The sequence below is a fragment of the Lepidochelys kempii genome, chromosome 9, assembly GCF_965140265.1.
Source record: "Lepidochelys kempii isolate rLepKem1 chromosome 9, rLepKem1.hap2, whole genome shotgun sequence".
In the NCBI taxonomy this organism is placed as follows: Eukaryota; Metazoa; Chordata; order Testudines; family Cheloniidae; genus Lepidochelys; species Lepidochelys kempii.
The window spans coordinates 8,976,286-9,120,464 of record NC_133264.1 but is presented as its reverse complement, the minus strand read 5'-3'; the positions used below and the strand labels follow the sequence as shown (position 1 = coordinate 9,120,464).

Genomic DNA, 144,179 nt, shown 5'->3' with positions numbered 1-144,179 from the left:
CTTGGTATGGCGTCCGCACAGAAAAAAAGGTGCGGAACGATTGTCTGCCGTTGCTCTGACGGAGGGAGGGGCGACTGACGACAGGGCTTACAGGGTTGGCTTCAGGGAGCTAAAATCAACAAAGGGGGTGTCTTTACATCAAGGAGTATTTCAGGCAGGACTTCACGGAGGGTTCCAATAAGAAATGGTGCACCTAAGTTATTGTTCTTATTGGAACGAGGAGGTTAGCCTGGCCTCTGATTGATACATGGCTAGATTTACCTCGCTGCACCTTCTCTGTGAGTGACTGCAGTGTGACCCAGAGGAATGAGTCCCCTAGACAGGGGAGGAGGCAAATGAGTACAAAACAAATCTGGTCTATTTCTTGTTTTGATCCACTCCATCTATCTTTTACAACTTTGGCTGGCAGCAGACGGTGCAGAAGGACTGCATGCCATCCACATCTCATGGCTGCTCGGCAGAAGATGGTACAGTACGACTGCTAGCCATCCTCATCTCTTGCCTGCCCGGCAGAAGATGGTACAATACGACTGCTAGCAATCCTCATCTCTTGCCTGCCTGGCAGAAGATGGTACAGTACAACTGCTAGCAATCCGTATCGCCTGCCTGCTCACCATAAGACGGTTCAATAGGACTGACTGCAGGACTAAAGAGAATGACCTGGTCAAGTCACTCCAAATTTAGTCCCTGCGCCCATGTCTGTCCAGGTGCTCCCAGCCGACGTAGATTCATAGATTCATAGATATTTAGGTCAGAAGGGACCATTATGATCATCTAGTCTGACCCCCTGCACAATGCAGGCCACAGAATTTCACCCACCACTCCTAAAAAAGACCTCACACCTATATCTGTGCTATTGAAGTCCTCAAATTGTAGTTTGAAGACCTCAAGGAGCAGAGAATCCTCCAGCAAGTGACCCGTGCCCCATGCTACAGAGGAAGGCGAAAAACCTCCAGGGCCTTCTAATCTGCCCTGGAGGAAAATTCCTTCCCGACCCCAAATATGGCGATCAGCTAAACCCTGAGCATATGGGCAAGATTCATCAGCCAGATACTACAGAAAATTCTTTCCCGGGTAACTTGGATCTTACCCCATCTAAAAACCCATCACAGGCCATTGGGCCTATTTACCATGAATATTTAATTACCAAAACCATGTTATCCCATCATACCATCTCCTCCATAAACTTATCGAGTTTAATCTTAAAGCAAGATAGATCTTTTGCCCCCACTACTTCCCTCGGAAGGCTATTCCAAAACTTCACTCCTCTGATGGTTAGAAACCTTCGTCTAATTTCTAATCTAAATTTCCTAGTGGCCAGTTTATATCCATTTGTTCTTGTGTCCACATTGGTACTGAGTTTAAATAATTCCTCTCCCTCTCTGGTATTTATCCCTCTGATATATTTATAGAGAGCAATCATATCTCCCCTCAACCTTCTTTTAGTTAGGCTAAACAAGCCAAGCTCCCTGAGTCTCCTTTCATAAGACAAGTTTTCCATTCCTCGGATCATCCTAGTAGCCCTTCTCTGTACCTGTTCCAGTTTGAATTCATCCTTCTTAAACATGGGAGACCAGAACTGCACACAGTATTCCAGGTGAGGTCTCACCAGTGCCTTATATAATGGTACTAAAACCTCCTTATCCCTACTGGAAATACCTCTCCTGATGCATCCCAAGACGACATTAGCTTTTTTCACAGCCATATCACATTGGCAGCTCATAGTCATCCTATGATCAACCAATACTCCAAGGTCCTTTTCCTCCTCCGTTACTTCTAGTTGATGCGTCCCTAGCTTATAACTAAAATTCTTGTTATTAATCCCTAAATGCATGACCTTACACTTCTCACTATTAAATTTCATCCTATTCCTATTACTCCAGTTTACAAGGTCATCCAGATCCTCCTGTAGGGTATCCCTGTCCTTCTCTAAATTAGCAATACCTCCCAGCTTTGTATCATCTGCAAACTTTATTAGCACACTCCCACTTTTTGTGCCCAGGTCAGTAATAAAAAGATTAAATAAGATTGGTCCCAAAACTGATCCTTGAGGAACTCCACTGGTAACCTCCCTCCAACTTGACAGTTCACCTTTCAGTAGGACCCGTTGTAGTCTCCCCTTTAACCAATTCCCTATCCACCTTTCAATTTTCCTATTGATGCCCATCTTATCCAATTTAACTAATAATTCCCCATGTGGCACAGTATCAAACGCCTTACTAAAATCTAAGTAAATTAGATCCACTGCGTTTCCTTTATCTAAAAAATCTGTTACTCTCTCAAAGAAGGAGATCAGGTTGGTTTGGCACGATCTACCTTTTGTAAAACCATGTTGTATTTTGTCCCATTTACCATTGACTTCAATGTCCTTAACTACCTTCTCCTTCAAAATTTTTTCCAAGACCTTGCATACTACAGATGTCAAACTAACAGGCCTATAATTACTTGGATCACTTTTTTTCCCTTTCTTAAAAATAGGAACTATGTTAGCAATTCTCCAATCATACGGTACAACCCCTGAGTTTACAGATTCATTAAAAATTCTTGCTAATGGGCTTGCAATTTCTTGTGCCAATTCTTTTAATATTCTTGGATGAAGATTATCTGGGCCCCCCGATTTAGTCCCATTAAGCTGTTTGAGTTTCGCTTCTACCTCAGATATGGTGATGTCTACCTCCATATCCTCATTCCCATTTATCATGCTACCATTATCCCTAAGATCCTCTTTAGTCTTATTAAAGACTGAGGCAAAGTATTTGTTTAGATATTGGGCCATGCCTAGATTATCCTTGACCTCCACTCCATCCTCAGTTTTTAGCGGTCCCACTTCTTCTTTCTTTGTTTTCTTCCTATTTATATGACTATAGAACCTTTTACTATTGGTTTTAATTCCCTTTGCAAGGTCCAACTCTACTTGACTTTTAGCCTGTCTCACTTTATCCCTACATATTCTGACCTCAATAAGGTAGCTTTCCTTACTGATCCCTCCCTTCTTCCACTCCCTATATGCTTTCTGCTTTTTCTTAATTACCTCTCTAAGATGCTTGCTCATCCAGCTTGGTCTACAACTCCTGCCTATGAATTTTTTCCCCTTTCTTGGGATGCAGGCTTCCGATAGCTTCTGCAGCTTTAATTTAAAATAATCCCAGGCCTCCTCTACCTTTAAACCCATAAATTCTTCAGTCCAATTCACTTCCCTAACTAATTTCCTTAATTTTTGAAAGTCAGCCCTTTTGAAATCAAAAACCCTAGTTGCAGATTTATTTTTGTTAATCCTTCCATTCAGTTTGAACTGAATTAGCTCATGATCACTTGAGCCAAGATTATCCCCTACAACCATTTCCTCTATGAGGTCCTCATTACTCACCAAGACCAAATCTAAAATGGCATCCCCTCTAGTCGGTTCAGCAACTACTTGCTGAAGGAATCCATCAGCTATCGCATCTAGAAAAATCTGAGCCCTATTATTATTACTAGCACTCGTCCTCCAGTCTATATCTGGGAAGTTAAAGTCTCCCATGATCACACAGTTTCCATTAGTATTTACTTTATTAAAAACATTAAAAAGGGCTCTATCCATATCCAAATTAGATCCCGGCGGTCTATAGCACACCCCAAGCACTATCCCAGGGGAGGCTCTAATAGTTTTCTTCCCCAATTTAATTGTTGCCCAGACAGACTCAGTCATATCCATTTCATCGCTTCTTATTTCTTTACATTCTATCTCATCATTGATATACAGTGCTACTCCACCACCTTTACCTTTATTTCGGTCTTTCCTAAACAGCACATACCCTTCAATACCTGTAGTCCAGTCATGACTACTATTCCACCAGGTCTCTGTTATACCTATAATATCTGGTTTCACTTCCTGCACCAGTAACTCTAGTTCCTCCATTTTGTTACCTAGGCTCCTTGCATTAGTGTACAAACATCTTAATTTTTGCTGTTTGGCCTCACTCACATTCTGTACCCTATTAGGCACGGTTATTTTACTACCAGTATAACCTATTAGACTTGTATCTACACTGCCCTTCCTCCTACCTACAGCTGTATCCACTCTTACTTCATTTTCTTTCCACTCTATGCTAAATTCTGGCGTGGAGATTACCTGGACATCTCCCAACCATCTCCCCCAAATTCCTAGTTTAAAGCTCTCTTAATCAGTTGTGCCAGCCTCCATCCTAGAAGTCTATTTCCTTCCCTACTCAGATGAAGTCCATCCCGAGAGAACTGTCCTCTATCCATGAATGCCTCCCAATGGCCATACATCCCAAAGCCCTCGTTATAGCACCACTGCCTAAGCCATCTATTGATAGTCATAATCTTGTCACACCTTTGTTGCCCTTCTCTAGGAACAGGCAGAATCCCACTAAAGATCACCTGAGCCTCAATTTCCTTAAGCGTCCTCCCCAGCCTAGCATAGTCTCCCTTAATACTTTCCAGCGAGAATCTAGCCGTATCATTTGTTCCCACATGAAGGATAATTAGGGGATTCTTTCCCGCTCCCTTTAGAATCCTTTTTAACCTCAGGTCTACATCCCGTATCTTAGCACCTGGAAGACAGCACACCCTCCTATTTTCTGGATCAGCTCTGGTTACAGGCCTATCTATTCTTCTCAGTAAAGAGTCCCCAATCACATAGACCTGCCTTTTCCTAGTGACAGTGCTATTCTCCAGTCTATCCCCTGTTCCCTCTGGCTGCAAGTTCTTTCCATTCCCATTCTCCCTTGTAATCCTTTTTAACCCATCCTGTATCCTCCTGGGGCTCATATTTGGTGTAATCTCCATTAACTCTTCCCCTTTTCCTATAGGACTAACCGTGGCCAGGAGCACCTCGGACATGACGATGGTGGCTACCAGTCGTACTGTACCGTCTGCTGCCACAAGGCAAGGGGTTGCTGCTACTGTGTAGCAATGCCGTACCACGTCTGCCAGCACCCAGGAGACATAGGGTGACGGTTACCTGAGCGGGCTCCATGCTTGCCGTGGTATGGCGTCTGCACAGGTAACTCAGGAAAAAAGGCGCGAAACGATTGTCTGCCCTTGCTTTCACGGAGGGAGGGAGGGAACGGGGGCCTGACGATATGTACCCAGAACCACCCGCGACAATGTTTTAGCCCCATCAGGCATTGGGATCTCAACCCAGAATTCCAATGGGCAGCGGAGACTGCGGGAACTGTGGGATAGCTACCCACAGTGCAACGCTCCGGAAGTTGACTCTAGCCTCGGTACTGTGGAAGCGCTCCGCCGAGTTAATGCACTTAATGCACTTAGAGCATTTTCTGTGGGGACACACACACTCGACTATATAAAACCGATTTCTAAAAAACCGACTTCTATAAATTCGACCTTATTCCGTAGTGTAGACATACCCCTTGTCTATTAGCACAACAATAAATGGCAGGCACAATCCTGTTACGGTCACACGGGGCTGCCTGCAGATAGCATTTACTTTAAATAGATATCCCCTCGCATACCTGCACAGACACAGCACATCATAATCTCCTGCCAGGAGTGCGAGCACCATCAGGTGTGCCTGTTCCTGAACTGCAGACACTGCCAGCATGTGGCACTACTGCAGAGCAGCCTGCAGCAAATGTCAGGTGTGTCTAAGAGACTCAAGGCCTTGCATTTTTATTTATTTAACTAGGGAACAGGAGGAAGCCTGGCCATCTTATTGTTACCTTATGTGCACTTGGCTACAGAGTCCATCCCTTTGTCTTTGTAAACGAACACGGATGTCATCACTCATGATGTCATGCCCAAAAATAATTTAGGTGCTTTAAACAAATATTAAAGGCAGGCACATGCCTCAAAGAACCTGTGAACTAAAATAGACAAAGGATGGGAGGGAAAGCGGAAGACCACACTTCCCATTTTCCCCAGAGTCTTTTCTGCCTGTGGATTCAGAGCTGTATTGGCCTGATTTTCAGACGTGCTGAGCACCCACATATCCCACTGAAGTCAATTGGAGCTGCAGGTGCTCAGCGCCTTTGAAAATCAAGCCCAATATATGACTCATCACCCCCCGAAGCAGGTTACTGAGCAATTAAGAGAGGCGATGTAGATAATGCATATGGATAGAAAGAAGGCAAAGAGGCATTTATGTTTAAAGTTTTATTTGTAAAACACCTTTGTTTGGTTTTCGTATCATGAAGTTATGGGTTTTACAGCAGCCACAGTATGTGGTCACCTACTTTTCAGAGCAGATTATTGTGAGCTTTCAATCACTTTCATATATCGGGTTGAAACCCATTGGAGCTCAGGGATTTGAGCGCACTCAGACACTTATTCTTGGCAGTGTGTTCTGAAAGTGGGTTATGCCACCAGCTAACCCTTTATCAGCTGGCTAATGTACCTTATCCTACACTTGGAAATGTCGTATCCTCCCGGGACACAGAGGGTGTGTAGGACCTGAACCTACAGGGGAAGGAGGGACAGTTGGATCAAGAACAGCCTCAACTGCTCTTTTGACCACAGGAATTGCTGGTTGTGGACTAACAGAAGCTTCTGCAGAGCTGGACTCTGATGTATCATCGACTGAGCCGTGGTAGAAATGCCTGAGGTCATGATGCTTGAAGCCTTGTGCCAGGGTGGGAAGCTGTCCTCCCAAGTGATTGTGAATCAGCTGATGGTGGGTCACTCCAGGCTGGAAAAGAAACCCATCTGTCCTGTTTGTGTGCTCTGTGCCTTGGAGTTTATCATATATGGGTACTATGGTTTTGACTAGAGATGAACCCAGAAGCAAAGCCCCAGATCCAAAACATCCCTGAACTTTGGAAAAGGTTGACTCCAGATTCGAACGCAAAGATGGGACCTGGTATTGCACATTCTTTAATAATCAGTAGCTCTGTGGGGTCTACTTGCAGTTGCATCAGAATAAATCCTGAGCAATTCCTATGAAGTCAGTGAAATACTCAGATCCAGATGCTGCCCTAACCTGCACGTTACTTCCCCCCCGCCCATAAAACATCTGCCATTGCTACCACTGGTACAGCTCTACTGCTGGTATCAATGATGGGGATACGAGGCCAGAGACCAGCATTTTGACCGCCATGTCATTTAAACCTGCTCAGAGCAACAATGTAGCTAAAACACAAGCAGACACTTGAGCCCCAGTCTACATGGGCACTCTCGCTATTACTATCAGTGAAGCTGCACCTGTGGTAGCAGTGATGGTAAAATTTAAGAAAATATCTAATATAGATTTTATTCAACCAAATCTAGGGACTGTTAGCAAAAGCATCCCAGCTGATCTCATCTCCCGAGATGGTTCCAAGTAGAAGTGTCAATCTCATGGCCCTTTTAATGTCAAATATGGTTTACTGCTAGTCACGCCTCAACTCTAGTTGAACACAATTTGTCCACTGGTATGGACAGGACCAAAGAGTATTTAACAACTAATTCAGAGAGTGTGATAGACACCTGTTAGAATGAGGGACTGATCATGCTTTTTAACACAGCACAGGTTGGTCCAGTTTGCGCATAATTATAACCATATTCAATCACAGTGAAGGGGACCAAAGTGAAACTGTGTTTGATGTCAGGTGACAAATGTGGCTCAATTTCCAGCACAGAACACCTTAAGGCAGCTGTGAAGGAACTCAGACTAAGCTTAATAGATTAAAGTTAACCCCTGGTGATGCACCTAGAAACTAGTGCAATCAATGGAGGAAGAGCTCGCTCCTGGACAGGTGCTCCAAATAGTTTTAAGATTGTGGAAATAGTCTGAAAATAAAGAATGTATTTAGAGTTGGTACCTGATGTTCATAAATTGCACAGGACACTGTGATGTTGTTTTTGGTTAAAACTGCTGCATTGCAGAAGCCAAATTGCTGTCAAAATTAGAAGACAATTAGTTAAAGAATCCATACTTAGAAAGTGGAAGATAGTTGCATTACAATACCTAAGGGATAGTACAGTCTGCAAAAAACCCCTAACACCTAAACATTGTTTACATATTTAAGCTGTAAAATGCTTAGTTTTGAGGCCGGTTCTGCTCCGATCGAAGTGAATGGCATAATTGTCTTTAAATGTACAATCAGGGCATGTCTACACTTACCTCCAGAGTGATCTATCCAGCGGTGGTCGATTTATCGCGTCAAGTGAAGACGTGATAAATCGACCGCCGAGCGCTCTCCCGTCGACTCCGGTACTCCACCGGAGCGAGAAGCGTAGGTGGAGTCAACGGGGGAGCGTCAGCAGTCGGGGGGAGGGATAGCTCAGTGGTTTGAGCATTGGCCTGCTAAACCCAGGGTTGTGAGTTCAATCCTTGAGGGGACCATTTAGGGGTCTGGGGCAAAAACTGGGGATTGGTCCTGCTTTGAGCAGGGGGTTGGACTAGATGACCTCCTGAGGTCCCTTCCAACCCTAACCTTCTATGATTCTATGATTCTATGACCTACCGCAGTGAAGACACAGCGGTGAGTAGCTCTAAGTACGTCGACTTCAGCTACGCTATTTTCGTAGCTGAAGTTGCATAACTTAGACTGACTTAGCTCGCCCCCTCCCACCCCTCCACCCCCCAGTGTAGACCAGGCCTCAGTGAGTATGTGTTAACACCCAGTTAGCACTCTTCCAGTGCGGTGCCCAACTGTCCGTGTGTGCATGCAAGGAAGGTTGCATGGACAGCCAGCTAAAAGATCCACACTGTAAAACTGCAGTTAATTGATACAGATGAGAAAGATGAAGAGCTGAGTACACACAGTAGTTGATCCTAAGGTGCTAGGGAGCTTAGGTATCAAAATAAAGTGCACTAACAACACTTAATCTGAAGCACTTCAGGGTAGGGACCACAGGTGCCGACTTTCTTCTTTCCGGGTGGGTGCTCCACCCCCGCCCTGCCCCGAGGCCCTGCCCCCACGCCGCCCCTTCCTGCAAGGCCCCTCCCTTGCTCCGCCTCTTCCCTCCCATGCTCCTCCCCCTCCCACGAGTGCATCCTGCCCTTGCTGTGCCCCTTCCTTTCCCCCCCCCCCGACCTGCTCCCTCCTTCCCCTTTCAGTGCCTCCCAGCCACCGCCAAGCAGCTGATCGGCGGGTGGCTGTGGGGGCGGTGCTGAGCACCCACTGTTTTTTTCACATGGGTGCTCCAGCCCTGAAGCACCCCGGAGTCGGCACCTGTGGTAGGGACTGTTCTTTTGTTGTGTGTTTGTACAGGGCTTGAGCACAACAGGGCTGGGTCTCCAGGTGCTCGTGCAGTACAGCTAAGAAAGGATAACATGCACCATGTTCAATAAAATGTTCCATGCGAATGATCCGCTGGCCTCACCCTTTGAAAATGTCTCCACTAGAGTACATCAACGTATAACTCCTGTACGATAAAGGGAGGTAAAGATTTGACGTGGTCTTGGAAATCATGTCACGGACAGGATATGCCCAGTGATGAGCTGCCAAAATCTTAACAACTGGTTCCCTCCTCACCCCACGAGGGGGTCGTTGCCCACTCCCGCCCCCCGGGACTCCTGCCCCATCCAACCCCCCCGCGTTCCTTGACGCCCCTGCCCCCAGGATCCCTGCCCCATCCACCCCTCTCCCCTGTCCCCTGACTGCCCCCAGAACTGGGCAGGAGGGTCTTGTGGGCCACCGTAGTGGGTGCCCACCCCGCCCCTAAGAGCCAGAGGGACCTGCCGGGGGGTGAGGTGGGGAGACCTAGCAGTGCTTACCTGGGGCAGCTCCCAGGAAGCATCTGGCAGGTCCCTCTGGCTCGTAGGGGCGGGGGAGCGTAGCTAGGGGGGGAGCAGGAGGAGCGGCCGCTCCCCCACTGATCACATCAAAAGTGGTGCCTTAGGCACCGACTCCCTGGGTGCTCCGGGGCTGGAGCACCCATGGGGAAAATTGGTGGGTGCAGAGCACCCACCGGCAGCTCCACACCCCGCGCCCGGCCCCAGCTCGCCTCAGCTCCGCCTCCGCCCCTGAATGCGCCGCCCCACTCTGGTTATCCGCGCCCCCTCGTCCCCCGCGAATCAGCTGTTCGGCGGGAAGCCTGGGAGGGCTGAGAAGCAGGCCGTGGCTTCATACTCAAGCCGAGGGCGGCGGAGATGAGCTGGGGCGGGGAGCGGTTCCCCTGCACTCCCCGCCCCCCGGCCCTGGTTACCTGCTGCGGTGCAGGCGGCCCTCCTTGCACCCCCTGGCCCCAGCTCACGTCCGCCTCCCTGGGCCTGAGCGGGAAGCTGCGGCCTGCTTCTCAGCCTGCCCCAGCTTCCCGCGCGAACAGCTGATTCGCGGGAAGCCTGGGGGGGCAGAGAAGCAGAGCAGGGCGGCGCCTTCAGGGGAGGAGGCGGAGCGGAGGTGAGCTGGGGCCAGGGGCGGGATGGGGAGCTGCCGGTGGGTGCTCTGCACCCACCAAATTTTCCCCTTGGGTGCTCCAGGGCTGGAGCACCCGTGGAGTCAGCGTCTAAGGTGCCGCTTTTGGCCAGTTAAATTTAGAAGCCCTTTTAGAACCAGTTCTCCCTCGCGGAACAACTGGTTCTAAAAGCGCTTCTAAATTTTACAACCGGTTCTAGCGAACCGGTGTGAACCGGCTCCAGCTTACCACTGGATACACCCTTTGCATCCTATCTCCATGTAGGGTCTAATCCTGTACAGAATCAGGTCCAATATAAGCTGGCTCATCTCAACCTCTGATTTGGATTGATCAGGACTAAAGTCTCAGCATACTTACAGCTAGATCCATAGGCAGCAGCTGACAGTCATCCACATGATCCTGGGCATCTTTTGCTGAGCAGTTTGTGACAACAACGGCAAACTCAACAGAGACAATGTCCGGGAAATGCTGATAAAACATTAATACTATTTAATTGTCTTTGTAGCATGAAACTACAGAACTGCCAAGGAAATATAAAGGGGTGAATTTTCTAAGAGGTCCATGTAGGTTTTAGCTCTGCGTCTCCCTCTGAAGTCTGTGGGAATCACATGGCTAGATGTCACAGAACTCTTGGGAAAATAACACCATGTTTAGCACAAGCCAAACTTGTTTGCAAACACAAGCAAATGAGTGTTGCATAATAACCCAGGAGGGATGTTCTGTTCTGTAATATAGCAAAGGATCAGAGTTTCAACAATTACCTGAATTTGAGCTCGTCCAATTTCAAGGAGTTTAACGTAGGCACCATCTGGTCTTCTGTTATACTCACTGAGTGCAAGGTCAACTGCATTTATCACCTGAGTGTCATTTAAAAGTGCTAATACTGGACAGTCGGGGCAGATTTGAGTAATATCTTCAACTGAATCTGTAGATGAAACAAGACAGGTTATATTTTGACAAGATTACAGGTTATACTTGAATGCGTTGTAGATCTGGTCTGTGGGATACGGTATTATTTTTATACCCTGTTCCAAACTGCGCAGCTGGTGTTGTTATGTTATGGGAAAGAATCACTGAATTCTGGCCCAGAGATGGCAACCTTTCACAGATGGGGGGATGTGCTTTTGCATGCCAGCTCCTTAAGTCTTTATTTAAAAAAATTCCTTCTGATCTTCAGTAGCTCTCCAGGTTCTTATTCATGTTTAATCCATCCTCACTCAGACAAACTATCGGTGACACCAGGGAGAGTTTGTCTAAGTGAAAATGAGTGGGCTTCAGCATTTAGCCCATTGTTACTGCTGAAAGAATGAGATTAATTAAATGAGATTCTAAATTACTGGAAATTGGGTGGGTGGGGGTGTTTCTCCCTGACTAAAATTAGTGCTTCTCTTATGAAATTTGCCAGGGTAGGAGAATGAGTGGATGGGGAAAAAGGTACTAGATACTGTCCATAACTACAGCTGTCCAATTCCATTGACTTCACTGGGGTTGCACAAGTCTACATGAGGACAGAATTTGGCCAAGAATGTCCTATGAAAGTGCTGTTCAGCTGGTGGGTTGCAACCCAGGAGTGGGTCACTATGGGGCAGCAGGAGATGGTTCACCTCTGGCTGAGAAAGCAACAAAATCTCTAGGTAACTAGAACCACCACAGGGAGCCCAGGCAGTGGGATCAAGGAGCAACTTGCTTTCCCACTCTATTCCCTTTCCTGCTGCTGCTGTTCTGGTTGCTGCTTCTGACCCTGCTCTGTTCCTTCTGGCTCAACACCCAGTTCCAGAGCAGCTTCTTAGCTCTTCTCTCCCTCTCACAAAACACCCAGTTCTAATACAGGGGAGCAGCACTGTAGGAGCTCCTTGGAGCTTACACAGGACCTAAAGAAGAGCTCTGTGTAAGCTTGAAACTATCACCAACAGAAGTTGGTCCATTAAAGGATATTACCTCGTCCATAGAGCATCAGTTCAAGCTATCCTAGCAGTGCCCATCTCCTGAGGTAAGGAACCATTATCAGCCCCATTGTACAGTTGTGGAACTGAGATGCAGAGAGGGTTAGTGACTTGCCCGAGGTCACACAGGAAGATCACAGGAGAACAAGGACTTGAATGTGGGTCTTTCACAGCCTAAGGCAGTGCCCCAACCACTGGGCCATCCTTCCTTGCTAGTGGACTTACGTCAGGGAAAAAAAGGACTTCTAAGATAGCCAGTCTTGGGAAGCCCATTAATTGGCATGTTCTTCAATCTCAGAATGCTTATACACCTCACTTTGCAACACTTTAGAAGCAGAAGGACTAGAGAACCATAAATACCCCCAGAGTTTATGATGATAATATTCCTGTTTCCTCATCACCAACCCCAACCCTGACAAAGAACAAAGACTTTACCTGGAGTTGAGTGACATTTGATAGATAATACAGAAAAGCTTCCCTCCAACTTGAGCAATTTAACCTCACAGTCGCCTTCAACAACCTGGAGGTACAAAAGCAAAAGGTTACATCATTTACATAAGTTAACAACTTCTCAGAGAGGAAGCAGGATTAGAAGGGGACAGATATTTTATTAGGGAGTGCAGGGGAATGAGGCTTGGCATAGTGTTTTCCTGGCAAACCCAGTCTCATTGCTTGAGTGCCTGCTAAACCATTCCCAGGGTGTATGGTTTATAAAAGGCAGAGGTAGACCCTGAGCTGCAAAATTTGGATCCAAATCCAGATGTCAAAATTCTTGGTAGTTAAGAGGTCTCCAGGACCAGGAATTTAGTTCAAGTCTTTCTCGAATAAAAATGGTCCAAGAAAGCAAACAATTTCAACACAGGTTTCAGAGTAGCAGCCGTGTTAGTCTGTATTTGCAAAAAAAAAAAGGAGGACTAGTGGCACCTTAGAGACTAACCAATTTATTTGAGCAGAAGCTTTCGTGAGCTACAGCTCACTGCATCGGATGCATACTGTGGAAACTGCAGAAGACATTATATACACACAGTATGCATCCGATGAAGTGAGCTGTAGCTCACGAAAGCTAATGCTCAGATAAATTGGTTAGTCTCTAAGGTGCCACTAGTCCTCCTTTTCTAATTTCAACACACTTATTTGTAAACAAAGGCTTCCTGCAGAGCCGCCACTAACGGTCGCATAACCCTCTTCTGGTCAATGGCATGGTGGCAACGGAATGTGCTGACTGTGGATTCAGACCCAGCCCTGAACTGTATTGCTTGGGCCCATCACTAGAAACAGCAAGCGAAATTCTGGCTCTGTTTTCCACTCAACCCTCGCTCAGGCAGAACTCCCATTGACTTGTATGAGTGTTTTGGCTCAGAAAGGTTTTTAATTTGGGCCCAATGGTCATAAGAGGTGAAATTCACCCCTATGCAGAGGGTCACTTAAGATTCAATTGAGCCTTACTTAAGGACTTTAACCTTGTCTGTACTTGGGATTTACTCTGATTCCACCGTGGGTGGCCAGCCACAGGTGCACCTGCACCAGTACAAGCCCCAGGTGCAGCCAAGGAAAGCTGTGGTTTGCACTGGTGAAGCTTACCTTAGTATCACGTGAAGGTGAGCTCAACTGGTGCAAATCACAGTTTCCCTTGTCTACAACTAGGGTTTTACTGATGGCTGAATCCTGAGCGCATGCAAGCCTTAGAATGTGCACAGGCCATATGTGGAAAGTTTCACCCAGGTTGGATCAGTATTTTATCAAAATTACTCTAGTGCCTTCCCTCCTGTTGAAAGGTGGCATAACAAGACTAGATGGAAATCCAGGAGATAATCAGGGGCAAAGGGGGGAACTATAAGGGGGTGAGGGAGGGTGAGAAGGTAGCCTCAGCATGAAGGGGTTGATTGCTCATATTTGAATGACTGGGAGAAAGAAAGGGCACCACGCTTTTAAGTGATGTTTGCATTGCAATCCTTCATGGTTCCCCACCAGTGTTGCAACAGGCTGTGGTTGAAACTATTCCAGAAGCAACAGCAGCACCAACTCCCTGACCTGTGCAAACAGAGATCCTTTCCAGAGAACTATGTTATAGTTTAGCCATCTATTCTCCACCTCCTTCCACACCCCTTGACACTTCCGCAGTTATAACATGGAGGGGTGTGTGGAGGGGGGAGCCCTTCAGGGGAAGGGCGCTAGAAACATTTTGGTTGAGTTCACAGGTTTAACCATAGGTGGATAGGGCCACTGTGTGTTTTCTTAGGGTATCTCTATACTGTAGCTGGGAGCAAGCCTCCCAGCCTGGCTAGACAGACTCATGCTAGCAGGGCTTAAGCTGGTGCACTAAAAATAGCAGTGTGGATGTTCCGGCTCAGGCTGCAGCTTGGGCCATGAAGCCTAGGGGGTCGGGTGGACTTGAAAACCTGAGCCAGAACATCCACGTTGCTACTTTAAGTGAGGAACTTAACAAAAGATACACAGAATGGGCTCCCTGGATGGTTACAGTGCGCTACAAGGACATCAACTGCTTTTGCTGCTGACTTTGGGAAGTAAACTAGAGGTCTGCCCATTCATGCAGTAAGAAAGCCAGCTTTCCCTCACTCTGTCATGGTGTCATGGTGTGGATATATGTAAATGTCTTTCTTAGGGCTCTAATTTTGCACTAGCTCACTTAGGGCACTGTCCTGCTGTCGGATATGCATGGTAATGGTCAAATTTGTGAATCAGCTGTGTTTTTTTCTCTGATGTGTGTGGATTTGCCATTGATTTTTCCCTTTGTTTGGAGGAAGGAGGGCAGCTCTGTAGGCAGAAGAACTGACTTCTATTCCTGGCTCTGCCACTGAGTTATTGTGGGTTGTTCAGCAAGTCACTTTAATCTCTTTGTGCCTCAGTTTCCCCTACCTGTAAAATGAGGATAATATTAATCTGTTTCACAAAGGTATTGGAAGGTTTAACTAATTAGTATTTGAGAAGTGCATCCATCTTCTTGAATGGAAGCCATTAGAGAAAAGTAAAATGCCAAATATTATTATTATCTATGCATGTAAGGAGAGCAGAATATCAGCTTTGAACTTTACAATATGAGCTTTACAAAGGTGATCTCAGAGGATACTTGTGCCCTGTAAAAAGAAAAATCCCCAGTCAAAGCTTGTCTTGCCCTGCTATAATCAACACATACAATTCACATTTATCCACAGAGCTAATGATAATTTCAGACACTTACATGATCTGTCCGTGGCCTTACAGTACAATTTTCAGCAGGCAGGGGGTTCACGATGTGGCATACAGTCTCTAATAAGTCAAGTTCAAGCTCAAATATCTCTCCAGAAGGCCTCTGGAAGGAAAAGAAATTATTTTCACTAATTACTTCCATAAACATCACCAGATTTCTCCCATTGAGCTAAATTCTAGTCCCTGTTGCTGATTTCAGTTGAATAACTCTAGGTTTTCACTAGGGTAGCTGAGATCAGGTACTGCCCCATAGTGTTGAACTCTATAAGAAAGATGGGCCAGACCTTTAGCTGGTGTAAATCAACATAGGTTCATGGACATCAGTGGAGCCATACTGATTTGCACCAGCTCAGAAATTGGCCCCACGTATCTAAAGTGACCAATCTGAATATAGTGGGTTGTAAGGAGAAGAAACCAGAAACCAAACCCAGTTCTCCTGAGTCATTTAGTTTCCTACTGTCCGACAGTCCTTTAAAAGTGACATGCAGCTTTGCTGGCACAAAAACTACAGCTGAGTAATTCCATAGTGTTAGGCAAGGTACCAGACAAACTGCATGCCAGGACAGGCTCAATCCTGCTGGCCTCACTCAGGCAAAAGAACATGTCATCAGCCGGTGAATATTGAGCCAGTTCCTTTAACTTCAATGGAGAGATGCTGAATTGCAGCTGCTGAGCATTGGCTCAGATACCCCCATTGCCTTAGGACTGCAGGATCTGTTTCAGCTACACTTATACCTTTTCAGCTACAGCATTAGTCACCTGAGCACAAAACTAGGCCTCAGATATTCCTGAGTTCTAAGCTTGGCTCTGCCAACTGACTCCATCTGTGGCACTGGGGGTCATACCTGGGGCCTGATTCTTTTCTCACTTATTCAAGTGTAAACCAAGAGTAATTCCCCTACAGCCAATGGGGTTATACTGGTGTAAAACGAGAATGAGTGAGAGGAGAATTAGACCCTGCCGGCCCAGTGAATTATTGTGTGTATAAAGCCAGGGTGTGAAGATACAGAGCACCAGCTTGCTGCACAGTAACGGCCTGGGTGGACACTGCTACAGTGATGTAAAAGGCCCGTCACATAAATGAAAATTCAGGCCACAACTGCTTATTCTCAGTTTCCCCGTCTGCACAGGGAGGATACTGGGCCAAATTCAGACCTGGTGTAACACCATTAATGTCAGTGGAGCTACACTAGGAATAAATTTAACCAAACATTTACATACCTCACAAGGTTAATCCTCACAATGTGGGGGCCCAGATTCACTAGTAGGCAGATAAATGAGGATTTTATGTGTCTAAAGGCCAATCTGCCCTAACAAGGAGATCACATTTGTAAATTGGGCCCCTCATATTACTATATTAATATCGCTCAACACCTGTCTCTCTTTTTAAAAAGACACATTTCATCCGAAAGATAATGGGCCTGATTCTCATCTGGTGTAAATCAATGTAGCTCCATTGATATCAATGAGGCCAGGCCGATTTACGCCAGCTGAGGACCTCACCTATATTTATCTCATCAACCATTTCTAAGCCTTTTGTGTCTGAAGCATTCAACTTCCCAGACAACCTTTTTTCCTTTTTTTAGTGTAGCACTTACCCTGGGCAACACTTTGATCTTCTCAATGATGTTCAGTGCGTACTTGTATCCATGAGGATGATGGGCATTGATGTAGTTCAGAGCTATGGCAGCTGCTTCTTCAGACTCTGGGTCATCACAGTCAATGACCCGTGGGTCCAGGGGATGAAAGGGAGCCAGGGGTACAGCTCTGCAGCTTAGGAGCGGAACAAGCAACAGTAAAGCTGCTACCACCTTCATGGCACAATGAGCAAAGCTGCTCCCTTTCAGTATAACAGAGCTAGGAACAATGTTCTAATGGCAAGATAGAAGAAGCTAGAGGAGAGTCTCGTTTATATAATATACCACAACAAAAATTTGCATAAGCGCAGGATTAATATTTGTCCCAGTTCCAAGAAGCTACTGCAAACAATGAAAAAAGAAAAGTAAATATGTTAGAACATGAAACTTGCTGATTAATATTAGCCAAAGTACATTTATCAGGTAGGACATTGCAAAATCTGTTAAAAAGAGGACAGCATCAGCAAAATGTAAGACAGTTTTAGGAACTCTGTTTACCGTGAAGTGCAGTGCATGAGAGAAACAAGTCCTACTGCTGAGTTATATTGCAGAATTCAGATGTATTGTATATGGGCCCAATCCACTGAAATCCTGAGGTGTGAGGCTCATATCACCCTGGTGTAAATCAGGAGTAAGTCCAACAAGATCAGTGAAGTTAGCGTGGCATAAATGAAATCAAAATCAGTTCCATGGGGTCAAAATCAGTGATGAACTAAATTATTATGTATGTTTTGCCACTGACTTCAATGGCAGTAGCAATCGGTACATAGGTTCCTAACTCTATCGATTACAATAAATTCAGATTTCAGTTATCCTGTGGTAAACCTGGAATAATGCCAATGACTTCAGTACAGTTACTCTAAATTTACTCTGATGTAAATGAAAGCAGAATATGATCCCGAGTCAGTGCCTTCAGTGGAAATTTTATTGGAATAAGGAATACAGACTTGAGGATTTGGCCCATGGAGTAAGACGTGTTCCCCTTTCCTCTATGCTAACAAGCCAAGGGCAAAATCTTGGAATCATTACTCACATCTATAGTCACATTTAAATTAGTGGGACTAAACATATAAGGATGGCAGGATCAAGTCCCAAGATATACAAGCCAAACAAAAACATGACACTATCAACAGTGTAGGAAGAGGCCCAGATTATACAGTAATAGGTGCAGAATAATAAACTAGACAAATAGCTTTAGATGTAAAATGGGGTGTGGAGTTATCTGTGGTGAGGTGAACCAAGTATTCTTTGAAGAAATTGGTTAGCATTGTCCAGAGTGTTATATGCTAGCAGCAAAGGGCTCGTAATTCTAGCAAACAAAAACCATAAACGGTGGTTAGGTGTGGACATACTAGGCCTCTTAAAATATTAGCAGGTAAAGGTACAAGATCCAATGACTGAAAGGTGAAGCTAGACAAATTCAAACTGGAAATAAGGAAGACATTTTTAACGGTGAGTGTAATTAAACTTGTAAACAATTCACCAAAGGTTGTAGTGGATCCTCTGTGATTTGAACTCCTTAAATCAAGGCTGGACATCTTTCTCAAAGATGCGCTCCAGCTCAACCAAAGTTATAGGCTTGAGGTAGGAATAACTGGATGCATTTTCATGCCCTGTGTTATGCAGGAGGTCAGACTAGATGATCATAATGGTCTCTTGTGGCTTTAAAATGAAATAATCTATATGTCCATTAAACCCTTTTAAGGAGTTAGCTAATTAGCTTTAGAATCAAAACACATGAGGAGTGGATTTCAAAAGGTTCAAAAATTTCATTCTGTTCTCTTCAGATAAATCTCTCTGAGTGCTTAGCTGAATCTGCTAGGTCTGTAAAACTGGGCTGGAGATCATGTAAGAATAGGCTCCATCACTGGCAAATTTTAAATCAAGACTGGACTTTTTTTAAAAAAAAAAAGCATGTGCTTTAGTTCAAATGGAATTATTCTGAGGCAGTTCAATGGCCTGTTTTATGAGGTCAGACTAGGCTACCACAGGGGTCCCTTCTTGCCTTGGAATCTATGAATCTTGTGAATTAACCTTGCCATATCTGTTAATCTGTCATAGTCTGTGGTGCCCAACAGGAGGAATTTAAACAACTCCCTCCTTAGCATACAGAATGCAGCTGTTTCGCGTGGCAAGCCTGGGAGGGAGGGAGGAGAAGCCAAGTGGCGGTGCGCTCAGGGGAGGTGGCAGTGGTGAAGCGGAGGTGAGCTGGGGCGGGGAGCGGTTCCTCTACCCCCTCTGTTACTTCCTGTGCTCCCCCCCACCCTTGCTCACCTCCGCTTCGCTTGCTCCCCTGAATGCGCTGCCTCTCCCTCGCCTGAGAGGGAGGGGGGAGAAACAGAGCAGTGGCGTGTTCAGGGGAGCAGGCGGAGCGGAGGTGAGCTAGGGCGGGGGGTTGCAGGGGGGGAGCCGCAGGAAGCAATGGGGGGGGGGAAATGCGGCACACCCAGGTGAGGAGGCGGGGCCGGGGATTTGGGGAAGGGGTTGGGACGGGGCAGAGTTGGGGTGGAGCCGGGGGCGGGGGGGGGGGGGCACGAAAAAAAAAGCAGGGGCGGCCAAAAATTTTTTTTGCTTGGGGTAGCAAAAATCCTGGAGCCGGCCCCGAATGTACCCAGCTTAGTAAAACAAACTTTGAGACAGAGTGCAAACATATTCACATCACAACTAATATGCAGTCAAATGGGAAAATATTTGAGTCCAGGAGGATCACAGCGTGTGGGTGGCACTGCACAGAGCATTGGTCCCAGCCAGTCTCTTGACGGTCACCTTTAAGCAAGGTATTGGTTTTGACCTATACACCCTTTAATGGCTTGATAGCTATCTGCATGACACACCTCTCTTTCTACCATTTGATTCTGCCACAGTGGAGATCGGTGGAGGTGCTTGAGTGACAAGGCCCCTTCTTCATGGCCCCTTCCCATCTCCACGAGGGTCCTTTAGACTTTGAATTTCAGGCCTCACCTTGGTCTGAATGGCTTGAATCTGCTGACCTTTCCCGCATGTTGTAAAGCCCATATATTTGGGCAGGCATTTGGGGGAGGCCTGAGGTTTGTGGGGGCTGGATAGGGATGGGGAATTTTTATGGGGAGACCAGCATTTGTAGAAACTGAGGGGGGAAACGTTTGAGGGCAGCTTGTTTTTATGCAAAGAAAGGCCCCAACAGTAGCTACTGCTGTTTTTGTCCTGGTTTGATTGTATTTTAGCTATTCTGTTGGGCACCAAGAACCTGGGACAGACCTTCCTTTTGATGTTCACAGATAGAAACTGAAATGGATACATAAAACAAATAGTTCACACAGCAAAATAAAGATTATTCTAAACCCCCTTTGAAACAGCTATTGTGTCTGAAGTACTAGATAGTCTTGTGGTTGAGGCCGTGCACCAGGGCTCAGTAGATCTGACTTCAGTTCCTGCTTTTGCTTCAGACCTCCTGTTTGAGCTTGGCTAAGTCATTTGGGGGCAGATTTGTAAAGGTATTGAAATAGGTGGGAATTAGGCACTTGGTCTCTGTGTGTCAGTTCCTCTCTCAGGGGTGTTGCAAGGATAAAATCAATAACAGTTGTGAAGTTGTCAGATATTATGCTACCCATAGAAGTAAAATATTATCTCAGATATTATGGGCCCATATAAGTAAAATGATAAAGCCCCTACCACTCATATGGTGGTTTACATCTTCAATGCACTGTCCATTTATTTTATTTTTCAAACTTCTAAAATGTCAATATAGGTGCCTGTCACAGGGTGGCTAGTTCTTTAACGGGAGACGGGCCTCAGTCCCAGCAATGACAGCCAGCTCTCCTCTCCAAGGGGGGAAAATGAAGGTCACATGGCTCTAGTTGGTCATATGACCTAGTAGAGTTCTAGGGTAGATAAGGGAGTGGCCCAGGGGAAGACTTTGTGTGAAGCAGAGGGCAGGGCAGGGAGGCTTGAGACACCAGGCTTGAATCATTGGGTGATGCTTCCTACCTCAAGTATGGTAACTTTTTATAAACCAGGCATACACAATATGAGGTGTACAGTAGAAAGAAGTTTAACAACAGCACATTAAGTGGTTAATCAACTACTTGGACCATCTCCTGCTCTATAGAACACTTCCAATCCCTGCATTAGAGACTGCTTTTTCTTTACCAGATTCTGTTGGCCCTTTTTATCCGGCCTAGTGCAGTTTTGGTTTAAACTCTGTGTGTGGGGACGTGTGGGGAGGTCACCTTCCCACTTTTAGATCCGAGGGACTTGGGAGCTTTAAAAATAATACATAAAATAATTGTAGAATTTCATACATGTCCTTATGATTAGGAGTCACTCTGTGGCAGGAGTGGTTTTTGTCTGGTTACATTAGGAAAGTATGCAGAGCAATTCAATTCCTGCACTTATCCCTCCCTCATCAGAATTATCTGAGTACCTTCCAGAAAGGCATTGAGCAACATGATTGGCACTTGTCCTGGGTGATTCTCTTTTTTTTCCCAGTGAGAAAATCATATGAGGTTGTCTGGTTTGGGTTTTTGATTTTGACTTTTTTCTTCCCATTTCCTCATTTTCTCTGGCATGTGTTGATTCTGCAGCCAGTAGCAATAACATATTTTCTTTTGGGGGTTTCCAACTCCTCATTGAGTCTTGCCACATGTTCTGTCCTGATATGTAGGTCCTGTCCTTCTGGTTTCCTTATTATAAATGCAAGCTTTTCAACCTTGTCATCGAGGCATTCATTGCCATGCAACTTATGCCACGTTGTAGGGCAACCATCACCATGGCTATTGCATCAGCCCTGCAGGTATTTCAGGGTGCTATTAAGTCTTGCTTGTCCAACTTGAAGGACAGAGGGCAAGTTCCATCCATAATAGGATGAGTTGCAATTATGGCAGCAGACACACGCGTCTGCCTATTGAGGCTGAAGTCAGCCTTTAGGCTGACCATCAACAGTCCTTATTCTACAGTTTGGGTTTCCAGGCTTCATGGTTGTCAATATTGACAGTTGCCTACCATCCCAGTGTCTAGTACAGTAACATGCAACATGACTTTAAAAGGGATTGCAGAGCAGAGGGGGCATTGAAACAAATCCAGCAAATCTTCAGATTACATAAAGGAGCCCTCCAAACTAAACATGCCTACCAGCTAAGCAAACAAAAACCCATGGATGAAACTGCACTCCTCCCCTCCCACTGAACAACATAGCAGCCGATGAAAATGCAAGAGAACCTACAAATGTGGAAAATCACACAACTTGTGAACAAAACTGGCTGCAGTGATGTCCCAAGAGACTTGCAGCTCCTTAAATTGAAACACCCTGTTTCAAAATATGGAAGGTTTCCAAAGTTCCACTCATCATAAGGCCTATTGATCATACTGTCACTCCATGACTATCCACAGATCACTGACTCATCTCCCCATTTGAAAGAGGAAGATTAGTGTTCAGGACACTTGAAAATACAATGTTAGATTCTTCTACTTAAAGCAGTTTCAGGAGACTTAAATGTGCAATTTACATGGATGCCGTCATGTCTTATGACGCAGTCAGTCTCTGATGGTGAATTCTACATGATAATCTTGGCCTTAGTGAGCCAAAACCTGAAATTTACTAACAGTGTTAGGGAAACCTAATGCACTGTATTGAACCACACATTGTCAGCTAAGACCAGAAAACAAGTTCAACCCTGGTTCGAGCAGGTGTCATTCCCACTGAGGTCAATGGGAGGAGCAATGCACTTTTATTGATGGGCTGGATTTGACCCTTAGTTTATTAAGTGAAATAAACTACTCATAAGAATACGTTGTTGCTGCTTAGATACAATGGGCCCCTTTTGTAAACTTCTCAATTTGCACATGCAGAGCTGCACATACAAATGATAGGAGGTCCCATCCTGTTAAAGTCTGCGGTGACAGGATAGACAGCAATGCTGGTGGATGGCCACAGGAAGGATGGTAAAGCTGGATTTTTTCTTTCCTGATTCCCACCCTAAAAAAGGCAACACCTTAGTCTGGGGAACCACATGCAGGACATGATAAACCCAAATGAAAACCCCTGTACAAGACTTACACATTTCTCACAAGTGGGATTTTGGTTTAAAAGTACTACAGGCAGAGTTAGTTTTGTAGGGGGAGGGGAAAGTGTGCAGAGTGGGTCCCACTCCTCCATCACACACGTACTCTTTTGGTTGCCCTTCAGCCATTTGGCTGGAAAAAACTAAGAATAAAAAAGAAAAAGAATAAAAGAACATTTTAGTTTCCTTGGGCGAGGATTGTTTTGTTGTCTAAAAAAATATTTAGGGTCCATTGGGGGTTAGGGAAAGTGAGTCTTTTCTGCTTAGTATAGCTTTTAATTTCCATATTGACTTTTTTGCTTAGTGAATTCCCTAAGAAAATTCACATGCCAGATTTAACTCTGGCATGCTCTGACTCATGTTGCAGCAAAGTCATTGGACGTGTTGCTTTCCATGTTGAATTTATGAAGAGTCTGAATAACAGCAGACATGAACTCCAGGCTGTCTAGAGCAATAAACGTGAGGCACTCTGAGCGGACACTGGTGACCTCCTCCTTAGTACCTACAGAAGAAGGAGACACAGGTGTTAGTACCGTTGACTGATTTGAAGCACCATGTACTGTTGCATTTGTACAAAGAGAGGGGCATCACCTGCTTTTCGTTGTACAGAATTGGTAATTTGTTAAATCTTGTAACATCTGGTAAATGAGATCTGCACTGTTCAGCCAGAAATGCAGAAACTGAGAGTGGTTAGGTTCTACCAACTATAATGACAGAGAGCATATGTGTAAATGAACATAACTGGCAATAGTAGGCCACTGCTTTTATGCTCACTGGCTTCTGAATAAGATGAGAGAAAATACATCACCAGAGCCACATCTGTGAGGCTCAAGGGCTTGGCAATAGACATCTTAGCCTATCCCTTTGAGCTCTCCTTTTGGATATCTGGCTGTCATCTTAAACTGTACGTGCCCTAAAAGAGTTCCTTATCTTCCTACCCCCCATTATGTCACTGCTGATGGTGCCATCCTCCTCTCTGCTCACCAGGCCTGTGACCGTGGGGGGCTATCTTTGATTCCTCTTTCACCTTGTCTCACCCACCCCAAATCATGTCCAAATCCTGTTCCTCTTCTTCCAAAACATCTCTAAACCCCATATCTTCTCACTCTGTAACTAAAGCTATAACTCTTTTGTCCAGACCTCTGATTGCCTCTCGTTTTGATTACTGCAACTTCCTCTTCTGGCCCTCCTGACACCCGAGTTGACCTTCTCAAGTCCCTACCAACCACAGACACCTAATCTCCTCTCCCTAGCCTGTCACTGTTACCATATCCTGCCTCTCTCTGAATGATTCCACTTTCCTCAAAATCACTGAATTCAAGCTTCTGTCCTTATCTTCAAAGCCACAAGTGACTCCACACATCTGCACTCATCTGTTTTGTCTGTCCACATTGCCCACCCTCCCCCACACACCTCCTCCTCTCTGTCACTGATGCCTTGTCAGACCATTTGTTCTCTGACAAACACCCCTGTGCCTTTTACACACAACACACATGAGCATGTCACTAAGGCCATTACCCTGTCTGTATTCAGATGCCTCCTGAAGACCCACCTCTAATCATGTTGCCTCTGAGTATCTATAATGGCATGGTTGTAGACTTGTGTAACTTGGAATTGTCTGTTTCTTGATTTATGAGACATTTGCTTAGGCTGTGCCCTTAAGGGCATCTGTGTTTGTGCGACCAGGTTTTTCATGAGCACTTGTGTATGAATATTGGAGTGCAAAGCAGAGATGGACAGTCTTACTCCAAATGAACTTTGAGTGTGACACCAAGGACAAGCAGAAACCTTGTGCATCATTTTAACTTGCTTTGTAAAATAATGGAATATAAGCAATGTATGTAGCACTTACAGCATGCTTGACACTGTACAAAATACAGAGGAATGCCTGGTTCCTTCCTGGAGCAGCAGACTTCTGTACCATGGGTGGCGGGTGTCAAAGGCCAGGGCAGGCTAAGCCTCCCATGACCCAGGCTGTGGCCTTGCCCATGTTCCTCCCCAAGGCCCCGACTTCCCTTCCCCTCTATCCTGAAGCCACAGCAGTGAGCAAACTATGGCCCATGGGCCACATCCAGCCGATTTAATCTGGCCCTCAAGCTCCTGCTGGGGAGCGGAGTCTGGGGCTTGCCCAGCTCCCAAGCTCCAGCCGGGAAGCGGGAGCAGGGGCCGCTCCGTGCGCACGTGCCGTGGCTCTATGAGGCTCCCAGAAGCAGTGGCATGTCCCCCATCTGGCTCTTATGCATAGGGGCAGCCAGGGGGCTCTACATGTTGTCCCCACCCCAAGCGCTGCTCCCGCAGCTCCCATTGGCTGGGAACTGTGGCCAAAGGGAGCTGTAGGGGCAGCGCCTGCAGACAGGGCAGCATGCAGAGTCACCTGGCCACGGCTCCGCGTAGGAGCCGGATGGGAGACATGCTGCTGCTTCTGGGAGCTGCTTGAGGTAAGTGCCACCTGGAGCCTGCACCCCTGAGCCCCTTCTGTGCTCCAACCCCCTACCCCAGCCCTGATCCTGCTCCTGCCCTCTGAACCTTTTGTTCCCAGCATGGAGCACCCTCTACACCCCAGAACCTGCACCCCCAGCTGGACCCCTCACCCACCCTGTGGCCCAATCCCCCGCCCCAGCCCGGAGCCCCCTCCCACACTCCAAACCCCTTGGTCCCAGCCTGGAAGACTCCTAAACCCCAAACCCCTCATCCCCAGCCCCACCCCAGAGCCCACACCCCCAGCCAGAGCCCTAACCCCCGCCCCAGCCTGGAGCCCACTCCTGCACCCTGAACTCCTCATTTCTGGTCCGCGTCCCCAGCCAGAGCCCTCAGCCCCTCCCACACCCCAACCCCAATTTTGTGAGCATTCATGGCCCGCCATACAATTTGCATACCCAGATGTGGCCCTCGGGCCAGAAAGTTTGCCCATTCCTGCTTTAGGAGGAAGATGAGGGTGAAGACTTTTGAAGTAGCACAGGGGATTTAGCTAGACATTTTCCATTGACCTGCATTATCTCACTTGGCATGTTTACATTATGTCCTCAGTGTCACAATTGAGTGTTCAGTGTTGAAAAATAAAAAAATTTAAAGCTAATTTTACAACACCGGGTCGCTAACACCACTTACCACAGATCTTCAAACAAAGGGGTGGAGGTGGTAGAGTAAAAGGCTGTTCACCAGCTATTGTCAATGTCCATCTTCTGACTTCTAATACTGCCTTCCTGGTTCTCTAGGATGAGAGAGGTGGGGCAGGCTGATGACTGCTAGGTGAATAGATGAGTTACTTGGGCTTTGGGGATGTAAAGCACCACTCCATGGAAGTGCTAATCCTCAGCGGGAGAGTGGGGAGAATTCCATCTACCAGGATTTCTGCATCCCCTCGGAAAGAAAGAAACCAGCGCGGACACAGATTGTTATTACTTCACTGCTGTGATCCACCACATCACATTCCTTCTCAGAGTAATTAAGCCAGGACTTGAACTCTGAAATACCAAGGGCTGGGGGGAAGGGAGGGGGTCAGTGTGTTAATATACCTAGTGTCATTAGAGGCCATTTCAAATAATGCTGCTGATGACAGATGGATGTTGTTGGTAGCTCATTAGACAACGCAATGACTGAGACATCACATTCCTTTCAACAAGAATAAACCTGGACCATTTGCCATTGTGCAGGAAGGGGGAGAAACATTTTTCTTTTTATGATTCCCTCCCCTCCTGCATCCTGTGTAGATTTCAGACAGTGCCAGCTATCAGGCCTGTCATCATATGTGGCTTTGCTAACCTGAATAGTTCTGCCTCAACAATCAAGGATTAAAGCAAAATCCAAGCAACAGGTATATTGTGTATAATATATGAAAGTATCCTACTGTTTTGACGAAAGGCCCGACTTCACAGTCCCCCCAGGGTGTGTGGCTCCTGGTACAATACTTGCTTTCTAGCACAGCCAGATCCATGTAGTACACTTTTCCTGCTGTCCCCTGGAAAGGTAGGGAACAGGCAGTAAACATGATGGAAGATGTTTTTAGGTTGCGCTCTCCTCAGGGCCTGTATCATCTGTGTTTAGACAGCACCCTAGCACATTTTGGGTGTGACCGCAATCTAAATAATAAATCATCATCACAATCCATCCTAAGCAGCTAGTGCAGAGGTGGGCAAACTACGGCCTGCGGGCCACATCTGGCCCGCGGGACCATCCTGCCTGGCCCTTGAGCTCCTGGCCGGGGTGACTAGCCCCCGGCCCCTCCCCTGCTGTTCCCCCTCCCCCACAGCCATGTCACCGCGTGGGGAGCATGGCTTGCGCCCGCCCACCTCCCAAGCTTTCCAATAAGCCAGTCCTGCCGCTCTGAGTGGCATAGTAAGAGGATGGGGGCAGGTGAGGGAGTGTTCAGATAAGGGGCAGGAGGTTCCAGGGGGCAGTCAGGGGATGGGGAGCAAGGGGGGGGTTGGATGAGTCGGGAGTTCTGGGGGGAAAGTTGGGACGGGGAGCAGGGGGGGTTGGATAGGAGGTGGGAGTCCCGGGGGCCTGTCAGGGGGTGGGGGTGTGGATAGGGGTCAGGGCAGTCAGAGGGGATGGATAGGGAATGGGGTCCCGGGGGGTGGTTAGGGGCGGGGGGCGGTTCTGGGAGTGGGTGGTCAGGGGACAAGGAGCAGGGGGTGTTGGATGGGTCAGGAGTTCTGAGCGGGGCAATCAGGGGGCAGGAAGTGGGAGGGGGCAGATAGGGGCAGGGGCCAGGCTGTTTGGGGAGGCACAGCCTTCCCTACCCAGCCCTCCGTACAGTTTTGCAACCCCGATGTGGCCCTCAGGCCAAAAAGTTTGCCCACCCCTGAGCTAGTGAATAGTGTAGAACTTGTTAGCCCCAGTGTAAACCGAAGAGTCAAATTAGAGAGATGTCAAAGGTAAACAAAGAGCTGAAGAAGAGCTCTGTGTAAGCTCGGAAGTGTCTCTCTTACCAGCAGTAGTTGGTCCAATAAAAGATATTACCTTGCCCACTTTGTTTCTCTAAAAGTAAACCAAGTAATAAAGTAGCCTTATAATACTATGAGCAGCCTGTTTATAATCACAGTAGGTATTTATTTGGCACTTTCCCTCTCCATAGTGTGTTTGCAAACCTTAACAGGAGGAGCTGGCGAACAGGAGCAGCTAACGGGAGTTTTGCGAGGGACTTCTCCAAGAGCAGATGAAGGAGGGGCGACTGGCGTGACCTGAGGTAAGTTTGTTGTCTGTTGTGTGTGTGTGTGTTTGTGTTTGTTGTGGTGTGCTTGCTGCTGGACTGAAATATACCATGTGGTCTGTTTGTTTGGACCATGTGTTGACCGTTTGGGTGCTGAGCCTAGCTGCCTTTAGGCAAGGCTGAGAGCTGAGAGCTTCTTAAGAAGGCGTTGATCCCTAAGCCCTTTTAGCACTCATCAACCCTTAACCAGGGGGCGGGGCTACTCAGGAAAACCAGGGCTGGAAAAAGCCGGCTCCTAAGCGATCAGAGGAGCTAGCGAACAGGGGAGTTTTGCGAGGGAGTTTACAGAGGGGGAGTGGCAGAGTGGGGGGCTAGATACACTTACCATTCCTTAAACTCCTTTAAACTTAAGGCAAAAAACACCCCCTGATAAAAACAAAACCTCAACAAAGGAACTAAGATCAGGAGTAAAAAGAGAATGCAGGCAGAAGTCCAGCAACAGAGTGGGGGCTACTCAGTTTATTGCACCCGATGCACCATATATGATTACCTGCCCTTTGGACAGGCGGCGTATGTGTGCGTTCAGTGCAAGGAGCCCCTGGCCCTCAGACACCGTGTACAGCCTTTGGAGACCAGGGTGGCTGAGCTGGAGGAGCTAAGGGAGACAGAGAGGTACATAGATGAGACTTTCCGGGACATAGTAGAACCGTCCCACCCCAAGTCTGACAGCCTCTGTGCTGTTGAGGAAGATGAAAGCCTCAGGGAAGGAGAACACCCAATGGAGCAGAGGGAAACGATCCCATAGTTGGGACCCTCCTTCCAGATGATGTTGTGGTATCCTCTTGCACTGAGGATACCTCTCCGGGGGAGGGAACTCCAGCTATTAGGAAGAGACAGGTATTAGTAATGGGCGGTTCGATCATTAGAAACATAGATAGCTGGGTTTGCGATGACCTGGGAACCGCATGGTGACTTGCCTGTCCGGTGTGAAGGTTGTGGATCTCTCGAGGCATCTAGATAGACTTATGTGTAGTGCTGGGGAGGAGCCGGTGGTCGTGGTACATGTAGGTACCAGTGACATAGGGAGGGATAGGAAAGAGGTTCTGGAGGCAAAAATTAGGCTGCTAGGTAAGAAATTGAAGTCCAGGACTTCCATGGTAGTATTCTCTGAAATGCTTCCCGTTCCACGCACATGACCAGTTAGACAGGCAGAACTGCAGGGTCTCAATGCATGGATGAGACGATGGTGTATGGAGGAGGGGTTTAGATTCATTAGGAACTGGGGAAACTTTGGGGAAAGGGGGAGCCTATACAGGAAGGATGGGTTCCGCCTAAAGCAAAATGAACCAGATTGCTGGCGCTTACCATTAAAAAGGTCGTAGAGCAGTTTTTAAACTAAGGGCTGGGAGAAAGCCGACAGGTGCGGAGGAGCACGTGGTTCAGACAGAGACATTCCTTAGGGGAGGATCTACTAATGGAGATTCTCTATATCCTAGTAAAGAGGAGAGGATGTAAGATGATAAAATGCAGGTATGATCTGATGAGAAACGATCAAATGAAAATAAGTCTCATTCAATTACATCATGTAATGGGAGACAGCTAAAAAGTGACATGTTTTTAAAGTGCTATATACCAATGCTGAAGTTTAAATAATAAGATGGGTGAACTAGAGACCCTTCAATGACTGCTTCTTGGAGCAGCTAGTCCTGGAACCCACCAAAGGAGAGGCAATTCTTGGTTTAGTCCTAAGTGGAGCACAGGATCAGGTCCAAGAGGTGAATATAGCTGGACCGCTTGGTAATAGTGACCATAATATCATTAAATGTAACACCCCTGTGGCAGGGGAAACAACACAGAGGCCCAGCACTGTAGCATTTAATTTCGGAAAGAGGCACTACACAAAAATGAGGAGGTTCGTTAAACAGAAATTAAAAGGTACAGTGCCAAAAGCAGAGGTGGGCAAACTACGGCCCGCAGGACCGTCCTGCCTGGCCCCTGAGCTCCCGGCCGGGGAGGCTAGACCCCGGCCCCTCCCCCGCTGTCCCCGTCCCCCGTAGCCATGCTGCCGCACGGGCAGCACAGCTTGTGCCCACCCACCTCCAAGGCTTTCCAATAAGCCTGTCCTGCCGCTCTGAATGGCATGGTAAGGGGGCGGGGTGTGTGTGGTTGGATAAGGGGCAGGAGGTCCCGGGGGACAGTCAGGGGACAAAGGGGTGGTTGGATGTGGTAGAGGTTTGCGGGGGGGCGGTTAGGAGACAGGGAGCAGGGAGGGTTGGATAGGGGTTGGGGGTCAGGGAGGTCCTGAGAATGGGGGGACAGGGAGCAGGGGGGTGTTGGGTAGTGGGTGGGGTTATGGGGGGCAGTTAGGGATGGGGGTCCCGGGATGGGGGCGGTCAGGGGACAAGGAGTGGGGGAGGGGATTGGATGGGTTGGGGATCCCAGGGGGCCTGTCAGGGGGCAAGGGTGTGGATAGGGGTTGGGGCAGTCAGGGGACAGGGAGCAGGGGGCATTGGATAGGGGGCGAGAGTCCCGGGGTGGGGGGTCTCAGGAGGGGGCGGTCAGGGGACAAGGAGCAGGGGGGGTTGGATGAGTCGGAGGTTCTGAGGGGGGCAGTCAGGGGGCGGGAAGTGGGAGGGGGCGGATACCAGGCTGTTTGCGGAAGCACAGCCTTCCCTACCCGGCCCTCCATACCGTTTTGCAACCCTGATGTGGCCCTCAGGCCACAAAGTTTGCCTACCCCTGGCCAAAAGTGAAATCCCTGCAAGCTGCGTGGAAACTTTTTAAAAACACCATAATAGAGACTCAACTTTAAACGTATACCAAAAATTAAAAAGCATAGTAAGAGAACCAAAAAAGTGCCACCGTGGCTAAATAACAAAGTAAAAGAGGCAGTCAGAAGCAAAAAGGCATCCTTTAAAAAGGTGCCTAGTGAGGAAAATAAAAAGGAACATCGTAAACTCTGGCCACTGGAGAGTCCAGTCAGCAGCCACCACTGTCTGGCCACCAAGCTCTGAAGGCAGCAGCGCTGAAGTAAGGGTGGCATGATATGGTAGGGTGGCTACTGGCGGGGCACTGCCTTCAGAACTGGGCGCCTGGCCAACAGCCACCTCTCTCCGGCTGCTCAGCTCTGAAGGCAGCGCAGAAGTAAGGGTGGCAATACCTCAACCGCCCCTCCCTAAAACAACCTCGTGATCCCCCTGCAACTCCCTTATGGGTCTGGACCCCCAATTTGAGAAACTTTGGTCTCCCCCATGAAATCATTATAGTACAGGGTAAAAGCACATAAAAGACCAGATTTCACAGGGGGGAGACCAGATTTCACGGTCCTGACGTGTTTTTCATGGCCATGAATTTGGTAGGGCCCTACGTATAAAAGTGTCCAAATACCGAGTTATTCAGAAATAGCTATTGCAGTTTAAATTCACCCCCTATCTTAATCCGAATTAACTTTCAAGTCAAACAAGCCCTCAGCGTATGATGGGAATAGATAGTCAGACACACTGCAGGAGCAGTAGGTAGCTGCAAGATGATTAGGGGACTGGAACACATGACTTATGAGGAGAGGCTGAGGGAACTGGGATTGTTTAGTCTACAGAAGAGAAGAATGAGGGGGGATTTGATAGCTGCTTTCAACTACCTGAAAGGTGGTTCCAAAGAGGATGGATCTAGACTATTCTCAGTGGTAGCGGATGACAGGACAAGGAGTAATGATCTCACTTTGCAGTGGGGGAGGTCTAGGTTGGATATTAGGAAAAACTATTTCAGGAGGAGGGTGGTGAAACACTGGAATGCGTTACCTAAGGAGGTGGTGGAATCTCCTTCCTTAGAAGTTTTTAAGGTCAGGCTTGACAAAGCCCTGGCTGCGATGATTTAATTGGGGATCGGTCCTGCTTTGAGCAGGGGGCTGGACTAGATGACCTCCTGAGGTCCCTTCCAACCCTGATATTCTATGATTCTATGACTCTATGACCATGACTGGCACACTAAGTAGTGGTCACGCACACCAGTTGTCTAGCCACTGGTGAGCGATCTGGAGGTATCACAGCAGAAGTGAACTGTAAGGAGGAATGTGAAGCGGGACAGTGTTGTGAGTTTGCCGGTTATTACCATTGGCCCTGGAGAAAACGCGAAGATGTGAATAAGGGTAACTGGGGGGGAGAACCAGGAAGGCTCTTTTTAACCCATTGAAATAATCTAGGCCAGGAGAATGTACAGGAGGGACAGAATGGAAGCGTTACAAATATTTTACTTCAGAATAAAAGAATTTATTGCTGCCTCTCCCAGACAGGGTTATTTGTCATGCCCACATTTTTATTTAGCTACTAGGCCATGTTATACCACTGATTTCTACATAGAACTTCCCAGGGATAACATGGTGTGGCCATCTGAGATGGGAATGAGGCACTGTGACCTACTGGTTCCAGTATAGGACTGGGATTCAGGACTCCTGGGTTTTGGTCTCAGCTTGGTCACTATCTGGCTTTCTAGCCAAGTCACTAAACCTTCCTTTCCCTCACTTTCCCTGTCTATAAAACGGGGATACTGGTACCTTCTGCACAGTGGTGTTGGGAAATTTGTAAAGGGGTCTGAGATTCTTAAATGGAAAGTACAAAGTATTTTCACTGAGCCCAACTGCTGCATTCCTGGTGTAAGATTTTTTGCCATCCACTGCGTGGGGTTTGTAAGGGAGCATTTAGAAGCAGGGTCAGATCTGTTCAAGTATTCACACAGATAAGAAGGATCATATTCCCCTACCAAAGCCTCTTCCCTAGAGCCTCTACAGATGGGAGAAACTCAGTCTCCTAGTCAGCTGTCCCATTCGCCATAAATTTTAATCCCACAGTTACCTGGGAGCTATTATTGCAGCCATAATGGCTGTTGTATTTGCCTACCTAAGAAAAGGAAAAGGAAAACATACCTCCATCCGTGTACAAAAACTGTTTCAGCCTGCATCAGAAGCAAACAGTACTTTTAAAAACAAATATGTACTTACTGTCAATATTTCACAAAAAAAATGTTTTTGAAAGGAACATGGGCCGTGTTCCAGCAAAGGTTTATAAGAACTTAATTTAAAATACTGTAAGAGAAAATGGGTTAATGGACAAAGTTTAAATCAACAGAGCAATTTCTTTCTTTGTGTTTGTAAAACCAACACTTTCTGATGTAATAATTAAAAGTTCATGGTCAGTTTATTCCATTGAAAATCTGAAAAATATTTCTGGGGTATGTCTCCTTTTCCTTAAACCCAGATTCTACAGGCTCATTGCTCGGACTGAGGCAGGGAGGGGCAGCAAACTGGCCGCAAAACCACCCGGAGAAGACGGAAGTACTACTTATTGGCAGGGGAAAACACTGGGAGCAGTTGTAGAGTTAGTATCGGTACCATCTATTGAGGGTGTATGCCTGCTTCCGACTGGCTCGTGATCCCATTTGAGCCAGGGCCACACCTGGATTCTTGCGTAGCCTCTGGTACCTTTCACCGTTTATGTAGGGTGACCATAAGTCCCGTTTTGACCGGGGCAGTTCCTTTTTTTAAGTCCTGTCCCAGCCATACCAACATTTTTGGCAAAAGTGGGGCCTTTGTCCCGTTTGCTCTTGCCAACTTGATCAGGTGGCAAGAGCAAACGGGACAAAGGCCCACTTTTGTTAAAAAAAGTGGGGTGTGCAGGAACATGTGGGGGAGGGGGATGAGCAGCAATGTCAGCCCCATGCGGGGGGCAGGAGGGAAGACAGGGCTCCAGCTGGAGGAGGGGAGACGGGGAGACAGGCAGGGCTCAAGCAAGCAGTGATTCCAGCCCCAGCCTTGTGGGAGCGGGGAGGGAAGGCAAGGTGGAGAGGGCAATGCCAGCCCCAGCCTTTGGGAAATATGGTCACCCTACATCTATGGCTATTCTGGAGATTGTGATTAGTACTGTCTAATGCAGACCTCACAATGCTCACCCATGCCTTTGTCACCTCCAGGCTAGACCACTCTCCTGTGCTCTACGTAGTGCTAATCTTGAAGTCCAGCTGGAAGTTCCAGCTCGTGCAGAATGCATCTGCCCAGCTCCACAGCAGGGTGTGCTACTGTGAACACATAACACCTGGCTTCTTCTTTGCTTCCATGTATTCTTCAAAGTGTGGGCAATGACTGTTGGCCCTGAATGATCTGAAACTGCCAGTCACTCTATAGCATACTATAGACGTTGAAGTCTGCCGACAGACTCCTGCTCTGGGGTCTGTGTGTGTGTGTGTGTGTGTGAGTGAAAACCGTCTACTCCCATTGGCAGGATGTTCTCATAGAATCATAGAATATCAGGGTTGGAAGGGACCTCAGGAGGTCATCTAGTCCAACCCCCTGCTCAAAGCAGGACCAATCCCCAACTAAATCATCCCAGCCAGGGCTTTGTCAAGCCTGACTTAAAAACTTCTAAGGAAGGAGATTCTACCACCTCCCTAGGTAGGGAGGTGCCCTTCGCTGGACTCTCTCCAATTTATCCACATCCTTCTTGTAGTGCGGGGCCCAAAACTGGACACAGTACTCCAGATGAAGCCTCACCAATGTCGAATAGAGGGGAACGATCACGTCCCTCGATCTGCTTGCTATGCCCCTACTTATACATCCCAAAATGCCATTGGCCTTCTTGGCAACAAGGGCACACTGCTGACTCATATCCAGCTTCTCGTCCACTGTCACCCCTAGGTCCTTTTCCGCAGAACTGCTGCCTAGCCATTCGGTCCCTAGTCTGTAGCTGTGCATTGGGTTCTTCCATCCTAAGTGCAGGACCCTGCACTTATCCTTATTGAACCTCATCGGATTTCTTTTGGCCCAATCCTCCAATTTGTCTAGGTCCCTCTGTATCCTATCCCTGCCCTCCAGCATATCAACCACTCCTCCCAGTTTAGTATCATCCGCAAATTTGCTGAGAGTGCAATCCACACCATCCTCCAGACCATTTATGAAGATATTGAACAAAACCGGCCCCAGGACCGACCCCTGGGGCACTCCACTTGACACCGGCTGCCAACTAGACATGGAGCCATTGATCACTACCCGTTGAGCCCGACAATCTAGCCAACTTTCTACCCACCTTATAGTGCATTCATCATTCTCACGCAAGGTACCCTGCAGATCCTCAAGGTTTGCCAGGGGCCAAGTCTAGGGAGGGTCAGAATGCTGCTGCACAACCCTTGTTTACTTGGTTAGCTCTGGTATTCTCTGGGTGGTTTTTCTTTTTAGGGTTTATCATTTATCCATGGTGAAATTATATGATGGTTGCCAGCATCTCTGTAGGAGGCAGTGATGATTAATGCTAATGGATAGTTTTGCATAAGTTATGGCTCCTTTGCTTAAAAATAAACAAGGATCTGCTACTGCAATTGGCATGCTATGAACTGATTAAACAAGTACATAAAATCTGTAGGCTAGGTCCTCAGATGGTGTAAATTGGTGCACCTCCATTGGCTTCAGTGGGGCTATGTCAGTTTACTGTAGCTGAGGATGTGGCTCCAAATGTATATATATATATATAGACAGAGAGTCAATGTTGAAAATGAAGATGTAGGAGTATGAAAAACATAACAAGCTTTTGATTAAAATTGAGCTTGCTATTTTATTACAAAATTTCCAATGTTGGGTCTACAATAAACATGGTATGAGATTTGACAGTTTTGTTGTAAATCACGTTTGGATTGGTTAGCAGAATCTACTGCAGCCATTTCGGAAGCAGCGCACGTGCAGTAAATATTAAGGAATAGGCCACCTTCACCTGGAGTAGGTGCATGCAATTCTGTTGACATCATTGGAGTTGCACTTGCTGGGTTTTAGCCCACTGTGTTATTTCCATGCTGGTCAGTTGCTGGGAAGAGAAATGAATATGTTTTATGTTCAAATCTGAACCAATGGAGGCTTTTGAGGTGGAGGAGGTGGTGAGTTCTGAGTTCTCTATTCATGCCCAATGTAGACAATGATGTTTGCCGGTTGAATGGTATTTTTGTTAAGGAAAGAACCTTAGTCAGACAATGCCAGCTACAATAAGACTAGTGGGTAGGTTGCTCTAGGTTTCACTACCACCTCTAGATTTATTATTTATTATTATTTGTATTACCATAGCATCTCAGAGAGTCATGGACCAGGACACAGAACAAAAAAGACAGTCTTTGTCCCTAAGAGCTTGAAATCTAAAGGTAAGACAAGAAACAACAGGTGGTAATGCGGACGAAAGCACAAGGAGACAATGAACTGGTCAGCAGGACTGGTAGTGATCTGGCCACACCAGCTGCCTAACTCCTGTCAAGTGTTTGTAGGCATAAAAGGAGAGTTTTAAGGAAGGATTTGAAGGAGAAGAGTGAGTTAGTTTAAACTTATTTAAAGTTAGTTTAAACTTAAGGGCTGTAGCCAAGGCCTCTTCTGAATCTACCACAACAGATAAGAAATACAAATGAACATGTGTTCAGATGAATGTAAAAGTTAGGCTTAAACCCTGGTTGGCCATTTCTCTTATGTTGTATGCGAATACAGTGGCTAGGCAATTTTCCATTATGCTAGCCTTAAGAATATTATTTTTCTATATCCATAGACTCTGAAATGCAGACACGAGGCCACATTCCGGCCTCAGTTATACCAGTCTAAGTCTGGAACAACTCCATTGAAGTCATTGGGGTTACTTTGGATTTACACCAGTGCAAAGGAAATCAAAATCTGGTCCATGTTCTGCAATAGTTCAGATTAATACGTTTCTTATCTAAGGGCTTGTTTGGTCATTTATCTTTGGACTTTTATGAGCAAATGAGAGCAGATAAAAAGTTTTGTCCTAATCTTTGACTCCTATGATGACTTAACCGGCAGTACAGACACACTTAACATACTTCTGTACACAAGGCAAAGTTAATTGGGCCAGAGCTGAGGTCAATGGAGCTATTTATATTGATTTATACCAGCTGAGGTTCTGGCCTAGTGGAATGATTCCTGACTTTCTCCACTCTGGCATGCAGTAACAAACCTACCAGAACTTTCCAAACCTACAGAAATTTCAGCAGGGATCTTTTTTCTTCCCCCGCCCATCCCAAGTCAGGTATTTAATTTCCATTTAACATTAAGAGGAATGTGTTTATAAAACAGAGGTGGTCAAATTCTTCACTGGATGCATCCGACGAAGCGAGCTGTAGCTCACGAAAGCTCATGCTCAAATAAATTGGTTAGTCTCTAAGGTGCCACAAGGACTCCTTTTCTTTTTGCGAATACAGACTAACACGGCTGCTACTCTGAAACTTAACAGTAGATGGCGCCAATGCAACTCTAGTAGTTTTGCTTTGCTGGGTTTTTGAACTGCAGAGAGAAAAGTTAAAAGTGCAAATGAAGGCTTGACTTGATTTGAAGACCTAAAATCTTGAGCAAGTAGAATAGCATCTCCTCAACGTCAGCAGGTGCTTAGCAGCCCAGTCACAGCCCTGCCCCTATCCACTGGGCGTTGCTGTGCTCTCTCTTCATCTGCTGAAAAAGGGCCATGCAGAAGAGCAGTAGGAAGAGCAGTGGTTGTAAGAGACTTTGTGAATTTTAAATCTATTTTCCTGAGTTTATAAAAGATTCTCTCTGGTCTGTGCTGCATCATAGAAGCACTCTGAAAAATTATTGCCGTGATCTGAAAGACCAGGCTGGACATTTCTGAGATATAGAAGGAGCACAGGGATTGTTTGCTATTTTACCTTTTTTGATCCCCTTCAGCCTTTTTTAAAATTTTCTTTGGAGCAAATTTTACCCCTTCCTCTCTGGGCATACAAGATCCTTCCAACAGCAGAAACTGCATCATTCTTCTGCCCAGGGCTGGCACAGAGAGCTATCCCGTACATCCTGTGCATGTGACTAATTTACAGACGTTGTCAAAGAGGCAACAGGCGAAGTGGCACATTGCCATTATACTAGACTACTGAAATCTGGTACACTCATTCATTCTTCATTATTCTGAGTTGGAGGGATTTGGCCTTTGACCTTTTCATCAGAGGTCACCAAAGTTTATCAGACTTACTTGTTGGATTTCAACCAGTCAGGTTGAACCAGGCCTTGTGAGCGACGCTCTTTGAAATTTGGTAAATTCAAGCATTATGGGCTGCTGAGTACAGGTGGAGAGACAGCCACATTTGCAGTTTGACAATTTGCAATTTGACAGTCATAGGTCACCAAAAGGTCAAACAGTTGGAGGAGTCCTCGCCACTGAATTCTTCCTCCGTAGGTGATGAAGTGAGCTACATGCACCAATGCTCATGGCCACTTCGGTTCAAAGGCTGCACTGCTCGTGGCTAGTAAGATGCACTGCAAAAATGTCACATAAATTATCATTAAAATTTGCCAGCCCAGGCACAAAATCCACTTGGCTCATCTATACTGTGGTGATGATGATAGGAACTGAAAAAATAAATAATATTTTACTTGTCTGTCAAAAAGAAAAAGCTGCCGAGGCCAGTACAGTTGTGCACAGCTGGTGAATGTGTACATGCCCGTCTCCAGCTTGTGGGTACACACGACTAGGTAGGTGTGCGGAAGGGTCTTGCAATGTGCAGGAACTGCCTATGAAATTTGGAGCACCCTTAATTCCCAGTAAAGTAAATGGGAGTTGCAGGTGCTCAGCCCCTGCTGGATTGGTCTCTTGGGCATGAACAAGCAGACTTACTTGGGGCTGAAAATCAGAACAAATAAATAATATAAATAATAATTAATGAATGAATAATTAATAAAGCCACCAGAGCTTGATCCAGCTTCCACTGAAGACAGTGTAAAGACTCACATTGACTATATTAGAAATTGGATCAGGCCCACATGACCTGCCTCAAAACCCACTGAAATCAATGGAAAGACCCTTATTGACTTCAATGGGTTCTGGATTGGGCCCACAGTCCACCTGTATGTGCGTGTACACGCAACACTACAATGTCAAATAAAGAAGGCAGATCTTCAGTATGTTTCGTGAGTGATTCTTTTGAACTTACCATTAAATTTGTCCTCAAAGTGTTTTGCGTTTTTTTGGTACACTTGAAATTAACATATTTTTTCATCTATGCCATGTTTATCTAAAGGTGTCTGCTGTCCAGTTTTCAATTTAGTGTCTTCAGTTTAGCAGCATCCAGCAGCTAATGCATCTGGTTAGGAAGCTTTAGGCTTTTCCCAGTTCTGTATGAAATTAAATAGTGCAAATATCCTCTTCTTTCCAGATAAACTAAATATATGTCAGAAATGGTTAAATCTAGCCTTGAAAATGCTGCCAATCAATTATATTGTTTTACTAGGTTTGGTTTGCATTCTTTTCTGACTAGTATATTCACGACCAGCTGATTTTTAGAAGTAGTAAAAATTCTCAAGCTTGTTTTAGGAAAGGTTTCACTTACATGATCTGTAGTTACAGTTGTTAAAGCATTTGACGCTGTATTTAAAAACAAGACATTCACTTTTATTGCGTGGAACATTAAAGCAGTTAAATATTATTTCACTGCACATATGGACTATGGTTTTAAAAAAACTTCTGTGCAGTTAACTCTTAATTAAGTTGCAAATTAATTAACTCTTAACTGTTCTGCATGGACATTAGAAATGTCACTGGACTTGAGTGTGAGTGGGGTTGCTTCCAGTGTCCCTGAGCAATATTTCCCCTCCCCTCCCTATAGCACACAGTTCTGTGCTCTGCCTCCTGCCACCCCAGAGTTGGCTGAATTTTTGTGGCACTGCAGGTCCAAAGCAAAAAAAATGGCCAAAGTCAATGTTTCCTTTGCAGGTCACCTTTAATGGGGAAGTTAGTGACATTTAGATGCAGCCCTTTCTTTAAGAGCCAAACTTTGCTATTAGATATGCACTGCCTGTGTGTTGGTTTCTGTCAGTATTAAAAACAGAATTAAAAACCACTTCCTCACTTCACTTGGGATTCAACAGAATTCTTCCAGGCAAACTGCACAAACCTGCCACTCGATGATGTCCAAAAGTATGTACAGAAATTGGGAGCGATCCAGGTTGTTGCTTATCCCAAGTCAGGTGCAACTTAGAACTCACACCAAAGAGAACACTTGTAGTCAATCCTATAATAAACTGTCCAAAGACTTATTAACTAGGAAAAGGAAAGAAGAGAGTTATTTAGAAGGTTAAAGCAGGTAAACACACACACACACACAAATGAGTTAGTCTTAAGTTTCAAAAGGTAATAGAAGATTCCTTAATAAGAAAGCTCTATATGTCCCTTCGGACGAACCCAGGCTAACCACTAGAGATCTCTTGCTTATGCCTAGAAAACCTAAGCAGCATAGAGATACAGTTTCTCCTTGTCAAGGACTTTTATTCCCTTCCCCCTTCTCTGAGGACAGGTCTCACTACAAACGTATATCGGTATAACTACCTCTCTCAGGGGTATGAAAAATCCACCCCCCTGAGCAATATAGTTATATGGACCTAACCCCTAGCTGTAGAAGAGCTATGTCGACAGGAGAGCTTCTCCCGTCAACATAGCTGCCATCTCTTGGGGAGGTGGATGAACTAGACCAGCCCGTCGGTGTAGGAGTGTCTTTGCTAAAGCGCTGTCGTTCAGCTGTGCTGCTGCAGCATTGTACGTGAAGACAAGTCCTAAGCTGCCAGTTCAGCGGATGGGAGGGATTCGCTTGCAGGTCTCCTCTTCATGGGGGGAGGGGAGAGGACGGACCGGAACAACCAGTGAAGTCTTTTGTCCTCTGCTGTTCCACAATAGTTCATCTGGTGTCCATGGACCGTCTCCGATGGACAGGAGATAACACCTCCTGCTGGAGACGAGTGTTTCCCCCTACTTAGTGCTTCTCGCCTGTCTGGTGATTGACAGTTACGGAGGCTTATAATGCAAACACTCAAGTACTAACTTAGAACATGGGATACAGATGTTCTGAGTGAGGTTAATGCACGGGGCGCTGACAAAAAAAACTGATGAAGTCTAAGCTCTAAGCACTTTTGTATAATTCGAATACCTATTTTAACAGTACTAGCACCCAGGTGAAGCGGCCTGATTCCAGCTCTGTGTTTGTCAGTATTCAAGAGAGGCATGGGGACCTTGTTGGCACAGGAGGTGCAAGCTTTCCAGCCACACGGGTCTGGAGAAGGAATCAGAGTGGGTTGGGACAGATTGGTAAGCAGAAGGGGGGAGGTATGTTGGAGGCACTCAGTTGAAATGGACAATTGGGGGTTGATTGCTATGCAGACAGGGTTTGAAGTGGGCAATTAAGGGTGGCCGGCAGTGTGGTCTGTTATGAATTATTGTAATGAGCCATAAAACCAGCATCTCTGTGAAGTCCATGGTTGCTGGTGTCTAGCAGAGTTATGAATTTAAGCTCCCAGGCTTGCCCTTTGAGAGTTGTGCAGGTTTCCTTTGAGGACAAGCATTGAAAGATCAGAGATGGGGTCATTTATTAAAAGTGTTGGCCAGGGACTTAACAGGGACAGCAGCTTTAGGGCTCATTACCACAATTTGTAACACACCATACACCGCCTGCTACCCTTAATTGCCCACTTCAAACCCTTTATGCATAACATTTGAACCACCTCCACTGCCCACTTCATGTCAAGAGCCTGCCTCCAACATGCCCATCCCCTTCTGCTTAACAATGGCTATGTCTGGAAAAGAGGTAACCTGTTGCCAGTCTCTTAAGGGCTGGTGGAAGCATGAAGCCTACTGGCCCAACCCAGTAACCAAACCCTGGCAAGAAATCCAGCCTTGCACCCACATGGCCCCCTGCTCCAGGTGCAGACACCAAAGCCCAGTCTTTGCTGCCCTACCAGGGGGATAACTGGAGCTCAGCCCAGTTCTGCCCTGGGGTTGGGACTCTCAATGTGCCCGAGCTCCCTGGGGTGCTGCTCAGAGCTTGCCTGGAGCGGGCTTTGCTCCTAGTCGCTCAGAGCACTGGGGCAAATGCCACAGCCCTGGGTAAAAGTGCCATAATCTCCCAGTTACTGCGTGCAGGGGCTGCCCTCCGGGCGGATGTTGTGGGGCACTGGGGCACTGGGAGGGGGACAGGGCTCTGCCCTGCTGCAGGGGCTTGCTGCATTGGGGAGGGTCCCTGCTCTCAGCACACCCCCTCCCCACCTAGCACCTGGGTGGCAAGCTACAGGCCACTGCCGCCCGCTCCTCCCAGCACAGCCCTACCCGCAGCACCTGGGAGAGCTCACCACGCAGGGACAGCAGAGCTCGCAGGAGCTCACCTGGTGCAAGGGGACAGACAGGCTCAGAGCTCATGGCTTGAGATGTGGGCTGGGGGCGGCAGCTCCCCGGTACTGCTGGCAGCGCCCGGTGCACCCAGTGGGAAGAGCCAGGCCCCAGCGGAACAGCTGCTGTGGCTGAGCCTGAAGGAGCGCCCGGCTCACTGCACCTCCTGGTGCCTGGCGCTGCACATCACCCAGCTGAAAGCTGCCTTCCGGAGTCTGCAGGTGAGGGCACTCAGCTCCCCCCATGCCCATCCACCTGCAGCTCCTCCCCCTCTTCCCCCACCCGTCCTCTCCTCTCCCGTGCCCTCTTCTCCAGCAAGGCCCAGCACTTCCCCAGTAGCAGGCTGCGTCCCGGAGCAGAGGAGGAACTGGCTGTAAAGCAGCCCACTTGTATGATCACACACACTGCCTGCCGCCAGCCTGGCCCAGAGAGGCACCTCCATGCGCTGGCAGATGTTCTGCTCCAGTTCTAGCTGGGCTTGGCTCCTTGCCAGGGGCTGGGGTCAGGGCTCCCCATCTCTGTGCCATTTCTGAGGGTGTCAGGAGCCGGGGGGGGAGGGGGGGCAGTGGGGCGGGAGAGAGTTTTGCTAGATTCTAACTGAAGAAAAGAGAAGTTTACAGGGTCCATCACAAGGCCCCGGAATTACCAGTTGCCCATTGAGAAAGGTGGCTGGTCAAAGGCCTCAAGCTTTCTGGCTATGTAAAGACATGAGGGTGAAGTTCTAGGGCAGGGCAGCAAGAGGAGTGCCAAAGGATCTGGAGAATGAGGATGGTTTGCTTACAGTGTGGGGAGCTGGCGATCACTCTGTGTGTGACAGGGGGAGAACCGGGGAATCCAAAATCTGTAAGGAGACCACCAAACATGTGATTGTACACCCCTATGTGGACGTGACCACACCTCCCCAGTGAGACAATGAAAGCTGAATATTTGGGCTTTGTGTGTGAGTATAGGTTTGCTATTGTGTCCCCTAAGAAACATGACAGAGCACTGCTTTGTTTCAGCTCAATGCCAAATACAGATTCAATGGGCTGCAATTAACTTTTGTGCTGCATCAGAACAAGCACAATAAAAATGCAGGGGTGGAGATGGGGGATCCAGGAGCGACACTAATGATTTGGAGGGCATGAGTAGGATGGTAAATAAATGCGAGCGACAAGGTACTGTCACCTTCAATTAATTACTGCCCTTGTGACAGGATGGAGAGCAACCCACCGTGGGATGGAATGTGTGTCTCTATTTCATGCTCATTAGTAAAGCCAGCTGTAGAAAGAAAATCACTGCTTCTGTGGTTGGAGCCATAAACTTTGCCTAGGACTTTGTCTATAGAAATGCACATCCCCTTTGCGCTGAAAAGCAAGTATCCATTAGAGTGTCTCCTGTGTTGTGTGTGTTTGACATCAGTTAAAAGGTCACAAATTCTAGAGCATGGCATGCTCAGCTGGTAGTATTTATGCTATTTCATTTTCCCTGCAGGCCTGAAACTAACTCTGGGCCTGCTCCCTCTCCCACTGATCTCAATGACTAAACTCCTCCTTATTCCAGTGATGCTGGATCAGGCTTTACAGTTGTAAATTTACTCACTAGATTGGAATGAGTGACCCATTGAGATAGTGGGGCACAGCTTTCAAAGGCAGAAAATCATTTTCTGTTCAAGATGTTCACAGGTGTGAATTCAGATGACAATGAGAGAATGTTTTACCCCTGTGTTGCAGGTTCAGTGATGCAGCAAAATATGGGCAGGATAAAGCAAGAGGGTGGAACATAAGGCTACGATTAACACATTGTGCAGCTTACAGACAGGGCCAGATTTGCAGAAGCACTCGCTATCTAGCAGTTCCTGTTGTAACACTTACGGGCAGATATTTCACAAACCCAAGGTGCGGGGCTCTTTTGAAAATCTGGGCACTTATTTTGGTGCCTAATAGGAAGCTGAGCTCGTTTGAAAATGTAACGCTTTTTATTGTCCCTCCAGGGATGTCATTGTACAGACAGAGATTGTATACACTGGCTCTTCTAGTGTGTGATTACATGTTAGTGTGAGTTGACTTTTTTCCAGAGATGATCTACAGTAATACAAATGGAACAAGCTTCTCCTACGATTCCTCTTTTCTTCACAGATGATAAAGTTGAGGTAGTTAGAAGGTTCCGCAGCACAAAGCATAAGCCCCCTCAGATCCCTGGCTTATGGAGTAATATTAGAAACCAGTGATTTCCCTAGCAGTTTTTAGATTGGAAAGGGTGATGCCTTTTTGATGTGAACCTCGCTCTGCGTTGGGCGTGTCCATGTGCTTAAAGTTAAGCACGTGCTTTGCTGAACTAGGGGCTGAAAGAAAATTGATATAAAACTAATGTCTAAAGTCCCAGGTCAGCAAAGTGTGTAAGCACATGCTTAAGCACTGTGCTGAACAGGGGCCTATCTCTCTCAAGGCCGCTCTGTTTAGAATGCTCTGCTTCCTGATCTAGACTGTACGCTCAAACAATCCCAGCCATCTTAACTGGTAGTTCAGAGTATGTAGGCCAGGAAAGGCATCTCTAAAATACCCAGGGCTCAAACTTTAGCTGTCTCAAGTTGAGCAACCCAAACCAGTGGCAATATTTGAAAATTTGGCTGCCAGAAGATCTTATTCCTAGTCATCTCAGACTTCCTTGATGATTTTAGGCAAGTCCCTTAAGCCTTCTGTACCTCAGTTACTCCACTGGAAAAATGGAGACAATAACCCTTACGTGAGTACTGGGAGGCTTAATTCATGGATGTTGGTGCTCTGAGATCCTGGGATGCAAGGTGCTAAAGCAGCACAAAGTATTATTGTTTATTAATACCAAAACTAGAAATATGCCAGTTATCTTGGTTCATGTAGTAGTGTGCAAGAGACAGCACATGATGGGCCTGAACCTATTAATCATGTGCATAAGTCTTTGCAGGATCAGGACCTGTGTGTGTGTGTGTGTGTGTGTGTGTGTGTGTGTGTAAACTAAAAGTGTAGAATTCCTTGCTTTTTATAAACCATACTGAATCTTTTATTTACAGTAAATATGTTTTTTAAAATAGTAAAGAAAATATACACCAATTTAATATAAATTGAATATTTTCCAGGTTAAAGATCCTTTATTTACTTTGATATATGTGTAGGAAATATTATGTAATATGGGAAGATTAATCAAAGATCAGTGTACATTAAAAACAAAATAAATGATATAACTATTTACTCCTACTATGTACTTTCCAATTTCTTGAGAAGGGTGGCCTCTGCTCTAAGCAGATTACAATTTAAATGCATTTTTAAAAATGAATTTGTGAAAAAATGTAGCATCTAAATATTCCTCAGCCACTGATCTTGAAGTTGGTGGAATATTCCTTGTTTAAGCATCCTAATTATGTTCATATCTTTGTGAAGATCTTTTAAAACAAGAGATGTAATTGCTGCGCACAAGTGAAAGGCTAAGGTTCATGTACAGACTCTGAAGTGAGCAGTCAGTTCCCATTACCACTTTTTACGACTGAAAAATACGTGGCTGCTGTTTCAAGGACGTTTTTTCAACACTCTTATGCTGAATGTAGTAGTGATTATTTGGAACATGAGCTTCCCAATGGAAGGACAGTGGAATGGATGCTTCCCAGTTTAAGGCCCTTCACTTCTTGCAAACCTTTGCTCATGTGGGTAACTTTATGCACGTTAAGCAATCCCCTTGTGCTGAGGTTGCAGGACTGGAGCCTGAAAAAGCCAGCATGGACTGCAAGATCAGGCTCTGAGCTGGCGCACGTTTCTCAAGCTGATGGCCAAGCTGCTGTGGCGTGGAGGGGTGAATACGTTATTGTTGCTGCCCAGCTGCCACCTGTTGGTGTCACATTGGGTGCGGCAGTAAAAGAGAGAAGGGAAAACATAACGCAGTGTGTGATTGTGCAGGTTCCAACAAATCATGGGTTACTATTGCTTCCCTGCTTATGTTTTCCTGCAATGTACAGGAAACATATAACACTGCAGCGATTTGAAGAAGCCATACTATAGACCAGCTGGGCATTCACTCCCTTTAGCACACAGCAATATATGTGTGTAAGCAGAGTCTGAGTGAATGCTCCCCTGACAGCTAGCTGGGAGGGGGAGAGACTTTGGATGTGTTTGTGTAAATACAGTTGCTCCTGCTCTGCTTAGATATTCAGCACATAGAGTGGTGTCAAAGTAATCAGTTTTGGTTGGTGTTGGGTACAAATCACTTTAGTACTGAATAAAGGGGTAGTGAAATGCTGTTACCAAAATGTTGTAATTATTGTAGGAATACAGGGAAGCAGGACTGTGCTTAACCTGTCCCAAATGCGGGGGGTCACCTTCAGCTGAAAGGACCTCCTTTAAGCCAGGGACTCGAATGCCAGAGCCCTGTGAAGGTAAGAGGGCTGGGGACAGATGTCCCAGCCAGGAGGTTTGTGGACTCTCCCTAGGAATTCTTGGCCTTGAAATGGGCCATCACTGAGAATTTTTGTGACTACTTGTATGGTGCTAGTTTTCAGGTGTGGACAGACAAAAATGCGCTGATTTACGTGTTGACAAGTGCTAAGCTGGATGCGACAGGGCAGAGATGGGCGGCCGCCTTGGCTAGCTACTAGTTCAGCATGCAGTACCAATCAGGGAGAAGCAATGTAGATGCAGATTCCTATGGATGGAGTGAGAGCTATTTGCAATGGGAGATATCAAGAGTCAGAGGCCCATGAGAGTCTTCATGGTTGTGTTGCAGAAACTCTGGGCCTGCCCCCTGAGAGTGTGCCATGTGCCTCAGTGAATTATATTGTGTTGGACCAATCTCCGTTGCCCATGCTGCAGACTGGTAAAAAGTCCAACTGCAAGATACCGACATTCGTGACACACTACTTGCAAAAAGAAAAGGGTGAAACCCTGTTGCAATTATTCCATCTTCCCCTGAGGGTAAACTACTATTGAGGCAATGGAGCAAACTAAAACTGACACAGGGAAGTGCTGCACCGGATCACAGTAGACTCTTTACAAAATCAACTAACACTATTAGTGCTACCAAAAGAATACAGAGCCCCGGCCATGAGGGCCCTCCATGATGGCTTTGGACATTTGGGAACCCTGAAACTTATTCGTTCTACTGGGCCCAGATAGCTGAGAATGTACACAAGAAATGCAAGACGTGCTCGGTGTGTTCAAAGGAAAACTCTGCCCACTAGAGCAGCATATCTGAAGAATATCACCAGCAGCAAACCTTTGGAGCTGGTATGCATTGGTTTCTTGTCTTTAGAAGTGGACAGGAGGAATGTTGGGAACTGACCACTTTACACGGTCTGCGCAGGCATATCCCACATGTGACCAGAGGGCCACCACTGTTGCTCGAGTGTTGTTGGAAAAATCTTTTTCAGTGTATGGATTCCTGGCTCAGATACACTCTGACTAGGGATAGGACTTTGAGAGTCACCTCCTGAAGGAGGTGCTAAGGATGACAGGAATTAAGAAGTCCAGAGCAACACCTTATCACCCACAAGGTGACCCTCAGCCAGAGCAATTTAATTGGACTCTGTTGGATATGCTGGGGACTTTACTTCCAGAGCAGAAAGCAACCTGCAGCCAGCATGTTGCATTTTTGGTGCACGCCTACAATGCCACGAAGAACAATGCTACAGGAGTTACCCCATATCTCTTGATGTTTGGGTGAGAGCCAAAATTACCCATAGACCTGTGCTCTGGGGTATCAGAGGATGGAGAAAACCATGAGACACATCTGCAGTATGTTTCCTGACTAAGGGAAAAACAGCAGGATGCTTATCACTTGGCTACATCTGCTGCCCATGAGAACTCAGATAGTAACAAGCACCAGTATGATGCAAGGGTGTATTCACAGGAGCTCCAGCCAGGGGACAGAGTTCTGCTGTGAAATTTGGGTATTGCTCGCAAACACAAGATTGCTGACAGATGGAAGGCAATACCTTACCTGGTGGTGGAAAAGCTGGGAGATCTGCTAGTCTACAAGATTAAACCTGAGAGGGGGCCAGGGCAAATAAAGATGGTGCTTAGAAACCTCCTACTGCCTGTGGGGGAATTGGTAGGCGTCCATTATGGAATGGACCATGAAATGGGACCTGGGCGAAAGGGAGGTGCTGGACCAAATCCACCACCCAGCACGAGCAGTGGGCCCTGTGGGGCTAATCCACCCATATCTAGCACAGTTGAGAGCGAGTCTGAGGAGGAGGACACTACCACAGAGTGTCCTAGAATGGAGACCAGATTCTGGACTCCCATCAGCTGAACCAGGGGAGAGCTCCACTTCTTCTGCTCTAAACCCCAGGGCAGAAGCATTTAGGCTTGTTGCTGGCAACCCCCTGTCAATGACGAGACAAGCCTGGGACAATGAGCTTGTCCCATCAACCCTCCCAGACCTCCTGGAAGAAAAACAGTTTATGTTTATGAATCCTGTCTGCGGTGTTTTCCCAAATTAACTGCCAGTTACCTCCCTCCTTTTATTAAAAGTTTCTTTTCTACACTCAGACTCTGTGCTTGCAAGTAGGGAAGTATTGTCTCTCAGAGATGCCCGGGGTGGTGTGTAATTTTCCCAGGTTACTGAGTGGGGGCTTGAATCAGTTCTGTGTTGTATTGATGGAAAGGAACCCCTAGATATTGACATTTGATCCTGAAACCCTAATGCAGGCAAAACTCCCAATGACATCAATCGTTATGTTGATTGAATAGGGATCAGCAGGATTGGGCCTCGGGTAATATAACTGAAAGTTGAAAGTCAATGGCTGAACTGCCTGCACTGGGACCAGAAGCGGGCCTTTAAAGGGTGGGCCAGATACACAATAAACTTTTGTCAGCATAGCTATGGCACTCGTGGGTGTGAAAAAACCACACCCCCTAGCTGAGATAGGTATGTGGCAAAAAGCCCGAGGGTAGACGCAGCTATGCTGGTGTAAGAGTGCTTCTGCTGACATAGGTAATGTCATTTGGGGAGGTGGTGTTACTATGCTAAGGGCAGGTCTACACTACGGGGTTCAGTCGACCTAAGTTACGCAACTCCGGCTACGTGAATAACGTAGATGAAGTCAACATACTTTAGGTCGACTTATTGCGGTGTCTACACCACACTGGGTGGATGGGAGAAAGTCTTCCTTTGACTTACCTTATGCTTCTCTTTCTGGTGGAGTACTGGAGTCGATGGGCAAGCGTTCGGCGGTCGATTTAGTGGGTCTTCACTACACCTGCTAAATCAGTGGTTCTCAAACTTTTGTACTGGTGACCCCTTTCACATAGCAAGCCTCTCAGTGTGACTCCCCTTATAAATTAAAAACACTTTTTAATATATTTAACACCAGTATAAATGCTGGAGGCAAAGCGGGGTTTGGGGTGGAGGCTGACAGCTCGCGACCCCCTGAAGGGTCCTGACCGCCAGTTTGAGAAAACCTGCATTAAATAGCCCCCTGGTGGATCGATCGCCGTAGCATTGATCCATGATAAATGTAGACAAGCCATAAGAGCAAAACTCCTTCTGTCGGTATAAGCTGTGTCTACACTAGGGGCCTCTGACACTACAGCTGCACTGGCAAAGCATCTGTCTCAGGCTATGTCTACACTGCGCACCTTACAATGGAGCAGCTGCCGTTGCACCATTCTAAGATGCGCAGTGTAGCCGCTCTTTGTCGCTGGGATAGAGCTCTCCCAGTAACCAATGTGACAAAGTTCCTGCTCTACCTTGGTGGGTCTTGCGCTTATTGGCGGATTTGCTTGCCTTGGAGCTTCACGGAAGTCCTCAGCTTGGCCGTTTTTCTGAACACACAGTCCAGGTCGACTCCTTCTGTGTCTGACCAGGAGTTGGGAGGATTTGGGGAGAACCCGGGCCCGCCCTCTACTCCGGGTTCCAGCCCAGGGCCCTGTGGAATGCAGCTGTCTAGAGTGCCTCCTGGAACAGCAGTGCGACAGCTACAACTCCCTGGGCTACTTCCCCATGGCCTCTTCCCAACACCTTCTTTATCCTCACCATAGGACCTTCCTCCTGGTGTCTGATAATGCTTCTACCCCTCAGTCCTCCAACAGTCCGCGTTCTCACTCTCAGCTCCTAGTGCCTCATGCTCCCAGCTCCTCACACGCACACCACAAACTGAAGTGAGCTCCTTTTTAAAACCCAGGTGCCCTGATTAGCCTGCCTTAATTGATTCTAGCAGCTTCTTGATTGGCTGCAGGTGTTCTAATCAGCCTGTCTTAATTGTCTCCAGAAAGTTCCTGATTGCTCTGGAACCTTCCCTGTTACCTTACCCAGGGAAAAGGGACCTACTGAGCCTGGGGCTAATATATCTGCCTTCTATTACTCTCCTATAGCCATCTGGCCCGACCCTGTCATACCAAATAAAACCACCTCCAATGAGGGGCGGTAGCTTCGTTGCTGAGAGAGCGTCTTCCGCTGCCGAAGCGCTGTGCACACCGGTGCTTTTCGTCATTAAAGCTTCTGTGGTTCAGGGGTGTGGTTTTTTTCACACCCCTGAGCGATAAAAGTTTTAACAAGGAAAGTGCAGTGTCGACATGGCCTTTGTCTCTCTGTAGAACAGAAATGTTAGAGTTCATCATACAACTCTCTCTCAAAAGTGAGGAATAAACAGTGTGCAGCGTTGTAGTCGTGTTGGTCCCAGGATATTAGAGAGCCAAGGTGGGTGAGGTAATATCTTTTATGGGTCCAACTGCTGTCAGTGAGAGAGACGAACTTTCAAGCCACTCCAATCTTAAAGCTCAGAGATCCAGTTCCCAAAGGTGAATGGGATAGTTAACGGACAAGCTGTACATCCCACCCAGAACCCTGGGTACTTACTCATGTTGTTAACCTACACTGAAGTCCATGCTGCCACATCTACACTGCTATTTTTAGTCATGCTCGTGCAGGTGTGTCTACCCTAGCTGCAATCACACCTTAGATTGCAGTGAGGACATACCCACAGAGGCATGCACCCTCAGAAGAAGCAGGGAGATCTGTGTGGTGGGTTCCTCCCCTGCCATTTATGCTGTGGGTTATGAACCCACCTGCTTGCCCTTGGAGGATGGTTTGCTGGTATGTTTTCTTCTCACTCGCTGTGAAGGTCTGTTTTCTCAGGCTGATTTTGAAAGCAGCAGGAGGTACCCAGGTGAAGCCAGCACAGTAAAACAAAGTACATTAAAAAACCTAGCTCTGATTTGAAGCTCAGTGAAGCCAGATCAGCAAGAAAATAGGAGTAGTGGGGTGTTTTCTTTTGGAATTATATTCTACTTAGGTCCTAAAAACTTTTCTAATTATTAGGACAAACTGATGGAAAAGCCGACGTCAGCTGGGAGAACTAATGGGGAGAAATATAAGTGTGTCTGTGGCTATAGGAGAGCATTACATGATGTCTCACTCCAGATTTCGCATGAGTCATTTTCCTCCTGGTCAGGATTTCGTATTGAGTTGGAGGTGGCAATTGTCTGAGTATCAAAACTGCAGTGAATTTGTGTGTTTCAATGCCTCTTTGAGAAGTACCAACAACCGTATTTCTCTGTGTCTAGTGGAGTGAGCACTGTGCTGAACATCATACTACTTGGGTATTAATTGCAGCTCCAGCCCATGACACATGCTGGCTTTGGAAAGAAGACTGTAGGCCGGATTCGGCTGTCACTTCCAGCTGCACTAGTACATTGATTTCAGTTGGAATTGTGGGAGGTCAGCACCTCTGAAAATCTGGCCGACACTTTAGGTGCCTCACAAGAAGTTTGCTATTGATGCCTAACTTTAGACACCAAAGTTGGAAAGCTTGGTCCTTATGTAAGGATAAGGCCTTTGTCTGCAGCCAGATTGTAAGGCTTGTAGCCATATTGTAAGGCCTAAGGCCTTCGTCTGCAGCCAGATTAAAAGAGCAGCAGCTATGAGCTGAGAAGCAGGAAGTCACATCCTCACATTCCATCTAAATTACATTGAAACAATGCAAAAAGAAAAGGAGTACTTGTGGCACCTTAGAGACTAACCAATTTATTTGAGCATAAGCTTTCGTGAGCTACAGCTCACTTCATCGGATGCAATGTAATATCAGGCTGGCAAGAAGGAGACCCCGTCCTAATAGCACCCACTATCACCAGATAAAGAAACAGATCTTAAGCTGGTTAAAGAAAACTTAATTTGATAGCATCCTGTCTGGCAAGAAACCACTTCTCAGTAGTTGTGGTTGTGAAATCCCCATTTCTTTATTATTTTGTCATTATGGTCCCCACTTCCCTAGTGTTTGTCTGTTTGATCTATGTCTGGTTTTGTGATTGTTTCTGTCAGTTGCATAATTCATTTTTCTAGGAAATTAATTAAGGTGGTGAGGTATGATTGGTTCAAAAATTTTGTTAGGATTGGTTAGTAACATTTTAGTAAAATAATTGGTTAAGGTATAGCTAAGCCGGACTCAAGTTTCATTATATAAACTGGGGTCCAAGAAGGAGAGCAGCAGAGAAGGAACAGAAAAAGAAGAAGAAGGAAAGACCTGGGAGAAGAAGAACTCACCCCCAAGACTCAGCCTAAGATCAAAGCTGCTAAGAATCCTTTGCATGACCGTGACATGCAGCCGCCAGAATCCAGATGAGACTGACCTTGTCTGGCCAACAGGAAAAGTTTGCCTAGCTGATCAGGACTGGTGAGCATAGCATTGTTTGCTTAGCTTGTGTATTCTGCTTGGTAATTGTCAATAAAGAGAAGATAAGGATATTACTGTGTAAGGCTCTTTCACTGGTAAAAGGTCCTGCAAATCCGCAGAAAATTACGCATGGAGCTCTAGGAATTGGGTAAGGGTGGGTACTTAAATTGACAGGGTTACGCCTTGAGCCCTAGGAACTGGGTAAATATGGGTGCCCTAGAGAGTGTGTAACAGAGAATTTTGTGTGGGTAACACTTAATGTCTGTGCCCCAGTTTCCCCATCTGTAAAGTAGAGATAATGCGATTCCGCCCCTGCCCTAGGGCACAAGAGTGGAGGCATTTTTGGAAACCAAGTCTGTATCCTGCAGACCAGGTGATCTGCCTTTTCCTTTCCACCTGCTCTGCCCAGCAGCCCAATCCAACTTCCACTGAAGTCAATGGAAAGACATCTGCTGACTTCAGTGAGGACTGGTTAGGGCCACAGGCTGGTAAGAAGAATGGACAGTGACTGTCAGTGTATTGACATGGTCAACAGCTGGAACAAGTTACAAGACTGTTTAAATCTAAACCTACGATAGTTGAAGCCAACAGGCAATAGCCATAATTAATCACAGTTTTTGCTAGCATTTTCACGCATGCAGTAATTGTAGAATCCTCCCTGATTGATAAACAGCCTTTTCAATACACAATCATTCACGATTTTATATCTCAAGTTAAAAGTTTAGGCCATTAAAATAGTCCAAGGCTCCCATCTTGCAGTCTTGGGCAAACCTCTTGATGGCATCAGTGGGAATTTGCCTGAGTAAGGACCAGAGAGCACAGAGGTTGTAAGGTGTTTTCCAAAACAGAGACAACTGCTTCTGCATCAGTCCTTTGCACTTTTCTGATAGACAGTCAAAACATGAAACTAAACATTCAGCCTCCCGCAGCGTGTTGGTTTCCTTCTCAGCAGGTTCCAGCAGCAAGTGTGAAGGTGTTGAAAAGCATCCTGCTTGCTGGGGTTCAGCTGTAGCACTCTGTAGGGAACCCCAGCTGTGGACAGATTAACCTCTGATATTAGCATTGACACTGGTGGCGGGCTGGATCCAGTGTCAAACAGAGGCCGGCCTGGGCCTAAACTCCTGCAACTGCAAGGGGCACCTCAGTAGAAGTACGGCTTACAGAGAGGTCAGTTTTCGTGATCCGGCAGTGGGTCTGAGGCCCTTGTTTCACGGCCCAGGGAATCCATAGTGTAGTATTATCCGGGCTGGTCAAACCTGGTTCTCAGTGGAAACGTGTGGTTTTGACAAAGCAGTTTTATTTTTGGTCGGTTTGTTCTGCTTTCAGTGGGAAAGTTTCAAGAGTTTTTTGGACACACTTTCAGGTTTTGCTTTTCTAACAAAAAGTCAAATGTCTCCATAGGAAACTGCCCATTTTCGGACTATCTCTAATCATGATCAGTGTGGCGCTTAAGGGCATGTGGTCCTTCACAATAAGCAAAAAGTGCCAGGCAAAGAACAGGGGCCCAGATTCGGCTTTTCACTTATACCAGGATAAGTCCATGCTAATGTCACTGAAATTAAAGGCGCTACTTTGCATATACACCCCAGTGTAACGAAGGCCCTAATTCAGCAAAACACTTAAGCCCCATTAAAGTCAAATATGTGCTTAAAATTAAGCATGCACTTTGCTGAATTAGATCTTGTTTAGGGTTTGCTGGTTTGTTGTTAGATCTGTACCAGCAAACCCTTAATTTTAAGCACGTAATTGACTTCAGGGGTTCTTAAGAGCCTTGCTGAATCAGGGCCTTAGTTACAGTGGTGTCCATGGAAAGCTGAATGCTCTCTGGCCAGCGCTGTAGAATTTTTTGCCCTTGCTACTTACTTGTAGCAGAACAGAGGAAATTCCTCCACACACAGACACATGGTTCAGAATTCAAGGAATAAATGTGGATTTGATAGTGAAAGCGGGTCCCTTTGTTACTTCTGTGAAGTTCTGAGAATCATGTAAACTGCTGAGGTCATAGCTCTGACCCACTGACAAAATAATGTTCTGTCCTCTTGATGATAAGCCACAGACTCCAAGTAGCTCTTCTGGCACCTTTCGATGTGAAATCTAAGGCGCATGTCAGCACTGATTAAAGGAAAGCTTTGTAGGAGGCTGGCTTGGGCCTTGATTGCATCAGCAGCATCAGTAGTCAAGGTGCTGGATCTCTTGAGCTGTCAGCTGGATGATTTAGAACAATTTGTGCAGGGAGTAACAACTGTAGTGGCAAAGTGCAGTGTAAGAAGCCGCTAAATAACTTTTATGATCTGGCTGCACTTAGAGCTGCTAAATAATAGCAGGGGTATCATGAAGTTGATTGAAGGGTGCTATCTGTTTGGTTTTTTTTAAATAGACGTGGGTTGAATTTATCCTTGGGTAACTCAATTGAAATCAACAGAATAACCTCAGGGTTGATTTAAAAAGGAGAATGCCATCTGTAATGTTACACCCTTTATTGCTTTCACTAAGCAATTCAGAACCATTGGAGGAGAAGAACTGGATGTAGTGATGTTAACACTGATAGACTAGTTTTATTCATACTTAAAAGAGCAAAACAAAAAACTTGTCTTCCAGCTGCTCGTTTATCTCAACCTATTTATCAGTCCTTATGTCATGAAACCAACACAAACAAGAGAAAGACAGTTATTTATTGTGTTCTTTTATTTTTTCAGTGCACAATTCAAGACTGGGAATGTTTTTCCTGAGGAAACACACATTTATTTTAAATTCATTTGTCTACATTTTATTCTTTAATGGATTATTTTAAGAAATGGTCCCATTTGGGCTTTTCTTCTTTTTGTTTTAAATTCAAGAAACTTTCTGAATTCATGGACAATGGGAAGATGAAGTGAAAACCTCATGCGTCAGTGATAAACAGAATTAGGTCAATAAATGCTGACTTGAAACTATGCAGTAGGCTCTTCTCTGTGCCAAGCAGTATCCTAGCAATGTTTTCATTGTAAATAATTTAAGTCACTCTGAAATATTCGCTTTGGCTTTCACCCCGTTTAAATGTATGTCACACATTGGGCTGGTGTTTGTATTGTAATTAGACTTATTTGGTTTGATCGCATTCCTGCTTCCATGTGCAAACAAGTTAGTTCTGGAAAATCTCACCTGGCCAAAAGTTAAAGGGTTCGATTTTTCATTGCCCTGAACTTTGTGTCGTAAGTTCCACTAGCGCCAAGTGAGTGTAAAAATGCTCCCATTCTGATCTGCTAGTGTTTTGCCCTGATGTGACTTTCACACGCTGCTGGACAATGGAGAATTGGGCCTATGTAATATTATCAGGGCCAGTTAAAGTCAGTGGCAAAGCTTACATTGACTTCAGTCAGAGTAGATTTTCAATTTGCAAATTGCGTTGAAGTCAATGAGAGTTCTGAGTGTATGAGAAATGAACACAGGTCTGGATCCTGTATAGGATCACTTGCGGCATCCATTTTCTCCTGTAATCAGCCAGCCATGTACATTTTCAGCAGGCTGTGTTTTTCTGTGGGTTTTTTTTTAATTGGTTTGAATGAATTGAGTGCTAATGACAGGTCCTGAGCGGACAGACCCGCAGGTTGCAGTCCAGTTATTCAGCACTCAGGTACTATGTTGGGTGCCATTCAGACGCCTAGAGATAAACAGGAAGCTGGCTGCACGGGTTTCGCTAACTGTTCACTCCCTGTGCAGTGCCGGCAGCCATGTACAGAGCCGTGGGATGCACAGAAGGCCCAGTGTCACAGGAAGCGCGAAGTACATTTTCTTTTCAGGTTGCTGTAGATCTGTGATAGGTTTCAAAATTCATGCAGGATTTCTTCCGCGTGGGAGGGATTTCGGAATCCAGGGCTATTTAAAAAACACACCCGTTTGTAGACATGGGGAGACCCCACTGAAACTCCCAAATTCAAATATCTTCTACCTTTGGTCTCTGGAAGCGCTGTCTACAGCTGGGAGCAGGAGTAACCTGTGTGGAAGCCAGGAGGGGAGTAGCTGTTTTGTCATCGTTGGGTCAGGATGGGGGTGTAGATCATTCCCCTCTGGCCCCTCAGAAAACGAGAGCTGCTGCTCATGAGGCCTGTGAAGGGGGCTTCTGTGGATTCTAGAGGGTACCCAGACTCGGGCACAGTGGTCCATCCTGTGCCCCCATGCAGTGTGCAGGATTTCTGATGGCCACCAGACGTTGGGCCGTAAGCGGCAGGATGGGCAGCTGTGCAAACCACATGCTACAATTCCCTTTACAAATACTTGTTTTCGGAAGTTAATACAGAGAGCACTACATGTTAGCGTAAGTGGGCTCCTGACTCCCCCCGAATCAGTGCAAATACGGCTGAGGCCAAATAATTCACTTACTACCGCTACCTTCTTTGGGCCCGATTGTCTACAGACCTCATGTGAGCACCGGTGCACAGGACAGGCACTCCGCTAGCAGCGTGATAGGGGCTGTATCAGAACCAGAGTAGAACAGAAGCGGGTAAGTGGTCACACAGCTTAGCTGAGCCCTTATGAAAGCTCCTTCTGTTCCCACCTTCCATGTTCTTCAGTAACGTTTGTGCTCATGTGCCCAAAGCCATCCTGAGTGCCTGGCCAGCTGCGAGTTCCTGAGGTCTCTTCGGACAGGGGAAATGCCCCCCACCACGCTGGGCTTGGGGCCTTGTGGCTGCCTGCGTGCAGAGCTGCGGTCTTGATGTAGACTGCCCGGGGACAAAGAAGCGCTGTTCAAACCGGTGTGGATACACCTGTCAGCCCCAGCAAACGTGTTCAAAGGTAAAGCGGCCAAGTTGTCTGCAGCTCTGGGCTACCCTGTCGTTCTGCATCATGATGAATTAGTGTACTCTGCAGTAATCAGAGATCATTATTGTTATAGAAACAATAGCCGTTATTCTGTGGCAGCTCTCTGACAGCTAAAGAACGCGGCGGCCTGTGAAAAATCTAGACAGCTTAATCTTTTGTGTTGAAGAATATTTTCCTGTCTTTTCTTGGTAAATGTTCACACTGACGCAGGAGAGTGGGTGCTGTGTGATCTGCTAACGGGGGGCTGGGTGTGTGCTTAGATACTGGGAACGGGATACAGAGCCCTTCAACAATCCACCTGTCACAAGGTGACTGGCCCTTAAAGGGGAGATGGCCCACCTGCGACACTCAGCTCACCTCCAGGTGGTCATGTGACAGACAGGCCTCCTGGGGTGGGCGAGGTAAAAACAAAAGCCTCTGAGAAGCAAGAGAGGATCTGCAAAAGAGGGCTGGAGTGCAGCCTGGTTACTGGAGAGATGGGGAAACTGGTCTGAACCATTGCACAGCTCCGGGGCGGAGGATGGTGGAATCCCTTAGCTGGGGGGCAGCAGGGCCCAGTTCCGGGGTGGAGGATGGTGGAATCCCTTAGCTGGGGGGCAGCAGGGCCCAGCCCCAGGGCAGGGGATGGCGGAATCCCTTAGCTGTGGGCAGCAAGGCCCAGCTCCGGGGTGGAGGATGGTGGAATCCCTTAGCTAGGGGGCAGCAGGGCCCAGCCCCGGGGTGGAGGATGGTGGAATCCCTTAGCTAGGGGGCAGCAGGGCCCAGCTCTGGGGTGGAGGATGGTGGAATCCCTTAGCTAGGGGGCAGCAGGGCCCAGCCCCAGGGTGGAGGATGGTGGAATCCCTTAGCTAGGGGGCAGCAGGGCCCAGCCCCAGGGCGGAGGATGGTGGAATCCCTTAGCTGGGAGTGGGGCAACAGGGCCCACCCCCTGGTCAGAGGCTGTGGAATCTCTTAGCCAGGGGGAAGAGTGTTGGCCTGGTGAGCCAAAAGAAATGGTATGTTTATAAAGACATAATAAATTGGACCTGTGGAGTGTAATCTGACTCAGTACTTTGGGCCGGGAACAAGTGATTTGGGAGAAGCAAGAGGGAACTGAAGGTGGTGTGCCTGCCAGGCCACGCCGGGGCAGGACTGGGCATGCTGCAGGTGATACCCTGCCACACGTCCTCAGTCCGAGTGCACACCAGCTCAGCAGTGCCTGCCTCTCTCCTGGCTCTGAGGGGGCCCGTGTGAAGTGGCTTGGCTTGTTTCATTCTCGTGTCTGTGTCACAAAGCACACTCCCAGAGTTCACGCTAAGTGTCACCTCTGCAAAGAGGCCAAGGGAGAAACTGACTGCAGGGACCCAACTATCCTCTTGCCTCCTGGGTGGTCCTTCGGTGAGGGTTTAGACCTGTCAGTGGGAACTTCCGCTGCCACGTGTCATGCCGTTCTGTGCAGGCGGAGTGGGGTCGGGCTCCTGGGCTCTCAATCAGGTGCATTTCAGCTAAAATTCACACAACCACCCAGTAGCGGATTAGCCACTGGGCCAATGGGACCTGTGCCCAGGGACCCTGGCTAATTGGGGAACCCCAGAGAAATGGACGCCCTGCTGAAGAGCAGGGGGCAGGAGTACCGGGTGGGGGGGGGGGGGGCAGAGCAAGCCCCTGCATCCCAACCCCATTTTCCCGGCAGAAGCGCCAGGGAAGGGGCCGGGGGGTACTGCAGGCAAAAGAGGCAGGGCGGGGCCCCCACTGGCTCTGGCCCAGGGCCCCAAAACACCATAATCTGCCTCTGTGCCCACCTGATTATTAATCCACCTCCACACACGCTGCTGCAGCTGCGCTCTTGCTGCCTGTTTGTCATTTTCAGGTGTCCCATTAAAGCCTAGACCTCGCCTTTCTCGGGGACTCCAGTCGGACCCTTGAAGTGTCATGGAAATCCAAATGCAACCTGTCTGTGGAGTCTGTATTTTAGATCCTGCAGAAAAGGTGGAACTACAGGATTCAGCCTGGAGAAGAGGAAGCTACAGAATGGCAGATGGAGAGATTGGTTAGTTCTATATTTGTGATTATTTATGCAGAGTGCAGCTTCATAGGCAGTAGAACATATGGGAATCCAAAGGGCAGGTGTCTGCTGTATCTACTTATCTCCACTCTTCTATATAGGAAAAGGGATTTATGAAACATCTCGAGAGAGGTGATACCCGCATTATTTAAACAGCTTCAGGGAGGATCATTTGACTAGCAACTGTAGAATTCCGGGTCACTGAGCTGGTTATTCCAGTCACTGATACTGCAGCAAGATGGTTACTTCTGCCTATTCGAACCTTATCCGTACAATCGCTAGTGGAGAAGGAAGGCTGGCCAGAGAGAGGCTGGCTGGCCTTGTGGTTAAAGCACTAAACTAGGACTTGGGAAATCTGGAGTGAGTTCATGGCTCTGCTGTGGACCTCCTGCATGACCTGGGGTAAGTCACAGTCTCTCTGTGACTCGGTTTCCCCTTCTGTAAAGTGGAGCTAATAACGCTTCCCCAGCACAGGCATGTGGTGAGGGTATGTTCAGTGATGCTTGTGAGGCATTCAGATGTTGCAGGGAAAGAGGTTACAAGAATCATGGGGTAGACAGTGTAATTGACTCGTTTTGCGTGACTCTTCCATTGGCCGTTTTAAGTCCTCTGGCTTTGTCTGTGGATGTAAACTGCTGCTGGTGGTGTCATTTTGTCCTGCTACATTTGTGTCAGAGGCAGAAATGACAAAGAATGCTAGAAAATCAGGACTGTGAAAGACCCAGAAATCCAAGATGATGAGCAGATATTTACTTGTCAGAGCCTATTCATCCTGCTTTTTTACCAACTGAAATATCTGTGTCAATCAAACTCCAGAACTCAGATTCCTGCTGCTTGTTCTACAGAAGAAGTGTAATCCTGGATATTTTGCTTTGAGGTTTTCCTCTGAGGATTTCCACGTGTTTTTCAAGCATGAATGTCTGGCTTGTATTTGGCAGCAACGTGGGTATATATATGGGGGAGAGTGACAGAAACCTCTCCATGCCATTGTGCTCCCCCTGTATATGGCCAGGCACATTCACAGTGCCTCCTAGTGGCCACCCAAAGGAGGCAGGAGAGAATTGGACCTGTGAGAGAACTGGATAATCAGCTGCCGTCTTGGCCAGTGCACCCAGGATCTCCAGAGCCAAAAGCATGAGCCGCTATTGCGTGAGCTAAAGAGACAAGGCTCCCTAGCTGACTCATATTTGGTACAGCGAGGGGCCCTGAAATACACACTTACCAGTGGGTTACAGAGCCATGACCTACCCCTTCCCCCCCAGCCAGTAGAGGTGGTTAGGTGCAGGGAAGTGTGCAAATGGCACCATCCAAAGGAGCAGTGTGGGGGACATGATCTGCTGTGCCCCTAGATGGTCCAAGGAGGCGGGTGGGATTGTGCTAATGGAGTTCCCACTGTGTGAGCTGTGCCACATGTGTCCCACTTTACAAGCAGTCCCAGGTCTCCTGGAGTGAATGGCAGAGCCAGGGAGAGACTTTCGTTCCCTTACTCTAACAAGGAGACAAGCTCACACAGTCACCATCGTAGGGCTTGTAAACCTGGCTGGATTGTGGAGGTATAGAATCATAGAATATCAGGGTTGGAAGGGACCTCAGAAGATCATCTAGTCCAATCCCCTGCTCAAAGCAGGACCAATCTCCAATTTTTGCCCCAGATCCCTAAATGGCCCCCTCAAGGATTGAACTCACAACCCTGGGTTTAGCAGGCCAATGCTCAAACCACTGAGCTATCCCTCCCCCCGTTGCTGCACCAACCCACTATCTTCTGTTCTGAAAATTCTAGACGATGGAGGACAATGTGCAGCTGGAAGGTCTAATACCAAAGAGATGGGACCATTTCAGAGTAGCTGTAATCAGTGTCCATGGCACACGTGGTTTCGCTGCTCCTAGCAAACATTTCCACTCCTCTAGAAGTGAGAAACCAAAGCACAGAGCTCTTCCTGTCTGTAGTGTAGGAACCTTTCCTAAAGAAGTAACATCTGTTTTATGTGGAGGTTTGGACCTTCTTCCTCCAATGGACTCTCTTTCAAACCAGCATTATCTGCTTAAGGTGAATTCAGTGGGATACTCCCTAGTGTGTAAAAGTGACTCGTGCACATAAGCATTTGCAGGATTGGTGTGACGGGTGTGGAGCTGCTTTGTCATAATTCAGGAACACTGTCTGTTGACCTGGGTGTTGTGATGTGCACGGTATGTTGACTGGGTTTCATCAACAATGTTTCTGGGAAGCAAACAGGAAGGGGAAACAATCATAGAGAAGACATCCTCCAACAAACACTTGGGGGCTCGTACAGGATAACGGGAGAGCCACTGGCCCTGAGGAGACTGACTCGGTGTCCCATGGAGCCCAGCAAACTGGTTTTAGACAGCCAGGCCTGGGAACTGAGAGAACAAAGAACTCTGACTAGATAAAAGGAACTCTCTCTAGGGGGGAGGCAGTTGTTGGGGAACAGACTGACACACAGACACCCGCTGGGGTGGTTGAAGAGGTTAGACCTTCCTAGGCTTCCATCAGGGGATTGTTAGACTCTAAGTAAGACAGACATGGATATAGGCTGGGTGTTGTTTTAAAATCCCTTTTCTCGTATGTGATGCTTTGTTCCTGCTGTTGAGATTAAACAGTACTTTGGTGTAAGAAGACCATCTGATCACTGTATTCATCATGGGTCACAGCTCCCAAAAGGAAGAACTTCAGGTTCTTCAGGAACTTCAGGAACTTCAGGTGTTGAAGTTCAACTTCAGGTGTTGAACCCAGCCAGACCAAACAGTAGACACACAGCGTACTGCAGCCAAGGGCCTAGTCTAAGAGTGGGAGAATCCCAGGCAAGGTGAAGGCACAAGGCGTGACGGGGACGTTCAGAGAGACCTGAGAGGGATCAGAGGTGCAGCAAGCCCTGTCTCTGTGACAGTCGGGGCCTGAAGTCCCATAGCCCTGAAGGTGGTGAAGCTTTGCATGGCGTGATATTCGCAAATTCTAATGACAAATATTACCATTAGTAACTGAGTAGCTGCAGAAACATACTGTCTGAAGCACCTGGAGACAATTTAACTAAGCAGTATTTCCATTCAGCCAGAATAGACAGGATTGGCTTTGTTCTGTACTTCTTGAGACTGATAACTGTGTAGGTGCCTATTCTGTTCTATATGGGTTCTCATACCACACTAATCACTCAACTGTCTCAGCACTTTCAAGTTGCATGTTAGTTAACGTGACTAACATCTGTCATGCATGTGTTCTCTCATCCTCTGCCTGGGCGAGAAATGTCTGCAGCGGAGTGTTTTGGTCGGGATTTTTAAGAGAGAGATATATATCTGCTGCTCTGTGTGTGTTAGAGAAGGAAAGTTTAAAGAAGCGTGCCTTGCAAGTGAAGCATAAGGTGGTGTGGTCTGTGATGGTCACAGAATATCAGGGTTGGAAGGGACCTCAGGAGGTCATTTAGTCCAACCCCCTGCTCAAAGCAGGACCAATCCCCAATTTTTGCCCCAGATCCCTAAGTGGCCCCCTCAGGGATTGAATTCACAACCCTGGGTTTAGCAGGCCAATGCTCAAACCACTGAGCTATTCCTCCCCCACTTAATTGTAAGTCTCATCTGACCCAACCTTAATTACTCTTTACTGATGCACCCGGTCCCATTGACTTCAATGGGGGCTCAGCATTTATGGAAAACATGCCACTTATTTAGATGCCTGTCACAGGGTGAAAACACCTTTTAGGGAAGGTGGGCTTAGCTCCAGCTGTGACTAATTAACTGTCTCCCACCAGATGGGGCTGAGACCAGGAATCAGGTGAGAGCCTTCAGATTACCTAGTTCTTGGATACACGGCCAACAACCATCTTGGTTGGTAGAGAGACCTTCAGGGAAGAGGTAGGCACCTACAAGTCTGCAAAGAGACCAGGTACCAGTATCTGGATTATCTATTTCATTTATGTTGGACTGTTTCTGAGAAACAAACTCCTCCTTGGAAAAAGTGCTTTGAGATCTTCTGTTGCAACGTGCTGCAGAAGAGCAAAATATTAGTATTATTGTCTTTGCATGACCTTAGGCATTACTGTTAGCTCTGATCATTCCTCTCAGTAGGCCAGCCTGCCTCCTCCTGTAGCTAGTCTTTGCGTCTTAAAGGTTGGTGAGAAGGGGAATGGCTTGCCCAGAAGATATCCACAGGATCAGGCTTATTTCAGCAGGTAGCTCCCTGCCCTATAACATGCAAAAGAAGCATCTGAGTTAAAACCAACAACAAAACTGTAAGATACTTTTATGCACAGTCGTTATAGCAGGAGACCTTAAAACTCAACTGTAGATGTTAATTTAACCATTATGTGTCCATTAGTCTGATTTGCAGGGAACATCTTTAACTGATTACCTGTGCTTATAAATTAATCCAAATGTCCTTAGATAAGAATTGTAGCTAGTCATAGGTCACTGCTCTGAGCTGCCATTGCATAGCTTAGGCCCTAGATGAAAGGAATTTCAGCGCTGATAGCAGGTTGGAGAATGGAAGGCTACATGACAGCTACTTAATCAGTGAGCATAAAGACAAAGGGGCCATGGTTTCAATGTAAAATTGGGCCATTGTTTTAAAAGTGGCATTTAGATAGGGATGGAGTATGTCGATCATTAGCAGATAAAGGGACAGGCAGACTAAACATAAGACATTTCCCCCTGATAGCTGGACTCCTGCTATACTCATCTTACTAAGGAAGCCAGAAATAGGGCCTTGGCTAAAAGGGATATATTCTACCAAGTAATACAGCATTTGGAATCGGACTTGGCACGGCCTGCAAATGGCACTTTAAAGAGACATGATTATTTTGGAAAGTTACTTAAAGAGATGATCTAGGAACAGGCCTTGTTGTTATCCCCATTTCACAAGTAGGGAAAATGAGGCAGAGAGAGATTAAGAACCTGCTCCAAAGCCTGTTGGAGTCTTTGCATTGACTCCAGTGGGTTTGGATCAGGCTTTATGTGACTTGTGTAAAGTCACCCAAGAAGTCTTGCAGACATGGGAATACATCCCAGATCTCCTTGACCCCAGGCTGGTGCCACAAGTAACTCTCCTCCTTCCAGTTAGAAAATCTTAAAAACGTCTTCCTTTTTCACCTGTTCCAGGACCTTTAACCCATCACCTGTGGAGTAGATGAAGAGATAAAAGCTTTGGTTCGTCATAAGATGAAATATACAACTGTCCTCTTCCTGGTGTCTATTTTCTTCTCCACCCTCCTAGGGGACATGGTGGGAACAGATGAGAATTGCCCTCTGCTGGGTTTTTTTAAATTATTCTTACCCTAACCCATAGACATTATAATCTGAGGGAGGATTAATTGGCCAGGTCCCACTAGGTACCTACAGGGCCAGGTTCTCAGCTGCAGCCAAGCAGCACACTGTGCAGGTCCAGAGGGAGGTGCAAAGATCCCTGTTTAAATCCCTGAATCCCAGGCTGGCTGTGTGCAGTCCCAGTCATAAGTCCCAGCAGCCTGAAGGCTGCTCTAAATTATGCTGGCTCCCAACAGACCCAAAGAGTCAGAATAACAAGCTGGGGATCAAGATTTGCGGGAAGCTCCAGTCACGCCCCCTTTGCTCCATCAATGCTTCCGACTCTGGCATCTGGAAATGAAATAGTTTAGGAGTCCCTATGCAACCCCATGCACTGGCATAATCCTCCCTGGGGCCAATTCTGCTGGCTTTACAGTGTATGTGTTTTATCATCTCTCATGAGGAGGAAGTAGTTTTAATTTGCAGAACCTAAAGCAGGGGTGGATAAACTACAGCCTGCGGGCCACATCCGGCCCACCAGCCGATTTAATCTGGCCCTCGAACTCCTACTGGGGAGCAGGGTCTGGGGCTTTCCCCGCTACAGCCAGGGAGCAGGGTCGGGGGCTGCTCCGTGTGCACGTGCCACGGATCTGGCAGCTCCCGGAAGCAACGGCATGTCCCCCATCTGGCTCCTATGCATAGGAGCAGCCAGGGGGCTCCACACGCTGTCTCCACCCATAGCGCCGCCCCTGCAGCTCCCATTGGCTGGAAACTGTGGCCAATGGGAGCTGTAGGGGCTGTGCCTGCAGACGGGGCAGCGTGCAGAGCCACCTGGCCACAGCTCCGCGTAGGAGCCGGATGGGACACATGACGCTGTTTCAGAGAGCTGCTTGAGGTAAGTGCCACCCGGAGTCTGCACCCCTGAGCCCCCCCCCCCATGCCCCAACCCCCTACCCCAGCCCTGATCTTGCTCCCACCCTCCGAACCCCTCAGTCCCAGCATGGAGCACCCTCCAACACCCCAAACCCCTCATCCCCAGCCCCACCCCAGAGCCTGCACCCCCAGCCGGAGCCCTCCCCCCCCCACAGTGTCCCAATCCCCTGCCCCAGCCTGGAGCCCCCTCCCCCAATTCAAACCCCTTGGTCCCAGCCTGGAGCACCCTCCTACACCCCAAACCCCTCATCCCCAGCCCCACCCCAGAGCCTGCACTTCCAGCTGTAGCCCTCACTCCCCCCCCTCCGCACCCCAACCCCATGCCCTAGCTTAGAGCCCCCTCCTGCACCCTGAACTCCTCATTAATGGCCCCACCCGAGAGCCCACACCGCCAGCCAGAGCCCCCACCCCCTCCTGCACCCCAACCCCAAATTCATGGCCCGCCATACAATTTGCATACCCAGATCTGGCCCTTGGGCCCAAAAGTGTGCCCACCCCTGACCTAAAGTCGTCAGCAAAAGTTTAAACCCTCCTGTGTCAGGCCATAGATTAACCATTAATTGCCTGGAATTAGGCAAAAGCTTCCCCCGCATGCCCCGGTACGTTACTGCATAATTGTTGATTACTGGGGTTTTGTATCTTTCTCTGAAGCACCCATTCCCGGCTGCTTTCAGAAGCCGGATACTGTTGGCCTGATATACCTTGCAAAAAGAAAAGGAGTACTTGTGGCACCTTAGAGACTAACCAATTTATTTGAGCATGAGCTTTCGTGAGCTACAGCTCACTTCATCAGATGTTTACCGTGGAAACTGCAGCAGACTTTATATACACACAGAAATCATGAAACAATACCTCCTCCCACCCCACTGTCCTGCTGGTAATAGCTTATCTAAAGTGATCAACAGGTGGGCCATTTCCAGCACAAATCCAGGTTTTCTCACCCTGGATTTGTGCTGGAAATGGCCCACCTGTTGATCACTTTAGATAAGCTATTACCAGCAGGACAGTGGGGTGGGAGGAGGTATTGTTTCATGATTTCTGTGTGTATATAAAGTCTGCTGCAGTTTCCACGGTAAACATCTGATGAAGTGAGCTGTAGCTCACGAAAGCTCATGCTCAAATAAATTGGTTAGTCTCTAAGGTGCCACAAGTACTCCTTTTCTTTTTGCGAATACAGACTAACACGGCTGTTCCTCTGAAACCTGATATACCTTGGCAATTCCTTCCTTCCTATGTGGAAGCTCATCTGCTACTTTTCCTTCTGAGATTCCTCCAAATCTTTTAAGCAAAGAAGGCCAGAGACAGTCCATCCACTGTAGATCATCCATCATTTTACAATAAAAAATTTCAAACCATTCGCCCCCTTGATCTGTTATTGTAAGCAGATGACTGGAGTCTGTACTATGCCTTTCAGCTATGCACTGCTGTTCGTGCAGCCTGGACAGGTTGTGGAGAATTAGAGGTGAGGAGGTGAACAGGAGGGGAAAAAAAAGGATTGTAAAGCAGCTGCTTCATGAGTCAAGCTGGCGTTCCAATGGAAAACCACCTTTCCATACTTTGTCTGCTGCTTTTAATTATACAGGGGTTTCCACTGGGGAACCCATTACTACTGTTTAATATGTTTCACCTCAGGCAAGGTCACTCCTCCATCTTTGTCCCGTTTCGCTCATTCCCAGCGATCATCACAAGCTGTTTGCATCCATCTTTTTTGAAGATGCCTTGCCCCTGCCTTGTGCATCTGTTGCCTTGTTGCTTTTGTTACAGCTAACAGATGTTCTTCTCCTACAAAGTCTAGGCGTGAGAGGAATCCTAAGTACAGGTGGTCCCGATCTGCACAGTTCACATGAGGGTCTAAATGGTCCCCAATGTCAGTCGTATTTGGAGCTGCAATTTGGATCCAAGCCCATCTGTAATTATGACAGTCGATCAAAGTTGCAGATCCAAATACTACTAAAATATAGTTAGGATTTACTGATGTGAAGCTTCAGAGGGGTGGCCGTGTTAGTCTGGATCTGTAAAAGCGGCAAAGAGTCCTGTGGCACCTTATACGCTAAGAGAGGTATTGGAGCATGAGCTTTCATGGGTGAATACCCACTTCGTTGGATGCAACAAATACTGATGTGTTTTATGCAGGTAGTTAGGCCCTGATTCGGTAAAGACTTAAACACAGGCTTAACCTCTATGCCAGTATTCTTTCTTTGTCATGTGAAATATCTCAGTTGGCCTCCTTTCTTTTCCAGTGGTTATTCTCCTATTTGGATGACGTGTTCAAAATAACCCAGAACGTCCCATGTTCTATATTCCTGCAGATCCTTTTCCTCCAGATGCCCCTAAGAACCTCAGACAGGGCAACTTTACTGTTGGTCCCGATGGCTCTCTCAGTGTCATCATTAACTGGGATGCCCCTCCCAAAGGAACTTGGAAAGCCACCATTACAAAATTTACTGGAGCCTACGGGTACCAAGGAAACCCATGATGGCAGCCAGGAAGGATAAGTGGAAAATGACAGGAGTGCATGTGATATTGTTGCATGTATTGCCTTCTTTGTTTTGTCTCAGGAATGCTAAACAGGCATAAGTAGGGGTAGCGTTACCGTAGTAGAGTTAAGGTTCAAGAAAGGAAACTATCTCCAGTGGGAGAAGAGAGAGCACATGCATTTAATATTAATGTAGAATTGGTTCCTTACATCCCTTATGCTCAGTTGAGATCCTTGGATTGTCTTTATGCTGAGATTGTATTTGAATGGGAGAGGGGCAGGGACTTCTCATTTCAGGGAGTAAAAGGACTGGTCCAGGTTCTCTGGATGCTGAAAGCATCCTGATCTGTCAGGTAAACGGATTATATTTTTAGCTGGTCTAAGGAATCAGCTACAGAGCTACCATGGATGGGAAGCCCAGGTTTTCTGTGGCATCCTGCCCTGATGATTCACAGCCTATCAGAACTTAAATTCACATCTGCTTGATTTGCTGCCTTGACTCTGTTGAGTCCCAGCAGCACCATCACCCCTGCCCCGCCCCCGGCCCCCAGCAGCAGTAAAGTTTGGTGCATGCCTGCACTGGTGAAGAATCACATCTGCTGTGGCTCGTGTTTGCATCATTTCCTGGCCGGTGACCCAGTCAGTCCTCCTGTAGATTGGGTTACTCGAACCAAGAATTCCTTCCCTGGGGATGTCTCCCAGAGTCCCTTGGTGGCAGTCATTCTAGATCTGCCTTTGGGTACATCTATGCCTGTTTGTGCCATTTCCTTCTGACTGTTTGTTCTCTTTCCCCAGTTCGGTTGTATCTGGCTAGTTTTAATATACATTTTTTGTTTGTTTGGTCTCTGCACTATCACAGATACGGTACTGGGAAATAGACGCTTAAAAATAAACCTACCTGTGCCATCAAAACAGCACCATCAAGCCCCTTTGCTTTCCCCTTCCTTACCCGATCCCTATTCGTGGTCTGGTGTCACTAAACTGTAGTAAGAGCGCAAACTCCTTGTCTTTCTACAGGTCTACAAAGTGCTATGTGTCTTATGGCACCATAGAAATAAAAAGCACAGTTATTCAGAGGCGGAGAGATCTATATGAAAATTACACACATGAGCATAACCAGGAGGGTAGGTGCTAACCAATCATGCAGCCTAGAAGATGTTTTGCTTTTTTAATGATAACTAGATGTAAGCAGAGTCAGGATGAGCTCTACCCTGACATCTGGTGGCCAGTCATGGTGGGTTGTGGAAAAGAACTTCAGGGCTGATCTCATTTGCAAAGGCACACCCACCCTGCCTAGATGGTCACTTTGGCTGCTGTAGGAGCCCCAGTTTCTCTGTTATTGGGGCAGGAATAAACTGTTATTATCCTGATTATGTGAATCAAGGACTGTGGAACTGTACTTGGCCTTTTGTTATGATGGAGGGACTCACCATCAACTAAGCAGCACTTGCTAGGCAAGGGTCATGGGTTCCAAAACCAAGTGAATGGAGAGAGGCTGGGGACAGGTATTAATACTTGGTGGCATGGGTTTCCCTGGTGAGGGCCTTATATGCTAATTGTACTTCCTCCTCTCTCTACTGTGGCATATCAGAGCTAATTTTGATTCTATTAGGAATCTAGTTGAGCTGAATTCACTTTGGGCTAATGGTGCACCAGCACTTAGGCTCCCCTACTGCAAGCTGAACTCACAAAAGAGCTAAACTTACTAAGAGCTTTGAAATCACTGAGTGTTGTGTTAAGTAGTGAGGGAGCCTGAAGATATATGGCGGAGCAGTTTGCGGGATGGCGAGCAGAGCGGCTGGTGGAGCAGAGCAGTTTGTTGGGTGCCTGGAGCAGCTCATGGGGGCAGCTGGCAGAGTGGAGCCCCATGGAGAGGTGGGGCAATCAGCTTTGGACCACATAAGGTGCCCCTTAACTCCCCCTCCCCCATCTCCACCCAGGTTGGGAGGTAAAACTCTGCAGATAAACATTTGAACTCTGGGGCTGCCCTGACCAGGGACAGAGACTTTTGGGTCGTTGGACTTTGGGTGACTTTTGGGTTGCTGGACTCAAGAACCAAAGGGAAAGGATATGCCCCAATTTGCTTGGGGTGGGTTTTTTGCTCATGGGTTGTGTTATGAATCCTGTTGGTGGTGTTTCCCCAACATAATGGCACATTTTTTCTCTCTGTTATTAAAAGGCTTTTTGCTACACTCAGACTATGTGCTTGCGAGAGGGGAAGTTTTGCCTCTTGGAGGCACCCAGCGGGCGTGGTATATATTTGTCCCGGGTCACTGGGTGGGGGCTCGAGCCGGTTTTGCATTGTGTTATTGGAATATATACTGAATATATTCTGAATATATCCTATATACTGAACCCGGCCCTTGTTGCTGCCAACTCTGACGGGCAGAAGGGTTACATATATATAGACAGATATTTTAAGATCCTAAATACTTGGTATCCTTTGTTCCAGGTGAAGTCTGAAATAGAACCGAGGGGACTCCAGGCCAACACAGAGTATCTGGTGGAGGTACAGGCTGTAGCTTTCTGGGCACAGAAATGTCTGGAGAGTGCAAAGTCTCAGCTACTGTTAAATTCACCCCCACTGGGTACATCATCAGCCCTTGGTGAATTTTGGTTCCAGCTTTGTTGGTCATTTTACTGTCTGTGAATTTTCTCCCTCTCGGTGTGAAGATTCCCTTGAAGACTCTGTTGCAGACTACCCTGAATTAGTAGGGAAATGTTTTGCTCTCTCTGCTTCTTTTACTGCTGCCCTCTTATCTGCCCCAACTCCTCTGCTTCCCCATTCTAATGTTCCATGCCTATGTGGAATGAATTTGGTACTTCTCTGTCTAGTTCCAATTAGATGAAGGTGCATGTCACACAGCCACCACCATAATTATCCCTGGCTGAAACCAGTAACAATGGATTGCCATGCTCCAGTGCCCGTCAGATTTGAGGGCTCTTTCAGTGCCAACACAGACCGCTGTCCATCCTCAGTAGCCCCTTTGTGGATTGATTACAGCCCTTTTCAAGCCACAACCTAGTGATCTGAAGTGCCTGCAGACCAGTTAAGTCTCCTTGTTTTTTCTTCCTCTCCAAAGGAACAGAGTCTTTGGATGAAAATCTTGGTTGGGAGTTTTGCCATTGATTTCATCCTTTCTCGTTTCCCAGGATGGTCAGTCACCACTTGTTCCCCCCTAAATATCAACAGTCCAGAACAAATTATAGTTACGCTAAAAATATTGTTATGATTAAAGTAATATAAGGTAAAAATCTAAGCAAAACATTTACACTTCATCTCATCTAGGCGCAAACTAGAGTGGTAAGTGGTAGGGCTGGGTTACTAAGTGTAAAGGATGACAGCCCTGACCTTTATATGTTAGAAGAAGTCCATAGACTTTTTTATGTGGCATTCAGAGCTTGAAGCTGCAGGAAGTACAGTGTTGGTACATTCACCCTGGGGGTAGGTGATACCCAGAGCAGAGTATGTGAAAGGAGCAGCTGTTAGGAGATCGCACAAGGCAGTATGAGGAGCATCAGTGGACCATGACAAAGAATTTCTACCTCATTATGCCCTGCAAAATGACTGGTTTCTATTCACCACACGCTGATCAAGGTCCCCACCTTTGCTGCTGGATGCTGTACATTCATTACAGAGTTGGCAGGAGGGATTGGCCTATTCCTGTACACGCCGCAAAAGAAGAAATCCTTTGGCTGACCATCTGTCAGAGTGCAGATCTTGTATGCCGTGTGGATGCTGGATGTGTATTGTAGATGTGCCCTTTGCTGCACCATCTTTCTTCATGAGAGATTACTGGGAAAGCAGATTTTATACAGCTATTCCTGCAACTCCGTTAATCATGCCCTTTGAACGTTATCACTGCTGGGTTAGCAACAATATCACTCCTGTACTCTGCATTATAAAAGGAAAAAGTGCAGCTCAGCAATCTCCTTGTTCTCTGTATATTTTCCACCTCCTTTTAAGGGTTTAAATGAATGGAATGCTGATGAACAGCAACCTGGTGACGACGTTCACGCTGATATTTAATACCTCAGACACACACTCGACTTTATGTACCCTGAGCATCTTGCCCATTGTAGGCCTTGCAGAATGGGGTGTTCTGGATAAGCCAAGTGGAAAGATCTCGGAGGAAAGCCCAACACCAATAAACTGGCGTCCTCTGTCATTTCACAGGATAGATAGAGGCATGGGCCGTAGTAGTGCACCTTTCCTCACCCTGTTTTTCCAGGCTGCCACTGGGACAGAGGGTGACAACCTGTAGGGATGACAAGGTAGCTCAGTCTCCATGTGCCTGTCCATCCATAGCCCAGTCCTGTTCCTATTGAAGGCAACAGCAAAAAGCTATTATTGGCTTCAGTGGGAACAGGGTTGAGCCCTTAGTCTTTAGCTTTGCTACTATGCCAGCAAATGCATGGGATGTGTCCACCTGTCCAGTAGAAATTAGGCTGACACCCCCTCCCCCAACTCATTTCACGTAGCCATCAGACAGCAACAGCCTCAGTCACTGCCAATCTGGTGTGAAGTTGCACTCCATATGTTTTATGGAAATATGCTAATGAGGGTGAAAATAATGTAACTGGAATATGCTTCATGCAAAAAGTCTCTTGTAAGGTATCATTACAAAGTTTATAAGCTACTGAGTGTGTTCCTTCTATTTGTATAAATGAATCAGTCTTGTATCTAAAACTAGAAATATGAAGTATAACTCTGAAGTCCTATTGTAATGATGCAAAGTGTGGGCCATTAATGGTGGTTTAGAATCTGGATGGCTCCCATTGACCAGAACAATTGACGGTAGATGGCTCTGTTTACCTGCAAGACTGCACTGCATATGTGCGGGCCAGTCCTGGAAGAATGGAGGGGGACTCACAGAACATGTGAACGTGTCACATGATACTGGAATCCATCTTTAACCTGGTGCTTTTCCATTTAGAAGGAGGGGTGGGAACCCAGAGAGAGACAAAGGATTCCCGCCTTGTGCCAAAGCTATAAAAGGGGGTGGAAAAGAACAAAGGCGGCCAGTCATGAGAAATCCCCTAGTTACCACCTTAGCTGGAACTAACAAGAACTGTACCAGGGGAAAGGATTGGGCCCAGACTAGGAAGGAGTTTAGTCTGTGAAAGAAGCTTACTGGAACATCTCTAAGGGTGAGATTTACCTGTATTCAGCTTCTTAATGTATTAGGCTTAGACTTGCGTGTTTTGTTTTATTTTTGCTTGGTGACTTACTTTGTTCTGTCTGTTACTACTTAAAACCACTTAAATCCTACTTTTTATACTTAATAAAATCACTTTTGTTTATTAATTAACCCAGAGTAAGTGATTAATACTTGGGGGAGCAAACAGCTGTGTATATCTCTCTATCAGTGTTATGAGGGCGGACAATTTATGAGTTTACCCAGTATAAGCTTTATACAGAGTAAAATAGATTTATTTGGGGTTTTGATCCCATTGGGTGCTGGAGACAGGAATACTTGCTGAGCTGTTTTCAGTTAAGTCTGCAGCTTTGGGGGCATGGTTCACACCCTGGGTCTGTGTTGCAGCCAGTTAGCGTGTCTGGCTCAACAAGAAGGGTTCTGGAGTTCCAAGTTGGCAAAGAAAACAGGCTCAGAGGTAGTTTTGGGACATCAGGTGAGAGTCCCAAGGGGGTCTCTGTGGCCGAACCCATCACACCTGGGCCAAACTGAAACCAGTGACCTGGATTAAAAGACTCTATGTCTCATTACCAGCCAGTCCCCAATCATACAATCTACACTAGGATGTTTTTTCAGTTTGTTCTAATGTTAAGGTCTTTATCCAGCCATTGTGCTGCGACTGTTCAGACTCTGTGGTATCTTTGAGCGCAAGTTTAATTTTTTTTACCTTATTCTACATCCTGTAGTTTATGATGACCAAATCATAGGTTTCTTTAGACTCTACACATTGATTCGAGTGTGTATATATATATATATGTATATATATATATATATATATATATATATCAATACATTTTAGAAGAAACCTTTCCATGATGATGTTCCTGGAGATTATTTTTTATATTTACTAATATTTATGTAAGGTTGGAAGTCTGATATTATTGTGTTTTATTCATACTACTTTGACTATTAATATAGCTATAATGCCTGACCCTGTAAACACAAACACATGTGCATAGTTCCACTGAATTCAGTGGGACTACTGGCACGAGTGAAGTCTAGTCATGTGAATAAAAATTTCCACCACCACTTTCCAGGACTATGGGGTCAGTCCTACAAAATGCTGATTTGCCTGCTGGGAGGTGCTGAGCACCTTCATCTCTCACTGAAGTTGATGGGCATTAACATAAATCAGTATTTCTAGGAGGTGCTCAGCACCTTCCAGGATCAGACCCTTACATCTCCTGTTACAATTTTACAGCAGACTGTTACTATAAATATGTGATATCTCCATATTTTTGCATTCAGATTTGAGGTCTGACCCACTCAGTCGCACTGCGGAGGTATCTAATGAATTGCCAGCATCCCATAAAGTACGCCGCTTAAGACTAGAAGCAGCAGCCCCTTATTATTATGATTGTCAGTTGCAAGTGGAAGTGCAGTGGAAGAAAGGAAAAGGTAGTGTAACACAGGAATGAAATAGCGTACAATCCATGTATTATGAAATTGTAACGCCGTGAGGAGTAAGTGGACTCATCTGAAGGTTGAAAATGAGGATACCTTGATGTTTAAAAGAGAAGGTCATTCGGCTTCTGGCAGCAGGGACAGAGCTTGTAATGTTTGATGTAAGAACTGCATTCTTGGCTAAGGGAGTAATAGGTTGTACCATTGCGATCTTATCTCGTGAAATAAGTCTGATCAGTAAGTGGGCCCTGATTAATCAAAGCACTTAAACACATGCTTAAGTCCATCACTACTCAGCAAAGTACTTCAGCATGGACTTAACTTTAAGCCCATGCTGAAGTCCCTTTAACTTCAGTGCTTGCTTAAGTGCATTGTTAAGTCAAGGCCGTAGACATCAGCTTAAAATGTATTTGTTGCTTTTGAAATCGTTTGGGTCTGTAATGAAAGTTTCCTGTGTTGTGCTATGGAATAATATTTTTGTTTGACCAGCTAATGGTTAAGGGCTCCTTGACCTGCTAGTGCAGAGGGGGAGCTGGTCGGGTCCAGCAGAAGAGCACTTTCAGCTGAGTCCTCCATTGTGGACCCAAGATCCACAGAATCTGGTTCATGACTCCTTATAGGTCCTCAGGCTCTGCATTATTGGCAGCCCACACCCTCTGCCTTCCCGTTAGGATGACCAGATGTCCCAATTTTATAGGGACACTCCCAATATTTGGGGCTTTGTCTTAGATAGGCACCTATTGCCCCCCACCCCCGTCGTGATTTTTCACACTTGCTATCTGATTATTCTACTTCCCACCCTCCAGCTGGCCTCTCCACCAGAGGGACTGGCGTGGGGGCTGGGGAGTAGGATGTGTTTATCTTGAGTTCTTTGCAAAATCAAATTCAGAGGGCCAAATTCTGCTCCTTGTTACACCAAATAAATCCAGAGTAGCTCCATTAACTTCAGTAGAGCTGTGTAGGGTTTAACCCATTGTAAATAAGAACAGTAAAGTGGGAAGAATATTGGAATTTCCATCCCATAGGAAATTCTGCTATTTCAAAATTGGTACAAATTGGGACAAAAATTTGGCATATTAGATTTTTTTGAAGGACAGAAAATTCCAAAAGAATTTGATTTGGAAATGTCGAAAGGCTACATTTCAGCTCAGCGTAGCATTGAACTGTGACTGCCTGAGCTGCCACAGTGCCTCGTGGGAGTTGTAATTCTGGTGTTTCAAGCCACAGTTCTCCATGAACTGGGCTCTCAGGCTGGACTATATCTTTAATAGTGCTCCTTGGTGATGGAATTCCCATAATGCACTGTGGTAGTTCAGCTAGAGAGGAGACTGGTGCATCATGGGAGAGGAGAAGGAAGGCATGAGACAACTGAATTACAACTCCCATGAGGCCCCACAGTGGCTCGGGCAGATGCAGATTAATGTTGAACTGGCCAGAAATGAAATGTTTCAATTTGACAAACCAAAATCTTTCAGTTTGGCTTTTCCTGACCCAGAATTAAATATTTTGTTGCAATTTTCCCAATGGAAAAACCAAAAAACGTTGGCAATGCTAAAATTTTTCACTGGAAAATTTCAGTTATCAAAACGACATTTTCCGTCTAAAAAAACAGTTTGACAGAAAATTCCCAACCAACTTTAGAGAATGAGGTTTTCCCCTAAAGGTAAAATCCGGCTGCATTGAAGTCAAGGGGACTGTTTTCAGAGTAACAGCCGTGTTAGTCTATATTCGCAAAAAGAAAAGGAGTACTTGTGGCACCTTAGAGACTAACCAATTTATTTGAGCATAAGCTTTCGTGAGTTACAGCTCACTTCATCAGATGCATACTGTGGAAAATACAGAAGATGTTTTTATACACACAAACCATGAAAAAATGGGTGTTTATCACTATAAAAGGTTTTCTCTCCCCCCACTCTACTCTCCTGCTGGTAATAGCTTATCTAAAGTGATCACTCTCCTTACAATGTGTATGATAATCAAGGTGGGCCACTGATTTTAGTCGGACCAGGATTTCATCCATGGAGTCCTTTCTTTTGCAGCAAGAGGGAATTAGGTGGGCCTATATCTGGAGGTACCAGTGCATCCTTAAAGCCAATGGCCCATTTAAAAAAGGGGCAGTTATGTATCCCATCACTTCACCAGAGGTGCGGTTCCACCAAGAGTAACATGTTTTTGGTTTTTATTCCAGAGAGCCACAAAGAGTCGAGCACATACTTGTTAAAGTGGAAACCAATAGTATGTGTTGCCAACTGTACAGCAGCAGAAGAAAAGGCAGCCGTTCAGGTAAGTCCTGGACTCCACTGTGCTGTGTTTAAAAGCATCACTGTGAACTGTTTATGTGAAGGGGAATCAGTGCTGAATGCTGTAGGTGCCAGGTGCAGTCCTTACTTCTATTTTAGGAGCTGTGCTGTATATCATAGCATCTCTGTTCATTTGGTCTCAGTGCACAGCATGATTCACCTGCTGGAGAGGCTTCCTGTCAGTACAGAAGCAGCAGATTTTATTAACCGCCAGAGAGTCCAATTTGGGAGCAGACATTCAATCCCAGGCTGCGGGCAGATTATTAACAATCTCCTATGAGCAGGGAGCAATTCCTTGTGTTGCTAGGTCAGGGACTGACCCTGAGCTAGCAATTTTACCCGGGACAAAGTGATATGAGAGAGAAGAATAGCCAGAGAGAGAAGAGAAATAACAAGAGTAGGGGTAGAGGGAAATAACATTTCTTTTCGGTGAAAGCTTTTTCCCCCTAAGACATCTTGATATACAGAGCTTCGGAATACGTGTTGCTAAGTTTTTTCAGAATTTTTTTATTAACAAAATTAAATAAAAATACAGATGGGTCTGGACCAGAATCCTGGATCTAAACTAGGGCTGTCAAGAGATTAAAGAAATTAATTGCAATTAATCACACTGTTAAACAATAATAGAATGCGATTTATTTAAATATTTGTGGATGTTTTCTACATTTTCAAATATATTTATTTCAATTACCACATAGAATACAAAGTGTACAGTTCTCACTTTATATTATTATTTTTATTACAAATATTTGCACAGTAAAAAACAAAAGAAATTGTATTTTTCAATTCACCTATTACCAATAATGTAGTGCAATCTCTTTATCATGAAAGTTGAAATTACAAATGTAGAATTCTGTACAAAAAATAACTGCACTCAAAAGTAAAAAAATGTAAAACTTTAGAGCCTACAAGCCCACTCAGTCCTACCTCTTGTTCAGCCAATTACTAAGAGAAACAAGTTTGTTTACATTTGCAGGAGATAATGCTGCCTGCTTCTTCTTTACAATGTCACCTGAAAGTGACAACAAGTGTTTGCATGGCACTGATGTAGCCAGCGTTGCAAGATATTTACATGCCAGATGTGCTAAAGATTCATATGTCCCTTCATGCTTTGGCCACCATTCCAGAGGACATGCTTCCATGCTGATGACAGGTTTTGCTCAATAACAATCCAAAGCAATGCGGACTGATGCATGTTGATTTTCATCATCTGAGTCAGATGCCACCAGCAGAAGGTTGATTTTCTTTTTTGGAGGTTCAGTTCTGTAGTTTACGCACTGGAATTTTGCTCTTTTAAGACTTCTGAAAGCATGCTCCACACCTCATCCCTCTCAGATTTTGGAAGGCACTTCAGATTCTTAAACCTTGGGTCGAGTGCTGTAGCTATTTTTAGAAATCTCACATTGGTACCTTCTTTGCGTTTTGTAAAAGCTGCTGTGAAAGTGTTCTTAAAACGAACAACATGTGCTGGGTCATCTTCCGAGACTGCTATAACATGAAATATATGGCAGAATGCTGGTAAAACAGAGCAGGAGACATACAATTCTTCCCCAAGGAGTTCAGTCACACATTGAATTAACCCCTTTTTCTTTTTTAACGAGCATCATCAGCATGGAAGCATGTCCTCGGGAATGGTGGCCAAAGCATGAAGGGGCATACGAATGTTTAGCATATCTGGCACATAAATACCTTGCAACACCGGCTACAACAGTGCCATACAAAAGCCTGTTCTCACTTTCAGGTGACATTGTAAATAAGAAGTGTGCAGCATTATCGACTGTAAATGTAAACAAACTTGTTTGTCTGAGCGATTGGCTGAACAAGAAGTAGGGCTGAGTGGACTTGTAGGCTCTAAAGTTTTACACTGTTTTGTTTTTGAGTGCAGTTATGTAACCAAAAAAAAAAAAAATCTGCATTTGTAAGTTACACTTTCATGATAAAAGAGCTTGCACTTCAGTACTTGTATGAGGTGAATTGAAAAATACTATTTCTTTTGTTTATCATTTTTACAGTGCAAATATTTGCAATAAAAATAATAATATAAAGTGAGCACTGTGCACTTTGTATTCTGTGTTGTAACTGAAATGAATATATTTGATAATATATTTGAAAATCCTCAGATGGTATAAATAGGCATAGCTTAAATTAATGAAGCCACTCAGGTTTACACAAAGGATCTGCCCCATAATCTGGACATTGCAAACCTTAATGTGTTGTTGCTACAGGAATCCTCTCCAAAGGGCAAAACTATTCTCCTCTCCACAGAATGCTGCCAATGCAGGTTCCTTGGACTGCATCCTCCTAGGTACTATCTGTGCTGACTTCAGAGTTGTGTTTGAGCATCTTTCTCAATGACTCTGTGTTGTAATATAGAATGGAGAGAGCCAAGCAATACTTTGAAAAATTCTGTGCTGGGCCAGGCTAAAACCCTGCTTTAGAGAAAGGGTTTTAACATGCTCTGCTCCATCCATATGCTAGCTGGCCAGACAGTTCTAAACTGGCTGCTCAGGAATCCTGTTTTTAATGTGATTTTTAAACACAGCCGTGAAGCTAGTGTACATGGGGCTTGGCTGCTTTCCAGCCACCCTGACAGTCTGCTGGGAGAGATAATAAAAGCAATTGATAGCAAGCTTGTTAAAAAGGTTCAATAATACATTATAGAAGCTGAAAAGTAATTCTAACAAGCTTTCTTGCCACATTCTTCAACACGGTGCTGGCTGCTCCCCACTGCACTCCAGCCTTCTACAAATTAATGCATGCAACCTTTTCCTCCTAGTTGGCAGCAAGGCAGAGACTGTGATCAGTTATTCCCTTTGGATGGAGCAAAAAGAATTGCTGGAATATTTCTTAGGACATCAGGACATTAATGTCTGAATTTAATGCACAGGGCTTACAGCTTCCCTGGGCAATGGAGATGTGGCTGGTTTTGAAACAGCTTTTAGTTTGACAAAGTCTGTCGCCCCATTGAAAAAAGCTGTGTTGAGTGATGGTTCATGCATATTTTCTTCAATTGTCTATGAATTAGAATGAGGAGACCTATGGATTGTCTCCCATAGGTTTCTATCCTACCTGCTGTAAGCAGTGTCCAGCTATTTCCAGACACACACAAAGGAAAGTAAACTGCATTTGTTACATGTGGGCAGAATGCCTGTGTGTAAATTTCCTCTTGAGCAGCTATTGAAAGAAGAAGCTAGAAGCAGGTGGGACTTGACCCTACAGTTCATGGCAGCAGCTGTCAGGCTCAGTCACATCAGAGAACACTGGAAAGTATAAGAGCAATTTAAAAATATCTCTATAAAATGTTATAGCGTCAAAATGGGCAGGCAAGGGACCAGCCGTGGTTGGAAGTCCAGAATTCTGTCCCAGTGCTGAGGGCTGGATGCTGTTATCTTTTGTTTTTAATAGGGCTGTCGATTAATCGCAGTTAATTCACCTGATTAACTCAAAAAATTAATCGTCATTAAAAAAATTAATCGCGATTAGTCACCCTGTTAAACAATGGAAAGCCAATTGAAATGTATTATATATATTTTTGGATCTTTTTCTACATTTTCAAATATATCAATTTCAATTACAACACAGAATACAAAGTGTACAGTGCTCACTTTATATTATTTTTTATTACAAATATTTGCACTGTAAAAATGGTAAACAAAAGAAATAGTATTTTTCAATTCACCTCATACAAGTACTGTAGTGCAATCTCTTTGTCATTAAAGTGCAACTTACAAATGTAGTTTTTTTTGTTACATAACTGCACTCAAAAACAAACAAAGTAAAACTTTAGAGCCTACAAGTCCACCCAGTCCTATTTCTTGTTCAGCCAATTGCTCAGACAAACAAGTATTTTTACATTTGCAAGAGATAATGCTGCCCGCTTCTTCTTTACAATGTCACCTGAAAGTGAGAACAGGTGTTCTCATGGCACTGTTATAGCCAGCATCGCAAGATATTTACGTGCCAGATGCACTAAAGATTCATATGCCTCTTCTTGCTTTGGCCATCGTTCCAGAGGACATGCTTCCATGCTGATGACACTTGTTAAAAAATAATGTGTTAATTAAATTTGTGACTGAACTCCTTGTGGGAGAACTGTACATCTTCTGCTCTGTTTTACCCACATTCTGCCATATATTTCATGTTATAGCAGTCTCGGATGATGACGCAGCACATGTTGTTTGTTTTAAGAACACTTTCACTGCAAATTTGACAAAATACAAAGAAGATACCTGTGACGGGTTTGGGCCCTTTGGGGTGTCACCTGATGTGCTGGGGTGCCACTGAGTCAGCCTATTCTGCCCGCCTGGGTCCCCTTTACCTTGGCTTGCTGGGTCAGGCTCACAAGCCTCTTCTAGCCAAGCACAGAGGCAGGGCTACACCCAGCTGCACAGAGAGACAGACATCCACTCTGGAAAGATTCAGCCTTAGGGGCTTGCCCCAGCACTCTGGTGCCCACTCCCTTTAAGGGATACAAACCCAAAGGTTTTATGAAATTTTCCCCCTCCCTCAATGTGGAGGGAGATATGCACAACTTTTCCCCCTCTCCCCGTTAGAAATGACATAAACTGGCTTATATTATAAACAAGGAATAAGTTTATTAACTACAAAAGGTGAATTTTAAGTGAATATAAGAGATAGAACAAAGCAGATTCCTGACCAAATAAAGCAAAATGCGCAAGCTAAGCTCAATATACTTAAGAAACAGGTTACAAAATGTAATTTCTTACCCTAAATATTATTGTAGGCAGGTTCCAAAGTTTCCGTAGTTCAGAGTTCCAGTTATATTTCTTTTCAGACTGGACCCCTTTTTCAGTCTGGACTCCCCCCACCCCGCCTTCCCTTCAGGTGGCTTTAGCAGTCTTTCTTCTTGGGCAGACAGGCCATGGAGAGGAGGAGTCCCGTTTGCCTTCCCCCCACCGTTAAATAGGATTTACATAAGGCAGGAATCCTTTGTTTCCCAAACTTGACCCCACTTCCTTTCCTGTGGAAGGTTACAAGAAGTCCCAGGTAATGTTTAGTAATAGGTGACAAGCATAGGTGAGCATACGGGGTGTGTTGGGTGTGCCTAGGCACACCCTAATGCAGGGGTGGGCAAGCTTGTCCTGCCCAGCCCGCCTGAGCTCCCGGCCAGGGAGGCTTTCCCCGGCCCCACCCCTGCCTGCCCCCGGCTCCTCAGCGTGCCGTGTCCAGGAGCGGCCCTGAACAGCGCTGTGGCAGCATGGCTCCGGCGGGACCTGAGCTCCTGCCGCTTGGAGCCGCGTGGTAAGGGGGCAGGGCTGCAAGCTCCGGCAGGCCGAGCAGCAGGAGCTCAGGTCCCGCCGGAGCCACGCCGCTGCAGCGCTGTTCACGGCCGCTCCTGGACGCGGCGCGCTGAGGCTCTGGGGGAAGGGGGGGAAGCGGCTTGGTAAGAGGGCCGGGGGGGGTTGGATAAGGGGCAGGGAGTCCCGGGGACAGGGAGTGGGGGGAGGAGGGGTTGGATGGGGCAGAGGTTCTGTGGGGGGCGGTCAGGGGACGGGGGGTTGGATCGTGGGAGTTCGGGGGGTCTGTCAGGAGGTGTGGGGGCGTGGGTGGATAGGGGTTGGGGCAGTCAGGGACAGGGAGCAGGGAGGGTTGGGTAGGGGGTGGGGTCCCGGGGTGGTGGTTGGCGGGGGTCTCGGGGGGGGGCGGCGGTCAGGGGACAAAGAGCAGGATAGGTTGGGGATTCTGAGGGGAGCAGTCGGGGGGCAGGAAGTGGGTGGGGGGTGGGGCCAGGCTGTTTGGGGAGGCACAGCCTTCCCTACCCTGCCCTTCATACAATTTTGGAACCCTGGTGTGGCCCTTGGGCCAAAAAGTTTGCCCACGCCTGCCCTAATGTCTCAAAAAAAAAAGTGCCTTTGCGTTTTAATTTAATTGCATGATACGCTCTATATAGAAAGCCCGCGTTCGCTTGCAGCTTGCGACCCCACGACTGCGGTGCCGCGTTGCCATTGGTCCCCCTGCCCCCTCCGAATACTATTCTAGAAAATTCTTTGACCTACATAAGCAGCTGCGTGAGGTGTGCCCAGCGCAGTGTCTACAGGTTTGTAATCTTTGTCCCATGTACTCTACTGAAATAGCATAACAAGCCCGTGGCTTTATGTTTTAATTCAATCGTATGATACCCCCTTTTAATTTTAAAATATGGATCAGTTCGTTGTTAAGATAAGAAAAGGAGCAGACAAGCTGTTCATGTGAAAGAGTCTTTTCGAAGCTAGCACACGTAAAAAACAAACTAAGAAGTACAATGTCCCAACAGCGCCTCGACTCACTCATGATTTTGTATATTGAACAAGAATTGGCTTCGTCAGTTAATTACAATGATGTGATTGAGGAATTTAAGTCCATAACACCTGGTGAGCGACGTCTCATTCTCTAGGACAGGAAGATGAAGAAACCTCAATCTGTTTTGGTCAATTTGGGTTAGCTCATTATCTGGTTAAAGATAAAGATCTTGAAAATTGACTGTATTTTTGTATACGCCTGGTTATCACTCCAGGAAAAATTTAGTATTTTGTGTCTCCTTGTTTAAGTAAAGTTTAGTTGTTAATTTAAAAAAAATTAAGTTTAGTTAAGTTTTAGTTTCATTAGTTTGTTTGATGAATAAAAATAATGCCCTTTTTGATTGAGTATTCGATAAATGTTCGCCTTAAAATAAATAAATAAATAAATAAATAAATAGAATTCCCGGGGTGCACACCCTAATGAAATGTGCTGCGCACGCCTATGGTGACAAGACCACCTGACCTAGTCACAGCATCCATGAGTCAGTGGCAGAATGGAGCGTCCAAAGGAAGGCCAAGCCTTTTCACCGTCCATTGTCCTCGCTGATGGGCCGTCAGCCCTGTCTGGCTTTTCCATTGTTGTACCTGAAGTGTTAGCAGTGGGCGTCCCCCAAAGTAGCATAGTTGAAATACAGATACATAGTCAATATTCCTAACTTCCGATACAGAAATGATGCAGGCGTACAAATTGGATAATCACAATCAGTAAATTATAACCTTTCCAATGATACCTTACAAGATGCATCTTGCATAAAGTACATTTCAGTTCTGTCATATTCATATCATAAACATATTTTCATAAAGAATATGTAGTGAAACATCACAATACCAAAATGAAACTTCTAAAGATGGCTACAGCACTCGACCCAAGATTTAAGAATCTGAAGTGCCTTCCAAAATCTGAGAGGGACGAGGTGTGGCGCATGCTTTCAGAAGTCTGAAAAGAGCAACACACAGATGTGGAGACTACAGAACCCAAACCACCAAAAAGGAAAAGCAACCTTTGCTGGTCGCATCTGATTCAGATGTTGAAAATGAACATACATCAATCCGCACTGCTTTGGAACTTTATCAAGCAGAACCTGTCATCAGCATGGAAGCATGTCCTCTGGAATGGTGGCTGAAGCTTCAAGGGACATATGAATCTTTAGAGCATCTGGCATGTAAATATCTTGCGAAGCCAGCTACAACAGTGCCATGCAAACGCCTGTTCTCACTTTCAGGTGATATTGTAAACAAGAAGCAGGCAGCATTATCTTCTGCAAATCTGAACGAACTTGTTTGTCTGAGCGATTGGCTGAACAAGAAATAGGACTGATTGGACTTGTAGGCTCTAAAGTTTTACATTGTTTTATTTTTGAATGCAGGGGGTTTTTGTACATAATTCTACATTTGAAAGTTCAACTTTCATGATAAAGAGATTGCACTACAGTAGTTGTATGAGGTGAATTAAAATTTCTTTTGTTTTCTACGGTGCAAATATTTGTAATCAAAAATAAATATGAAGTGAGCACTGTACACTTTGTATTCTGTGTTGTAATTGAAATCAATATATTTGAAAATGTAGAAAACATCCAAAAATATTTAAATAAATGGTATTCTATTGTTTAACAGCGTGATTAATCGTGATTAATTTTTTTAATTGCATGACTGTGATACATTGTTTTAATTGCTTGACAGCCCTAGTTTTTAATATACATTCTATCCATGATTTGACATTTTAGGAGTTTTTTCACATTGGGATGAGGGTGAATGTGTTGCAAATGGTTCAAGAAATCCCATTGCAAGCTGCAAAGTTAGACGCCTGGTCCTGCAAGGTGCTGAGCGCCCTCAATGCCTTTTGAGCTCAATGGAAGTTGAGGGCACTCAGCACTTGAAAGGATTTCAGTGAGTCGAGCCAAGTTTTATTTAGGGAACAATCGGGTTCACTTTTCTTATTTATACATTACCTAAAGCTCATCTGTAGATTTATATATCCATGTATTTATCTGGCCCTTATCATTGTACTGTCTGAGCATCCTGGAATCATTAATGCTTTTTATCCTCGCCACACCCCTGTAAGGTAGGGAAGGAATATCTCCATGTCACTGAGCACAGAATAGTTTAAGTGACTTGCACAAGATCACACAGGAAATCTGTGGCTAAACCAGGAACTGAACTGGGCTGCCTGAGTCCTAGTCCCGTGCCCTGTCCAGAGGAGGCTTCCTTTTCCTAAAAATAGAATATAATCAGTATTTTAGCAAAAAAAAAATTAAAATAAAAAAGCTTCTATTAATTCATATCACGTGTGTTCTATAGCAATCAGTACTTAAATTCATCCTGAAGTACAGCTGTCTGGATTTGTAATTTCTAGCTACAAGAAGTATGTTTATATAACATTGTTTTTCTCTCTGACTGTCCTGTGTAACGTGGACAGCTTTACGACAATACCTGCTCCCCCATTTGTCCTGTTCTTTTAAACCAGGGCACCACCAGCTGCCTAGGAAGCTGATGTTGAAAGCCAAGAAGCTAAGTGCTGCTTTCAGGAGTGTGAATGGTTCCACTGAAGGAGAATTTTATGATCAGGCTTTGCAGAGACGCCGAGCACGGCAGCCAGTGACTGGCTATCAGTTTAGCTGGACAGAAATCTCTAGCATCAGTCAAAAAGCCGCTGTCCCTGATGGTTGTGCCTCCCAGAGACTAATATTTCCTCCTGTAAGGGTAATCAGTTTCAGTCCACTAAAGGATGTCATACAGCACATTCTATTAGGGTGCATTAGGAATTTTCTGTAATATGGTATTTATTGCTGGGAGCTGTAAGACCAGTCTCATTGGTGCACCGTCTCTGCAGACGGATCGTCGTCAATACAGTCTGCTCAGACATTCAGCTCAGATCTTTAATTTCCTTCCTTTACCTGTGGACATTTGTCTTTGGCTAGGGGAACTTGCAGAACTTCCTACAGAATAGGGAAGAGATATTTTCTAAATGGCTGTTACTGCAATCACCTTTAAAATGTTTATTGGGCAAAAATTTTGCACTTGGCTAGACTGGTGTAAATCTTGTCTTCACAGTAGCTAATCCAGATTTACACCAGTGTAAATGCATTGAAGTGGATCGAAAGTTTCACACTGACTTCAGTAGGCTTTGCATCAGACTCTAAATGGACTTGTGGACTAGGAGAAAAGAACGTTTTTTTTTAAACATGTTAGCTACCAGATTTTAACTAACACTCGTGTAGACAGGGTTTAATACCTTTAAAACCATGTTAACTGGTCATGAGCGAGACTAGGCTCTGCTTAGAGTCAGCCATGACCAGCTAACATGGTTTTAAAGGTGTTGAATCCTGTTTCTGCTAGGTCATAAGTGATGTTTAAGAAGTGTTTGTAAAACGTGTTTTAAAAGAAGACCTTTTCCCGTAGTCTAGACAAGGCTAATGAGAGCTGAATTTGGTCCACTCTCTACTGATCTGCCCACTTAGCGTTCCCTAGGAAGGATCAGACCCTGTAAATAGGGTGGGACGATTCGGACATACGCTGCCAGTTTGTTACAATTCACAAGTGCCAGAATATAAATCTAACTAAACCAAATAATAAAAACATAGAGGGGTTGGTGAGAGACACTAGGCAGATACTGTTTTAAAGCGCAGTAAAATACTTCTTGAACAGAGGTGAGTCTAGGTGCTCTTATAGAGAGGCAGTGTGGCCTAGCAGACAGGGGACTCAGCTAGGAGATGAGAGTTCAATCCCTTGCCCTGCCACAGAGCTGTTGTGTGACTCTGGGCAAGCCATGTCACTTCTGTTTCTTCTCCCATCCTTCGTCCAGTTAGATTTTAACTTATTCAGGGCAGGATATAGTGTCTGTCACTGCCTGTGTGCACCATCTAACACAATGTGGGCCTGGCCGCAGCCAATGCTTCGAAGTACTATGACAATGCAAATAATATGGTAGAGGTTTCACTTCAGTGAGATTTTTTTTTTACATATAAGAACAATCATCTGAGTGTATTCTGTAACTCATCTGTTTTTTCCTTTCTAGGAGCAATCATTTGTGATACTCAAAGAGCTTAAACCCTCAACCACTTACCAAACTGACATTCAAGTGCTCTCAGCCACTGGTCATGGGCAGCCATATGGGAAACCTTTCAAACACCAGAGGCTGAAGCTGCAAACTAATAAGGTTACAGCATAGCAGCCGTGTTAGTCTGGATCCGCAAAAAAGAAAAGGAGGACTTGTTGCACCTTAGAGAATAAATTTGTTAGTCCCTAAGGTGCCACAAGTCCTCCTTTTCTTTTTGCTAATAAGGTTAGTTATTCATGTGGGGCCTAACTCTGCAAACTCCGATGCACATGAGTAATCCCATGGGATTACTCACATCAGTGGAGTTACCAGCATGAGTTCAGTGTTTGCAAGATGAGGGCTCATAGGCATGCATTCATTCGAAGGGCACTAATCCTACAACTGTTCTTATTTTGGGAGGGTTCTGTGCTCTGACAATGGGATGCTGTTGCTGCTTCTGCTGCTGTTGGCCATGGGGAACCGCAGGGCTGGAAAGAAAGCTCCCGTACACTTCACTTGCTGCTTCCCTCCATCCTGGACAAAGTGCTAATCTGACCTGCATTTAAAAAGCCCCTGGGTGTCAAATGACCTGGCACATCCAAGCTGCGGTTGACAATGAAAACTGATCTCCTGCCGTATCTCTTGAAAAATACATGAATATTGTGGCGGATAATCACTTAGTACCCCATCTACAAAAATGACAGGTCCCAGGTTTACACAGCCTCGAGCTCCTTATCAGAGTGTTCCTTTTTAATCTGTAACCTCACCGAAGGGGATTTCATCTACCTGGAGTTCAAAGTCCTGAAGGAACTGAATCCAGACTATGTTCAATGCAGTGAAGCCTATGCTCATGGTCACATTAAGGCTTCAAGTCTGAACACACAAAGGCTGTCAGGAGCATAGTCAGTGTTCCTTTCCATGACTCGGTGTCTCCTTGTGATATTTGGTGAGTTTCTTGAAGCCCCATTGCCTGGCGGCATATGATTATGCGAGAATCTGGCTTTTTCTTTTTTTTTAAAGTGTGTTACTAGCCATTGTGGTTGCAGAAAAAGCTTGAAAATGTGACCTGAGCGCTCCCTAAAGGCTCAGAAGGCAAATACAACTAACCCCAAATGGATTAATTATTTTTTTAAAAATCTCATGATTTTTGGGTCTGACTTAAGACTGTTAAATGCTTGGGATTGATCATACTAATGAGTGCTTAGATCAGGCCAGGATTTAGAGGCCAAGCTCATGTTACAGTGAGGTATAGAGCCAGGGAGAATTGACAATCTGTGTCAAGCAGCTAGATAAAGAGTCCTCTTTCCATTCACTGTAAGTTACAGTCCTGTTGTGCTCCCTGAACTCTGCCCAGCCCATCTTCCTTTCTTAGGTTGCTGTTTAATGGATTTATGAAAGCCAGAGGATTGTGTAAACCGGAATGCTGATCACTTAACTATTCCAGGGCTGGACTTACCATACAGAAGAGCAAATGGTTGCCTAGGGCAGCACAGTGTTTAGTGAGAGAGAGCTGGGCTGGATAATTTCCAGTTTGCCTAATAGAACAGGAAAAAAGCAACAAGCCCTCAGCCTGGCACTGAACCCACTGTTTCATTTGCAGCGTCACCCCATCAAGATACAACACTCCTTTGTTACAATATTTCACGATCCAGTTTCAATACCCAGAGGAACATGTACACTGGTAGATGCTGCATAATCTCAAAATATTCAGCTCACGCCCCAACCACACAAAGCTGAAGCAAAGTCCATGTGGGCTGGCTGCCTTCCAACATTCCCTGCTTCATTGACTTTCTTCTGCTTGGAGGAGCTATTGTAGCTTCTTCTCACAAAGGTTACCAAGCCAGAGAAAATGCACCCTTTCCCCTGCAGCCAAATCTCACTAAGTATATAGAACTTCCTATTTCCAAAATGCTGTGCAACTATTCTCACAGCACAGCTGTGAAGCCGGTCAGTATTATCTGCATTTCACGGGTAGGGAAACTGAGATACAACGAGGTTAAGTTCAGGATCACATAGGGAGGGATAAACCATGCTCTCTCTGCTGCAGCCAAGGAAATCCCTGTCAGTAGCTGCACCACAGGAGGAGAGGATTTGGAACGCGCCTTGGGGCACAGTAGGTCAAAAGACGAGGCTATAAAGGTTCACAATTGTATCCTTTGGGTGCTCCCCAAAATAAACAATGACAATAATTTCTCAAAGTGAATGAATGGTTGTTAAATGATTTGATATAGGGTCTGTGGAAGGGGAAGTGTTGTAATAAACTAACACGTATGTACCACTGTCTGCTACTTGACGGGATTAGCACTGCTCATCTGTGTGTCATAGGCCCCATACTGTTAACAACTAATTGCAGAGTTGTCAGCTATCATGACTTTCATAATATGTTTCGCTTTTAGTTGCTCTTGATCTCCCAATTCCCAGCATCAAACACGCTCACTTTTTCCCATTTAAAATGTTTGCAGTGAGCTATTACTTAGAATGGAACTGAAGCCATAGGGTACCCTCTGTCAAGATGGCTGGCATTTCCCATCCACCTTTTTTCAGGGGGTTGTGCATATGTAACACCGACAGACCCTGGTCGTTGGTGGGCAGGATTGAACCCTGGACCTCTGGAACTAAATGCATGAGCCAAAAGCCAACTGGCTGTTAGCAGACTCATTTTAACTCTCTCTCTAAGTCGTCTCAGTGCCACTAGAGGGGACAGCGCACCACACCCAGATGGTGTGTGGGTTACGCATATGTCTGGGCTTTCCAGGACATTGCCTCTTTTTTGAGCTTCCGTGCTCTGTCCCGGTGGATTTTTCAAATAACAGGAAATGTCCTGGATCTTTGCAGAGCAGAGGCTGTAGCTCAGAAAGAGCCACGACTGGTCTGCTTCCCGATTGCTCCCGCCCTTGCATCCGCAGCGGGTTGGTCCATTCCCCTGCAGCCACAGTTGTAGGATCCTGCCCGCCCAGGCCCTGGGGAGGGAGTCCTGCAGGGAGGTGCTGACTGACAGCTGTTGCTGCATCCTGGGCTCTCGCTGCCACTGTGACAGGGAGCGACACTGCCCCCCCCACCTCCAGTGAGTACTCCTGCCCCCCTCTCCCCCGCACCTGCAACGGTAACACCCTTCCACCTCCCCGCCCAACTTCTCCCCTGCTGCAGTGTCCTCTTTTTGGGAACATGAAATATGCTCACCCTGTTTGTGCCTCAGTAGAAATGTTTCCAGTGAGACAGAACCCTGGCTGCCTTCAGGAACGATGGGTACCTCCCAGGGTCAGGAAAGTGAAGCCAAGACAGCTGGGGGGGGGGGGGAGCTGGGGAAAGGAGAGGGGCAGGAAAGAGGATGAGAAGGGGCAGGGGGATGCAGGGCAGAAGAGAAGATGGAGTAAAGTTGGCAGGAAGGAGCAATGGGGGTTCAGGAGAATGGGGGATGCAGGAGGAGCCTGGGGAATATGCGGAGCAGAAGAGACTGAAGAGGTGCAGGAGGGAGAGTGAGGGAGTAGAGGGGAATGTGAGGAATAGGAGGGAGATGGGTGCAGGGGACTTGGAGGGGGAAGACAGTAAGGGGTAGGATACAGTAAAGTGAAACAGAAGGAACTATGGGGGAATTAAATGCAAAGGCCAGGTGTAAGACAGAAAATGGTGGGGGTGGGCATGGAAGGAGAATGGGGGTGGAGCAGGATACTGAGAGGGGCAGGGAGAGAGATGGGGAAGGGAGTTGAGCAGGTTAGTGGGGAGGGAGGTGGAGAAGGATGGAATGATAGTTCCCCCAACCACCAATCTAAAAGTGAGGTGCATCTAAGTTCCCTCTGAACAGCTAAGTGAGAAGCCCTGCAGTTTTGTATGTGCAGGTAAGAGTAAATTTTGCCCATGAAATGATCACACACACACCCCGAAAGGCTCAACAGTCAGAAGACAGACCAAAAGTTTCTGTTTTAATTGCATGATTTTTAAGCCAGTGATGCTTTGGGTTCTAAGTGCTGGTTCCTGACCGCTTGGCGTTGGCGGGGTTCTCCTTCAGCTGAGGCCCATGATTTAGGGAGAGGTGCTGGCTCTGTCCCTGTGAAGTTTGGAGCGGCCTTGTTTTGCAGCACAGTGACCACCACGAGCATCTGCCTAGGTGGCTGGGGATCGGCTCCGAGCTTATTAGAAACACTCGCAGACTCTCGCCTCTAAAATAGCCACCCCGTAACCAAACCTACTGGAGGGGCAATAAAAGCACCCCGAGCAGGATGGATGGTGGGGGCGGAGAAGGGTGCAGATGGGGGGCTGGCAATGCAGAGGTGCGGGAATCAGGGTGGTCCCTGGGAGATGAGTGGTGTTGCCGGGCAGGTGGAGAAGGAAAGGCGGGGAAATGTGTAGAGATCCTGGCGCTTTAATAATGGCAATGACCTCAGGGGCATGGAGGGTGGGAAGGACACACCCAGGTCCTTCTAAACAGAGATGGATTTAATTGTGCCTGTCCCTTTAAATCTCTAGCCCCGGCCTCTGTGGTGGGAAAAGCGTGGTGCGGTGCCCCGCCTTTCCTGCGCGCGCCCGGGGTAGGAAGGGGAGGGAGAGCGCGTTAGCGTACGTGACGCAGGCGCGCTGAGGACCAGGCCCCTTCGAGCACATGCGCACTAGCTGAGCTGCCGGTCGTGCTCTCTCCGCGCTCCTCTCTCCCGCCCTTCGCGGCCTGTCGCGGGAGAGTGAGGAGCTCAGTGTGCGCCGGCGCAGTGCGCAGGGACTTGCCCACGTGAGGCGCTGCTCAGGGGCTGGCGGGAGGCGCTGCGCCAGCCAGGGGAGCCGGCGGCGGCGGGGGGCGGAGCTGGGGGCGCTTTGCTGCGGCCGGGATGCGCTGGACGACAACGAGGGACAGAGGTACGAGCCGGGGCTCGGCTCCCGCCCGCCTGGCGGCCGCTTGGGACACCAGGGGCCGGTTTGGGGCCGGGGGCGGGTAGAGTTTGAGGGGCGGAAGGGGGGGCCCAGCGTGGAGGGGGGGGCGGTTGGGGCTGGGGTGTGCAAGGGGGGCGGCGTGTTTGGGGGGAGGGGCCGGTTGGGGCTGGGGTGTGCAAGGGGGGCGGCGTGTTTGGGGGGGGCCCCGGTTGGGGCTGGGGTGTGCAAGGGGGGCGGCGTGTTTGGGGGGAGGCCCCGGTTGGGGCTGGGGTGTGCAAGGGGGGCGGCGTGTTTGGGGGGAGGGGCCGGTTGGGGCTGAGGTGTGCAAGGGGGGCGGTGTGTTTGGGGGGCGGCCGGTTGGGGCTGAGGTGTGCAAGGGGGGCGGTGTGTTTGGGGGGGGCCCCGGTTGGGGCTAGGGTGTGCAAGGGGGGCGGCGTGTTTGGGGGGGGCCCGGTTGGGGCTGGGGTGTGCAAGGGGGGCGGCGTGTTTGGGGAGGCCCCGGTTGGGGCTGGGGTGTGCAAGGGGGTGGCGTGTTTGGGGGGAGGCCCCGGTTGGGGCTGGGGTGTGCAAGGGGGGCGGCGTGTTTGGGGGGAGGCCCCGGTTGGGGCTGGGGTGTGCAAGGGGGGCGGCGTGTTTGGGGGGAGGGGCCGGTTGGGGCTGAGGTGTGCAAGGGGGGCGGCGTGTTTGGGGGGCGGCCGGTTGGGGCTGGGGTGTGCAAGGGGGGCGGCGTGTTTGGGGGGAGGCCCCGGTTGGGGCTGGGGTGTGCAAGGGGGGCGGCGTGTTTGGGGGGAGGGGCCGGTTGGGGCTGAGGTGTGCAAGGGGGGCGGTGTGTTTGGGGGGCGGCCGGTTGGGGCTGGGCAGAGTGACCTCTGCCCCCATTTTGGGTGTGAGGTTTTGTAAACGGTTGCTGGGAGGGACGTGGGTACTAGTGGGAAGCTGAGGCCCTGGTTTTGCTGTGGTGGAGGGAAGGACCCCACAGTACAGGAACAGAGCTTCTTGCCATCTCCCCAGAGAGTGGTTTGAGTTGTTGGAGGAGGTACAATTATTCCCTGTGTCTTGGGTTCTATGTTTTCTTGAAACACTTTCTGTGACATCCATTTAGGAGGTTGGGAGGATATGTGCCCAAAATTCCCTCTCCGAGTTCCAAGGAAAATCTGACTAGTCTGAGCACACAGATTAAAAGGATTTTTATTGGTTAAAATTCACATTTAAAATCTACATTGTCTTTATGATGCTTATGTTACTAGTGATTTAAATTATAACTGAAAGAACTTTAAAGATTTCTAACTATTTACAGTGTTTGCTTTTTGCTATATTTGTCAGGGTCATGGAAAACATACAGGGGAATGTCGGAGACATTGGTATAGATTTCCCAAAAAAGCAATATGATTTCATTGGGAAATTTTGCCAAAAACACTGAAGCCTTGCCTGGATCGAGATACTTTGTTTAGTTTGCATCTCTATTTTGGCTTATTCCTTTCTTTGCTGTCAGATGTCAGTGTAAAATGCAAGGAGTCACTCAAATGTAAGATGTCAAAGTGAACAGGTGCTCCTGGACCAATCAGAGCAACCTTGCGAACTTTACTACAGGAGTCTAGTTGTTTGCAACTGTCAGCTGGGTCCTACTCCCTGTTCTAGTCTCTCACTCACTAAGGAAACGTGCCCATTTCAAGCTGGTGTGCTAAAAATTGATTGTAGCTGCGGCAGCGAGAGGGGCTGGTCACCATGAGTACATACCCATCTGAGACGCTAGGCCAAGTAAAGTCTTGGCCAGTGTAGGGTCAAATGAGCTTTTTCATGGAGTGCGAGGATTTTTAGATGTGCAGAAGTAAAGAAGAAATTTGGTGACTGGAAATTGTTATAGTGCATGGGATGATTTGGTAACTTCAGAAGCAGAGGAAGGCTTTGGAATAATTTTCCCTTGTCGGAAGTGCTAAACCATACTATGCTGTCAAACCCCCTTCCTGGCCTTTCAGTCTTCTCTTGAGGAGATTTCCAGCATTGCTTCTCCCTCAATAAACTAAAGATTCAGCTACCTTGGACCACCAGTTCGTAAGGCCTGGGCTCTACTTTCAGATCAACACAGATCTAGTGTTCAGGAGTCAGAAAAATCCAGACCCCTTCGCATCGTAGCTATGCCGATCTAACCCCCAGCGTAGACGTAGCTAGGTCAATGGAAGTATGCTTCCTTTGACCTAGCAACTGTTGCCTGCGGAGGTGGAGTTCCTGCAGCAGTGGAAGAGCCCTTCTGCCCTATGGGGTCATGCCAGCACATGATACAGTTCAGAGGCTGGCAGCTGGTGCAAGGCACTGGTGCTCAGCACGGTCACTGGGGACCTGAGTTGCAAGGCAGAGGGAAGCTGAACAGAGAGCCCTGTGTGGCGGAGGGATAAAAACACAAATTGGATACATGGACACCTGTTCCAACTGAATGGATGGATCTTACAATCGCGTTGTTGCTGTGTGAGCTGGACATTTCAATCGGTTTGATGGCATTTAATTTCTCAGCTGTCTTGAGAGTTAACACCATGAACATGAGTAGGGAAGCTTGCACCTTTTGGAGCTACTTTTTCATTCTCTGCATGCTTCAGAAGACAGGAAAACTTTCTAAAAAGATGCTAAGGACCAGCAACTTCACTTGAAATCAGTGGACGCTGTAGGTGCTTAACAGCTCTGAAAGTAGGCTCTTAATTTTTTAATGAAAGCTTAAATTCTGAGAAAACATCAGGGAGGCCCCTCAATCCATGATAAATGCAGAGACTGTGCATGTAGATTTCTAGTTCCTCTGCTCTTTACTCCGCTAGGACAATGAAAATAGACAAATTTCACTATAGCTTTGTCAGTTGCACATTCCTGCTTTGATATAGTGACTGGGGTGGTGTTGGCAGAGTTTGTTTCTTGTGATTATAAAACCAACCAAAAGTTGCAAGTCTAAACATTTTAAAATGGCATTAAAACATTTCTACTAAAAAACTTATTTGTACAAAACCTAATTTTTGGGCTAAACATGCCTGACCTCATCGCTTTATTGGCAATAATTTTCATAACTTATTTTTTATGTTGATATACATATGTGGTACTATTGGACTTTGCAAGTCACTGTTTGTAATATCTTATATGTGTATAGTGTCTTTCATCCCAAAGCATGCTCTCCAAGTGTTACTTCATCACTGGAGGGTTACTTCACTATGCGATGAAACTCAGCAGTTGTTCAGTCGTGCACATAAACACTGCACAAAGGTTTAGAACAGGAAGTGAAGAGCTACTGTATCCAGTACTGTAAATTTTAATCTGTACAAACGGAATACATCAAATTTGAGCTAAACATCCGTAGCTGCTAATGCAGTGATATGTAATTATCCCCCATTTTCACTGTGTGAAATATGGAAACAGAAAAGTTTAATTTATACAATCATTTAGATTTTTTTTGAAACTTTTCATTGTGTGGTCTTCTGTTCATATTAAGCTACCTGTGAAAAAGTTTTCTAATAACTTCCAGAAATGCGCATAATCTTTACAAAAAGAAAAGGAGGACTTGTGGCACCTTAGAGACTAACAATTTTATTTGAGCATAAGCTTTCGTGAGCTCTGTAGCTCACGAAAGCTTATGCTCCACTAAATTTGTTAGTCTCTAAGGTGCCACAAGTCCTCCTTTTCTTTTTGCGAATACAGGCTAACACGGCTGCTACTCTGAAACTCGTCATAATCTTTACAGTGTCGCAAGCTTGTAACTGAACAGAAAAAGGAAGAATGTTCACAGTTAAGGATTCAAATGTGCTGTATGTTTTCCAGCACGGAGGATGGTGACATAACTAGTTAATTTTGCTCCAACAATGAATGTCATGTGTTGACTAAAATGTAGGTGGGATGGCATATGTATGCACTATCTGTGTTCACTAACAAAGTAAAAGGACCTGTTGGGGTTAAAAATTGTTGCACCTGTGCAGAATTTGGCCCTTGGTGTTAAAATGAGTTTCTGTACTTGAATAGAACTATTAATTTTACTGGTGGAAGTACTAGCTGTGCACATCTGAGGCAAAATTGGACCTAAGTAATACTGTTTCCGTGCAATGTAAATAAAATATAGTAGAGTTTAACATCCCAGAAGAGTGGGAGTATTCTCAGAGATGAGGCAAACTGTGTGCTGTCGTCATCCTACTGTGCCTGCTTACTGCAGCTAAGAAAACACGACCGGGCAGTGAGTGATCCTAGACGGCGTATGCCGTGTATTGCGTTGGATTTAAGGACGTAGTGTCAGATGTATCTTAGAAGTTTCTTTGATTTTTAAGCCCAAATTCTTAAGGTTGATTCCATGTAACTGTTTTAATGTAACATTATTATTTGTAGTGGCAGAGTATTGAGCACTTTTATTTTAAGGCACATGTACAACTCTACTGAGAAATACATTGCACAGTGCAGTTTCTCTGCTATCATTAGTGCATTTTTTAGCTATTAACCCCAAATATTTGCCTTACCCCAAATATTTTTTTAAGTTGAGAGAGCACACAAAACCAGTGATGGTTCTTGCAACACTGAAAAAATTAAATGTGGCAAACCTCTACTCTAGTATTTTTCAATTAAAACTTTTCATATAGAACATTGTTTTGCAGCTTTCAGGTCTACTAGTAACGATGAAAAGAGGAAAGTTTTCAGCCTGTTAAAATAATACTTAACCAATCCCTGGAAAGCTTTTTCTTAAAGGGGCACCATCTTGAAATCCACACTTTGGGGGGGGGAAATAGACTTTTTCGTATTTTAAAAAAATGTTTTCCTCTCCCCATTGTGTCAGTGACTCAGGAAAACAGAAGAAACTGACTAGCAAAGCATGGGAAATAGTGAAATCGACTATGCGTTGTGTGTGCCAAATGCCTGAACTGAAATATATGGAAATTATCATTAATCTTTGTAGTAATATGAAGTATTATAACAATAGTAAGTCAACTTTTTTTGTACAGAAGTGTATTACTTTGTCCCTTTTGTCCCGTTTTTAACATTGGGACTAGTGTCCAACAGTTAGTGACACAGTTGTGCAACAATATTGCAAATTTCATTTCAGTTTTGTGAGACATCTGCTCTGAGTACAATTCAAGTTAGTCTTGTGGGGTTTTTTTTTACGGTTAGGTCTTATTTTCACTCGGTCTTTTTTCCTAGAAATTTCCCTCTGTTGCTATCACTAATTCAGTTTAGTGTGGAGAAGACAGTGGTAGCTGCAGGCATTTTTAGCCACAGTTCTCTCTGCATGCTGGAGGTTAAAAAGCCAGCAGCAGTCCAGAGTCCTGACAATGCTAGTGTTTCTGCTGGTGAAGGTGCATCTGTGTGGAGAAAGGCTAGTGTCCGACACAATATTAGAACATAGCAAGGTTTAGAGGTGAACCAGTAACTCCAAATGGGATTGGGCATGAGAGCTGTTCTTGAAAAAACATTGGAAGGTAAGTTCATGAAGTTGTTTAGACTGACACTTCTGTGGCTCAGGCTGCAAGACACAGGCTCTTCTGTGCTCATCGTGGTATCTGAGATTGCCAGTAAGTGATGTTACAGGGATCTGAAGGAAGGTTTTGGAAAGTTCCATGGCAGTTAAAGGGAAACTACGAAGACAAAAAAGGGCAGTGAGTTAGGAGCCATTGAACCAGAGTGAAGTGAAGGACGTTGTGGGCTGGCTTTGCATTGAATCACTACCGTGCAGCTGGCTAGTTCTGCTTTTGTTGCCTGGGAAGGTTCCAGAGTGCTGCTGCTGCTATGTGAAAGGCCCAGTCAGCTCCTCTTGCGGTTTTCCAAAAAGGATCTCTGAAGCCTCAGGCTATGTCTACACTATGGCTGGATTGATGTGCTGGCGATCGATGTACTGGGGATCGATTTAGCTGGTCTAGTGAAGAACTGCTAAATCGACCACAGATCGCTCTCTGGTCACCCTGAACGAGAAGAGTTTAAGATAAGTCGACGGGAGAGTGTCTCCTGTTGATCCAGCACAGTATAAACACCGCGGTAAGTCAACCTAAACTATGTCGACTCCAGCTACATTATTCACATAGCTGGAGTTGCGTAACTTAGGTCGACTTACCGGGGTAGCATATATAGCCTCAGACTCCAGTTAGGGTATGTCTTCGTTGCAGCTAGCCAATCCCCTATTGTTGCTGCCATCCACACACACAATACTGTAATCTGGGTTTGGTGGTGCTTCAAACTCGGGCAGATGGACTGATTTTAAATCAGCAATTTTAATCTTGTCTTGCATTTGTACTTTTTAGTTACTTTCCTAAAGCAAGGTTGATTATCATTAGTTGGTAACCATTAAAACATGTTCATTTGCAACTAACTATGGCCTTTTACACTAAACTTTGTATTTTTTTGTTAACCAGGAGGATACGTTCAAGCTCTATAATTACTTACATTAATGTAAACGTGTATTCATATTCCTATTTTCTCGATAGTGTTAGAAAATGGCAAATTACACATTGATTTACTAGATTAATTTTTTATTTGATTTAAGTCAAGCTACATTTGGAATGAAATTGGAATTCAATGAAATGCACAAATACAGCATTTTAAATTGTTTTTATTCAGATAAAGTTTATCAAAAACATGTTTTGCATTTAAAACTGATTTATTAAACATAGGAATATTAACTGTAATTAGTGAATTAAACTGTTTGTTTCTGATCACTGTGTCCTTCAAGATTTCAAAACTGGTATTTCTCATCCCCCGTACCTCATTTTTATTCATAGTCTGGAAGAGGGAAAACAAGCCCTTCTGCCCTTTCAACTCCCACTTAGTTTCTTAACTTTGAATGAACTAATCACTGAATTGAATGTATTGAATAACTGAAGAAAATATTCTCTCTCTACTGGCAGAAGAGGCTACTGCTGTGTAAAGTAGGTTTAGCACTCCAGCAAACTCTAGTTCCAGGTGCTTAGCCAGTGACTTCTGCCAGAGTATTGGTCTTTCTTTAAAACGTCAGCAGCAAACTTGTAGTGCTTGAATACTTTTTAAATTTAATTTAAATTATTTTAATTATAATAAGTTTAGGCCTTAATATAGGCAGTCATAATTTCAAGTTTAATTGTAAATACATTTATTTTAAAAAAGAAGAAAATATTTAAATAAAATGTATATTTTTAAATTGGGTTTTATCTGCTTGAACATGGGCTGGCTGCTCTGGCCCAGCCTGGAAGTATATAGGCTTGAGCCTGGTTTCCACTTTAATTGGGGTTGGTAACCTACCCACATGGGATATAGGCTAATCAACAGAGGTTCTAATAGTCCTCCAGTGCCTTCTTGCAGTTCCCCATGGGCTGTATTTTCTTGCCCTCTGCCTGCTCCTTTCTTCTGTACCGGAAGTCACCTTCCAGTTCCTATACACGGATTCAGCATTTGAACCCCACATGTCATGTGGTCTGCCACATTTCTACTGCACTTCTGCATACTTGAACAGAGATGCCATCCAACACACACACACACACGTTGTCCACAGTGCATTGCAAAACACGTCCTAGTGGTGCAGTGTAAAGAGCCGTGGGGTATCCCTCCAGAAGTCCTAGCACCTCACACTGGTGACTATAGCACCAGTGTGGACACAGTAACATGGGCTGTGCTAACCTGAGTGCTGAACACCCAGGCTAACTCTGCAGGTAAGATATACTCTTGTGGAGGACCTAGCCTAAAGAGAGATGGGTGAAAGTCAGTAGAGCAAATGTGAGGAAATCATCCTTATTGGAGTTGCTGCTGTCCTATCCCATTTAGGAGAACAGTAATGACTGCCTTGTTAATAAGGCTGACAAAAAATAGACTTACTTCCTCACAGTTGTGCTGATGATCTGTGCTGGTTTTTACCAGTGTGTGTCCCAGTCTATTACTGCATGATTCACAACTCTCTGCAAGTCAACAGCTGACCTTTCATGGTACAGTGGGAGTAGTAGTACTAACCTTTAAATTTTTTACCCTCTGTTTGCATTTCTATCCCAACAAAACAAAACCTGTCTGTTTTTCTGATTGTTCACTCTAATAGATTTTTCAACAGTGAACGCTATAGTCAGGGTTCTGTCAGAACTCCATTGTCAACGTCTGTTTCCACATATTCATAACTGAAATTCTCCTTTAAGGCCGACATTTCCATGCTTGATCTCAGTTTAGACACCACGCTCCCTTGTTTTTAAACTTGTGGAAGATCCCTTGGTGTCACAGTTGCTCCTCGTACTGCTGTGGATAAAATCCAAATTTTGTAGTAATCGTCCTTATTGAGAAGCAGATCTTTCAGTTGGTGAAGAGGGGGAAAACAAGTCATAATAAGTGGGTGACAAATCACTTCTGCGCATGCTTGGTGTCATCTCCTAAAAATTTTAGCAAAGGAAGCCCAGCCCCACTTGTAACGTACAGTGTTCCTGGCAGGCCCTGGGACAAGTTGCATAAAGCAAACTGAGAGTCGCAGTGACACCTTAGCAATCATCCATTTTTTTTCCATTGGTGCTGCCCTGCTCTGTTGCTTGTTCAAATATTTTGCTATTCTTTTAATCCAGCCTGGCAGAAAAATGACTGTTGCCAAACATAGCAACAGTGATGTGAACCTTCTTCTGCATATTCCATTCACGTCTGTCAGAGGTGGACTGTACTCCCCAGGAGGTTCTTGAAATAACATTTATTTCTCCAGGCTGTACATATATTTGACGTGACTAGTTAGACCACTCAGAGAATATCAGGGTTCGAAGGGACCTCAGGTGGTCATCTAGTCCAACCCCCTGCTCAAAGCAGGACCAATCCCCAGTTTTTGCCCCAGATCCCTAAATGGCCCTCTCAAGGATTGAACTCACAACCCTGGGTTTAGCAGGCCAATGCTCAAACCATTGAGCTATCAGTCCCCCTCCCCTCCCAACTATGCCTAAGCAGAGAGAACGTAATGTGGGTGATTTGATAGTATTATGTGGCCCTTAACTTTTGAATTATTTAACAGTCTTATGTGGTCCTAAACGCGCATCCTCCCTGTTTTAACTATTTATATTTGCCCATCTAAGATGCAGGTCACTTCAATGGGGAAAGGGATTTGTTTAGAAGGATCAGTCAGTGTCTTGAGCTGGTACTATTTTGTTAGTATAAGGGTTAATTTTGGTTGTGGCAGCTTAAAGCATTGCCCTTTAAATACAGAGGAACCATTTTACAGTGGACTTGGCTATAGTGAAACATCATATATAGTGAAGAAAGAGAGCTCCTTGCCTGGAATATGAACACTTTAGTTCCTTTTTCATGGAAGAGTTTCTGTTGAATTGACTCACCAGAGGATGGCTCCCCAATACTTAAGGTTTATTATGCAATAATCTGGCTTCATTGTGTCCCTGGTGGAATCTGTTAGTAATGCATCTTGGTGGCTAACTTCAGACTTAAGCCTGTGGTTTAAAACTCCTAAGATGGAAGTTAAATATTATCTATGCTTTACAGATGGGGCAGTTGAGAGATTCACTAGCCCAAATTGGGTCAAAATCAAGATTAGGAGAGAGTGATCAGAATAAGAGGTTCCCTGCCCTTTGCTCTAACTAAGAGGAGCAGCTGAATAATAGAACTGGGAGGGGAGACATGTAACACACTGGTGAGAAAGCCGTTGCAACCGTTATGCTTGACCTTCTAATGCAATGTGGGGATTTGGGAAGCTCTTGGAATTTTAGACAGGCACGGCTCCTGGAGGAATGTGAATTGTGTTTTCATGGCTTTGAATTCATAGTTATCTGAAATGTAACATTGTGTTCCTTATTCTTACAGCTGCCCTTCGAGATCATAATGCAGCAGAAAAATGAAAGAACATAGAAGAAATTTAAATTGGAAAAGAAGTCGATCGCTGTTCCTTTCTAGAAGATGGACCACTGGATTTTGGGGGCTCAGGAAATACTGCTTCCAAAAGAAGCATTTTTTCCTAGCTAAGAGAAAAAGACAAAGTGCTCAATCAGTTGTGAGCCTAAACCGGAACAAAGTGTACCGATCTCTCCAGTGCAGAAGGAAGGCACTCAGACTCCAGAGTGAGTGGGTTCCTGAAGTGCTTCTAAATGCAAAAAACCGTCAAAAACCAACTGCTGAACACAGCACCTTTTCTACAAAAACGTCCAGAAGGGCAAAAAAGCCCTTTCCCGATGGCAAAACTGGAAACCCATGTGCACAGGCAATAGAGAAGTTGGACAATGAATCCTTTCAGGGTGAAGATCTCTTGAACAGAGTCACTGAATTACAAGAAGACGTTAGTCTTAGCTGCATGCACGGCAATGACAACAGTGCCTTTTGTGGTGGGCTGTGCGATGCTATCTTACCTGTAAAGAAGGAAGGTTTCATACCTAGTGGAGAGGAACGCAATAATGATGAAGGCAATTCCGTCTTAGTAGTCTTAAACAATTGTAAAAGAAGGTGTTGCAGAGGGCTAGAGCAGAATGGAACTTGTGCCCCCTTGACTACTAAAAAGAGGTCCAAATTTAACCAATATACTGTAAAAAAGATACCTGTATTTATGATGCATAAGAAACTTTCTATGATTAGGTTTCGGGATAGAATCATAAAATTCCCAAAACTTAGAGCAAGAGGCAAAACCTGCAAATCAAGTAAAATCAAGCCAAGCTGGGTGGAGAAAGTTTCCAGGGACTGTCAAGAGAATCTTCAAGGAGATTTTGAAGGTGGATTTTGTAACTGGTTTTCCTGCTGGAAATCTAAAAATAACTCCTTTTGGAACCTGTACAGCTCATCAGATATGAACAATAATACACCAGGACCTGTAGCTGAGGAGAATAAAACACCTGCATCTGACATCTGCCTTACACAGGATGCATTACAATGTGATGAGCTACATACCGAGGAACCTGCATCCAGAGATGGCAGTGTTAAAATCTGCCAACCAGAGCTGCACAAAACAGCTCCTTTGGGTACAGAGACCTTGCATGGGACGGAAACAAATGAGGCTCCTGCAGTGGACAGTTGCCATGAGGATCTTTTCCTCTCAGTAACAGAGAGAGAAATTGCAATTTCAGGTCAAGAAGATGCAGAATCTAATCAGGTTATGTGTGTTGATGAAATGATATTGTTAGAATCCTGCCAGGAGGATTCACATATGAACAATAACCTTGCAAATGGACCTTTTTCGGCGGAGCTGGCACAAAATGAAGACAGCTCTTCCCAGATGGAAGTTGAAGGCTCCATTAATCTGGACATTTTTAGTGCAAAGTTACTAGATCACCCTTACTGTAAAAGCCCCCTAGAGGAGCCTTTGCCAGAAAGCACAGGACTAAAATCAGGAACTCGAAAGGGAGGCAGAAGGAACAGTCAGAAAGTTTCTCGTGTGGCTGATGAGCAGTTATCAACATGGATTTGTGGTATACTCTTCACACGTTATAAAGCTAGTCATTCTTGAGAATAGCTGGGCATAGCATATGAAGTTGGGAACATTTGAAGTTTCCTTACCACTTTAATTCCTTTATTAAAGTGATTACACACCATGAATTACAAAAAGCGTGTAGCTTAATACTCTGACTGAGATGAGAGGCTGTGAGGAGGAGGATTGTAAGGGAAATGGGGCAATACTTTCCTCACTTGGCAGGCTTGCTTATGCTAGCTTTAGAATGGTACCTTCTGAAGTATGGGTATAATGCTTAATGGACCCAAGGTTTTTATTTTTCAACAATTGTTGAATGGTACATCTTTCTACTTTGTTTTAGAGAATACAATCAAATTGGACTGCTTGTGAAAAATATGGATCAGCATTTTAAATTTAGAAAATGTTTTTACCTTGAGGTTATAAAGGGACAATATAGGGTTAAAATGCTTTTAAAAAATAAAAATCAGGTAATCTCACGTATTACTGGCCACTTAGATCGTGATCTGATTTGCTTTTCCTTAGGCTTACTGCCTGTGTAATTTCTGCACTTCATTTAACTTTAAACAGGAGACTAAACCAGTCGATTTCACTTTTGGGTTTTCATACCCTAAATGTTTGAATAGGGAGGTAATAAACAATTATAGGGAAAAGTCTAAATCCAAACAAAATTGGTTGTAGTTGAAACTTCCAAAAAAAAACCAAACCAAAAAAAGAACACTCATATTCATAATACATGGTGAACCAACGCTGCCTGATGCCTCCTTTTAATGTGGAGCATGGTACAAATACTTGTGTTTTGAAGTGTGTTTGTATATACAAGCTTATCTGATGTCAGGAGATATATATAACACTGTGGTAAGAATTAGCACTCCCTTTTGTACTGTACCATTAAGATACTGGTACGGACTCTAGCAACACTGCGATAACTGGGTCGGTTGGTTTTTATTAGAACAGCCTGTTTTCAGTGGATTATACAGCCTGTGATATGTTCCCTTTGACAAGGAGTGTTAAAGGATTGCTACTAAATTTGACAGATTTTGCCCCAATTCTCCACTTTCCCTGTCTGGAGAAGCTATTGGGAAACCTTTTATGGTTGATCCTCCGAAACATGATGTGAAGGGGAGAGAAGCTGGATGCAAAATATCTAGCATTGAACAAAAATTTCTTTAAACCCTATTGAGACAGAGTGATTTGCTCATACTTATATGCACTGTTCCTCTACTTTCATTTCTCTGTGAAAAGCAAGCCAGAGGGAAATGAGGAACAGGCTGGCGTCCAGCTTCTCTCTCCTTCAGATCATGCAGAGAAATTCAGAACCATGAACTTGGGTGTGTCAGCTGGCTAATAGCATTTCAGTTCACTCTGAAGCAAAATTAGCGCCTGGTCTATGCTTAAAATTTAGGCCAACATAGCTGCAGAACTCAGAGGTGTGTGAAATCCATACCCTTGGGCGTTGTAGCTATCCTGACCTAACCCCCAGTGTAGACACAGGTTGATGGAAGAATGCTTTTGTTGATCCACCTGCTGCTGCTTGGAGAAGTGGTGTTCTACAGCAACAGGAAAAACTCCATCCATTGATGTAGGCTGTGTCTACACTATAGGGCTGAATTGACATAGCTGCATCACCGTAGCTATCCCACTGTAATTCCTATGGTGATACATGGCCAAAGTATCTAAATAGGGCTCAACTAAATTCCATCCTTGATGTTCTAGATGGGGGAAGAGGCTTTGCGGCTAAAGCGGAGGCAAAATCAGGTGACCTGGCTTTTGTTCACTTGTTTTAGCACTGCTTAAATGGTCCTGGGCATGTCCCTTAAACAGTGGGCCTCAGTTTCTGCTTTAGAAAAAATTGATATAATTATACCTCTCAGGGATATTTTGAAGCTTAATTCATTACAGCAGTTAATACCAGCTGGATGTGAATTAGCACGCTATTGGGGGTGGTATTCAGGTATGTTGTGAGGCAGAAAGATAGAAGGTGAGTGCCTTCTTCCAAGTAAGAAGTACACCATTAACTTACTGATTTACACCTTGGCAATATTGATTGCTAATACTCAGGTTCATTCATATTTAATTTTCTTAAAAGTTTAAAAAAAAATTTGGGGGGTGGGTATGGCATTATATGAAATCTCTTAAAAGAGGAAAATATAAACAGACTTTCACTTTCCACTTCTTTTTTTCTTGAGAGTTTTTGGGCTCTTTGGACTCCTCTTTCCATTTCCAAGAAACCCAGCTGTGCTTTCATAAACAGTTTGACCCAGTATCCACTTTGAATGTACTTTGTTATTAACTGGGGACCAAGTCCTGCTCTACTGGTAGTCAGTGGCAAAACACAAATTTTGGCATATGGAATTCCCAGTTGAGTTTGGATATTCAATGGGTTACAAGTGCCTGCAGGGACCACTAAGTGCTGCAGAGATGGTATTTTGATTAGGAGGGTCCATCAGGCTGCTTCTTAGGTCTCCAGGTCCCTTATGTTGTCTCCCCCTCCATAGCATTCTCCCCATATCCATTTAAGAGAATGGTGAAGGAGTTTTTGTTTTCCAATAAAGAGGTCCTAGCTGTGTTGGTACATGTGTGACATCAACAAAGGGCCAGTCAGCCAATCAGTGTGGCTCCAGACAGTCATTCCTAGCTAGACTAACAATGTTTGTAGAAATCTTAGGAGCTCAGATGGAAGGTGTAATAAGTGCACATTTGTTTTCTTTGAGCCTTGGAATATCACATGAGGGCCTAAGATCAATGTGATGATAGGTCAGACTGAGGGAAGATAGAGATGGGGGCAGTGTCTTAATTCTCAACCCCTTTGATTTTTGTGGTTTTGTTTGTCCTTCTAATCTCTATCCCAGATTAATCTAAATCTTGCCCTATTGTTCAAAGGTGTTGCAAAAAGTAACAGTTTGGCGCATCTGAGGATCTCAAAGTTCTTTTCAAGCAGTAAAGAACTTCAGCCTCCTCTCTCTTTCTCTCACACACACTCACACACACACCCCTCCCCAGTGTGGTAGCATCTTTGTTTACAAATGAGGAAGCTGGCACAGAGAGGTTGCAACCTCGTGCCAGTTTTGAACTTGGGATTGTTTTCCTCTTTGAGTTACCATTGCTTTACACCAGCATAAGTGAGATCAGAAGTCGGCCAGAGCCAGGAACAGAACTAAGGACTCCTCAGTCCTGTCCCTGAAGCACAAGAACATGTGTATAGCTTAATAATGCCTCCAACATCGTCTAACCTAAAGACAGTATTTCCTAGCCAGGGTGAAAAACACTTTTGTTATCACAGCCCTTTACAACTTAAAGGAATACAAGCTGTGCTGTTAGTGTTTGACAAAGTTACAATTAAGGACAGTCCGCAGTAAACTTCCATACTTTTTTTTAGTGTGGTTCATGGTTTCTTCTTACTTTCGTTTAATATAATTTCTTTCCTTTCTTGGCTTCACTTCACCTTTCCCCAGTAATACGTTATGGTGTATGTCTTCCTACATTATTTTCAGTCTGTTTTCCTCTCTGCCTTTCTCCCTCCCTCTCTTTTTATGTATCTTCCTTTTCATTGTGTTTTTAATCTCTTCTCCTATTTCTCCCCCAGAATCTCTCAAAATACCATGATTTTATTTTCTAACAACTTATCTGATCAGTCTCTCCTTTTCCTGCCTTGCCGTGCCCTGCCCCATCCATCTGCTTGGAAACTTGCTACTTGGAAACTTGATCAGACCTCAAATAATTAGAGGATGAGCCAAAAGGCCAATGCAAAATAGAGAGGAACCCATTGTACTGGGGCTGTGTCCAGGTGAGAAGCGAGCTATCTGCCCCTTCCCCTGTCCCCTGGGAAAGGGAACGATGCTGGAATACCTATTGGGGTGATGCCCCTGGTCCCTTTTCTGGGGCTCCATCTTTCTTATAAGCATTTGATTATCAGGCTTCCAATATGTTTGGAAGTGTTTCCCTTGATTCCAAAAAGCCCTCTGGCAGCTAGAAGGGAGCTTCAGAATGGTGTCTCTTCCTCCTGAACCGGCAAGATTGGTCGATGGTCTGTTACTCCAATCTTCTCTCTTATGATTCTTCCCTCCTACTTACCCTGCTTCTTGATGCTGGAATGGGGTGATGTCTCCACCATTCTATTCCTGTTTCTATTAGCAGCCAGAAAACATCTGTTTGCTAGACTTTCCCGCTAGACTCAATCTGTTGGTCCTTTCCAGTGGATATCTCCACTTGCTGTTGTCACTGCTGCTTAGAGCTTTCCCAAGCAACAGCAGGGTGAAATTGACTTGATTCTTGAGTTTCACTGCTGAATAGTTAGTAAAAATTGATCAGACTCTGTTATGTTTTTACTGTACTACAGTTCAAGAAAACAGTGAGCAGCAACATAGGCATGGTAGCTGTCAGCAGACTTCGTAACCAAAGGGCTAGAAATTTAGTTTTAATGAAGGCTTTAATTCTTGCAGGAACTGATGGCACCCTGAATTTACAATGTTTGAATAAAATATATGTAAAATGTTAATAGAAATAGGCAAAAGGGCCTGATTCTTCTCTTGCTTGCACAAGTATAAATTGTGAGTAACTCCAGTGGGATACCTGGGTATAAATTCTGCATAAATGAAGAAAATTGGGCTCAGTGTTTAACATTTTTCTGTAGATGATGACTTTTAAGTGATTTTATAGTTCTGGGGTTACTTCCCCCCTCTTTAACGGTGCCTCTCTGAGCTTTTTAACTCTTGTATTCTATTAACTGCATGCAGCAACTTGCCACTGGGTGGGTGGGACACTGTGCTATTAAATATTTATAATATCTCGTTTTGTTGGACTAGAGAACTCACTTTTTACGTTTGCTTTTTCATTTATCTGATGTATTCAAAGGATTCCTAGATGAAGTGATGAAGAAATATGGCAGTTTAGTTCCACTCTGTGAAAAAGATGTCATGGCAAGATTAAAGGAAGTGTTTAATGAAGATTTCTCCCATAGGTTTGTGGCGCTAATATATTCTAGTACTTGTAAAAGGAAAAGTTACTTGAATCGCTAATTTGCATTCCAGATTGAAACTGACACCTGCTGAAACAGCTCCATTTGGTATGAACTGGAATATCTTTATCCATGTCTCTACCTTTTCAATTCTGTTTCAGAAAGCCTTTTATCAGCAGGGAAATCCTGAAGTATCGGACAAGGCATCCAAAATCTTCCACTTGCAATTTCCGGGTCTTCTATAACAAGCACATGCTAGATATGGATGATCTGGCTACACTGGATGGTCAGAACTGGCTTAATGACCAGGTTAGAGATGCATGATGTTTATGTTTACCTCTTCAAAGTGTTAAAAAATATTAGCTAATCCTCATAACCCCCTGTGTGAGGTAGGTCACTGTTATCCTCGCTTCATAGGTGGGAAACTAAGGCAGAGAGGTCGAGTGGCTTTTCAGTGGCAGACCAAGTAATATAGAACTTGAGTTTCTGGCTCCCAGACCTGTCCTCATGTAAGTACACTGTACTTCCTCTCCAAGAAGACAGTGGTTGCAGGTGTGAAAGGATAGTATTTCCTCCCACTTAGCTAGAAGAGGGGAAAGTAACAGCAATGCAAGGCCCATAGCCAAAAAAATGGAGAGAGTAGCAGTCCTCCAGATGTGCCTCAGTAGACTTGAATTGAATTACACCAGCATTTCATACTGAGGCCATCTTTAAGCATCTGCTTATATTATGTCTGCTCTAGCAGCCCATGGTTGATTCCAGAGCTGTCGACCTGCATCAGAGTATAATAGAATGTTACTTTAATTAGTCAACTTCTTTTTAGAAAAAAGGTGTGTGCCCTTTAGATGCCCTCTCAGATCTTGGATTTACTCTCAGGAATACAATGTTATTTTTGTGCAAATTATAATTTTTACTAACTCTTGCAGATTATTAATATGTATGGTGAACTCATAATGGATGCAGTCCCTGACAAGGTGAGCATTTTTGTTTTGTGAAAAGGTGTCCCTTACGGGGTGGAAAGGGAAAGATGGCATAAGACCATAGATACACGTGACAAATGGGAGGGAGTTCTGATGCAGATTAAAATGCCATTATGGTGATTCAAAGTGACAGTCTAAAAATAGCCCCTCTGTACTCACTAGTTCTGCTGCCTTTAATCAGTCTTTTGTTCACTTTACTGACACACATGTTTACACCTCTTAGGCTCACAGAGCCACAAAAATTATGAAAGTGAGCTGGATTCTCTTCTGGCTCGTGCATCATCAACTGTGTTCTTAACTACTTTCCAGCTGTAGAGTGTCTTATTGTTGGTGTTGATGTTCAGGGCAGAAGAAACCCATCTTGACTTTCAGATTCTGGATTGAGTTTGGTTGTAGCACTGACAGTTAGAAGAACCATCTGTTTACTTGTAAGCTGAACAAATTGAATATGGAATCATTGCGACCACAAAGAAACCACACAATGCCATTTTTAGATTGGCTGGCTGCACAGAGGATAGCAACCCTTTAATGTTCTCGCTCAGAATGTAGAGCACTGCTTCTTTGAGTGGTGGTGGTGGTAGTGATTCCTCATCAGTATTCTCTCTGCTTTTCAGTGCATGAACCAGAACTGTGGTATTGGAGATTGTATCTGTCTGCCTGTGCCCACTTTTTATAGTGCATAATTTAAATCCTCATGGGAGATCTTGTTCTAGTACTTTGTAGTATGCAGTTAGAAGTTTCTGTTGGCATAACTAATAGGTTTTATCCAGCATTTTCAAATGCTGAACTATCCAGCTTTTTTCAAGCAATAACTTCTACCACCTCAATACTAGCAAGATTATTAAATGCAGATGTTGTAAAGCTGCATAAGATGTGACTTACAGCTTTTCATTTTGTATTAATCTCTTCCTTTAATTGTAGAGGCTAACACAAGTGTTAACCTAATGCTAAAGAATTGTTTTAACTGTAAAAATCGACAACCTTTTGCCACAACAATAGGTTGCAGTTACTTGCAAAAGATGTGACACCGCAGACCAAGACAAATTCAGAAGCATTTTTGTGAAGTCTGTAACTGGCCAGAGGGTTGAACACTGATGTCCATGTTTTTGTGTCTTAAACTTTATAACTTGTGACAATCGAATTATTTGGTTCTGAGTCACAGAGCAGAAAATGGAAGGAGTTTCCAGCAAGTTATGTCGGGAGGATGGGAAAATTTAATTTCCCCTATCCTCCAGTGGTTTTAATCCCCGCAATGCGGGAGAATAATATCTGTAACTCTTCTTCAGCCTCTTCTCCCTAAACAAAATATTGCGGCTGCATGTCGTAGGCTTAAGAATGCTAAGTTCAAAAAATAAACTGCTTTGTAGCACATGGTCTAGGGAAATAGAGAGTTTATCTTCATTCTGAAAAATGGCAGTATTTAAGTTTTGCTAAAACATCTATAGACTTACTTGTCCCTTTTACTGTTTTGCTTTTTCAGTTCTTGTTTATTAGCCAATTAGATGTTTAATTTTGTAGAAGGTTTGTTTGTCATTACAGGAAGAATTTACATACGCTTTTAACCCTCATTTCTTTTTTTTAATTTGTCTTTCTAGGTTCATTTTTTTAACAGCTTTTTTCATAGACAGCTGGTAACCAAAGGATATAATGGTGTAAAACGATGGACTAAAAAGGTACTATTTAATTCTGTCTGTTGCTTATCATTTATGTAGAATAGATCACTGGATGCTGAGACTTAAAAATTTTCTTGTGAGCAGGGGAGAAATGCTAACTTGAAATTATGTTAGTACCAAGTGACAAAAGAGAGTTTTTACTGCTTGTTACTCCTTTCAGTATTGCTCAGCCAACAAGGCTGTGGGAAAGCCGCATTCTATTCCTCCTTCTGCATCCTCAACAGAATTGGGTTTTTTAAAGATTCATTATCATTTGGAGCTTAGCAAAAAGGGGTTGTAACTAACAACTCAGTTTGGATGGCAAAACCCCTTCTTGCTGGTGGTGATGTTTGAGAAGGAAAGAATTCAGCCTGGATTCTCGACATCAAGTTGGTTTGTACGGGGCTGTCGGCTGAAAGAAAAATAAATCTCTATTTGTAAACGCTTGCACGTTGGGTACAGAAATTTAAGGATGACAAACAAGAAACCCACAAAGCATTTTTAGAGACTGTGTACAGTAGAGCCACATTTTAACACAGATTTTAAACAAAAAAAAAAAAGCAGGCAAGCCTATTTCAAATAGGAATTGTAGTGTACTTTTGATAAATGAATTGAAAAGTTATCAAGTTTCTGTTTACCTCCCCTCTGATGAAATGTGACTTTTTTTTTTAACATACCAGTGGTCTTTAAAGGGATACTGTTTAGGTCCAAATCTTTTACTAGAGCTTATTAAAACTGGACGTACTAAATTTTAATTTGCTTTTTCACTACTCTCAGTGGTGTACTTTATACGTTTTGCAAAAGCTTGGTAAGTGAAACTAGACTGGTCACTTTCTGGTTCCCATGCTCTACAGCACTATTGATTATGCTCACATCATTGTAGGGGAGTGTTCAGATGGGGACAGGACTGTATTACATGAAAGTAACATTGTGAAAATATTTGTTAAAAAAATCCCTAAAGTCAGGCCCTAAACAGTTCTGTGTCCCTTCCAAAGTAGATCCCTGTTTCCTACCGCACCATTGCACTGAGGGGAAACTTCATTTCCTCTGGAATAAAAGCAATAGCCTGTCATACAAGAATCATAGAATATCAGGGTTGGAAGGGACCCCAGAAGGTCATCTAGTCCAACCCCCTGCTCAAAGCAGGACCAATTCCCAGATGGTTCTATAAATGCTGATACTAATTGCTCTTACAATTAAAGTACAGATATAAAGGCAGAGGGCCAGACTTTCAAGCACTGTTAGGCATATAGCATTGAAAATTGGGTTTCTGACTAAACATTTTTCAGGAAAAGTGTCTGCTTTCTGCAAAAACTTTCAAATGGTCGTCTGAAAACTCAAATATTTCAGTTTGCATACATTGGTGCAAGGCCTCATGGGAGTTGTAGTTTGGTTGCTTAATGTCCCAGTTCTTCTTTGTAGGCTGGGCTCCCTGTCTGGATTACAAGAGGGGAGACTGTGGTGCAACATGGAATATGCAGCCTGGCCTACAGAGGAACGTGAGGCACTGCTATGGCGTTTCCAAATCGAAATACATTATCACTATTAGCTGCTGGGTGCTGAGCACTGCCAAAGATCTGTCTGACCTCTTGTTTGCATCATGTGTTACCCACTAATGTTCATACGGACACTTTATTTCCTTATGACAAATGTAATCTGCCCCTCTCCCACTCATCGTTTTATAGCATGGACACTATGCTTTGTACAAATAGCGTAGTGCTTTTAAAAATACATAGGGATTGCCTTACAGGATCAGACCAGTCCATTTAGTCCAGTGTCCTGTTTCTTCTGCATTTCTGGTGTACACAACAAGATTCTAGCAATATCACGGGCTTTTGTGGGGCAAAAGAGAAGACTGAGGGGCACAGTGCAGTTGAAGACCAAAGCAGTTCCAGTGCCTAGCTTCCAAAAGAATAAAACCTGATCTACTCTTAAAATAATGGGAGCGTTCTAAAGTTTGCCATGTTGTTTAGATCCTGCCATTCCACGTGATTTTTAAGGTGGTATTAGTCCTTCTCCCTTGTCTACCCAGCAGCGAGGTACTGCAGTCAGACAGGCAAAGTATCATCATTCAGTGATTGCCTGTGCTACATTAATGATGCAGGATGAGTTGTTCACTGTGCCTTCCGAATGTTCCTTTGTGTGTAACAGCTCTTCATATAAACCAAAATCTAGTGCCTGGGGATCTGGAAATCCACTTTTGCTTTCCATTGCAGTTCACAGCACTAGGAATTAAACAACCTAAGCACGTAAAACCTTCCTTAAGGAACTGTTTGTCTTCAACATTAAGATGCCGTCATCCCTTACCCAAAACTGTTTTTGTCACTCCATATGCCCTCTGATTCCTCGCCTGTGGACTAGTTTTGGTATTACTGTAGCACGGCAGAGCCCTAGTTATGGCACAGGACCCCGGTGTACTAGGCACTGCATAGTATATTGGCCTCATCTTTCTTTGCCTTTGCCATGAAGAGTCACACCCTGTTTTATATTGCTTATTGGACTCGATAGAAGAACACTGAATGTTCCAGGTGCTGTACAGACACAGGAAGACCATCTTTGCCCTGGAAGGTGTATCTGCCTCTTTATTGTCCGGGCTGCAGTTCACTGGGCAAGAACAAAGTGCCATGTTACAGTGAATAAGGGTCAGAAAAGTGCCTCGACCTGCTGTTTTTGTGGTTTCTTTGAGTCCTGATTGCTTAATCTGCTGACCCATTTTTACCGCCATCGGCATTGCAGAGTCAGTACGAATCAGCTGAGTTCTCACTGCAGAAATGTCATTAAAGATGTATGAATGGCCTAGCTTGATTGTAGGTTGTGTTAGCAATGTTAGTTAGTGTGTGTCCACACTACCCTCCCTTCTAACACATAAATTGAGCGTGCTTTGTTGCAATTGCAGATGAAGACTAAATGTGGAATCCCCACAGTGTTCATAGTCGCTTTTTGTACTGCAACAATGTCTTGCATCTAGTACAAGACACACACATGTGACTGAAATGCACATGTGAAGAGCTCTTGGAGGGAGTTAAAAGAAGTTCTGTTTAAAATAAATACAAAGTTGTGGGAAGCATATTTAACTTGTACATGGTCTGTTACTCTGTTTGGTAATACTTATCATTTTGTTTGTCAGGTGGACTTGTTCAAAAAGACTCTCTTGTTAATTCCAATTCACCTGGAAGTCCACTGGTCCCTCATTACTGTGAACATCCCTAACCGAATTATTTCATTTTACGATTCCCAAGGCATTCATTTTAAATTTTGTGTAGAGGTAAGAGGAATTATTATAGTTACGCTTAAAGTGCTTGGATCCTTGCTTTAAGAATTAAATTTTCATCCTCACCAAAATAAGTCTAGGTTTTGGGTGCATCATGCTTTATGGAATCTCTGTGCATGTACTAAAAATAAATACTTGGCATTTCTGTTGCCTTCATCCGGTTCTTAAAGTGATTACAAGGGGGCAAGAGAGTTACTAACTTCTTTGACAGATGGGGAACCTGAGACACAGACCTTGTTAAAGGTCACAGCGACCTTGTACCAGACCTAGCAGCAAAGCCCAGGTCTTCCATTGCCATATTCATACAACCAGTCTGTGTCTAGCAAACTTTTCTATTGTGTGTTCTCTTCTGTGGCACTCTCTCACAAAAACAAATGCTTAAAGCCTAGTCCAGTGTAAGAAACCCATTGTTCAAAGAGGGCTAAGATAGCTCTTTGCACGTCTTGTGAGCCAAAGATTTTGTGTTATTTTTTTGAGGAGTGCAGGTACCAGCAAACTTTTTTTTTCTTAAATGTCTGGTTGATTTGATAATATTTCGGTCATGATGGTAAAGCGTAGGCAAGTAGTTTGGCCTGGACTGACCCGTTTTAGTGGCTGTTTTGCAAAGCTGACCTAATTGCTCGCTCATACAGCAGGCTGCAGCTTTTAAGTGTGTGTAGTTGTCCTCTTTTGTCTTAAGGCAGAGTAGCAATTATTGTACTGAGAGCTCATAGAAAGGACATCGGAATTAAAATAAATGTCCCATCAGCAACTGCCAAAGATAAAGCTGAGGCCTCACCTACTCCTAAAAATTAGATCGACCTCGCTGCCTCAGTCAAGGCTATGAAAACTGCAGCTCCTTGTGCGATGTAGTTAGGTTGACCTAACCCCCACTCTAGACACAGGGAAGCCCCATTGACCAAGCTACCACCTCTTGGAGAGGTAGATTAACTCTGTCAATGGGGAAACCCCTTCTGTCAGTCTAGGAAGCTGCAGCAGGGACTGTAGTGTCAACACACCCTGGTGTTTACAGAGCTAGGGAGTTCAACCAGAGGTGGTTGAAGCTGTGGCTCTGCTAACCAAGATGCTGTCCCCCATCCCTTTCCCCCCCTTTTTGGATTTTCCGATTTCCCCCAAATCAATAGGCTTCTATGCATTGATGCCGAGAACCTGCCCTGAAACTTTGGAATTGATCAGATGCAGCAGACAAAAGTTATCCATGACTTTCAAAGAGAGAAGTGCCATCGAATTGTGCGTAAGGGCCCCGCAAGCTCGGCCAATCAAGTAAATTAGAACTGGACAACGCTAGGCCATCTAGTGCATCTCTCCGCCAGTACAAAATTCTTCTCTACAGTTCGTTTTCTTGCGCTTTGCACAATCTACTTTTAATTGCCCCAAGTGTGGTGGGGTTTCCAGTGTGTATCCCTGCTTTAACTGGGGGGCCAATTTCAGCCCTGGTGCTCAATGAAGCCAGTTAGATCTCTCCTTAACCACTGGAACTGGGTTAAGCACAAGGGCCAAACTCACCCTGGTTAAATGTACCCGCACGCCTTTCTCCTTGGCTTTAATTTGTGTGTAACTGTAAGGCTGTGATTTTTCTTTTTAAGAACATACGAAAGTATTTACTGACTGAAGCAAGAGAGAAGAATCATCCTGAGTTTCTTCAGGGATGGCAAACTGCTGTTACAAAGGTAAGCGCCAGCCCCTCTAAACCCCGCTGTGAATCTTCTGCAAGCTGAATCTCTTGGGTGTGCCACCTTCACTTTTAAATCCATGTTATTTAAAGAAGCAGTAAATATTTATTTTTAAATGAACGAAAAGGAAGAAGCTGGATGACTTGGGCTTGCCAATGGACTCTTTGTTGCTGGTTCAGATCCCACCAGGCCCCTCTCTCCTGCTAAGTGAGCTGGTGGCTTCCACCCAGACCCTGGTGGAGAAGTTATTCACATTGCAAAGCCACTACAGTCAGTGCCCATGTTGGTAGAGGGGTAAAGAACTGAGTGCTCAGTAGAGGCCAGCTCTTCTTCCCTTTAGAGGTGACCGCTCCCAAAGGTTGAGGCACATCAGCAGGGGACAGTATGAGGTGAAAAACAAGTACAGCTGGGGATAGACAGACGGCTTTGTCTATATGCTGCACATAGACAGAGCGCCTTGGTCTCCAGGGCTGTCAGTCTGGCACATTTCACCAGCACTGTATTCGCTAACAAATAAACTGTCTCTGGCAGTGACAAAAGGGAACAACTTGTGTGAAGTGCGAACGAGGGAATTTGTGACTTGTATAACTGTCCTGTAATGGCTGAGGATATAAAACAGGTCACTGAACATTAGACAGTTTCCCAATGACTTCCCACTCACAGGAGATACTTCTAGGTTCCAGTGCAATGCTGAGAGGATCCCAGATACATGTCTTCCCTTTATTTCTGTTTCAGAGTAGCAGTCGTTTTAGTCTGTATTCGCAAAAAGAAAAGGAGTACATAAGTGAAAGCTTATGCTCAAATAAATTTGTTAGTCTCTAAGGTGCCACAAGTCCTCCTTTTCTTTATTTCTGTGTAACCCTATGTGAGATGGATGATTTTTGCCTGTAGGAATGTATCATTTTTCCTCTGGCAATGCTGTGGATTTACAGGAAATATGACTGTTAGAGAGCTAGTGAGTTGCAAGTATTTAAAATAAAAAAATTGAGAGAGAGCGTGAGCGGGATGATCTGGCAAAGCCAGGAAATTAAGTGGGGTGTCATTTGGGCTGAATTCACTGTCTCTTTACAAACATCGTTTCTGGCCAGCAAACATGCAATGTGCAGGCCCACTTGGCCTGCCCACAAATTGCCTGTTGCTTCCTTCAAGATCAGTGGGGAAGATGGGGATCCACCTTCTATAGCACAAATACCTAGGGAAACATTTCTTTAGGCTTGCGTGAGTTTGCTGATGTCTTTAAGTCTGACCTGAGTAAAGTAGACAGTAACGTTAAAATATTTATTTAAAGAAATTGAGAGGAAGCTATCCTGAATTGGTCATTAAAAACCGGATGTAGGAGGGAGAGCTGTAATTTCAGTCATAAAATATCTACTCTCAAATACTAGGCATGATCCTAACAAGGTGCAGAGTTTGCTTCCCCTGGCATGACTGGACCCAAAATAAGTAATTGCAGCTCAAGCTGTAAGTGTTGCAGAGTCACCAGTTTTCAATAAAAAGAGCTCACTAATCTTGCAAAATCTTATTTTGGGTTTTAAATAGAACTTTGAGTGAAAACGGAAGGAGGGCTAAGGATCTGTCCTTTCATGTGTTGTCTTTTTCTCCTCCCTCAGTGCATTCCACAACAGAAAAATGACAGTGACTGTGGGGTTTTTGTGCTCCAGGTAAGAGTGTAATTTTAAAGCGCTATGTGGCTTTTTTTCCCTTTGTATTTCTCAACAGTTTTCCTGTTTCAATTCAGCTTTTTTTTTATTTTCCTCAGTACTGCAAGTGCCTCGCCTTAGACCACCCTTTTCAGTTCTCCCAGGAAGATATGCCACGCGTAAGAAAAAGGATTTACAAGGAGCTGTGTGAGCGCCAGCTAATAGATTAACAATAAAAAAACGAAAAGAAGAAAAGTTGAACTGTTTCTCTGGCATTTGTGAAGAGTTCCAGCTGGTGTTTGTGTACTTGAATTTCTGAAAACTTCCGTGAATTTCAACTGACTCGCAGCTGAGTGGTGTGGCCACTGTTACCTCAACTTTTTCTGCTCTTTCCCTGGCAGGACTTAACAGAGCTGCCCCAAAATATTCCTAATGTCAGTTTGGTTTCCTCTTTTATTTTCTTTCCTGTATTTAATATTTATTATCTACGCACGCACATAGGCAAAGCATGCGACTAAAAAAAAAAAAAGTATCGAATTGTAGATTGGTGCACCTTTGAAATGTAGCTAGAAATGACAGAATACAGGTAAAAAATTTGTCTGAAAACATAAAGATGCATGATCCGTTTTCTGACGCAATAATGCTTTGAATGTATCAAAACCTTTTCAATGCCATAAAAAGAGCAGCTAAACCTTTTATTTGAAAACTCAAATTATTCCATTTTTCTCATTGGCTGTGTAGTACTGAATCCCCACTTTTTTGGGGGGGGTGGGGACAGGGGTGGATAAATCCGCCTATAGATTTTATTTGTGGAGACCCCCTTTGAATAGAGTTGAAGTCACTAATAAAAAAAAAAAATTGTTCTCTGTTAACGTTTAGCTAGCTGTCGTTATCCCCCCTGTTCCCTGTGGTTGGAAAGCAGCCTTTGCACAAATGAGACTTCGGCACTTGACTGTATAATAAAACATGGAGATATTCAGCTTTTCAGATTGACAGTATGTTCATATGTGCTTTGGGAGCCCTGATGATTGTGCATGTGTCTTGGAAGGTTAGAGGGAGAATGATGAAGCCGACCCTGAAGATGCAAAGCTTCATTTTAACCTCAGGTTTGGTAACTAGCAACCATTCAAGTCTTAGCCTATTTATAGAATTTACCTAAGGTGAAGTGGTATGTTTCAGGCATCTTCCTTCTGGGTCTCTCTTCTGAAACTGGATTCCCTTCTAGCTGTTCTGTCCCTCCCATTTCTCTTCTCCTTCCCTCCCCCCCACCATTCTATAACTTTAATTCAGTCAAAAAATATCTTTCCACTCCTCTCCGTGGTACTTGACTATCTTAAACTCTCGTCATCCCCTTTTTGTTTATGAATTGTAGTGTGGTAACACCTAGGAGCTCTCATCATGGCTCAGGGTTCCGTTGTGCTAGGCGCTGTACTTACAGAACAAAAAGACACAGTCCCTGACCCAAAAAGCATACAATCTAAGACAGTGGTGGGCAGCCTGCGGCAGGCCGCCAGACCGTTTTACGTTTGCACGGCTGCCCGCAGCTCCCAGTGGCTGCGGTTTGCTGTTCCCGGCCACTGGAAGCGGAGGGCCGCAGGTTGCCCCCCACTGATCTAAGTAAGATATACTACAGATTTGATCCTGCCTCATGTGGTGTAGGAATGTTGCCTGGCTAAGTGGAAGACAGAATGCAGGGGAATCTGATGCTGGATTGGTGACATCACCACACCAACTCCTAGTAGAGGTTTGAGACTGAATAGGAGAGAACATGTAACTAAACGTCTATGCATGGCATCTCCTCGCCCACTTTCTGGCCATGCTCTGCTGTTCCCCTTTCTTTACACAGTCATTTTTTCAAGTAAGGGAGTAGGCCCAGAGGGGCTGCTCTGTGCAGAGGATTATGCTGAGCACTTAGTCGTATTTTGTGCTCATGCATAGTGTAACAGCCTTGTGCTCCCAACCGTACACCACACAAGGGCTTGCAGCATCAAGCCTTGCCTCCCAATTCAGCAAGGTTCTTAAGCATATGCTTAAAGTTAGACGCTTGCTCAAATACTTCGTTGAATTGGGCACTTGGTTCAAGGCCTAAGTAGTTGTAAGCTCAAGATTTAAACTTTGTGCATCTTTGTTTAGAAAAGTCCATGGATTTATTTAAGCATTGCCCTATACTATTGTGCATACAACCCCAGCACACCTGTCATAGTGTCTGGGACCAAAAATTGCATACGTTGGCCTTTAAATAAAAATGAAACTTAGTCTAGTTTCGCTATCCAAGGTGAGTGAAATGCAAAGAATAAATCGCATGAATGATGGCAAGTCGTTTTGATTTTAGATGTCAGCTTTTGTAATTTAGGATATTGGTGAGAGGCGAGGCAACTTTTAAAAAAATGAATTATGTTGGTGGTATGCCAAATGGGACACTTCTCAGAATGTGAGATTCCCAAGCAAGTCTGTTCTCCGATCAGAAATGACCGAGCACTTTCCATAGAGGAGTCCTTGTCTTTGAGTATTGGATTTCCTAATTCACTGGAATCTTTGGTCACTTGATGGACTGAGAGACCAATGTTTTGGAACCTTTTCTTATGATTAACCTATCCCAACGTCTCTTCTCAACCTTTTCCAAACCAGGACCATCTCGGAATGCCCTCCCATTTAGCAGTAGGGGAAAGGCAGGGTGGTTATGACCCCCAGGTTGAGAACCCCTGATCTAGACTATGCCTAGATCAGTAGTTCTCAATCTGTTTACCATTGTGGGCCACATACGCAGCTCTTTGTTATATGGGCTGCATCCACATAATATATATACTAACTGTATGGCTCTGATGACGGATGGACCCCAGCTCTGTGCTGATTGGGCCGCAAGTGGCTTGAGAACCACTGGCCTAGATCTCTGAATTTAGGGTTTCTCATTCATGATTTAGACATCGGCCTACAGTTGATCCTTTTCCTGCCATCTTGTGGCTTGATACCTACTTGCTAAGAACACAAATTCAATTACACAAAATGGGAGAGGGGGAAGAGTCTCTGGGCCAGCTAGCTCGTGGCATCAGCCATGGCACAGCGCATTTATAACCCTCATATTTAACTGGAAAACAGATGCATTGAAATGATTTCATATATGCACGTTTCTTGATTTAATAAAAGAAATGGATCTTGCATCTTTAATCTGCAGCCTTGTGACGTTAGGAGTGAAGTGGAGAATTGGATGCGTTTCTCTAAACTCATCTATTTGCCAGCTTGTCAGCCAGTGGTTTGTTGAGAAGTATTCTAATTTCAGTTGATTATGGGGCGCTGCAGAGAAGAGATACTCAAATATGCAGCTTAACATTCCAATGAGGGGAATCTGAAAAAGGAATGCAAGGGAAAGTTGAACTAAGATATTAAATGTATACTTTACTTACATAATTGTTAGTGTAGGGCTGCAATTCATCATGGGCATTCAGAACATGACACACTGGAGTGTTTACATTGTGAAACTTGGGCAGTTTAAGTCTTGTTCAAGAATGCTTCTCATCCCTTAAAGGAGATGGAGTTCATAACCTGCAGTCAGTTTGCTATTTCGTATAGTGCTTCAGATCTGTGGAGAGTGCCTTTATTATAACAGGCATATTTATGTGGCTGTAGTTAAGGCTGTCGGCAATTCCATTAATGTGGTATTGTAGACTTTCATAAATCACTCTAAACTGCTTTGTCGAATACATAGCAAATATAGTATCTTGTTCTGAAGAGATTTGTCCAGTCGACAGTCAGATTGTACTACAAGCATGGAACGGGGGCTTTACCGATTTTGGGATTCTTGGTATAACTCAAACTACCCGAATTGTAACACTTGTAAACTGACCGGCAATTGTGGTTTTATTCCCTATTTTCAGTTTGCCTGAATCTCTAGTTTAAAATGACAGACTCTGTTGCCGACGTAAATATGCATAAAGGAAATCGATTCGACAAGGTACTCAAGAATGGGTCTAAGCCTGGGTGTGGTTGTCTCGTCGACAAGTATCTTGCTGAATGAAAGCTGAACCTTAACACTGACTGCAACGTGCTGCCACACCTTTTTGTGGGTTGCAAGTGAGACATCGTGCATATTTTGTGTATTACCCTGGTGATGATTAGGCACACCTGGAAAAATCTCCTTTCTTTTGCTTGTTTGCATTTTATCTCTAGTATAATACCTATGCCACCTTTATTTCCTGGGAGTTTTCAGTATTTGTTGTTGTAGCCACTGTAGTTTTTGTTCAAGTTAAGAAGGAAACTTAAAAAAACCCAAAACCTTAGAAAGTGACTTAGATTCCTAAATTTCCCAAATCACAACTATGTTTGGGGGTGTGTTTGCATTGTATGAAAGTACTAAAGTTGAGCACTGACCCTAACCCTGTTGTCATTGAGCAGTGTGTTTTCACCTTTCTAATTTTTAAAACAAAATTAAAATGATTTTTAAGGGAATGTTGACAGGAGCTCAGTTTGGGATCTCACTCACTGGAGAAGTATCTCAATTTGATTAGCTCTAATAACTCTGAACTGCAGACAATGACTTTGGGGAGGGGGGGTGTTCTATAGTGGTGCAATGTTACAACTTTCTGTAGTTTGAGCTGTGACCAGTTTACAAAATGGGGCATCTTATATGCATTAAATAGAAGGAAGCGGCGTATAGTAGACATCTATCTTATACTAAGGAGATACTCTAAAAATGTAGATCTGTCAGGAGAACAGGTAGAACTTGACTTGCTTTTACTCCTTTTATATGAAACAAAAATAGCACTGCTGATTAACTTGGTTATGTAGCTCTAGAGTGAAACTGCATTTCTTGCTGAACGTTATAAAAATGTACAGGGATTGAATGTGTGGCAAATGGGAGAAATGACGGCTTGGTAAGAAATGTCTCTTTAAGCTATTAATCATCTGGCAACATCCTTGTCTTTATTACATTCATAATTTAAAAACCCTCTCATGGAGGAAGTGTGGATGCTTGTTAAATATATTCTTTCAGTAGAGAGTACTAAGAAATCAGATCATTAAAATACAAAATCATAAGAGACACAAGAGCCTTGCCAGAAACAATAATTACTATTTATATGTAATAGGCATCAGGAGCAAAAGAGATGAGTCTGGCTTGCTTGTGCCTGAACTTAATGGATTTTGCAAGCAACAGACTAGAAGGATTTGGGGATAGAATTTAGTCTTCTGGACATGTAACACGCAACCTATATTGTTGGAAACTGAGTAAAATATCTTGAAAAATAAACTAACTTGTTTCCTCTGAACACAAGCAAGGAATTTTCCCCCCTGAAATTCCGGGCAATGCTCATTCCTGTGATTTTCAGATTTGATTCAGCTGACTAGTGCTTATTTTGTCTCCTCAAACATGGCATTAGTTCACTCTTTAAGGTCCCAATTGTTTCCAAAGAGACTCTGCGCTCTCAAGTTTGTTTCCACAGCTCTGTTAAGTTACCAAGCTCTTGAAGTGGGGGAGAGGTTTTGAAGTCATTACAGAGCCTTTAAACAAAAGTTGTAATGAGGTAAATTGGAGGGCTGGAGGATTGACATGTAAGGATGTATGAATTGTTTAGCCACATGAAGGACAATTTAGAGTACAAGGTAAGTCCAGTTTTGTTTCTGTTGTAGGTGCATATAAAGCCCATCCTTCCTGACTCTGCAAACCTTTTTGGGAAGTAAAGTGTTATAACAAAGAGCTGTGTATTGTGGAGTTCAACAGCGCATTGAACCAGGGCTCCCCTGTCGTGTCACTAAGGTCACTTGAGAATCTTACTGGAGCAGCTGCTCCGGTTCCAGAGCCCTTTAAAGAGGGCAGATGTGCACTCCCCAAAGACACTGCCGTTCAGTCCTGCACATCTGGATTGTAGAGGAGTTCTGTTCACTAGTGAAATATTCGCTGTTTACCTCATGTTTGCAGTTAAAATAAACGGACTCCAGGAGCACTGATTACAGTTGAAGAGGGAACACTCCCTGTACATGGCTCATTAGAAATCTTGTCTCCGTCTATCATGGTGGTGTGAGGGCATCTGACCTCTGCTGCAGAGCCAGCCCAGCGGGGATGGATGGCTTCAGCAGCCCCCTCCTCTACTGAGAGCACCATGTGGGCTGGAGCCTGCTGGAGAACTAAGCAGATTCCCACTTCAGTCTCCAAGTACTCAAATGACTTCTAAAATCTTGTTTTAAAACTGTCCCACTTGCAGAGACTTTGCTCCTTTTAAAGAAATACCAATTTCTTCTCATGTTCTTCTTGGGATGTGTATAGTTGGAGACTTTTTTTTTTAATGGAAAAGGAATGTAACATTCTTGTGTTGCTTTGTTTCTCAGCCAATTGGTGCACCAGTCTCAAAACCACCATTTTACAGGGCAGAGAGTAGACCATCCTAGAGGCATGTTTTCGTGCAGAGTTTTGGAATGAGATACTGTAGGGGGGGTTATGCCAGTGGTCCATACTTCAGTTAAGCGTTTTTTTTCTGTTAAACTTTGAGTCTGATTTATGCATTTCAAAAATACTAAAATCTTCAGCCTAATAAAAAGATCATGCCTGAATTTGTGGTTGTCTTTAGACCTTTTCAAAGACGACGTTTTCTCATGCCTTCTAAAAATACATGTCCTCAGCAGTTAACTTCCATCTTTTTAATATTCTCTGTTTAAAATTCCAAAAAATAGGAGTGGCTTATCTAAACATGATGGCCAAGATTTTCAGAAATAACTAGTGATTTTTTGCTTGCTTTCATTCTTGGTGGTCCAGTCTGAGACCCTCTTAAAGGGGTCTGATTTCCAGAGGGTAGGTGCTCAGTGACTTCTGAAAATCCGGCCCTTAAATATTTTGGGTACCCAAAATCCCTAGTCACTTGAAATTCTTGGGCCTACATAAACATGTTATCGATAAGGCTCCAACTCTGCAGCGAGTTCATTGTAGGGGGGGTCTCTCAACTGAGTTCTTGGAGGGATCAATTTGTTTTGCAATCTATGGTTTGACCACCAGATGTCACACAAGCACTACCGAGGTAGCATAAGCTGAGGATTTAGGGCCATGTTGTTAGTGTATTGGCATGTAAAAGAAAGATCTTGTGATGTTTGTAGCTTGCCATGTTGGTAATCCTGTTTTCACGTGTTTCTGAAGAAAATATGCAACAATTTTGAAACTCTATTTTAAAAATCCTTTCAGCCCCATCAAACCCACTAAAAAATCCCTATGCATCAAATACACAAGCATTTGATCTTGAGAATTATTCCAGAGATGTGCTATTCATTTATTTTACAAGTGTCCAAAGAGGGAAAAAATAAATGATTGGTAGGAATTGGGCTAGCATGCCAAAGGCTTCAGTTCAATCCCAAACCACTGCTCTGTATAGATCATGAGCGTTCTTTTTACAACGCTATGTTACCGCCTCTATAAATTCTTAAGGCGAAACCACATCAGTGGCAACTTCTGTCTAATTTGTGGTCACATGCTTAGAACTCAACATGGTTTTGCAAATAACTAAACAGCCTGGTTTCCTTTTAAAAAATTTGTATCCAAGAGTTGGTGTGTTTTATAGTCTTAACTCATAGTTGGACCTTAAAATGGAAAACTGATTAGTCCGGGAATTGGAATTAGTTACCCTCTACCATACGCTGGGGGCTGGAATATGGTTGCCTTGTGTTACTGAATCCAATGCCCCATGACACCCAGGTTTGATTTTTAGGAATTTGTATTAAATTGCTGGTCTGCTCCAGCCTAAATTTATAAACAGAAATGTGTTTTTTACCTGTCAAATCGTTATAATCCAATCTCTAATTTTAAAGCCACTTGTCACTTTTTAAAAATCAGGACGTATGGCTCAAAGGGAAATTTAAATTCAAGACCTACAGAAAATACATGTTGTTAAAATGTCTTTGAATTATTTTGTTTGCATAACTGACAAGCCTGAGAAAGAGGAGGATCTCAGCATGGAAAAACTAGCTTAAGACTTACACACGTTTCAGAGTAGCAGCCGTGTTAGTCTGTATCCACAAAAAGAAAAGGAGGACTTGTGGCACCTTAGAGACTAACAAATTTATTGGAGCATAAGCTTTCGTGAGCTACAGCTCACTTCATTGGATGCATTCAGTGGAAAATACAGTGAGGAGATTTTATATACACACACTGTTTCCTTTAGCCTTTTTGCTGAGCTCCTGTAGGCAGCTCTGAGAGGTTCAGGCAGCTCAAGAACCATCCATGGCTTCAACAGGGCTTCAGTCAAAGGACCCTCTATAAGCGTTCATGTGCGGAGCCCACTATTGTACACTAGGTGGCACTGTTATCTAGTCTAAAAACTTCATGCTTTGTGTGTACAGTGTTCCATTAATTAATTAGACTAAATCCACTTAGCGGACAGTAAGTGAATTGCATAGGGTAGGTTTGTCCCTTTGTGCTTTTTATCCTGTTACCAGTTAGGTAATTGGATTCCTCAGCTTCACAGAAAACTGCCCCAAACTGATCCCAGGTGTCAGGCAATTCTAGGTTTAGATAACAGTTTGGCTTGGGATATTTTAAAGTGCAATGCGTTGGAAAAAGATCAAACAGGTGCTGAACTTGCTCTTTGGGAATCTGAACTGAAGCGGCTCCAAATGTTCCCAATTTAATTTTTTTTAAACAGTCAACTTTCTCCCTCTGTTTTTTGACCAACTCTAATCTGAACCCCCTTTTCAAGATTTTTCCCTGAAAAGTTTCCCTTTAGTTAAGATAATGGGTAATCTTGAGAGGTCAGCTGAATTTTTGCCCTCCCCCCTTTTTTCTTTTTTTTTAATTGGGGTAGTGGGTTCATTGTATGTGTAGTCAGAACAATTAGTAAGATGTTACAGGCCTATTGGCATGAAATGCTTTCATGCATCTGAACAAACACGCAGATGGATCAGGATGACAATGGGCCATGGGTTATCAGTTACATGTTTTGATGCAGTTCTGTTTGTTTTCTTAGGTAACCCCCTTGCAATCTCCAGCTTGAGTTCTAGTGTCCTTATGCCCTTCCCTTCTGGCACTGGACTGCTTGCCTTGGTATGAGTGAGCAGGTCACGCAGACGATAAGAGAGAAAAATAAATGAGGTGGAATTTAAAGTGCCTGATCCAGTCGGTGCCAATTGAAATCAATGGAGTCTTCAATAGGCTTTGCATTGAGCTTTAAAGGAGAAGAAACACATGGTCTTTGTGGATCAAGTTCAGTACTAGAAATTCTTACTCTTTATCCCTCTTGCTATGGGGGGTTAATGCGTTATTGAAGAGACAAGATGGGTGAGGTAATGTCTTTTTATTGGGCCAACTTTTGTTGGTGAAAAACACAACAGAAGTTGGGCCAATAAAAGATATGATGTCACCCACCTTGTCTCTCTAATAGGCTGACACCAACATGGCTATAACAACACTGCATGCAACAGTGTTTGAGAAGTACACACTTCCGTAAGGTGGATGCAGGCCGCCTTGCCTGTGAAATCTCAAGAGACCTAATACACTTGGACTGGCATGACCTAAGGAAACAATAAATACAAAATATGATGGCGAGCAGGACCCTTTCTCTTTGGGGAGCAAAATGATAAAATATTTTAGCTCTTGCATTGTATGGTTCAACCCTAAATCTCAAAGTTCTTTCTAAGCTGTCATAATGATCCCCTCTTTCCTTTGAAAACTGAAAAATCCATGACTGCTTTGTACTCTAGTTCTTTTCCTAAAGAGATCTTCATTCTCATTGGTCGGTGTGGCCATTAAAACATGTTGATTGGCAACCAAATATAGCCTTTATGCTACATTTGAAACTTTTTTGGCCAACCGGGGAGGATACACTATATCCATACACATTTCTTTAAGCAGTTATATAGCTTAACATATATATTTTTTCAGATTCTTAATTTGTTCATGATAGAAAATGGTGAATGATGCATTTCTTCTTAGATTTTTTTTTTAAATTAAGATTTGTCAATTTGCATTTGGATGGAAATTGAAATTCAATTAACGTATAAAAAAATTTAAAATGCTAGTTTTGTTCATTAAATAAAACTCACTTAAATATGCATGGAAACAAGGAAAAAACTATCAAAACATGTTTTGCATTTAAAACTGATTTCTTAAAGGAAATATTTAACTGTAGTTAATGAATTTGGTCTCTGGTCATCATGGGCCAGAATTTCAAGATATTTAAGTATCTTAAGATGCAGATAGGCACCTAGTGGAAGTTTTAAAAGCACCTAAGTAGGTTAGGCCCTAATTCCCCTTGATTTCAGTGGGAGTTTATTAAAATTAGAATGAGTAGATCTCATCCTTTCCCAGCTGGTTTTAATTCATAGCTTGGATAAAAATAAACTTTCTGGCTTTTTCAATTCAGTTGGTTTCTTAATTTGAAATAGTCCAAATGGCTAAACTATTCCGTGCATTTGTTAACTAAACAAAGCAAAAGTGATTAAGGCAAAGGTTGTCCTGCACAACTGAAGCTGCAAGTATTTACATTTGGGGAGAGACAAATAACAGCATTTGCTCCACTAACAAGGCTGACTATTATAGATGCTTAATGCAGTAGTCACACTGTAGCATATGTATTATAAAGCTTGAGTTGACCTCAAAAGTTAGATGTTTTTCCTCTTGAATCTATAGTTAAAAAGGCTTTTTAACGCATTAAAATTTGAGCGCTCACTGATGCAAAATTTTTATTTTATTTTAATAAATTTGGGCCTTAACATAAATTATCATTTCAAATTTAAACAGGTTTATTAAGACTATATTAATTTTTTTTATCAAGTTTCTTTTGAAAAAAAAATCCTTTTTTTATCCACTGTATTGGGGGGGGGGGGCGGAGGGGAGACTGCTTAGTGATGGCATCTCAGCCAGGTGGGAGGCTGATTAGAAGCAACTTCCAGGAATTGGTTGGGCATGGAGGCATCCTGTTTAAAATGGCTCTTTTCGCAGGCTAATCCATCCTTCCAGTGTTTATTAAGAGAATTACAGGGTGGTGTGGTGGGAATGGAACATGCGATAAATGGCTTCTCAAACTCCCTTTTGCACAGAGGCGCCAACTCCGTGGGTGCTCCGGGGCTGGAGCACCCACAGGGGGATAAAAAAAGTGGGTGCTCAGCATCCACCGGCGGGCCCAGATGATCAGCTCATCCCCCCTGCCCCCCAGCTCCTCGTGCCCACTGCTGATCAGCTGTTCATCAGCGGGCAGGAGGCACTGGCGGGAGAGGGAGGAGTGGGGGCAGAAGAGGCGGAGTGAGAGTGGGAGGCTCAGTGAAGGGGGTGGAGCGGGGCAGGGGTGGGGCTGTGGGGGAAGGGGTGGAATGGGGGGCAGGGTGGGGATTGAGCACCCTCAGGGAAATCAGAAAGTTAACACCTATTCTTCTGCAGAAGCAGAGGTATGGAATTAGTATGGCAGCTGAGGCATGACCTCAACAGGTCATTTGGGACCCTGTCATTGAAAGGCCCATGGAAAAGAAGCAAGCACTCCTCCTTATCCTTATGGTGGAGGTCTTAACTCTCTATCCAGGCTGCCTGGCTAGCGTCCCCAGCAGCTGTCTTGCTTAAGTGGATGGCAATGTGAGTAAAATGGAGTAATAAAAACAGGTGCCTGACACAACTGCTTTGTCAAATAAAATGACAAAATTCAGTAATTTGCCCTGCAAGTTTTGAGGGAATAATTCCATTGGCTTGGCGCATCGCATTTATCAGTGTGACAGTAATTTCAACTCATGTTTTCCAGGTTTAGGAGCTGATCTCTAAATACCGTAACGATGACCCTGCTCCTTTCAAAGCCTCTCTTTTTAGAATAACTCTCTTTATAGTTCTGCCTGCTTCTTCATGGCTCCTGCTGCCATGACGGCTATTCCTCGTTGATGGGACCAAGTTCAAGGGATGATGTGGGAGGGATAGCTCAGTGGTTTGAGCATTGGCCTGCTAAACCCAGGGTTGTGAACTCAATCCTTGAGGGGGCCATTTAGGGATCTGGGGCAAAAATTGGGGATTGGTCCTGCTTTGAGCAGGGGGTTGGACTAGATGACCTCCTGAGGTCCCTTCCAACCCTGGTATTCCATGATTCTGTGTGTGAACATCAGATTAGAGTTGTCCAGAGGGTGACAGTTCTGGGTGGGGTAGCAACTTTAGAGCTCTTGAAATTTGGCTTCGATTTCCACTGGAATAAAAACAAAACCCTTTGAGCATATTTGCAAACATGGAATTGTGTGAAAATGTCCATCTTTAATTGAAAGTTGAGCTTTTTGGATTGGGGAGCTGACAGAGAAGGCCAGGTTCATATCCTTACTCTGCCTGATTCAGAGTGATAAAAGCTGAAAGCCTCACAACCCAGGCCAGCTGCAACAGTTTCTCTTTCTTTCCCCTCTTGCCTACCTCCTGCAAGGGCTCCTTAATGACTGTCTTCTAAACCTATTTTGGAAAATTGTCTTTTGCACATAGTATAATCTTCCGTATTCGCAGGAGTTGTGCAATATAACAAAATGTCGGGAAATCTAGGCCCTATCCAATATATTTCAGAGAGACCACCTTCCATATACATCACCTTGTCCACAAGATTAATTTCCAAAGTCATCTTTCACAAGAGCCACATACGAGCTACTTCTGAAGAGTATATGCTAAACATCATGGTCCTGGAATAAACAGTCTCCAGCTGATCTGAAATGAATACCATTTAGAGGCAGATGCTGGTGGTAAGTAGAGCCAGTTGCAAAATTTGATGGAACAGTTTCCCATGGCAAATGCTGTTTGAATTTAAATGTTTTGCAGGAATGTGTCAATTTCGACAATTGCTGATGAAATGGTTTTTGAAACAATTTAGAATTGAAATGGAGTGTTTCGTTCTGACTTTTTTGTTTAGTTGATTATATTTACATTTTTATTATAAGATTTCAGCCTTGTCAAAAATGATATGTTTTGAAAAGCTCATTTCGATGTTTCCAAAACACAATATTTTAGAATATCTTGTTCCATGAAATATTTCAAGAATTTGACTTTTCGGTCCTAGTCCATGATAACGTTGGAATTTCTTATGGACAGCAAATGCCATTTCCCGATCACTTACAGTGATAAGATATAAGTAGGCTTAGTAAAACTTGATTTTTAAAAAAAAAAACATTTCAACAAAATGATTTTAAAGCATCTTTTATCAATTGAAATGTTTACAGTTGTGGGAAATTATGGGGTATAATTATTTAATGACAAAAGACCTTAATTAAAAAAATTAAAGCTTTATTACCATTAACACACTTTTTCAATATCCTATGTCAAAATATATGAAGTAAATACCCTTAAACTCTTAAGTTTTCAAGCAAGATTTTTCATACTTTGCCTATCTGTTCATTTCTATTATAGGTGGAAATATTTTTTCGTTGGTGTGTGTACAGTGAAATCAACATTTGCTGACATTTGCCAGTAGAAACAAAATCCTTCCAAGCATAGGGATAAGTTAAAGAAGGTAAGGTTAAGAATGAGTGATGGATACAATTTATCATGTCTGTGCTATCCCTATAGATATCTCAAAAGTTCATCGACCCAAAGCATGCTTAATGGAGAGCCTAAAAGATCAATATAAAGGTAATTAGTCCTGCTGGTACCTTCCCCTCTTCCTTCTGATGTTGATTTTGTTTTTAGTTTATGGGGTGTAAATAATCTTAATGAAAAATGAAGAAAATGGGTAGCAAGAATGCATCACCTAAAGTTGTGATACTCAAACTGTGGCTTGCGATTCGCAAGTGGCTCTTCAATGTGTCTCCGGCGGCTCTTCCCAGCGCGTGATATTAAAACATGGTGTGATTGAATTGTTAATTAGGATGCTTTTACTACATTATTAGCCAATTAAGTTATCATCTTGCACTAGGTTATTAACTTATTTGCTGAGAGAATTATATATATATATATTTCCCATCAGACTTTTAAAATATGAATAGCACTATAGTAAATGAAACAATGAATTCACACGACTGTGGCTTTTCGGGTAATGTTGTTGGCTAATTTGGCTCCTGGATCACTGAGGTCTGAGTATCACTGATCTAAAGGGTATAGGGTTAGATTTGGTGTTTGAAGTACAAAAAGTTACTACCGTGCAATAGCCGTGGTGAATAGACAACATCTAGCTGAGTTGTAGTAAAGCAGCGGATGGTTATTTTGTATTTCTATACTGGTGCCTTTTGTGATGCTTCGCCTAGTGAATCGAGTCCCAGTCTCTTCCTTATCATGCTTTGGATCTAGGCCCTCGATCCTGTAATTGGAGCCACATGAGGAGACCGTGCGCCCACACACAGGGCAGCCCAAGTGTCGCGCGTCTCCCGGGACAGCCCTCATGCATTCCAGCGGAGCTGCCAGAAAGCAGCAATCACTTGGCTGCAGCTGCACCTTCGGGTCACAGGAGACTGCTGAGCAGCCGCTCTGCCTCCCCTTTCAGCAACCACGGTGGGATCCCAGCCAGGAAGGAAGTAGCCGGGAGGAGGCAGCAGCAGCAGGAGATGGCAGCAGTACGAGCTGCGGGGCCCAAGACCAGTCCTAGGCTCCCACAGCCAACAGAGAGCTGCACCAGACCGCAGGCTGCCAGCTATAACCTACCCAGCCTCTGCAAACAACCCCATGTACCCCACAGGCAACCAGCAACCCTCTCCCCTCCTTGCCTAGCAGCTTCAGCCAACACAGCTACCCTGCACTCACAGGTGCCCCAGCTCCCCTGACTTCTCCCCCCAAGCTACTCCCCAGTTCATCATCGGTACTGGGCTCTCCTCAGCAACTACCCACTCCACAGCTGCTGAGTTTCCTCAGCCTACCCCACCACTGATTGCACCAAGGTGTATTGACTGCAGACTGAAGTTCATGGTGATTTTGCAAATATGCAAATCAGCTCATTAACCAGTTGCATGAAGTGTCGGGCAGGGAGCTGGCCAAAGCTTGTCAGCTGTAAGTACGGATTACCACTGGCTTCCATGTGTCCACGCGGGCCAAGGGTCCCGCCACGCAGATCTGACTGCAGGATGGGAGCCGAAGGGGAGTATGACACAGAACATGTGGGAAATAAAGACCAGAGAAAGGGGAACGAGGGGCATAAATAAAGCCCGGGGCTTGCTGAGGTGTCAGTGTGTATTATGGGCCCGGTTCAGCAAAGCATTTAAGCATGCACTTAAGTTCTATTGGCATATGCACACGTTTAGTGTGTGGTAAACTGGGCCCTCTGTTAGTTCAGAGCAATTTCTCTCTTCTATCATGTACAGGTGTTGAATGAAATCCTGCTCACAATTGTTAGCCATTGACTGGGGTTTGCCATTGTCCTGTGGACTAAACTGGCTGACAGGCCCCAAATGAAGAGAGAACCCAGCTGTCTCCCTACGGGTGATGTCTCCCCTGGGAAGCCTTTTCCCCCAAGGGAAACTCCATTGCTTGGGGCTTCTGGACGGCAGGGAATGAACTGGGTGGGACTTAGAAGGACACCTCTGTCTCCCCACTTTTACAATTCATCAGCATTCTCTGAGGGGAAGATTGACGCTGGGATGAGTCTAGACACCTTTTTCTAAAGCCCTCAGTGGTGGCTCTCACGGAGTTCAATGGGAGTTTTACCACCAACTTCCGTAGGAGCAGAGCTAGGCCAGTGCTGAGCGCCTGTAGGATCTTAACCAAGCTTTCCGTCTGCCCTGTGATTATCCGCTAAGCCGCTTTAGCAGCACCAAAGGGTCCATCAGAAAACAGGTGTGTGAACCAGTCATCTGGACTGCAGCCTGGGAGAAGGGAGACAGCAGAGAATCCCAGGGCACAGGAGTGGAGAAGGCTAGTGATTAGTGAAAGGGGAAGGACCAGACATGCAAACTGTTCCTAGTGAGAGATGGACCTTATTTCTGAGCAAAATAATGGCCATTCCCCAGCCCATCACTCAGGAAATCTCCAGCAGGAGCCAATGGCATTAAAAAGTGCTTCCTCCTCCTGCACCCACCCTTGTGGGTCCCTTGATTGATCAGATCTGTGTTAGGAGAGAAACCAGGAGGATGAGCAACATGCCATATACCTTTGCCAGTGACCGAGACAACTTCCAGAAGAACCTGGTGAGGTGCTAAGAAGGGGGTTGGAGCAAAGGGACATCCAACACACTAGGCAAAGAGAGGAAAATGGAAAACAGCCAGAGAGAATAAGGAAGAGGCCAATGAAGCCCTACCCAGTTCACCTCCCTGCCAGGACAGGGTGGTATCTTATTGTACATTTGCCAGAGTTTTGTGCTAGTCTATCTTTAAATATCCCAGTGGATGGGATGTCCCTTGGAAAACAGTCACAGTCTGATGTGAAAGCTTTAATATTGCCCTTTCCTAGTTCCATCCCATTTGTCCTCGTCCTGTTCCTGGGCAGCCCCCTAAACACTTCTACTCCTTCCTTAATGTTTCCATCTTTCACTTACTGGTAGACTTGTGTTCCCTGCTGCTGTAGTCGCTGCTCGGTCAAGCCACACAGCTCTACCACCTTCATTCTTCCTGATAATGCATTTGTTCCACCCTGATTGCTTTTGTTTCTCTGTTCTGAACTCCCTCGCAAATGTCTTCATGGCAAATGGCGCCCAGAACTGAACCCAATATCCTGTGTGTCACACAGAAAGAATCAGTTACCTCCCTGCTTTGTGATGCCTCTACAGCCGAAAAAGACGTTGGCCATAGCCCCTGTTCCAATGAGCGTTGAAACTAGTGGGAGTCTCTTCATTGACTTCAGTATGCTGTGGATTGGGCCCATGATGTATTGCAAACTCATGTCTAGTTTTGTCTTCGTTGTTCTAAAGTGTCAGTTGCTCCTGCTTCCCAAGTTCCCCTCTCGCATTGAGTCTGTGTGTTTCAAATTACTTTCCCCAAAGGCACCGAGACAGTATTTTTCCAAATTGAATCTCATTTATTTTCCGCCCATGTTTCCGTCTCTCTGGGGCCTTCTGTACTAGTTCTCAGTCCTTACTGCTGTTTACAATATCTCCTAATTTAGTATCATCTGTGAATTATATTAACATGCCCGTTAGTTCCTCTTCTGTTAATGAAGCAAAAACATTACAACTTAAACTGTTTGTTAAAGCACGGGGCGGGGAAGTCTTAAAAATTCCTTTGTGTCTTTCCAATATGTGGCTTAAAAAATTGGAGGATTTTTTTGTTTAAGTTGAAACTGTTCAAACATCAAAAGTTGGTAAATGTATAAATGTAGAGTTGGTCTCTGTTAGACTTAAAGCTGTTCCCAGATGCAAGCTACACAGTGCATTGGCTGTGTATTGCGGAGATTACGAATATTTTCTGCAGTATTTTCCCAGCTTCGAACATATGTTTGAGTTCTTTCCAATGAATTTGTTCACTTTCCCTTTCTGACCTTTTGCATTTGCTTTCTGTGGCTGTTGTAGCAAATGTGTACTGGCAGGAATGATGCTGAAACAGCAAATTTAATGCAAATAGTACAGAAGAGTAACAGGAAGAGATTTTTTTCCCCCCATTCATAATCCATGAATCTTTGCACTGTAACTTTGATTGCCCAGATTTATTTTTGTTTCACATCTCCTCCATATGTTGGTCCAAGGTTCTAAGAGTGGACCTCGACAAAGAACGGAACATACTATGGAAGCTCTGTGTCCTCCCTGAACAGCGCAAATTTCAAATTGAGATGATGGAAACAATGCTGGCAGCAAGCGGTTTGCTGGAAAGTATGCAGCAAATATTGCAGTGCGTGAATTTCATGGAAACAACAATCTACTTGTGAACCGAAATAAAGGCCTGACTTGGATGAATAAATTGTTCTCTGAAAATAGTTCACTAGTTCTCTTCTCGGGCAAGTACCACAGCTTGCAGGCAACTTCAGCCCTGGATGTATCAGCGGTCGGGCCACACCTGCTGGTGCTGGCTAGAGACTTCTTAAACCGCATATACTTTGGGAGTTCATACTCAGCTTTTACTAGCCTACAGAGGCCCTTGCCTTGAAATCTGTCCCCTCTGATTTATATGGCTAGGTTTGCATAGCTGGACTGTGGACACTGCAGGCGGCAGCTCCTGTTCTTCTGTAATTACAAGAACTGTGCCATAAGGATCTGTGCAGATCCACTATAACAGTGTATTTGGTAAAACTATAAATCTTCCTACCCTCGGAGAGGGAATTTGGTTAAGAAATGGCTGTAGGAAGACTTGAATCCCTGACGGTAAGCTACACCTGGGCTCATTAGCTATTGGGACACTTAGCTGCATGTATTTCTTTAATCCATCATTTAAAATGATTTTGCTTTGTTTAGGTGTAACCAGCTTAGTCCTTGGCCCTGTTGTAGCTGCTGAGTATTCCACCCAGGCCAGGGAATGCTCCCGTGGTGCAAAGCTGGTGTATCTAGTTCTACATTACTTGACCACTGCCTCCGGGGAAGGGCATGCTAGGGGTGGAGCTTGCAGTACTTTGCCAGATCCTCCACTGGCCCAGTGGCTGGCTGCAGCCACAGTAACTCTGAGCAGACCCTAAGGCTGCTCTAAATAACACCAGGGATGTTTTGCAGCCTGAGAAGGTGGGAGTGGAAAGCTGGCTTACAGCCACCTTCCCCGCCTCTCTGTACAATTCTCAGTGCAAATGCAGAGCAGCTGAGGACTGAACCTCGTCAGTTTAAATAGCCCACTAACAGATAATAAGAGGCCATAGAAGTTCTGTAAAGACGTGGAACCAACCAGAAGACTAATTAATCTGGAGAGTTCTCATCCTGGTGCCAAGGAAGGGCACTGCCAAACAGCCTGTGACGGAGGCAGCGTGATCGCGAAGGCTATAATCAGTCTTGCTTGTGGCACTCGGCTAGCATGCACGCCAGGCCTTTCAGTTAACTGTCAAAGCCACAGGGTACAGCATTCCCTTTTCGTGTGCTGGAGAAACTATTTCTAATGCATTACGTCCATGGGGTTCAAAGCTAGTTAAAATAAAACCTTTCTCAGTTTGCCGTTCTCTTGTGAAACTTCAGAGCCCTGGAGAACAGTGTGCTCAGCCCGTTTCTGTTTCTGGGCTAAGCACAAGGAGAGGTGCTTGGCTTTAGAAATGTCCGCTGATCTCATGGAAATGGGCACAGCTCCCTTTTAAAAATGCTGAAGCAGATGAGCAGGCTTACTAGTCCCTTGGTGCTAATTCTTTTCTTTTGGGGAATGGAAACCTTCCAGAAAGAGTGTCTCAAATCCATAGAATGTGAAGTGCTAATGTTTGCTCTGGGACTCGGACATTAGCAGAGACAGGTGTGGAAATACATGAATCCAGTCGTCTCCTTAGCTTCGTGTCTGGTGAGGCTCCACATCGGTTATTCCACCTCAGGCCCAGAGTCGTTTTTTTTCACCTGAACCAGCTTAGTGGGAGGCATTGTATTAAACATGCTACAGCTTCCTTTGGTGGTATCCCGCAGGCCCCGCAGAGCGTGGGAGAATTCCAGGGATCCCTGGTTTATCGGAGATCTGTCCTCCAGAGCTTCTGAGAGAATTTGGCTACGGACCTTGGGCTGAGTTTCCTTATATAGAAAAACACAGCTGCTGTACGTGGCACGTGACACCCGCTCCAGCAACAGCGGCCACTAATACAGCTTTCATTATAAAGCACGGACGCTCTGACTGCAGGGAGATTTGGATCCTTGCAACCTCATGGAGGGCCATTGCCTTCACTACAGGGGTGGAACTCACTGTGGGATCAAGGCTTTGCACAAGTACTTGGAGGACAACCTACTCTTGGGTCCAATTGTGGATTCACACAAGGGACAGACCAGCAGTCCTACCTGCTTCTGTGCTGTGAGCCAAAGAGCTGGTTCTTTGGTAGACCATCCTTTCTCCTCCCTTATCAACAGTTTTAATCATTTTCATAACGATCCCTAGCACAGCTAGGATTACCATTAGAAAATGCCAGAGCCTCGTTATCATCTAATTAGACTCACATTTCAGTGCAATAGAAAGAAAATCTTCAAGTGCTTCCTTGTGCCATGAAAGGAGAAGAAAGTGATGATTTAAACCAGCTGCAAGTGGCTGCATTCCCATTCCAGGCCTACATGGCCCCAGCATTGGACACAATAAAGGAAGCATCTATGGGCTCCGGTCAGAGCCCTCAGCAGCAATCAGTGCAAAACGGCTCCCAAATCAGTTTTGCAAGACTAAAAACTCCTATGTAGTCCAGTAAAAACAATCACACTGTCACGCTTGCCTTCTAACAGCTGAGGGGGTCACAGCAGCAACACAACACAACCCAAAATAAACTCCCTCTCGCGCGCTGCCAAAAGGCCTTTATCGCTCTTCTGGGAGGGAGGGAAAGGCCTTTGCAAAGGGCCTTCACTTTTCCCTTTTTTTGTTTTGTTTTAAATTTGAGCAGAGAGCTGGAATCTCTTTCTCCTTCCCCAGATGCCATTACTGCACAGCCTTGGGTTTGCTTAGGGGACTCATTTATTTTCCTTTATGAGAACTGAGGTAGGAAATGCAGGAGGAATATAATGACTTCAATCCCAAATGAACACAACTGCTTAACCCTTTGGTTAACTGGGCCCCCAAGTGCAAGTTGCCTGGAACTAGCTAATTTCCTGGGTTTGGTGACAAGCCGGTAGGGTGTTGCTGGGCTGAGAGGGAGAGACTGTGGTCGTTCTGGAAATAGGGTTTTTCTGGGATTCCAGAGAGGAAGGTGTCCTGCTCTGCCTCACTTCCCTGTGGGAAATTCTTGCCTGCTCCCTGCAAGCCAGCTTAACCCCCCCCCCACACACACACACACACACACCCTCCGTTTTTGGTCCTCAACCCCCTACTTGGGGCTGGGGAAGCAGCAAGGGGCAGGCTCAGCACTGGAGGGAAAGGGTCATGCCATACCTATGCTGAACACGTGTGTCCCTCTCCTGCTGACAGCAGTTCAGTGCTTTGCCAGCCTTAACGTTGGGCGCCCTAGTGTAGACAAGCTGCCAGCAGCCACTGGAGTACTAGGTACCTTTTCCTTCAGTCCTGCTCTGAAAAGGTCGAATCAGTACAGTTCTTCAAATGCCAGTGGCAGCCATCATCCAGCAAACGCTACTCCCAGCCATGCTAGCAACAGCGGAGCGGCAGTAGGGTGTCATGTGGCAAGCAGAGGGATGGACAGACTCTCTTCAACCCCCTCCTTCCTGGATTCCATGCACAGCACCCATGCTAGTGAGCCTCTGCAGGGCCCTAGAAATCCGCTGCTTGTCTGTGCTTAGCCCCCGGGGACCTAGCCAGTTTCCTAATGGTTAAATATCTGCCATAGTCCACCCTGAACTGAAGCCACAGCCCCCTTGGGTGTGAGGAGAGTGGAGTCTGTGGGCCCACTCACTCCGGCCTTACGTGCTCTGCCGAGTTTGCAGCCGTGACCTTTCTGGTGCCGGTCTGTGACGTGAACACTTGTACTGGGAGCTGGACTGAGATGCAAATGAAATGTCCTGTAAATAATCATGATAAATACTTATCGCATATGTTGTGCTTTTCCATCTTCAAAGAGCTGTCAAAACCTTAACTGATTAATCACAGGCCAGTTGCTCAGTGTTTACAGTGAACTGGAATTTTTGGTCTATGACAAAAATTCATTTCCTAGTGCCAAAAGCTACAAAAGGCTCTGTTACCAGGCCTGTTGGGAAAGCAGGGTAGGGCTTCTTCTGAGGTGATTAAGGCTCATGTGTCACTCCAGTAAATTAAAGGGAGTAGGCCCGTTTCCCTAGCCGGGAGGATGATACTGCCCGATACCATGAGGGGGAGTACGGTGGTTTTCTCACATTTCCTTTATTTCCTATTCTTCGTCCTATTGAGACTCTCTTTGAGATTCTCCTGGCATTTCATGCAGGAATACAGGAATTGCTAACCAGCTACCCTAGTACCAAATGCTTCAGTGGAGGGCCCACCGCCCACTCCAGTGCTCTTGGCCAGTTGCAATACTGCTACATGGGAAAAATCCTTCCCTCCACAGTTAAGGGTCATCTTATGAAACATGAGGCCTGCGAGTGCTCGTGATATTACACGAGAGAGCATCACTGAAGGTGCTGGCTAAAATTTTCAAAAGAGCTTAAGTAACTTAGGCCAGAGCAGAAGGCTCCACTGAGGTGGGGCCAGGCTGGAGTTCTGTGTTTAAGTGAATCCAGTGACCGCGGTGCCCTTAGTGACAAGTGTGGAGGGACTGCAGCCTTTATTCTGGCCCAGAGGCTGGAATGCCATATGTAGGAGGCGTACACCGTCTTCCCACGCCCTGAGTCTAGGTTGGTTAATGTGGACTTTACCTCCCCAGCTGGTATGCATGCCAGTGGTGTAGACCACAAATAAGAGCAGAGTCCGCCCTTTGGGACCTTCACTCTGCATCAAGCAATCAATGGAAAGGCAAAAACTTTACTAAAATTGTGCAGGTCCAGGTCTCTTTGTGGCAAAACTTTTGCTCCCAGCACATTGCCGAGCAGGTCCTTTGAAGCAGTGATTCATCATGGAAAATATATTTGGGGTGAGACTTGCTCTCTCTGTGATGTTACTTCACTACACTAAATGTTTTTTTTTCTGCTTCCAAGAAACCCAACGTAATGCTTGTCCTTGCAGAGACTCCTCTGACAGCTTGGCAAGTTCAAACAAGGAGGTGTTTAGGATGTGGACCTTGTACCTTAAAAAGTGAATGTTGTGGACTCCGGTCTCGAGATGAATTGGGAGACGTTCCTGTCTCAGACCTCCACCAGCCACCTAAAAGTTCATGGCAGTTTGAGACATTTAAAGAGACCCTGAGCCCACCACTGACTAAGAACACCAGCGTCTCCTCCAGCAAGGGGGGTCTGCCAGCCACCACGAAGAGCATAACGTTGGATCTGTGCTCAAGAAGCCCTCACTTGCCACCAGCTATCCTGCCAGCCACTGTCCAGCTTCTCCTATTGAGAAAGTAACTCCAGCAACGCCTGAGCGCTCTCACTATCCTAGACTGCTCACAGTCAGTACTGGGAGATCACGAGTGCCAGCAGAGCTGTTTCTAGGTTGAAATCGATCTCATGGCCCAGGGCAGAGAGCTTATCTAGCTTACAGTAGCACAAAGTGTGTTTCTGTCCTCTCTACTGGTTGGTCTAAATAACAGGATAAGAGTTTATTACTGCCACCAGCTGGAAGAGTGACTTGACTCCTTTAGCTCAAGTGGGGATGCTTTTAGCTGTATGGGTCTAGGGGTCAAACCCCACTGCCAGCCCAGGCAAGGTCATTATTCAGCCATCCAAGTTCATTCTGTAATATTGCTCATCGGCCTTTGACACTGATGCCCCACAAACTAGTCTGGCAGGAGTGGGCAATGTAATGCTAAATTGGCTTCATTGTGCCGATCCCACAACCTTATGAGTGGTAACTGTTCCTGCTTGTTGTGTGTTTGCCCATGCATGAGTGTGAGACAGAGCACAGAAAGGGAATACAAGTGTGGGGGAAAAAATTGGAGGTGCAAGGGGGGGGAGAGGGAGGGAGAAAATATGAGGAAAGGAAGAGAGAAAAGTAGGAGGGGTGGAGGAGAAAAAATAGAGGGGAAATGGTCACTAAAGAGACAGAGGAAGACCACTATTGCATATGGTAAAGGAAAGAGAAACAAGGGAAGGAACAGAATGGGAAAGACAAGCCAGGGAGAGACAGTAAGTCACTTTTCTATTTTAATGTTAATACCAACATGTGACAATAGATTGCATACTTTATATAAAAAAAGTCTTTATCTTGAGTGGCCAAAAAATTCTGTCATAAACTCCTGCCAGACTGTCAGTCATCTGTGCATAATGGAGCTCTGTGCTTTACTAATGCAAACACGTGCAAAAAAAAAAAAAAAGGAAAAAAAAAAGTTAAAGTTGCAAATGACAAGAGTGTAATTTACTCCCCCCCCCCCCCCCCCCGGGCCTGCATCACTAAAACCTGGGCAGATGCCATGTAGGCCTGGTTCTGGCTGCAGCTTGGCTATTCTGTACAGCCCACTCCCAGAATTCACAAAAGCAGGCGTGGAATAGCCATCCAGATACAGAAGCAGCTCACACTTGAGTATATTCACCTCGACTATGAGTCCACCTAGAAATCCTGCCAATCCAGACCTTCAGTCACAGTGAAAGGTTGCCTGAAGAGCTGTCTGACACGGTGGTGGTGATATGCTTCTCAACCCAGGACGCTTCAACATCCGCCCTGACTACGCCTCTGACTCTATGGCCCAAAATCTCCTAACTGCCTTCTTCACCGTGAGATCTCGTGTATACTCACAAGACCTTTGCACTCTACTGATCACACCTACACTTGATCTTTTGTCTAGGAATGCATCTGGGTGGCATAAGACGTACCCTCTTATCTTTGTCACATCTCTGCCTCCTCTGCAGAGATGACACCTGAACTATCCAAGCAAGGAGTCAGCTCTGCTACCATTGTTCTCCCCACATAACCTCAACTGAATCCCAGAGCACTCTCAGCAAAAACTGTACCCAACCAAAGGACCAAGGAGCAGAGGATTTCGAGATCAGCACCCTAAATCTGCCTTAGGCCTTGCAGATCCCCATGATTCTGATGACCTGCCCCAGATAAAGCAGGAGAGAAGGAAACTCGGTTTGATGACACTGATCATAGCGTAGTACTATCTCCCCTCCGGAGTGCAGCTGGGTTTACTGAGATGGCTCCAGTCTTTTTGAGACTTCGCAGGAAGTGGTGACGGACATTGCCTGTCCCTCCAGAGCTGCCTGCCTTTTGGAGGCCTATCCATGAAGCCATGGGGGTTGGTGGAGGGGGAGATCGTGAAATAACAGGCTCTAATGGATACAATACCCAGCGTGCGCTCTCCCCACTCCCCCAATGCCTGGCTGAGATCAGCTCCTGGATGAAGGACAGCTGGCTGACGCTGAACCTATCCAAGATGAAGGCAATGCTGCTGGGAAGAAGGAAACGCTTTGGAGACTTAGCAACCAGCAAGAGAGATTTCCCTTGGATTGTCAGATCAGCCTGCAGCTGTGGGGGCCATCTGGCCCCCTTTTTGATGCCAGATACCACAGCACACTCGTCTATTGCTGCATATTAAATCCAATTTGCAGTTGTGTTGTTCTGATTCCCATCGAACGAAGATTGCAACAGATAAGTTTTATCAGGACAGCTGGAAAACGGAACACATAGCAGCTGAGTGCTGTAATGCAACACTTTTGTAAAGAGGCATCGACAGCAGAACAGGGTAACATCCATCAGCCACTCTTGCAGACTCTTACCTGAGTTAGCAAGCCAAAGGGATGCGGTAGCAGGCGGTAACATTATAACAACTGCACACGCTACGTACATCCACCCTTTATTTATATCAAATGTCATTTCAACCACTGTGTCCCTTTACTGCGACTAAACCCAGCCTGTGGGCATGTCTTCTCACCCTTGGCTTGCAGTAAGTCCAGCCCTTAGCGGCTGTTCTCTGTGTTAGCCTGCCTGGGTTCCTAGATTCAAATGCCAGAAAGCATCACTGCGATCATCTAGTCTGGCTTCCTGGACAGCACAGGCCACATACATGGGTGTATTTTCTCCACTCAAATGATGAAAGGTCAGTGCTCGCTTGGAGGCGCTCAGAACAAGGCGCCTCAGGGAGAATGGCATTTGCATCCTGCCTCTCTCAGAGGCGGAAAGACTCATTAACCATTTCATGAACTCTTTGAAGATAAAAGAAAAGGAGGACTTGTGGCACCTTAGAGACTAACCAATTTATTAGAGCATAAGCTTTCGTGAGCTACAGCTCACTTCCTCAGATGCATATCGTGGAAACTGCAGCAGACTTTATATATACACAGAGAATATGAAACAATACCTCCTCCCACCCCACTGTCCTGCTGGTAATAGGATGGGCTATCACCAGCAGGAGAGTGAATTTGTGTGGGGGGGTGGAGGGTGAGAAAACCTGGATTTGTGCTGGAAATGGCCCACCTGATGATCACTTTAGATAAGCTATTACCAGCAGGACAGTGGGGTGGGATGAGGTATTGTTTCATATTCTCTGTGTATATATAAAGTCTGCTGCAGTTTCCACGATATGCATCTGAGGAAGTGAGCTGTAGCTCACGAAAGCTTATGCTCAAATAAATTGGTTAGTC

General features: G+C 45.1%; 2 protein-coding genes across 3 annotated transcripts; one reads left to right on the top strand and one right to left on the bottom strand.

The window, feature by feature from the left end:
- Nucleotides 1-6,367: 6,367 nt before the first annotated feature.
- On the bottom strand, nucleotides 6,368-17,272 carry AHSG (alpha 2-HS glycoprotein). The gene is made up of 7 exons (XM_073358749.1): nucleotides 17,054-17,272; nucleotides 15,448-15,558; nucleotides 12,684-12,768; nucleotides 11,067-11,230; nucleotides 10,663-10,773; nucleotides 7,764-7,838; nucleotides 6,368-6,652 (listed from the first exon to the last, which is right to left on the bottom strand). Exons 1-7 carry the CDS (start codon nucleotides 17,270-17,272, stop codon nucleotides 6,368-6,370), a joined length of 1,050 nt encoding a protein of 349 aa, XP_073214850.1.
- Nucleotides 17,273-59,770: 42,498 nt separating this feature from the next.
- On the top strand, nucleotides 59,771-119,166 carry SENP5 (SUMO specific peptidase 5). Of its 2 annotated transcripts, XM_073359234.1 has the most exons (11): nucleotides 59,771-59,906; nucleotides 77,371-77,465; nucleotides 102,419-104,007; nucleotides 108,861-108,966; nucleotides 109,125-109,272; nucleotides 109,890-109,937; nucleotides 111,539-111,616; nucleotides 114,723-114,860; nucleotides 116,453-116,536; nucleotides 118,150-118,200; nucleotides 118,299-119,166. In XM_073359234.1, exons 3-11 carry the CDS (start codon nucleotides 102,450-102,452, stop codon nucleotides 118,407-118,409), a joined length of 2,322 nt encoding a protein of 773 aa, XP_073215335.1. In that variant the 5' UTR covers nucleotides 59,771-59,906; nucleotides 77,371-77,465; nucleotides 102,419-102,449; the 3' UTR covers nucleotides 118,410-119,166. The 2 variants fall into 2 exon arrangements, with proteins under 2 accessions (XP_073215335.1, XP_073215334.1); XM_073359233.1 differs by lacking the exons at nucleotides 59,771-59,906; nucleotides 77,371-77,465 and adding an exon at nucleotides 92,512-92,662.
- Nucleotides 119,167-144,179: the final 25,013 nt, after the last annotated feature.

Bases quoted from the DNA above. Each gene is read 5' to 3' on its own strand.
- AHSG (XM_073358749.1), bottom strand. From the start codon at position 17,272: ATGAAGGTGGTAGCAGCTTTACTGTTGCTTGTTCCGCTCCTAAGCTGC. The intron at 15,559-17,053 runs GTAAGTGCTACA...TTTTCCTTCCAG, and splicing joins AGATCAAAGTGTTGCCCAGG to AGGCCTTCTGGAGAGATATT. The intron at 10,774-11,066 runs GTAATTGTTGAA...ATGTTTTATCAG, and splicing joins TTGGACGAGCTCAAATTCAG to CATTTCCCGGACATTGTCTC.
- SENP5 (XM_073359234.1), top strand. From the start codon at position 102,450: ATGAAAGAACATAGAAGAAATTTAAATTGGAAAAGAAGTCGATCGCTG. The intron at 111,617-114,722 runs GTACTATTTAAT...TTTGTTTGTCAG, and splicing joins TAAAACGATGGACTAAAAAG to GTGGACTTGTTCAAAAAGAC. The intron at 114,861-116,452 runs GTAAGAGGAATT...TTTCTTTTTAAG, and splicing joins ATTTTAAATTTTGTGTAGAG to AACATACGAAAGTATTTACT.